Raw genomic sequence first — 141402 nt, 5'->3', positions numbered from 1 at the left:
ACCAGCATTGGCAATGAATGAAAACAGTTCTGTGCTCCAGATTTGAGGAGAACACAAAGTCATTGAGGGTAAGCATGATGGTATCCAGATAGGCCTTTCCACTCTCAGTGTCGGCCAAGCTTTCTCCCATCCCTTTTGTACGTTAAAGTCACTGTAGATGGACAACCTGTCATCAATTTTCTGAAATGCCTGTCTGGAGTTAAAGCATTTGGATTTACATAAAAATATAAGTTGTAGTATACAAGGCTAAATACTATGGGAAACTGATTATTTGGGAGTAGTAGCACAATGCATTTTTTTTTTTAATTTTGGGAAAAGACAATATATTCAATTACACATCTGTAAATGAGTATATAGAAGAAAGTCTCCTTTTCAGCACCCTTCTTTGGAAGCAGCCATTGCTAGTAGTTCCTTCCAGAGATTCCATATGACTTTCAGTAATGCTGGAAGTTTCCTGTACTTGAATCAGTAATCATTCTTAGGGAGACACACATCTATTCCAAAGGATATTTTGTCCACCAACGTAAGTTTGTATATGTGAAAACTCAAACCTGCACACAGGTTACTCAAAAGTCCCTGACACATTGGAAGAAAAGCATTATGGTGGCTTTATCCCTCTCTATAAATAGAAAAAAACTCTCAAAGTTTATGGAATTCAAAATGCTTATGCAAGTTATGCTTGAATATTGATGATTAAAAGGGTTTTCTTTTTTGACTGTTTCATTTTTATAAAGTAGAATTGTCTATGGAGATAAAAGTGTCTCTTTCGTGACTTGGATTGTGTGTGTGTGTGTGTGTGTGTGTGTGTGTGTGTGTGTGTAAGTATCCACACAAACTAGCAATACCTTTTAAACCATTTTTCTCCTGGTCCATTACTCAGCAGAGGTAATTTGAGTAGGCATTGATGATGATAAACACCACCGTTTAGAAGATGTTAAACCAAGCTTATCAGAGCTCACATAGAGAAACAAATTAGGCAAACTGAAGTAATTTGAGCTAATGAAGTTTGATTCCAAACATCCAAATCAATTAAGTTCAAGTACTTGGTTGGGCTCCTGCTCTGTAAGGCGGCAAGGAGCTGATGCTAGAGGATGGGGCCCTGTATGGCTGAGGCCTGGGGGTGCAGGGAAGGAGCATTCCATGCTCCATGGATGTATCTCACCAGACTTACTGTTTGAGGATCACATCATATTGAAATGAAGGGAAGATGAACAATGCACCCATGTGGACCCTGCTTATAAAAGTCCCAGGGGTTTTAATGTTCCAAAGACCACCAATCATAAGAACGTACCCTCCTCTGGATAATGGCTGCCCAGTAAGATAGCAAGCATACCTGAGGAGAGTGGCTTTCCTGCAAGGGTAGGGAGCCCATGACGTTGGGAAATCAGGAGATCCCAGTTCTGGTTCTGCCGTAAACTAGCTGTGTTTCACACCTCTGAGTCTTGTTTCCCAATGTGTGGAATGACAAAACAGGACTGGGTAATTTCCTACATCCCTTTAATCTTTTAGATTTTGTATTTCAAGCCTCGTCTTCCTCTCTGCCAACAGGGAGTTCGTAAGTATGAAGTTTTGTGTGTGTGTACACATTGTGTGTACCCTCTCATTATGTGTACCCTCTCAGTTACGTGCATGAGTAAAAGATTGAGGGTCAGAAGTAAGAACCAGGAAGCACTTCCCAGCTTGGCCTTCTCCTGGAAGGAGAAGCACCTCCTTAAAGGCTTGAGCCCCATTGGTTAAGTAATACTGTTCTGAACTCTGTTACCTGTCAGTGTCTTGAGTTCCAATAATTCATGAGTGACTCTTCCTTTGTTGAAGGGGCAGCTAGCAAGGGTGTGGTCAGAGTTGGCAATGGAACAGCAAGTTCTCATCTGCACTGTTGGATTGTGCTCTACTTGATAGGCCGCTCATTGGCATTTACCTGGGAACCTTAGAAGACAATGCCCTGGTTAAAAGGCATGACTTTCTTGGTGGCAATTCCAGACCTCAAGGACGGGACTGGGGAAAGATGAGATCATGCTCCTCCATCTGCCCTCGTGGTAAAGCTGACTCATGTAAAGGTCAGTCTCCTTCGGGGTCCTGGCACACACATCATGTATAGATTCGTCACTTTGAAACCTCAGGAAAGTTCCTTATGGTAATTGCTCTCTCCGTCCCAGGATGCTCAAATGAACATTTTCTTTCAAACAGCCTGTAATTATCAAATCACTTGATTTTTATTGCAAAGAAAGAACAATTGCACCAGAAACCAGTGACCATGCTTTTTGAGTAACTCGAAGGGGATTTCATAATTCAGAATTAATTAGGCATTCAGAGAGAACAGGAGGCATATTTTAGTGTATTAATTCATGCCAAGTTCAAACTCATTCCATCTCTGTTGCCCAATGTGAATAATTATGCCATTAATCCTAGGCAGGAGGAAAGCTATTGTGACTGCAACACATTTCTAAGCAAATGAAGAAAAATGTCAATTCTCTCTTTCAACATACTCTGAATGGAGCAACATAATAATAATTTATTTATTTATAGGGCATAAATTCCCTAGAGCTCAGTGAACTATAGGATAAGCAAAATGCTAAAAAGAAAAAAGTGAATTTTCCTGTTAATTCTGAAATAAAACATAAGACAAGGGAAATGACTATCAAGAGAGGCTGAAATATTAAGAAGAGCTTAGAAATAGGGACAAAAAAGTAGGAGAGGTGATGTGGATTTATCATTTCCCACTCCCCTTCTATGGTACACTCTCCCCTCTCACTCAGAGGGGTAGCCATTTGGAGAAGAGGTTTATGCACATTGATCAGCCTCTGGCAGATCAATCATCATTTGCTGTCAAGGTCAGCTGGCCTCTGTGGCAGTCTGGATGCCCTTCCAGCCCATGAATGGTTTACTGAGCATAGAAGTATTGAAGGTCCATGTGGTTTCCCATCCAGACCCTCTGAGTATGGATCAGCTGACCTTTCCAGCTTCACACATCGAAAAGGAGACTGGGGTTAGGCAGTGGGCTGCCATGATGGGAGGGTGGTTCCCCATTTCTTGCAGAGTCTGGGTGCCAGGTATTACAGAGGCAGTGGGGAGTCATCCACCTTGGCCCTCCCCTGGCCCTCTGCAGAGCCAGGGTGCTACTGGGGTACACACCTAGCCCTGTCCATTCCTACCAGCCAGAGCAGACAGGAGACCCTACAGCCACAAAGAGAGAAGGATTTGGGAGATAGGGCAAGACCTTCTCTGCAATGACCCCTGAAACCTAGCCCAGTGTCCAGAACATAATAGGAGCTCACTAGTGTTGCATGGAAAGAAATGAAGTGCTCTGAATCAACCTCCCATTCTTTTTTTCATTTAACTGGGTGAAAGGAAACTTTCCCCACCAAACGAGGGAGTTTGCCATACCAAAAACTTTCAGTTCTCACCATCAAGCAGCCACTGTGTGCTTAGAGCTGAGAATTCAGCAAGGAACGAAACAGTCTCTAGCCATGAAGCTTATGTCTTAATCAGGCCTGGGCAGACAATAAGTGCACAGAGATGTAATCTACTATGGGGTGGTATGTGCTAAAAAAGGAAAATAAATCAGAGAAGGGATTACAGAGTATAGAGGAGGCTCTTTTTGACAGGGTGGATGTCACATTGAATAGAGACCTGAAGGAAGAAAGAAGAAACAGAGATCTGGGGGTAAAACTTTCCAAAAAGAAGGAAGAGCAGGGGCAAAGTCCTTGGACCACAGGAGGCCAGTGCAGCTGGAGAGGGGTGAGAGATGAGAATGGAGGAGGGGCGATGAGCGCAGAGCTTAGCATAGGGGAAGGACTTCTGAGGTTAATGCTGAGTGAGATGGGAAATCACTGGAGAGCTTGAACAGAGGCAGGACGTGATCTTGTTATAGAGCAACCCCGATATTAAACGGGTTCCTGGCTGTGGGTCCTCACCCGCGCGCTTTAAAGGGACTTATGAATACTCTACTACAGACACACGCAAAAAGGGTTAATAAAAGGTTTATTTACAAGAGAAAAAGAAATAAGGAAAATGTACAACTCAGGGAGAAAATAGGGAAATAAAGTCTTTAATGCGTCCTACCCGATCCGACGACCTGGAAACCCAAAGTCACTCTCAGAGCTAGACGGACGCCGCGAGCTGGCCGAGGGCCCCAAAATGGAGAAAGCCCCAAAGCCCACATGTCTGCCTTTTGTATCCACCTGGCTGCTTAACCCCACCCTCAGGTCCCAGCCACCTTCCCTTTAGTCGTGATGGGATTTGGAGTTCCCAGTGTCTTTGGCTTTGACCTGGGGTGGGGGTGGAGTCCACAAAGCCTGTATGGAATTTGCTTTGGGGCAGCCTTTTCCCCCTAACACTGGGGTGGGGGTGGAGTCCACAAAGCCTGTATGGAATTAGCTTTGGGACAGCCTTTTTCCCCTAACAATCTGACTTGGATTTTTACAAGCCCCTCTAATTGATGACTTGAAGATGGCGGTGTGGCAGTGGATAGAGGGAAAAGAAGGCAGCAGACCACTTAGGACTACACTGCTGTCATCAGAGGAAGATACTGGCAGAGGAAGATAAGAAACAAGTGAGGTCCAAACTAAAAGTGGTTGTATTTGGAAGAATTATAGCTGAATTGGAAGTCAGAGTGGGGAAGAGAGGGCTCGGGAATGATCCCTAGCCTTCCGGGCTGTGCAGTCAGTAGATGAAGGTGCCGAAGGGGTAAGAGTGGAGGGAGGAGCGGGTTTGGGAGGGAGATGAGCCCAGAGCTCGGGTTCACACACAGTGCATGTGATATGTCCACAAGACAAACACGGAGGTTGAAGCAGGCCCCTTGGAGCACAGAGGAAAGACCAGGGGTAGAAATCGCTCTCTCTCCATTTGGGAACTGAAATAGGATGAAATGCATGCACCACATGGGGATGTCTGAAGGACTATGTGGACATAAAGAATAGATGTTCCCTCTCTACGGTGTCAAAACTTCTTGTTAATATTTTAGTAACTAAAACTCTCCCCATATTCTAATCTTCCGCTCAATATATTAAATAAGCTATATGTTAAGAAGGTACGTACATCTGGAAATCAGGAAGACTATTACTGTTTTAAAGCAAAATGTCTCTTATTAATAGTGTTTTTTTCTGAATTGCTCCCTCATGTGGAAGGAAAAATAATTTACTCAGAACCTTCTGAACAAGAAAGGAAAAAACTCAGTCTTGACACGAGAGGGCGCGATGCAGACAGCCAGTGTGTGCAGAAACTGAAAAGCCGGAGACTGAAAGTCCCCAGATCCCGTGCTCACCCTCTTTCCCTGCCTTCATTGATAAACCAGGGCCCCTGAGGCCAGAAATGAAACCCAAATGAGAGCAATTATACAGAATAACTGGTCTGTATTCTTAAAAATTGTCAAGGTCATGAAATAAAAAAGAAAGACTAAGAAACTGTTCCAGATTAAAGGAAACTAAAGAGAGAGAAGACTAAATGCAATGCATGATCTTGGATTTTCTTTTGCTCTAAAATACATTATGGGAACTGTCAGAGAAACATGAATAAATTCTGTGGACCCTATAGTAGCATTACAGCAATATTAACTTCTGGTTTTAATTGTATTTTTTTTTAAAGAATTCATTCCTTTGGAGTAAACACATTAAAGAATTGAGGTATAAAACAGCAGACTACCTAAAATTTACTCTTAAATGAGAGAAACAAATGGAGTAAAATGTTGACATTTGGAATCTTAGTAAAGGATATCCAGGAATACTTTGTATTATTTTTGCAACTTTTTTGTAATCCTGAAATTATGTCAAAATGAGATATTCTTTTTAAAATTGGCTCCTTCCTTTTCAGCAAGTCCCTATAGTGCTAATTCCTCCATAGCTCAACAATCTTGTCACCTCTCTTCATTCCCCTTGTCACTATCCTAATACCACCCACCCCTAATAAAAAATAGCAAATACCTTACTAGTACAATCCTGCAGACTTGACTTCTCCTGCAGTCCTGTTGTTCAACTTATTCTAGCTCCTAACCTATCAATAAAATATGAAAGGGAATAAATGTTATAAGGACTAGAAAAGAAACTGAAATAGTCACCTTTCTTGATGACAGGATGCCTGCCTCTATCTAGATGACCCAGGAGGCCTATAAACTACTATGTCTAGTTGGACTCAATAAGATCAATATACAAAATCAACTCCTATATAACAACAACCAATTAGAATATATATTTTTATAAGATAACACAGTAGCAATAAAGCTCTGGGGCTCCTAGGAGCCAATCTAATAAAGAAATATGAAACATGAGCAGATCAAAATAATAAAAAGTTTCTGAAGACCACAAAAAAAGACTGAAAGAATTTAAAAGAGATATACACTATTGATAAATGGTGTAGCATAGCCACACGTTACCTATAGGAAATCTATTCACCACTTTCTTTTTTGCTAACAAAACCCAAAATTTGGAGAGAGGTGGAATGCAATGTGTATGCTAAATTTTCTTACAAGTAGACATAATTTTTGATAAAGTTCTGGCCAACAAGAGGAAAACAGATGTCTGGCATAGTTTCTTTTTTGTCATTTTTTTTATTTCCTGGAAGAAACCTTCAGCCTCTCTTTTCTCTTTTTTTCCTAATAAATCAGATATGATGCCTGGGATAGCTTCAGCCACCTTGTGACAAGGAAGCAATACATGCAAGGATGAAAAATCAGTATGTGCAGATAGAGGAGTCAAAAACACTTATGAGAAACATTTGCAGTAACTGCAGCAGCCCTGGATGGCTCATCTCCAGACTTCTTCTTGTATGGGAAACAGACCGTCCACACTATTGTAAATCAGGGCCCTCTTACTTGAATACCAAACACTGCTAAACATCATACGTTGGAACTTTGCACAGATGCTTACTGGACAAGTCCCTTTTAAAGGTGGCCTTCTCAAATGAATTCATAAATTCAAGCAGATCATTATGATGGTCTTGATCTGGCTAATAAATACAACTGCTCTTTGAGAACCATGTCACATCAAACAGGAAGCCATCACATCCGGTTCTGGGCCCTCGGGTTTTTTCTGTGACCGACCTAGACATCCAAAGGCTGTTTGTTTTACTCCTTCCTCTTATCTACCTCCTTACACCCAGACACCTCAGCAGTGGCCTCCTCCCCTTCCCTTTCCTCTTGCCTGGAAAGCATAAACTCTTCCTGTCTGCACTACTATAAATCAGATTTCTCTTTCTTGAACCCCAAATATTGGGATTCAATATTTAATTCATAATTAATTTGGCAAGGAGCAGGTGGCTGAATGGGCTTCATTAGAGCTGATTCAAATTCAGGGGCCAGAATCTAGCCTGGGTTTGCTTAGGGTGGGGCGCATTGGGAATGGGGGTAGGTGTGAAAATTGTCTTCCCTCGCTCACCTCAAAATGAAAAACAAGACTGACTTTTCTTAGAAAAAAATCTGCAGGTTCTGGTCACTCATGGGGGCTTCTGATAAGTGATTCAGCTGGCACTCCCTCTTCCACCCACTCCTGTGATCACACATACCACACCCTGGGGTCTGAGCTTTATCATCATTCCTAACATAGAACTTTCAGGTTCCAGAACGTCACTCACATTCTTGCCCTTCCCCTCCTGCCACATCATCCTCCAGAACAAAGAGTCACAGGTGCTTACTGGACAAGCCCCTTTGCTAGCCCTTCCCTGGCACTGATCTTCCTCCGCCTCTCCCTGACACAGCCTGCAAAGCTGAGAGGAAACTCTTCAGCACACTTTGAGGGGGTGGGGCTGTCACCACTGAGCCATGGCCTCTCCAGTCAGCAAGACCAAACGAATGCTTATTTCTCCGAAGTTCTAAAAGCACCCAAACGTCACTGTGTCACTTGCCTCAGTGGCCAACATCTCTTCCTTCTTTCCTTGTAATTGACTGGCTTACCAGCAGCAAAGCAAATTCTGCCGGTGCCTGCCGATCTCTCAGAAAGTTTCAGGAAATAGAATGCTTTATTTTTTGCTCATGACCTGTCTCTTCCACAGGCCAGCTGGGACAGAGACCCTGTGCTGGCTCCCTGTCCTCTGTCCCCTGCATTGTCCCTCCCCCTTTGACTTAAGGCTGGTGTTTCACTTTGAAATGCTCAGTAAAAGAGGTGGATTGGTCTCTCTAGTTTCCAGAGGAATATGACACATTGCTCGTTGGCCCCAGATGTTTAACATCATTTGACTTCTAGCCTCAGTTGTGTGAAATTTGAGTCTACTATCACACACCTCAGCTGCTTCCACTTTCATTTCTCCTGTCAAACCCTCACTCCTCTCAGTTGTCTCTTTAAGGCCCTGCTACAGCTTCTGAGGAGATTCTCTCTAGCCTCTGCACTTTTAGTCTTCAACAATTAGAGGAGTATTAATCAAGCACCATCTCTCCTCACCCAACCCAGCTCGGTATAATCAAGAAACTCATGGATGAGGGTAAATTGTAGGTATAAAGATGTGGATAGCCCATGTGTTAACAAAATAGTGGAAACATGCAAGTAATCTGACTGTGCCAAAATAAATAATTGCTTAGAAAAGTAATGGTAGATCCAGCAAGGATTACAGTTATTGGTGTGGAAAGGTGATTTTCAAATTGTCAAAGAACAGCCTACATCAGAACCAACCAGGGGCTTATTAAAAATACAGACCTGGGATGCACACCCAGATTAGTATACCACTATCCCCGGGAGTAGGTCTAGGAATCTTTATTTTTTTTATTTTATTTTATATATTTTTACATCATTTTTCATTTTTGCACAATGTATGCATTTTCATCTTGGTTATAGTTCCCATACAATTCCCACCCCCCTTATTTTGACCCTAATCCCTCCTCCCCCCCCCATAGTGTGTCTCTGTTTTATAGTTGCTTGTTGATTTTGATTTTTACTTTATTATAGGAATCTTTATTATAACAGGCTAGTCCAGTGATACTTCACATCCATTGTAGTTTAAAAACTTACTACCATGGAAATCTAGTTTATCAGGAGAGAAAATGGTCATGATACATTGTTAGAATAAAAGTACAGGTTATAGAAAAGAATTTATACTATAAGCCCATTTAGAATAGTGTAACTTGCTAGATGACAGATATAAATAAGACCGAAGGTTATAATGCAATTTTATTAACAGTGGTTAGTGGTAAGTTATAGATTTTTGCTTTACTCTTTTAACTTTTGCATATCATTTGCAATTTCTATATTTCCAGAATAAGTATATATTTCATGAGTACTTAGCAAAACTGTAGAAGGTGTTTTGTTTTTACAGCATTATATAGGAGTTAAGCTATTTAATACTTTTTACTTTTACCTTGCATTTTGAAAAGCAAATTTGAGGAATTTTGCAAAAATTTGTATCACGTAACAAAATTTTCAAAGAAAGAATTAGAAATAAAGGAAAAATACAGGTATTCATGTGAAACAAAACCAGAATTAAGGTTAGTTTCCTAGAACACATTGCCATAAACTTTAGCATTGCTTCCACAATGAGCTGTACATTTGCTCTTCCTAATGTCAGGATAACTGAGTAGCACAGGCAGTTAGGGAAATGGAGGAGACAAAGATTACTGCAAATTTTAACTTGGACAACTCTCTATGGATTATAGCACCCTTACCAAGACAAAAGATTCCATACAGGTTTGATTCTTTTCTTTGTAACTCCCCACCCCAAAAAAGCACAAGAAAGCAAAGAGAGGAGAGAGTTCTCTCTGAAGCAATCACCAGGCACTGAGCTATGTGACTGCCCCCACACAGGCTTGAAGTCTGAGATTCAATCTCAGGTCTCGATAAAAAGTTGGGACTTCATATAAAATTGGAAAAAAAAAGGACTTAAATAAACATTTCTCAAAAAGTATGCAAATGGAGAATAAGCACCTGAAAGTTGTTCAATGTCATTAGTCATTAAGGAAATTCAAAGAAAAACCACAATGAGATAGCACATCACACCCACTGGGATGACTATCAATAGAACCTTTTTTTAAAAGCAAGTGTGAGAAAGAATGTAGAGAAATTAGAACCTTTGTACTTTGTTATGGGAATGTAAAACATATAATGTAAATGTAAAATGGCACAGCCACTACTGAAAATAGTAGTGCTTGGCAGTTGCTTAACAGATTAGACATCAAATTACCTTGTTATCCAGCAATTCTGTGCTTAGAAATGGACCCTTTCCTCCCCCAAAAAAACCCTGAAAATAAGCATACAAGCAAAGACTTGTACTGGAATGTTCATACAGCGTGATACACAATAGCCCAAAAGTGAAAACCATATAAATACTCATCATCTGATGAATGGATAATCAAAATGATATATCCATACAATGGAATATTACTCAGCCATAAAAAGAAATGAAGTACTGATTCTGCAACATGGATGAAACTTGAAAACACTACAGTGAGTCAAAGAAGTCAGACACAAAATGTCACATGCTGCACGATTCCATTTGCATTAAACACCCAGAATACAAAAGTCCATGGAAATAGAAAGTTCACAAGTGTTTGCCAGGGCCTTGGAGGAGGGAGAAATTGGGAGTAACTAACTCTGTATTGAGTATGATATTCCTTCCAAGGTGAGGAAAATGTTGGGAACCAGAGCAGCCTGGTGGTTGCACCACGGAGTGAATGCACTAAATGCCATTGAATCATCCACTTTAAAGTGGATAATGGTTGGGCCTCCCCGGTGGCACAGTGGTTGAGCGCTGGGTTGCGAAGCTGCCCGCAGCCTCTGCAGCGCCTGTGCGATCCCCGGCTGCTCCCCTGCCACCGCAAGAGGGTCCCACATGGCACGCAGACCTCTCCTGCTGCCCGCTGCTCCCCTCAGCAGTGTACTTCAGTCCTTCTGCCTGGTCTGCTCCCTGCTCTGGCTCTGGTGAATTCTCTCACCCCCCGCGCTTCTGACTGTACCCAGTGCTTGTATAAATAAATAAATAAATCTTTTTTTAAAAAAGTGGTTAATGGTTATTATGTGATTTTTGCCTTAATTAAAAATATGTCAAGTACTTTCAGGGTCATTTAGAAAGACTTTGTAGAAGTTAAATCCAAGAATACTGGAGTATTTAAGAAGTGTCTGGAGAGGAAGTAGAAATAATCAGTTCAATTTTGGTTTAAACGTTTTTTTTTTAAGATTTATTTTTATTTATGGGGTCCTCCACTCCCTGGCAAGGGGTTAAATCTCAGCACTATGAAGCTGTCAGCAGCCACTGAAGCATGAGTTTGATCCCCAACCAGGGAGCTGACCCACATGCTCAGCAGACCTCTCCTGTCTCGCCTGCTGCTCCCCTTTAAAAAAAAAATCATTTTATATTAAAAAAAAAACTAGCAACACCAAATGTTGGTGAGGATGTGGAGAAAAAGGAGCTCTCCTGCACTGTTGGTGGGAGTGCAAACTGGTCCAACAACTACGGAAAGCTGTGTGGAGATTCCTCAACCTACTAAAGATAGAGCTTCCATATGATCCAGCAAATCCACTCCTAGGTTTTTACCCAAAGGACACAGAAACATTAATTCAAAAGGGCACCTGCACCCCTATGTTTATGGCAGCACTATTTACAATAGCCAAGCTTTGGAAACAACCCAAATGCCCAAAAATAGATGACTGGATCAAGAAGATGTGGTACATATACACCATGGAATATTATTCAGCCTTCAAAAAAGATAAACACATGTAATTTGCAGGAACATGGATGGAGCTGGAAGGGATCATGCTCAGTGAAATAAGCCAGAAAGAAAAAGAAAAATACTGGATGGTCTCACTCATAACAGGAATCTAGAAAACCTAAATAAGGGACCAGGAAAAAGAATAGCTATAAGAGGGCCTCTCCGGTGGCGCAGTGGTTGAGCGCTGGGTTGCGAAGCTGCCCGCGGCCTCTGCGGCGCCGGTTCGATCCCCGGCTGCTCCCTGGCCACCGGAGGAGGATCCCACATGGTGCGCAGACCTCTCCTGCCACCCACTGCTCCCCTCAGCAGTGTGCTTCGGTCCTTCTGCCTGCTCTGCTACCCGCTCTGGCTCTGGCGAATTCTCTCACCCTCCCGCACTTCTGACTGTACCCAGTGCATGTATAAACAAAACAAACAAACAAAATAAATAAATAAATAAATAAATAAATAAAAACATGCCTCTATAAAAAAAAAAAAAAGAATAGCTATAAGAAAGAAAAAATCAAAACCAACAAAATGAACCAGAGACACACTATGGGGGGGGGGAAGGAAGGTTTGGGGTCAAAATAAGGAGGTTGCAATTGTATGGGGAATATAAAAATAAAATTAAAATAATAATATGCAAAAATTCATTTTTATTTATTTATGCATACAAGAACTTGGGTGTAAGCCAGAGGTGCGGGGAGTGAGAGGATTCACCAGAGACAGAGTGGGGAGCATAACAGGCAGATCTACTGAAATACACTGCTGAGGGGAGCAGCGGGTGAGACAGGAGAGGTCAGCTGCACCATGTGGGTCAGCATCCTGGCCAGGGATGGAACTCATGCTGCAGTGGCGGTGATAGCTTCATAGTGCTGAGACTTTAACCCCTGTACCACCAGGGAGGCCCAGTCAGTTTGATTTTGGAACATCCTTGGGGCCAGACAGGAAGTCAGTTATGATGACAAGGAGAGCTGGGAGTCTTCCAGGCTGGAGGTGGAAGTTAAGTGTGGGTTCTCCTCAGAGCCCATTGCACAAATGAAGTGGAATATAGGTCCCAGTGGCAAAAACATCCCATCTTTCACCCTGGATTGTTCGTCTTGAAAAGTTTCCTCACTGATTTGGACTTTTTATTCATTCATTGTATTAATGAAGGTGGAATGTGGCATATAAATGTTTTACCGTGCATATAAATTATTGCTCTGATATGGCTGGATTTCATTGATGAGCGAGGATAGTGAAATGTGACCTGTTTTGCAACTTACTGAAACAGTGACCACAGCCCCTCCTTTGCACTTTTGTCACTGTGTGCTGATGAAGTGTGAAGGGGATCCTCCTCCCTTTCCTGACATTCAATCCCAGGTGTTTGTGGTGGGCTTGGTGGAGAGCCCACTGATGTGTCATAGAGACCCATGATGCTGTGCAGACAGACTTTCTTCCCAATCCTGGCTGACATTTAAAATGGAACAAATTTCAGGGCACCAATAATACTGAAAATGGCATATTACAAAGCAAATACAGTAAACCTTGGTAACTGTTTCATCTGAATAAAGGGTGTGTAGGTATTGATCATAAGAGATTCTCCATATTTTACCTGTTGAAACATCTATGATAATTTTAACTGAGTCTCTGCATTATAATGATTTGATTTCACACGCGTTTATTAAGCATAGGTCTTTATCCCAGGTATAGGAAGTTTCACATATGATGAGCACATGCATGTTTGGTGACAATTTCTATTCCTAATAAACACCCCAAGACTTAGGTTACAATAAATGATGGTGTGGAGTAGGGGGGTGATTAACAATTATCGCTTGGATCAGTAAGGAGCCGAGATGAAATTTGGCATGGATAAGTTTTGAAATAGAAGGCATTCCCTATCCCTGAAGTGTAATTACTCTTACTTAGTGGCCAGGACATTTTGGAAGGCTCAGTCACATTCCATGTTTTCATAGAGATGAGTGGGTTCCCCCACCTCCTAGTGAAACTTCCAGGACAGGCCACTCTGCTGGGTCCTCTCTGCTGTGTATTCCCAGAGCAATCAGTGTCTGTCGGACACTGACCCCAAGGCAGATCCTGCCCATATCACACTGCACGTGGACTTCTGACACTTTAAAGAGGCAGGAGGAAGTGTCTTAATGTGAACCTGGTAGTCACAGGCCTGGGCTGGCCAGTTCTCTGTCTAGTCTTTAGTGGAAGAACAGCCCTCTTGAATGCAGATGGAAGTCATTGTTCTGAATTTCCAATATAAAACTGAAACTTCATTTCCTCCTCATTGGGGTTATCACTGTCATCCCAAGGGGAATGAGGCCAAAGAAAGCTAAATGTCGACTGAGGTGATGGTACACAGGTGCATTGGTGAAGGAAACTCTATGGGGACTACACCTGAGGGGGGGAGGAGGAGCAAATGTTGTTTAAAAATAAAGTGATGTAAAAAAAAAAAATTAGGGCCTCCCTGGTGGCGCAAGGGGTTGAGCACAACATTATGAAGCATTCTGAAGCCTCTATAGCATGAGTTCGATACCTGACCGGCCAGGGAGCAACACACATGGCGCAGCAGACCTCTCCTGTCTCACCCGCTGCTCCCCTCAGCAGTGTATTTCAGTGGATCTGTCTGTTCTGTTCCCCCTCTCTGTCTCTGGTGAATCCTCTCACCCCTCGCATCTCTGGCCTGTACCCCCAGCTCTTGTATGCATAGATAAACAAACCTTAAAAATAAAAAAAAGAAAAAAATTAATATTAAAAAAAAAGACAAAAAAGACACCCACTCTCATTTCTCCTTAAAGTCAAGTTTAGTGTTATGGAAAGGAAACTGAAGAAAAACTGTTTTCTTAGTGAGCTATAATTGACATATAACACTGTCAGTTACAGGTATACCACATATTGGTTAGATATCTGTATATATTGTAAAATGAGCACCTTAGTAATTCTAGTTAATATCCATCATCAGAGAGTTACAAATTCTTTTTCTTGTGGTGAGAACTTTCAAGATTTCTCTTCGCAACTTTCAAATATACAATGCAGTATTATTAATTGAAGTCACCAGACTGTATATTACATCCCCAGGAATTATTTATTTTGTAACTGGCATTTTGTATCTTTTCACCACTTTCATCCCTCTCCACCCACCTCCCACCACCCCACCCCTCCTCTGGCAACTACCAGTCTATTCTCTGTATCTATGTGTTCAGATTTTCTTTTTATATTTTTAGAATGCACATAAAAGAGAGATCATATAGTATTTGTCTTTCTCAAGGTCCATCCATACTGTCACAAATGACAGGATTTTCTTCTTTTTGATGAAAAGAATTTTTTATGACTGAATAATATTCCATTGTCTGTAATATATCAATTATATCACTGTAAAAAAAAAAAAAAAAAAAAACGACTTCTTTATCCAGTGGGCTCTTAGGTTGTTTCCACATCTTGATTATTGTAAATAGTGCTGCTATCTTTTCAAGTTAGTGTTTTCCTCTCCTTCAAATAAATACCTAGAAGTGGAATTGCTAGAGAATGGTAGCTCTATTTTTAAATTTTTGTGGAATCGCCATACTGTTTTCCATAATGACTACCGCAATTTACATTCCCACCAATAATGCACGAGTGTTCCCTCTTCTCCACATCCTCACCAGCATTGTTATCTCTGTCTTTTGATGTGAAATTTTGTCTCATTATGGTTTTAATTTGCATTTTCCTGCTGAGTAGTGGTGTTAAGCACCTTTTTATTGAATGTAAATTGCATGCTTTCCCCCCTTAAAAATCAAAACGACTAAGAGAGAAATGAGAGTTGCCCGAACATTTCTGAAGGCCTGTCTGGCATATGCAAGCAAAGTTATAGGATTAGCATCTGTAAAATAGGTCAGCACTATTTATTTAGCTCACATTGAAAATATACAGTTCACCAGCATCTGCCGAGACAGGGCTGCATGATTAAATCGGTCCATGCAAAATTGTCTTGGAAAAGCACCTACTCTGGTGTTTTACATAACTTACCTCATTTATCATTGTAATAATGCTGCATGCCGACATGTTTAACATACTCTGCAATCAAAAATATATTCTATATTTTCTTTCAGCATGTAAAAACTTGTTTCTTAAATCTTTAATGTCTATCAATATTTGATGATGGTATGGATTAGGGATATAATTTAATTTTTCCTCACATGAATAATGATTGATCAGAGTCCATCTTTTCTGCACTGCTTTTGCATTCCTCTGTCATCTGTGGAGTCTAAATGTGAGGGGTCTGCTTCTGAACTACTCTCCTCCTCATTTTTTTTTTAAACCCCCGTATGAGCACTGCATCATTTAATAACTTATAGCCTTTGAACAAATGCTGACACTTGGCAAGGTCAGTCCCTATCTCATTCTTCTTCAACTTTTTCTTGACTATTCTAAACCTTTTAATTTTATATTTCAATTTTCAAAACAACTTGTTAAGTTACTTTGAAAACTCAGGCTTTTGATGGAATTGCACCTTTCAGAATATTTAGTCTTCTCATCAAAGACAAAGTATGTTCATCATTTATTTTTCTTTTCTTTCTTAAGATAACTTTCTCCATAAAAACCTCATATCATAGAGACTATATTCCTATTGTAAATAAGATCCTATCTGAAATTTCTCTTTTATGATTATTTATTATTGGTATTGCACATCCCCTTGATTTCTCTATATTCTTGTACCCCAAAACCTTGCTCTCTTGCTACTTTGATGATCCTACTGGATTGTCCAAGATTTTTTTTCACTATGAAGTTTTGCATTGATGTAAAGCATATTTGGTGCCTCAGAATTGCCAGTATGCATGTGTGAAGTTTAAAAACTCCAGAATTTGAACTATCACATCTCTTATTTTCTATGAAGTAATATAATTTTGACTTGAGCCTGCATGCATTCAAGCTGGCAGGGACTTAACCTTAGCCATTCTCGAAACTGACTTCACATGAGGGTTGTGTCTTGGTTTGAGGGTCATAAATATTGCCTGGATCTGAGGTTCTGGGGAGATCTCGGGTCATCAGTATAGTGGTTTACTTGCTGACATACCTGCTGTCCCCATTCTGTCTCCTCCCATCTCTGCAATGTTCACACCCCCCACTGTATGACTTCCTCCAGAAGGTATAATGGAAGGTGAATCCCATAGACTGCTTCCTCGGGCATCACCAGTCATTCCAGTGGCAGAAAATGCAGCTTGGAAACAAGATGTTGTGCTGGAGGGAAGAGGAGAGAGGGGAGGGAGAAGCGCTCAGTCCTGTGCTCTGAGGGCCACACGCCGTGAGCAGTACTCCTCCAGGCATGGTGTTCCTGCGCCAAGAAGCATAGAAAGGAAGGGATAGAAGGCTAAAGAAAAGACACCCTTTTTAAAAAAGATTTATTTATTTATGCATACAAGAACTGGGGTGTAGACCAGAGGTGCAGGGGGTGAGTGGATTCACCAAAGACAGAGTGGGGAGCAGAACAGGCAGATCTACTGAAATACACTGCTGAGGGGAGCAGCGGGTGAGACAGGAGAGGTCTGCACCATGTGGGTCAGCTCTCTGGCTGGCCAGGGAATCTATCTCATGCTGCAGTGACTGGTGATAGATTGATAGTGCTGTATTTAACCCCTATGCCACTAGGGTGGCCCCAAGAAGACACCCTTTTAAAAACCCTTCCTAGAAACCTTGCTCAGTGACTTTTTGGCTAGAATGGTGTCACATGTAAACCCCTACATGCACAGGAGTCTGGGAGAGTGAGTAGATGAATGTTGGGCCAGCAGCTAGCTATGTCAGGTGTAAATAATAATATTTTATCCTCCATTTTAAAATGAGAACCCTGAGGCTTATCCACAGCCATGAGCCAGGAACTATGTGGGGTGGTTTGGATGTAGTCATTACAGAACTCATCTCTTAAGGTGGACAAGCACGGACTCAATGAATCTGGGTACCTCACAATTGTGTCCTGTGTGTTTTGGACCCTACTAGAACTTAGAGGCCTAACAGATATTTTGATGTGGTTGCTCAGTCACCAGGGAGGAAACACATGCAACTAGACCTGAGGTTGTGCACAGGAAGAAATATGCCGATCCCACCCCACCAAGCCCTTGGGTGGTGGCAGCTAAAGAATTGGTGAAAACAGCCACAAACCTCTCATTGTGCTTCTTCACCACAGTCTTAAACATCTGTTGTCTTGTGGTGTCTTCCCAGCAGTGGTAGGGAACCTGCTGTGGGACCTTCGGGGAGTTCTTATTGTGTTGGAAGGTAGGGGAGAGACCTCCTAGGACTGCATGCTGGGGCAGCTGGTGGCCCCATGTGACCACAGCAGCATACTCTTCCTGAGCCTCCAGGGCAGCTGGTCCAAGCAGGACATGTTTCCATGCCCTCAGACTGCACCACCTCAGGGCTTTCTCCTTCATTCCTGGATCTGATACCTTTCCTTTCCGTCCTTGCCTGGCCATCCATGGGAACATGGGTGAGCTATAAAACCTTTCTGAGATTTTTCTCTCCCAATTTGACTCAGAAAGCTGTTCAGGGAGACTCCTGGTAGAGAAGATCATTGAGGACTGTTCCCCTCGCCAACCCCTAGGAGGTATGGGAGATGTGACCTTGTCCTGTACACCAGGGCAGCTCTAAAGGGACAAAGGACAGTCACCAGGATGTGGTGCAGAGAAGGTTCAGTGGGACTTGGAATTCACAAGGATACCAGGAATATATTAGGTTTTCCCAAAAGGAACTTAGACTTGGGTGAAGACTTCTGTGCAGAGGTTAAGCACACTCTGCAGCTGCTGCAGTGTGGATCCCGGTTCCACTACTGCCCTGGGAAAGGTGCTTACACAGGCTGTGCCTCAGTTTCCCCAACTATAAAATGGTGATAATCCTACTCAAACTATTGGGATCACTGTAGGAGTAAGGGAATTTGTTTAAAGCATACCTGATGTAAGATACGTACCTGCCTATCCTGTCTCCTCATCCTGACCTCATTCCTGCTATGGAGAAAGCACAGTGGCTCACAGCTCACCGAACTGGGGTGCTGGTCTCCCCAAGGCTGCTGTGGGAGCAGAAGTCCGGTTGGATCATAAGGCAGGAGGGAGGTCTTGCCCGCTTCAACCTCAATCTATCAACATACATCTCCTCACCTGCACACAATCTCCATTTAGGTGTGAGAGGAGATAGGAGAAAGGATGGAAAGAGAGGAGGTTCATGTGAGGCAGAGAAGTTAACGTAGGAGAAGAACAGAAAGAACAGGACTTCATCTTTAATTTCTTCAGAATCACATTCCAGGTGAGGTGGTGACTGCCTTCTTTTCTGCCCCCCTTTTCCATCTTGCTTTACCCAAAATGTCAAGTTTCTGTGAGGCAAATTATTTTTGATTAATGCTGCATTTCTTTTCTATCACTGGGCAACACATCACCACAAATTTGGCAGTTTAAAATAACACCCATTTATTACCTCGTAATAAATGGTCAGAAGTCTAGACGCTCAACAGCGCTCTCTACTCAGATCTCTGAAGGCACAAATCAAGGTGTCAGCCAGGCTGGGCTCTCATGGTGGGGTGGGGTGGGGAAGGGCCCTGGACAGGAGCCAGCTGCCAAGCTCCCTAGGATACTGGCAGGACTCTGCTCCTGAGAACACAGATACCCCTCTTGTTCTCTGCTCATCATGACCTCATCCCTGCCGCAAGGGACACACGATGAGAATGTGCGTTCCTGCCATCAGTGGGAACTCAGTGATCCCACTTTCCCCTGCTCACGTAGGTAGGTCCTGTGAGCTCACTGGTCCTTGCTAGATTTTTTTTTTCACCTATTGTCTTTACTGTCATAAGCAAGTACTGGAAGATAATTAAGAGCTTTCATTTCCAACCAGCGCAGTAAATCACATTTGAAAACCACTAGGGAAATTCAGTCTGGACTAAAGTAAATAATGAGTATCTGAGTTGGTAGAACAATGGGGGGGATCTACATTCCCATTTTCTTGCAGACTGAGGGGGCAGCTTTCAGCTCTTGAAGCACCCTCATTTCTTGCCATATATCTCCTCCTCACGCCAGCAATGGTGTGTCACACCCTCTTAGGCTGAGGGTGTTTATGACTTCCTCTGCTGCAATCAGCTGAAGAAAACTCTGTTTTGAAAGCACATGTGATGAGGTTAGGCCCACCTGGATCACCCCCCTTCTGTCATACATAGAAAGTCACGCAAACATAGAAGCTAAGTTCATATTCACAGACCCCAGCCACATTCACAGAGGAGGGGATTAAATAAGGGTGAGGCTCACAGGGGATTTTAGGATGTGTCTGCTGCAAAGACCATGAATGCCAGAGAGTGACAATCACAAAACTTTTAAATGGAATGAAGGATAAAAGTGGGGAGAGACAATTCAGGGTCACCTAAAGGGTTAAACGTGGGATGTTAACCTCCTGGGATATTAGACCATCTCTAGTTCAGGTTCAAAATCACCTCAAGGGCTCAGACACCCAGGAAACTTGAACTCCAGCCCATTTAGAAGGTGCACAGCCTTGATAGAGACAGAGCCTGCAGAGATGTGGGCAGCACAGGGTATTTGGTCTGACCTGGGAGGCCATGACACGGTGGCCTAGGCCTTAGGAGCCACCGGGTGTCAGCACAAGTCAGGACACTCAACAGGCATTCAGTGGATTAAGAAAAAGAGTGTTGTCTTCCCCTTGGCCTTCTCTAAGAAATTTGAAGACAGGATCAGCTTCCAATGGGAAGGGAAAGTCCAGGCTAGTTGAAGGCAGGGAAGAGGGCATGAACGAGAGAAGAGGGGGAGTTGGTCATTGGGAGCCCGTCTATCTACTGAGCATTTCTCCTCAGCTGGGGGACTTTGGGAGGGTCAGTTCTCACCACAGATCAGACACCAGAACTCAGAGGTCTCAGGGGTTCCATTGTAGGCAACAGATTATTTGCTTTTTCATTACCACAATGTAGACAACAAATTTCAGCAACGTGCCTTGTTCTAACTCTGTGATTTGAGGAAGGAGGAACATTAAGAATAGCCAGAGGCACTGGCTTGCCCAGAGGCTGCCCAGGTTCGTGGTGAGGGGGAGGGAGAGCGGGTTCTCAGTACCCCAGCCCTTCCCTGCTCACGTAGGTAGGTGCTGTGAGCTCACTGCTCCTTGCTGGAGTTTTTCTTCCCCTATTGTCTCTACTGTCAGAAGCAAATACTGGAAGATAATTAAGTACTCTCATTTCCAGTTATTGTCAGCACAATAACTCAAGTTTGGAAATCCTGGGAAATTCAGCCTGGACTGAAACAAATAATGAGCCATCTGAGTTGGAGAACAAGGAAGGGAGAAGTAAGCTGGTGGGTCTTCATTTTGTCTATTTTAACTTAAAAACTGGTTAGACCTATACCAGTCCTCTGCAACCTACTTATTATTCAACATTTTAAAAGAATAGTTGTATTTTTTTTAAGAAACGTGTTTACTGGGTGTGAAATTTAGGTTCCAAAGCATAAAAAGTAAAAATCCTCCTCTCTCCTCTGGCTCCTACTCAGTCCATCCCTGAAATACACAAGTAAGTGATGATTTTTTCGTATTTATCCACAGTTAAACAAGATTCTGTATGTGCAAATAACACTCTTTTCATAGGAAATTTAGGTTGTTTCCAGTTTTTGCTAGTAAAAAGGACTACCTGCCTCTATGTTTACATGTGCAAGAGTATCTCTAGGGTATGTCCTTAACCTGGAATGGTCATGTATAGAGTGTAGATAAGTCCGCGTTCTTCTGAGAAGGTTCTGGGAAACTATGACTCTACATATAATAAAACCAATTGTTACATATAACAAAACCAATTTGATCACAGAATAATTAATATTAATAAGAGTTAAATTCTTACAGCATACTTCTCCAATTTGATCACAGAATAATTAATATTAATAAGAGTTAAATTCTTACAGCATACTTCTGGTCACAAAAACATCACCGAACTTCTAGATGAAGACTCAAAGCAGTTCTAATTTTTTTTTTTAAGATTTATTTATTTGTACAAGCACTGGGTACAGTCAGAAATGCGGGAGGGTGGGAGAATTCACTAGAGCCGGAGTGGGGAGCAGAACAGGCAGACTGATGAAGTACACTACTGAGGGGAGCAGTGGGCATGGCAGGAGAGATCTGCATGCCATGGGGGACCCTCACCGGTGGCTGGGAATCTAACCGGTGCTGCAGAGGCTGCGGGCAGCTTTGCAGCCCAGCGCTCAACCGCTGCACCACTGGGGCGCCCCAGCACTTCTAATTTTAAATAATGCATGTTATACTCACTCACTCACTCTCTCATTCATTCATCCATTCATTCATTTACCACCCACCCTAGTAGCTCAGTGTCAAAGGTGGCCAGAACCTCTCTGGGCAGCTCAGCACATAAAGCAGGGGCCAGCCCTGGGCAGAATGCCCTCCCATTGCAGGGTGTACTCACACCCCACCGTCCCCCAGACTGGGTTCATTCAGACACCCCAGGAACCTAGGTGCACATTTGGGGGATGTGGGTGGAAGCAGGGTACAGGGAGAGAACCCTCCCTGTGACAGGGAGACGTTGCAAACTGCACACACTCAGGGGCCCTGTCCTGGGAATCAATTTTTTTTTCCTTGTCAACATACTAACAAAAGGCAGTGACGTTGTTTGAGGCCCTTCGGTGCACGTCCCGTACCTTGCCCGTGGGATTGCTCAATCCTTCACAATTCGCTGTTCTAATTAATACCCAAACTCCTTAAGGCTTCATTATTTCTGTTGTCTACTAGGTGTGAAATGGTAAATCATAGTGGTTTCTATGACCACTTCCCTGACGACTGATGAATGTTCATTAACTTTTCAAATATTTACTAGAAGTTTGAATTTGTTCTTCTGTGAATCATCATATCCCGTGCAGTTACATTTGAGTTGTTTTTCTTAATGATTTTAAAGAATTTTGATATAATCTAGATTCCAGTTTTTTCACAGATAATTGTAAATATCGTCTCCCACCCCAAAGTTGTTGTTTTTACTCATATGGTGCCTTTGGTTAGTTAGATGGAAGATTTAAGTTTGCAAAGACTCCACTTTATCCATTTTCCCTATTGTTTCTGAGTTCCACAGATTTTCTGAAAATAAAAAAGAAGGAATTAATTTTTCAGCTGCATTCTTCATTTTTCCTCATAATTCTCAGGCACTTCAAGACCTCAGGCTGTATGACCACCCCACCACCCCCCAGTACAATTCCTAGAATATCAGAGAACACCTTTCCTCTTCATTCAGTTGAACTCGCCACCATTCATAACCATGCAGTGTGTGTTTATGTGGCTGATGAGGGTCTCAGTGCTCAAGAGTAGCTCAGTGCTCAGTGCTCAGTGCTCACCAGCGCATCCCCAGAGCCCGTTGAGAGCCTCTCATGGGGAAAGCACTACATGGCTTGGAAGGAAGAACTGCCCAGACTAGAACTCCATCTCCATCTGGATTGCATGAAACTCCTTCTCCGAGAGACTTTCTCTGGTGTGCTTGTGCCGTGGCTCCCCCATCAGCTCTGAAAGTGCAGGAAATAGCATCTCTGTCTGTGATCTAAGACCCACAGTGGTCTTCTGTTTATAAGGTTCTCGCAATAACTGTAAAGAGTCAACGATTCTTTCAAAACAGTAAACCCTATGGGGGTAACCTGTGGTTATAGCTGCTAATTGTAAGTTTGTGGTTATTGACTAATCCAAATGCATTCCCAACCTTCTCTCATCCCCCAGGCATTTTGCATTTTTTCTATGACATTTTTGCAATTATTTTATTTTTTATTAAATGCAGGGCAATGGGAAGGAGTGTCAAAGTCATATTAGGACCGGTTAGACCATGTTGGATGTCATGACACAAGGTTATCTCTGATTGCGCCCCATAATGTCCTATTGTCTGTCTGCAGATTTCCCTGAGTATATCATGTGTGCCCTCCTTCAGTCTGCCTAGAGTTAGGGTTAGAAGCAAGATACCAGATGATGTGTAGTATAAGTTATGTTTGTGGTATAATTGTGGAAACCATACAGGAAAAACTGGTGGAATTCTAAAGATGAAAATTCATACCTCATATAAAAAGGCAGCACTGACCACACACAGCTGGTGTCCATTTTTAGAATGCCATGTTCCTAGAAAGAAAACTCAATGGTGGGAGGTATAATATGCAGCAAGGGGCTGCACATCACCCCATGTAAAAGTCATCCAAGAAAAGAAAGCAAAAGGGATGAGGTAAAAAGCCAGGAATGAAATAATTTGTAGAGAGACAGGAAAAGTAAAAGATGAAGTTTTTGTTACATGGATTCAAAAAAAAAAAATGCAGGAATGCACTTGGAAACACAAATGAGTTATAAGATTCCTCCAATCCTGATTCCTTAGAGATCCCAAGAAGTTCCTGAAAAGTCATTTATTTTTTTTGACCTCCTCACCCCCCCAAAGTCTCTCCTTTTTTTAATCATTGACTTTGATAGTCTTCTAGTATTTACTAAGTCATTTATGACCCATCAGTTTATTTCTCTTACCAGCAAATAATCTGGTGCCTGCAATGGAACATTACTCCTCTCCTTTTGCTCTAGATTCACCCAAGACTTAAGGTTCACAATATCAGTTCAGAATATGCAGAAAACAGAATCTCTTAGTACCCCCACATCTTATAATCACCATCATTACCTACGGTGTTTATGAAAGCTCTACATACACACTTTCCCCAAGGCTGTCACTGAGCACACCCTCGTGCCTGTTTAATTATTCTGAACTGAACTGAATGGAAGTTATTTGGCTATTTGTGTCATTGTCTGCTTCGATAAGGCAAAACAGGAAGAATCAAGTATGTGGAAGAGTGAAGGGAAATACGACCTCTTTTGAACCAGCAGTTTTTCCTGGTGACTTTGTGGGACTCTTCCTTTGTTACTAAACTATTGCCAATATGGACCTCTCATTTCTCCATGCGGTGCCGTCTCCTCTGCAGGCCTGAGTTTCAGAATGCCCAGGATGAGGCTGTATGCTGCTTGGCTCTACCAATAGTACATATTTCGGTGACATTCCCAGTCAGTCCCCCAGAAACTCATTTTAAAACGGGGTGAGAAAAGGCCTTCCACCATAAACCTTTGGAAATAAAAATCCAAATATTGCCAGCAGGGGACACCATGTGGAGAAAAGATTGTGATGAAAGGACTTCATGGGTTGTCTAGTTTATGATTTGTGAGAAGACTCCATCTGAGCTTTAATTTTTAGCCTGAAATAGGAAGAAATGCCAAAAGTTATCCTTCCCACTTTGTCCTAAGCTGATTCCCTTAGAAAGCAGAGCCTGAAGCAAGGGTTCCAGTGGCAACAATTTATTTGGGAGACGCAAGCCCATGGCAGTGACTATGAGGAAATAGCATTGAGTCAAGGAACGGTGCCCTGCTTTGTGATCTGTTATGTCACCACAGCAGCTTACTGCTTCCAGCAGGTCTCAAGAGACAGACAAGTGGCCAGGTCACTCAGCTCTGGGACATCTCCAGCACGAGGAATGTGACAGAAAGAGAATAGCATTCAGTGTTTGAAGCAAAATTCCAAATTTATTCCTTGCTAAGCAAGGGAGAGATGCTGGAAAGGACATTGTCTCTGACTCAAGCAAGAGTTGACTTTATATAGGGTTTGGGAAATGTGGAATTCAGAAGTTAGTGGCCTTTGAGAAGGGTATATATATGCACAATGGAATACTACTCAGCTGTAAAAAAAAAAAAAAGATGAAATCTTTCCACCTTCAACAACATGGATGGAACCAAAGCAGATAATGCTACATGAAATATGTCAGATGGATGGTAGAATATAAAGAAAACAAAAAACCAGACAAATCTACACCAAAACAAACCCTAGAAATCTAACTATATAATTGGAGCTACTAAAGGGGGAGGGTAGGAGTGAAAAAGGTGGGGAGAAGGCCCCATGGGCTGAGGTAGAGGACTGCGGGTATATTTGTTGTGTACATGGTATGGTAACATACATCTGAAAAGCTGACAATCTGCACCCCTAAATCATATACAGTATTGTGAACCAACATAACCTCAATAAATGCAATTAAAAATTTTAAGTAGGAACCTTCTACAGTTGACTGACTTTTACCTGTGGGAGCACCTCCATGAGGTTGTAGCTGTTGGCTGATGGCATCTGCCCCTCAAGAAGCCTTTTCTGTGCATGACCGTGTGCTGTGTTACCCACATCCAAAAATGAAAGAGCAGCTAGCGTAATGGGCCATCAACTGAGAGAGGGAGAGACAGAGGAAAGAGGAGAGACAGAGAAAGCTTTAGCTGTGAATCAGGGGCTGAGTGAGTAAGCCTGAGCCTGGGGTCAGGAAGAACTAAGACACAAACTTTCCCTGGGGCTGAGAAGGGGTCATCTACAGGCAATGGTATCCCAGAAATCTTTTCCTCCTCAGTTTTTCTTCAGAAATAAAAAGATCCCTTGAGCTATGACCACACTGGCCCCCTCATTTTTTATTCTGATTGACCAGAACATGGAGAAGAAATCAAAGCTGTTTCACTGTCAGCTCAGTGAGGGGCCATCACAGCGCTCTCTCTCCAGGAGCTTAGCCACCTGGACGTGCTAGCTGATGGTGCCTGGCAGGCTTGCCCAAGCAGGGCGGGGGTGGAGTGTGGCCTCTGTGACCCGATGGTGTCCCCTGAACAAGAGGACCCCAGCGCCCCAGACACAGAGCATGCATCACTGTCAGAGCGTCAGGTCCCTGGAACCGGGACTAGAAGTAGGAAGGGCTGCAAACCCCCGGCTCTGCTGTGCCCCTTCTTCCACATTCCCCTCTTTTGGTCTCTATAGGCTTCCCCAAAATGGTCCCACTTAGGGCTATTTCCAGGCTCAGGGCTGCTCAAAGGAAGGGCCGGGAGGAAACGATCAGCACCACGCTCTGCGTGCACAGCAGTCTGCAGAGAAGGGCTTTCCTGCATTCTCGTGGGCAGGACTGAAGCCTCGGTTTTCTCACTAGATGAGGAGCGGACTAAAGGCTTCTGTAGATTTACAGACACTTTATCAGGTTTTACAAAGTTTCTTTCTATTTTGGTCTGCCAAATGGTGTTCTTGATTACCATGAGTGGATGTTTAATGTTATCAAATGCTTTTCTGTTTATTGAGATAATGACCTTTCTCTTAGATCTGTTTCTGTGGCACATTGCATCAGTTGATGGAAGGAGACATGAGATCTGCCTTCTCAGCGCAGATCTGACTTGCCCCCAATGTATTATTGCTTGTCCATGTGGCTGGGCTACCAGTGAGGGTTGGTGCGGTGTCAGGCTGTTGGTGTCTCTGAATCGTGAATGAGATTGCTCCTTAATATTCCTTTTTTGTTTGGCTATTTGGAGGAAGATTATGTCAGCCTTACAAAATTACATGGGTGATGCTCCTCCTTTTTTCTTTTTTTGAAGAGTTTGTAGGTTAAAATTTTTCCTTCCTTATATTTCAGTAGAAATTAATGGTAAAACCATCTAGGTCACTCACTTATGTAAAAGTTTTTGATTGTTTTTCAATTTCTTTTGTAGTTCTAGTATTCCCTAAATTTTTAACTTCTTCTTGAATAATTGTTAGGAAGTAATAGTTCTATTTTATCTAAAATTTCAAATGTATTAGCATAAATTTTTTATAATATTCTTGGCTTAACTTTTAATGGTCTGCAATGTTTGTAAAAATATTAAATATTTGTCTTCTCTCCTCTTTCCTGACCAGTTTCTTCAGAGGTTTGTCATCTTTATTAGTTTTCTCAAATAATCTATCTTTATTTATTTAATCTCTCTACTGTATGTTTGACAGGTACTTCATTTTGTTTCTGTTGCCTCTTATTTCTTCCTCCTATTTCATTGATTTGTTCAGGGTCTTAACTTCTCAAGATACACCATCAGCTCAATAATTTCAATTTTTACATTATGCATTAATACTATAAATTTCCCTCCATGTGCTTTAGCTGCACTGTACAATTTATTATAAGCACTTTTAGTGTTATTATTTCAAGAATCATCCCATTTATAGTTGCATCAAAAAAACTAAGTACCTGGGAATAAGCTTAATGAAAGAGATGAAAGACTTGTACAATAAAAACTTTGACACTTAAAAATAATAAAAGAAGATACAAAGAAATGGAAGTATATCCTTTCTTGATCATGGATTGGATAAAATGGCCATCTTAGCCAAAGAAATGTGCAGACTTGGTAGAATCTGTATCAATAATGCTTGAAGTCTGGAAGTGTATCCCCTCCATTCTTTGTTTTTCTCACAATTTCTTTGGTTATTCAGAGTCTTTGTGGTACCTTACATTTCTTTTTTTTTTTTATAGAAGCTGTATGTGTTTATTTTTTTAATTAATAAATTTATTTTTATATTCCCCATACAATTGCAATCCCCCCATTCTGACCCCAATCCCTCCCCTCCCGCCCCCAAAAAGTATCTCTGGTTCATAGTTTTTTGTTGATTTTGATTTTCACTTTCTTATAGTTATTCATTTTCCTGGCCCCTTATTTAAGTTTTCTAGATTCCTGCTATGAGTGAGACCATCCAGTATTTTTCTTTTTCTTTCTGGCTTATTTCGCTGAGCATGATCCCTTCCAGTGCCATCCATGTTGCTGCAAATTGCATGTGTTTATCTTTTTTGAATGCTGAGTAATATTCCATGGTATATATTGTGGTACCTTACATTTCAATATCTGCTCTATTTCCTTGAAAAAAGCAATTGGGATTTGGGGTGAGCAGGAGAGAGAAAAGAGGATGGAGTGGAACCTGGTGCACAACTGGTGTCCAGAGAAATAGTCAAGGACGAGAGAGACACAGACCATCCCACTGGAAGATGCTCTTTATTGAGAATCAGACAGCTGTTCCCACAAGTAGGGACAGGAGCCCCCAAGCAGGTGGTCCAGGTCTAGCTAAGCCATTGTTCTGCGGATCCAGGGCAGGAAGTGGGAGATCCTGGTGAAGACCCGGGGAAGCACCTCAGGACGCGAGTAAGCATAGCTGACGAGGCCCTGGACCAAACCCTTACACACGAACGGACCCCCGGAGTCCCCCTGTAAACAGAAAAGTGACAAGCCTCAGCCACGCCCCTTGGCTCCCTCCTCTCAGCTTGATTTTCTCCCCAGTGTTCTCCTGCCTCACTCTCAGCACGCAGATTTCCAAGGGGAAGGGACTGAATGGTCATCAGTCACCTTCATTCTAATTGTAGGGGTAGGAAAGGGTCCAGGCCTATGTGAGTCCCCCACCATTGTCCCCCACCCTCTCCAGCTCTACCTAGCCCCAGAGTACCTTCTTGTTTTTCCAGGACAAAGGACACGAGGACGGCTGCTGAGAGACGCCTAGGCCCCCCATTGCAGGCAAGACATGCCTCCACCCACTATGGGACCTGGCCCACTATACTGTGCAATTGGAGGAGCCTGGTCATGCACCCCAATGTCACATGACACAGGAGCAAGACTGGGAAGGGGATTGTCTCCTTACACCTCCAGTGGCCTTCTTGGACTTAGGTTTTCCGACACACAGCTCGATGGAGTTATTGTACATCCTTTTGAAGAGATCCTTGCACTTCTGCTCATCTTGCACTTCCAGATCTACCTCCTGAAGTGTGACTGGCATGATGCCACCATCCATTTTTCCCCAGCCCGCCACGCTGCACACCTGCCCTGGCTTCACCCAGTCCTTATGACGTGGCAGGGCAATGGTCTGCACAGCCTTGGTGAGACGAGCCTTGGATTTCAGCTGGTCAGAAAGGAGAGAAGCCCATTCAGGTCCCTCCCTGCAGCTGGGCTCAGGCCTGTGGGGAGGCTGCCTGTACCCACTTCCCTCCCACAACCCCTGTCAGAATCTTCCTCCCATCCCCTTTCTTGTTCACTGACCCAGGATGAGCATCCAGTTGGAAGGAGGTGAGAACCTGTTGGAATGGTGGGGTGCTCACTCCCATAAGTTGTGCAGTTGCCCCTGAAAGTCAGCAAGACAGTACCTTCAACAGCATGATGTCATTGACAAGTCTCTCAGCATCATAGTCCTGGTGGGGGAAGGGTCTGAGCACAGGGATGACCTGCTGGGTGTTTTCCCTCTCTCTGATGTTGTGAGCTCCCAGCGTGACAGTCATATTTCTGTAAAACAAGGGGGATGTGAAGTCAGGAACTTCAGCACAGTCTCTGGAGGGCAGGTTGAAGCGCAGCCTCTAGACCCCCAGCTGAGTAGATTGGAAGGAGGGGAGGGTGGGTGTCCCCTTCCTTGCTGTGCAAAGGTGACCCAGGCTGTGATGGTGCTTTGGCAGCTTCCCTCTCCCCCCCGATGCTCCAGGAACCCCACACTCGCTCTGCCCCGGTCACACAGGTCACAGGGCTCCTCTGTGCTCAGGAACCTTCCTGAATGGCCTGGGGTGTGTAGGGGGTCCAGGATGCTAAGGCCCCATTTGTTCTCCTTACCTTCCATTGCTCAGTGAGCTGCTGTCAACACGAAGTTGTCTTTTATTAGTTGGAAAGTCAGCAAGACCCCACACTGGAACCAAGCCACCTGATGTTGTTTGGTCATATAAAACAGTCAGGAACTTCAGCGCAGTCTCTACAGCACAGCCTCTAGCCATGTGCAGAGGTGACCCAGGCGCTTTGGCAGATGCTCCAGGGCTCTGCCTTGGCTCCTCTGTGCTGCCCCCTGTGTAGGAGGTCCCAGGATGCTAAGGCCCCATTTGTTCTCACCTTCCTTTGCAGTGAGCTGCTGTCAACACGAAGTTGTCTTTTATTCACACTGGAACCAAATCATCATAGAAACTTACAAATGCCATGTAGGGCCGGTAGTGTGGTTTGGCCTCTTTGCCCCCATATATCTCCCCTGAAAGAAAAAATTCCCTGAATATCTTTTCATATTATAAAGGGAAAAAAAAGGACAGGCAGTATCTGGAGGTCTGAAACATGACTGGGATGGTCCCAGGTGGGGAGGGCTGCTGTGGTCCTCAGGGGTCTTGGGGTTTCCCAGGCAGCATGGGGTGCAGGGGAGTGTGTCCTTGCCTATTTCTCAGTTCCTTCTGTCCAGTGTCGAGCTCAGCACTACCGTGTATCACACACACTCAAATACATGATTGGGGAGAGGATCTGTGTTCGGGGTAGATGATCTAGAACCTGGAGTTACTCTCTATTTCCCCAACTTCTCAGACCCCCAGGGTCATGTCAACTCCAGAACTGGTCTAGTCAAAGACCTGAACCCTGTGCAATGGAAAGCTTGGGTTCCTTCTCCCCATCCTGAGTGAGCCACATAGTAAATACCCCACAAAGTCCTGTTGGGCACACATTGAAGAGTGCCAAAACCTCCTTTTATCAGAAGTAGGCAGTGGTCCTAAAGCAGTTTGAACTCCAGCACAGATTTAACTTTCTAAGGCATTGACAGAAGGAGGCAGAAGGAATATTAGAATGCACTGGAAATCAGAATGAGTGGGGGACTGAGGGGAAGGATCCCCTGGGAGCCCATCTCCATTAGGTATTGGAGCAGTGCTGGGGCCACACTCTGATCCCTCAGAGTCTGTCTTCTGCCTGCGTTGCTGAGAGGCCAGGAGAGTGAGAACAGGGACAGGGTGACATAAAGGACATTTAGTGTGAGATGGCTATTTCATTCTTGATCCAGAGATGGCTCCTGGGGTGAATAACCTGTCTTAGGTGTGCAGAATGGAAATTATAGGCATCAATTCCAGCTTTCCCTTCCCCTGCATCCTGTTCCAACCTAATAATAAGTCCCTGTTCAGGTGACAGGAGTGAGAGCCATGGAAGGGAGGAACCCCAGGTTCCCTGTAATTTCTGTGACGAGTATACTCAGACAAAGATCTGGGATTTAGCAAATTTCTAGGAATAGACTAAAGCAAGGAACATTCATAGTGAGTCTTGCTGGGACACTTAGATTGTTGCAGCCAGAATAAATTAGACATCTAAGAATAGAGATGGTCACTTACCTCTTTCAGCCCCAGAGAGTGGGACACTGGCCAACAAGAATAGGAAAAGCAGCATCTTCTCTGAAAGGCTGATCAGATCTGATATGGGGCCTGATTCTTCTTTATAGCTTTTAAATAGTGGATGTGAAGTCAGGGCAAGGCCCCAAAACCACAAATTTCTTCCTGATTATGTTGATTATCAAGATATGTGCTATCACCTTATACCTCTTTGGTTCACACAGAAAGGTCTGTGTACTGAGGGCCTAGAAGAACCGCAATCCATATGCACTGGTAGGGGGTCACATTCGGGTGGAAAAAATCGTGACTCTTAAGAAAGGAAGGGGCTCTGGGGAACTTGGGAATTACTAGGCTGAATGCTGTCTCCTTACCCTATGGCAGACCCTCCAGAGATTGAATGTGACCCCCCATGCCTGAATCTGTGGTGGGGTGGGTAACCATCTGCTTCTTAACACAGCAAGTATCTGCTCAATCTGACTCTGTGGAGCTTCTCTGGTGATATCCCAAGTGTTTCATTTTTTGTTTTTAACAGTTTATTTTGTTTCTTTTTTTCCTCCTGTACTATATAAAAGTACTGAGCACTTATCACTCCTAAAACACAATCAAGAGTCTAATTATCCATCAAGTTTGTGGCAAGTTCAGCCAAACAAAACTGTTGGGGATGGGGTGATGAGCAGAGATTGTTTGGGGTAGAAGCGGGATGTAGCTGGGAGTACATGAAAGGCAAGGAAAAAACAGAAGAGAAGGGTTTGTGAAGAGGGGCATGGCTGACAGAGGCGCTTGAGTTCATCATGTGTGGTGCAGGCCCAGGAGCTCAGGCCTGAGTTGCCCATCACATGTGTGTCAGCACTGTTGGGATTTACTAAATAACTGTATGTGGACACACTGGGTAAGTATCTAGTAAATAATATTGGGGATGCTTGGGATGCTTCGAAACAAATAGTGATAGAATATAACTTTCAATCAGGATAGTGGTTGATCATCTTTCACATAACCTTGTCACATAAACCATGAGGGTTTTCACAATCTCCACTGCTGATTTCTTACATGTGCATTGCTATCAATTTTCCCAATAGGCAACTTTCCTTGAGCTATTGGGGTGCTACACCCTGAGTCCCCTGTCTCCCTGCCCCCCACCTGCTCACAACTCAACTGCTCTGACCTGGGACAGAGGCCCCTGTCCTGAGCTTAATTCCTGTCCTGGGAGATGTGATTGCTCTGTGAGGTCTTCATGAATGAAATTGTAATTGCTTTGGACTTTGGGAGGAATAAAGAGGACAAAAGGAACCCAAGCAAACCCTCAGCGATGAGACACGAAATGCTTAAGGTGCTCTCCAGGAGAGCAGGAGAGACAACAGGACAGAACATGGCTGCAGATACAATGGCTGAAAATATTTCAACTTAGTTCCTTCTGGGTCACAGAGGAGTCTTGCATTTTTGTGACTACATGTTTTTGTGGTAAAGTACACAATACATCAGCTTTACCCATAACCATGATGTGAACAGTGTGAGAGCACCAAGTCCACACCCCTTGTCCTGTCACCCCCTGCACCTCCAACCTGAACTTCCTCCTCTTCCCAAAGGGAGTCTCTGAGCCCCTTCAGGTGTAATCCCCATTGTCCTCTGCCCCTTCCTGGGGAGACGGCATGCTGCTCCGTGTCTACAGTGTGGAGAGTCCTCCATACATGCAAGCATCGCCCATATGCCTGTCTTAGGCCTTACGCCTGCCTGTCAGTGGGACGTGACTGGGTCTGGGGCGAACGCTGTGGGCACACAGCCTGGAGGGCACGTGCAAGGACAGAGTTAGGGCGGGAGGGCAGGAGGCCACATACCAGCTGCCTGATGCGTCCTTTGCCGCCAGCCTCAGGATGAAGCCAAGGTCCTGAATGTGCTCCGGTGGGATGACAGGCCTGGCTCTCCTGTCTGGGTATTTCACAGCTAATGAAAGAGTTGAGAAGCCAGTGTCTTCATCTAAGGGTAACTGATGTCCTCAGGGACATGGAGAGGCGTGTAAACCCCGCTGATGACCTGGGTTCTTCTGTACAAGGAGTGAGAACCTCTCATTCAGAATAACTGTCCCCACCTGGGCATCACTCCTGTGCCCTCTATACAATGCACTGGCCAGGAGAAGATGGATACAAGGAGAATATCTGAGAGTTGCCTCTCAAGTCCACACCCCTAACCCTGCTCGTCCAGAATGCGGCTCACGCAGGTAGAGTGTGGGGGAGGGTGGACCTGCCCCTCTGCTCTGATCTGTTTCCTACCTGACAGGCAAGCTTGGCAGGAGATATGGAAAAGCTCACTTGAGACCCAGTCTAGGAGGTCCCAGCCTTGAACTCTGAGAATTTCCATCAGAGCGTGTTGGGGAGGTGTGTGGCCTCCCAACCCAGTCAGGAGAGCAGAGGGAACCGGAGGTGTGTCCTGGAGAGGAGGGCTGCACCCACTGCACCCCATCCTCAGCTGTGAGTGCAGATTGTCAGGGGCCTGATGAGGTTCCTCCCGTGCTTCCAGAGCGGGGACAGAAGGGGGCAGAGGAACAGAGAGGGAATTAGTATTTCCTGATGTTTTTTGAACACCAGTTGCTTCCTCAGAAACTTGATGGGCCCTGTATCACCTTATTCTCAGTATCTTGGGGGATTCCCATGGTGGACATGGAAAAGGAACTCTCAAGAGGAATGTCACATTAATGCAGGGATTCCAGAAGAAACTCAGGTTAGTGAAACGTGGTCAGTCTCTGAGCCAGTGTCCTGGTCATCTGTGGAAACCAGGGTCCCGGTCTAACACCCTTGCTAACCATCTGGGCAAGAGCCCCCTGCAGGAAGGGAGGGAGAGTCTGTAGCAGGACTGGACAGACTGCCTTTACATTCAACTAGCAAACACATGGATATCGAGCACCACTAGGTGAGGTACCAGGCCCCAGGCTTCAGAAGTGAATGTGGCAGCACCGTCCAGGCCCTCATGAAACTTACAGCCTTTTGGATTTCCATCAGAATTTTCCTGTGTCTCCCTCCTTGTCTCCAATGGCCAGAGTGGTCTGAATCTTATGGGAAATCGGCACAAGTGAAAATACCTTGTTCTATTCGTCTAACATGTCCAGTTTGCATGTGTGGTCATGTTTGACTCTAGAACAGTACTGGGCAGGGCTGGAAATGAAGTTTCCAGGTGCACTGTAGAAGAGGCCCTTCTCTGGGTAAAAGAGAGATGCGGGGAGCAAAAGCACAACCCAGGCAGACATTCCTTCACCTTCTGCATCTATGGATGTAAAGTCCAGTCTGAACACTGAAATGGAAGACAGAACACAGTTCCTTTTCTTCCTGAAATCACACCAGATCAGGGAGACTCAGGTGGTGCCTCCATCCCAGACATCACGGTCACTGCCACATCCTTGATATCCAGGGTCTCGGTGACCACAGAGACAGTTCCAGGCATGGAGGCTACACTGTGGGGTCAGACTCTGCTGGCTCTGGGTCCCCTGCACCTGGCCTGCCCGGCACCCCCACTTCGAGGTCTGGACGCCTATCTGACCTGCAGCTTTGGAGTCAACTTCAGCCATGGTTGTGGGTGCACACATCCCCGAGCCCAACACACACACACCCCCCAATAGAAATCCATTTTCACATGGGGGTTATATCTCCCCCTGATTCCTGTTAACCTTGAAGATGTGCTGCTCACGTCTTGTTACCCACAAAGGCCTCTGTAACGGAACACCTCAAAGATCTTGACCACTTTCGAAATGAGGTGAGAACAGGTGTCTTCATATACTGTTTGAGTGCTGAGAAGTGTCGTGAGACAAATGCACAAAGATGATGCTCAGGGAGGGACAGTGAAGGGGTCCATGCCCTTTCCTTGTGGAAAAAGACCCCCACACAAGAAGAATGAAACAGAGACACTCTAGATGACGTCTGTCAATTGAAGCAAAAATTTGAATATAGAAAACAGGTGGTGAGATAACACTTGATTTAACAGAATGAAAAACTCCAAGAGCTCGCAGAGAAGGATACTTTGAGAAGCAAGGTTATTTTTTTTTTCTCATAGTCTCCTAGGAAGGCCTAAGATTTAGAAGATCAGTTCCCACCAAAGGCCGGGAGGCTAATGTGGACGGGAAAGGGAAAAGGAGAGCGTGGCTGAGCACGCGTGAGGAGCAGCTGCTACTCCTGGCTGTGACCCACCTCTGGCATCTCAGGTCCCTGAGCCCCTCTGCTCCTTGCTGGGGACAAGAAATACTGGTTCTCCAGACCAGAACTAGGGAGTCCCGGGTCTATAGGGTTATCAGTGGAGGCTGTAGCAGCACAGCCAAGAATTCAAGCCAAGGATGAAGTATCTACTTGCCCTTCTCAGTGCTTGGGAAGCTGGAGCTTGTGGGGACGAAGGCACAATGATCAGCCACCCCCAACTCCTGGCCTGACCCACTCGCTCCCCCACAGTCAATAATGGACTCAGGGTGCCTTTCTGTTTCCCGTCTGTCTCATTTTCAACTATTTGTAGAATTTAAAAAAAATACAACCATCCACATAAGCACACACAAGAATATGTGTACACATATATACGTAGGTGTAATATACACAATTTGCATAGTAAATACATGTCCCATGTCCATGTATGTATATGTAGGTACACACCGAGGAGTAGGTACAGATACATGGTTTCTAAGAACAGCCTTGACACATAGTTTATTTGAGGGAGGCTTCATGGGTAACAAGGACTAAGGAGCATCTGCTGTGGCCCCCTCCTCTTTCATGGGGGGTGGGGAGGCCCAGAAATAACAATGGAGCCACATAACTGAACAGGAGCCTGGACTCCACCCCCAGGTCAGAGCTTTTCCAACTGGGAGAAAGGCTCGCAGCTCTCCTTCTCCCCAACCCACCATCACCGCAGTCCCCAAAGATGTTTTTGGGCCCTTGTGGCAACGAACCCTGAAAGACAGCAGCGGAGCCACATTAATAGCTGTTCTGGGAGAACTTCAACTATGAAAACATTCTGTTCTGCTCGCAAAATCTGCCCACTGTGGCTTCCGCCACTTCTTAGAGTGCATAGAGGAAAGTCTGCAGCTTGGTGGCCTGTGTGTATGTGTGTGTGTAACCGTGTGACCTTGGGCTCATCACTTAATATCTCTGAGTCTGTTTCACTTTTAAATGTGATTAATGGCCCTCCCCTGCAGAAGGTGGGGAATTCAATAAGATTATATATATATAATATGTATATATATATACACACATATACATATCTGTATGTATGTATATATGTTTTTTTATATATACATATATAAATTATACAGGCTTTGCACATGGCAAGGTGTGGGTTAATAGCAATGCCTTGTGTCTCCCTCATTGCTGATTCCCCCTATGCTGCATTTGGGCTAAAAATTGCTACCAAATGACAACCTCAATTATTTGAAGGCCTCTGGGTGCCCCACCCCCACCACAGTGCTCCCTTCTGCACACATCAGGTGGGACTTCACTTACCTGGGAGAGCCCTCTGCTCTGGGACACTGACCGGCATCCAGGGACGTCTTCTTGGGACAAACCTTTCCTTTGGCCTGTTATATCGTCTATAGGCTCAGGAAACAACTGTCTGAGGCTGAGGCAGAGATGAGATTTCTGGGAGAAAAGGACCCAGCTAACCCCACTGATGTGCCTGTGATTTCCTCAGAACTCACTGAGCTCCATTTTCCAGTAGGGATTTCTGTGAAGGCAGCTGAGACACTGGCAGCTGCACAGCCAGCCTTAGTTTGTGGTGCCAGGAGAGGGGAGTAGGGTGAATGTCTGAAAGCTGAGTCCTCAAGTGCAAGGGCAAAGGCAGCATGTTGGTGAGTGACACCTGGTCCAGTCACAGCTGGACCCTCAGTTCCCAGGCGTAGGGACTGGAAACAAGGGGCCATTTGCAGTCTCATGTTGGAGGTTCTGGCCAGTGATTAAGCAAGGAGAGTACGGCTGCCATGAAAGGTTGCGTGTAAAGTGGAAGGTGTAAGTGAAAATGAGAGAATGGATGAAAGTGTACATGAGAGAAGTTCTTGCTCCTGTTGTCAGCCCAGCTCTGGCCTTTCCAGTCCCTGGTGTCTCTTATGTAGTCCTGTCATAGCTCCTTTGGTGGGAGGCTCCCAGAGGCCCAGCAGCTCTCTGCAACACCTGATTTCTCACTTTGAAGGACTGGCTGGAATGGTCCAGATGTGCTGGTCTGTTCACATCAGGTTCAACTGTTGCTTCCAGATACTTAGTCAGAAACAGAGCAACTTAATAGCAGGGGACATCTATAATAAGAGATGTTGCACCAAGACTGGAAGACAAATAGACAATGTGACACAAGAATTCCTAGGTATGCGTTAGATTTTCTACACACAATATTTGTTATATCTCCCTGAACTCTATGATAGAGAAACAGAAAGCCCATGCACTCATATACTAGAGGTTCTGTAAATGATTGTGCAGCATCCCCCAGACTACCCCAAACCAAACCATCTGCCACATCCTGTAAAGACTTGGTAAGATAGTGCACGCCTCTGGCCCTAGGTGTGATGGGAAAGAAAGAACCCCTTTCTGTGAAGGTTAAGATGTGATCTTCTGGGTAAAGAAATGACCTTTGAGGCAAAGTTTCTGGGTAGAGATCCCGAGGTCAGGTACAGTTTAGAAGGTTCTTGAGTGTGGTCCAAGATCACATCAAAGGTGACAGACACCACAACCCAGACCACTCACTTCCGTAGCCCTCACATCACACCAGGCATTTACTCATGCTATGGTTTTGCTGAAACTATTCCCAATCTGACATCCAAGTTTTGCTCCTTGTTGGTGACTGGGACATAATTATTGATAGATTTAGCTACCAGGGGAAGTTATAGGGTGACTAATATATACCAAGCCTCTGAAAATCCCATAGCTGGGTCTCTTTCCTATAGACTTTTTCTCTCCCCTTGTGCCCTCTCTCCCCCATTCTCACCAGAGGCAAATGGAAGTGTGACCTTCCCACTACAGCACACAGCCTCAGTTCTCCTTCCCTGACATAATCTCCCTCACAACTGTTTTTGATATCTTATATGCACCCCAGAATTTCTGGCTCTCATCCCAGCACCCTGATAGGAATGCACAGATAACTCCTAACTGAGGCAAGACTCTCTCAACAACATGGCTGAGTCTTGCGGTTAAAGGAAACTGGTCATGGCCAAGTTCTGGCCCCTTATGTCTATAGATTCTGATTTTGGGCAGAACATAAGACAGTGATACGACTTAGGGAAATCAATTGACAACAGTAGAAGCAAATGCCATGTGTCAGTGTGGGAATGTCCTGATACTGTGCTAGTGTCACTACCTAAAAGGAATGGCCCTGCCCACTCCAATAGGGACTGTCTGTGACATGTGAGAGGTTACGGCTCTGGGGGATGCCCCTTATGTGCCAGGCTCAATATTCTGTGGGAAATTTGGAGAAAGAACATCAGGATAAAAAGAAAAAAATGATTTTTAATATACTATAAAAAAAATTTTTAAAGATTTATTTATTTATGCATACAAGAGCTGGGGCACAGGCCAGAGGTGTGGGAGAGGGGGCGAGAGGATTAACCAGAGACAGTGGAGAGCAGAACAGGCGGATTGACTGAAACACACTGCTGAGGGGAGCAGCAGGCGAGACAAGAGAGGTCTACTTCGCCATGTGGGTTGCTACCTCGCCAGCAGGGGATCGAACTTGTGCTGCAGAGGCTGTGGATTTCTTCATAGTGTGGTGCCCAACCCCTTGCGCCACCAGGGAGGCCCTAAAATATTTTTAAGGAAAGGAACTGTGTGATCCAAATGAGCATTTCCATCATGATAGGGAACCTTTCTCCTCTAAGAGAACAGAATTGCTTACATTAGCAATATAAACAGAAACTATATTCTTCAGCAACACTTTATTTTTCCCCACATTCCTTGGCAATGTAGGAAACAGTGCATTTGCAGAGCTTGGATAAGATCACCCACTCTGGAATCAGACACCTACATTCTAACCCTTGCTCCCTCTCCACGCTCATCACATGAACAAAGAGGAAAAGTACTTTCCCGTGCAACTGTCTCATCTGTGAAATGAAGAAATGTCAGTAGCTCCCTCAGAGGGTAGAGTGGGGATCTATGATCAGGGATCAGTGTTAGGCAGCATTATGATATGGCTTTTATTTCCTCATTTGGTCAACAAACTGATTAATCCTATCAGTGCTCCAAGTATATGAAGCAAACAGAAAATCAGAAGGGGATATAATCAATTCTCTAAAATTAGTTTGAAAGTTGAATAACACACTTTAAATAGTGTGTAGAACCTTTAGGCAGAAAATTAATAAGGAAACCAGGAGTTTGAGCAACACTATACACCAATGAGACCAAACACATATATGGATACTCCAGCCCCAGCAGAATACGTATTCTCTCAAGTGCATGTTCTCTCAGGAAGCATTCTCCAGGATAAGCCATAGGTTAGGTCATAAAACATTTCTCAGTAAGTTTCAAATACTTAGTTAAATTTATAATTACTAAACATGAAATAATACAAATAATTTTCTCCAACCTTTAGAAATGGAAGTCAAAATCTGTAATGGAAGGAAAATTGGAAAACTCACAGACATGGAAATCAAGCAACACACAAATAACCAAGGGATCAAAGAAGAAATGACAGCAAAATTAGAAAACACTGAGACAAATGAAAATAAAAATACAACATACCAAAATTCAATGGATGCAATAAAAGTAGTGCTCATAGTGAAATATATAAGTAAAATGCCTACATTAAAAAAGGAAAAAGATGTCAAATCAATAACCCAACACTACACCTGAAAGAACTAGAAGGAAGAGCCTAAAGGATTTTAGAATTTTCTAAAGGCACAAGAAAAAGATGATCAAATAACCCAAGCCAACAAAAGGAAAAAAAAATAGTAAAGGTTAGAGAAGAAATCAAACAAAATAGAAAGAATCAATTGGATCAAAAATTGTTTCTTTGAAAAGGTCAACAAAAATGGATACTTTTAACTAGATCAAATGATTTTTAAAAAGAAAGAAGATTTACAGTATTAAAACCAGAATACCAAATGAAAGTGTTACTACCAACCTAGAGGAATTAAAAGAATTTGTGGGGAATGATATCTGACATTTGTACACCAACAAATTATATAACCTAGATGAAATGGACAAATACCTAGAAAAACAGAAACTTCCAAAACTTATTGAAGATGAAATAAAAATTTGACCAGAACTATATATAGCAAATAAGGAAATTGAACCAGTCATCAGAACCCTCCCAACAAAGAAAATCCCAGGCCCAGATGGCATCATTGGTAAATCCTACTAAACATTTAAAGAATTGTCACCAATCTCACTCAAACTCATTAAACAAAATGAACCAGGAAAAATACTTCCTCACATAGATACCACCTTACACCAGTGAGAATGGCACATATTAAAAAAACTAGCAACAACAAATGTTGGCAAGGATGTGGTGAAAAAGGAACTCTCCTGCACTGTTGGTGGGAGTGCAAACTGGTCCAACCACTATGGAAAGTTTTCTGAAGGTTCCTCAGTCTACTAAAAATGGAGCTGCCATATGACCCAGCAATTCCACTCCTAGGCATCTACCCAAAGGATACAAGAACATTGATCCAAATGAACACCTGCACCCCTATGTTTATTGCAGCACTATTTATAATAGATAAAACCTGGAAACAACCCAAATGCCCAAAAGTAGATGCCTGGATCAAGAAGATGTGGCATATATACACAATGGAATATTATTCAGCATTCAGCAATCAAAAAGATAAACTCATGTCATTTGCAGCAACATGGATGAAACTAGAAAGAATTATGCTCAGTAAAATAAGCCAGAAGGAAAAAGAAAAATATCAGATGGTTTCACTTGGAGCAGGAATATAGGGGAACCAAATAAGACATTAGTGTAAAAAAATAATAACAGTACAAAACACAACAAAGCAAAAAATGAACAATTATAAATCAGAGTCATCCTGCAGGGGAGGAGGAGGGAGAGGAATCAGAGAGAGGGAGGGAGGTATCAGAGGGAGGGAGTGGACTGAGGTGATGGTGCATGGATAAAAAAAAAAAAAAAAAAAAAGAAAGAAAAATAACCAACAATTCTGTTGAAATAAAAAAAAAAAAAAAAGATGAACAATGATGTAAAAAAAAAAAATTATTAAAAAAAGAATTAAAAACAATCTTCCAAAAAAAAAGAAGAAGAATACTTTCTCACATATTCTAAAGGCCAACATTCCCAGGTAGCAATCAGAAAAAGACCCAAAAGAAAACTTGAAGATCAATATCCTTTATGAAAATAGATGCAAAGTTCCTCAACAAGAAACTATCAAATTGAGCTCAACAACATAATAAAAGGATTATAGCCCATAACCACCCTATAAAGTAAGGGTGATTCAACATTATAAATTAAATCAGTGTACCCACTATAGTAATAGAATGAGGGGGAAAATACATGATCATCTCAATAGATGCAGAAAATTCATTTAACAAAAACCTCTTCATGACTTTAAAGAGGAAAAAAGCTTCAGCAAGCTTCATTTCATTGGTGCAAGGCATTTACCAAAACCTTAAAGCTAAAATCGTATGCAGTAATAAAAGACCGATATTAGGAGCAAGCTAAGTATGACCACTCATCACCACTGTTTTACATCGAATTCAAAGTCCTAGACTGAACAATTATGCAAGACACTGAAATAAAAGACATGCAAATTGGAAAAAAATGAAGTAAAACTACCTGTTTGCAGAGGACATGACTATATATATAGAAAATCACCAAAAAATACAAGAAAAATAATTTTTTAAATGGCAGAATTACAAGCTCAAGTGTATGTCTATATGCCAGCAACGAATAATTCAAAAAGGAACTTAACACAATTTCATTTGCAATAGCATCCCCAAAAATAAAATGCCCAGTACCAAATTTAACCAAGGAGGTCAACAAATTTGAACTTTCTCATAGTAAATCTTATTGAAAAATAAAATTATCTCTAATTACTGTAGTAATTATCTTGAATTAAAGTGGTAATAATTGTGGTAATGTGTAGTTATATATAAATATAAACCAAAATATATTTTATTGTGGTAATATATTTTCCATTTCATGAAGAAACTGAAAGTAGAAGGAAAGTTGTCATTCATTGCAATCTCCCACAGACTGTTATATAAGCATTCAGTTTTAAATCCTGGGCTCATACAAGATCTACAGTGCCATTTTCTTTGATCTCACTAAAGTCTACAACTTAAGCCTTTCCTCCATGTTCTTAAAAATGTATGTAAGGGTACTATAATATCTCTTTGGTTTTTAAAATTTTATTTGCAACCAATTTCTACAGTTGTTTAAAATTTTAAAAACAAAGCAAAATTATTAAGTGCCTTAATTTCTCATTACTTGTTAGTAATCATCTTTAATGTCCTGAGGGATGACCCAACATTTCTCTCATGTGTATCGCCCTGCTTGTCCTATTGTGGGTGGGAGGAGCACAGAGGAACCTTGCATTATGTGGTATGTTGTGTCTGGCTTCTTTCATTAGCTCAATGATTCTGAGATTTGTCCAGAGGTCAGAGATCACCAAAAGGTCAAGTCCTGGTCTCCGATGCCCAGCATGCTGCCCACTTCGCATGGTATTGGCAGCTTAGCAATCTAACTTCCTTGGGAGAAGGCATCCTTTGCAATCTTAGCCCATGTGCTTGAGTGGGACCCACCCCAGTGCCCCCAAAGCAGGGAAGACCAAGGCTTGTCAGCCCATGGACCCAACTTCTAGGGCCATATAGACTTGTTGTTTAGGTCAATCAATATCAAGGGCCAGTTTGGTAAAAACAAAAGTTGAAAGAGATGGCCTCACTCTGAGCATTTGTAATTATAAAGGGATGATAAATAACACTCAGGAAGGAAGCTGGGATGAGGCAGGGCTGCTGTCTGGATGTAGTGGCTGTGGCTGTCACTGACTTGTGCACCCACAGCCTGCACAGCTGCATCTGCATCTGGACGCAGCACAGCAGGGCCTGCACCTCGGCTGAAGAAACTATCCTGAAGGACTTGGCAGGATGGAGATGAAGGGGTGTGGGTCTGTCATTAGGGACTTGATTTCTGGGGCTCTGGCACCTCTACCGGTCGATACCACCTCCTACATCCCCCCCCTTAGCCTCAGGTTCCTGTCTGGGTTGGGACAAGTGGTCTTTTCTGAGTCATCAGCTGTGGGTAGTGATGTGGCCACTGTGGGTCCTCACACTACCCAGGGGGCGTCACCAGGCAGCAGGTGTGGGGGCGGGCAGCCTTCATAAATGAGGCACCACAGACCAGAAACATACCCCAGCTCCCAGGGCCCACCTGCTCTTCCATCCTCTCCGGGGAAAGGACGCCCCAGTGGCTCCACCGAGCAGCCTCCTGGGAAGATGCAGCAACTCTTGCTTCCGCTGCTGCTGGCCTGTTTGCTGCCCCCCAGGGCAGAGGCAGGTGAGTGACCTTCCCCATCTCAGAGGCCACAGGTCCCCTGTCCGTTCTGCCTGGCTTTCACCGGCCAGGATGTACTGATCCCCAGCTCCTGTCCCACATCAGACCCCAAGATAAAGCTGGATAAGCTGCCAGCTGGACCAGCCAGGCCAGGCCTGTTCTTAAGAAGAGCCAGTGGTGCTGTCTCCTCTCCCAGTGCTGCCAGCCCCTGCCATGCAGAGAGTGGAGTCTCCCTGGAAGTGCATGCAGAGGGTGGGAAACTGGCAGAGCCTAACACTAAATCCCCCTGCCAAGGGCAGTGAGGGCCTCACTCCAGGTCTGGGACCAGATGGGGTCCCTCAACATCTGCTTAGGAGAGAAGACACCAGACCTGGTGACACTGTCCCCAGAAGACTGCTTTGCCTTTGCTCAGCCAGGGCCCCTCAGCCCCTTTCTCCAACTCTGCTTTTCTTCCCAGGTCCTTCGCAGCTCCCCTCTTTTCAAGGATGGGCCACTGTTTGACAGACCCAAGCTTCCCTGCTTTCCAGAATCCTCCAAAACTAGCCCCTCCACCCCTTGTTCAGCCTCAGGGGCTTCCTGCAGCCGATGATCATGGGCACCGCTAGGTGTCAGGCCCAGGAATCAGGCTGGACAACATCTAGACTCTGCACGTCAACTTGGGTTCTAGAAAGCAGCACTGTCAGAGATGGCACAGACTCACAGGGGCCTTGAAACTACGTGACATAAATGAAACCCAGGAGAGGAATTTTCCAGAACCTGGAGCAGTTTACTGTCCCCACACAGGCGTGCTCACCTCCAGCTTTGGGTGAAGGCAGAGCACAGGCTGAGCAGAGAGGTTTCCCTCCTCTGGGAGGGGGAAAGTGGTGGAGCCTTGAGCACCCCCACCACCCCAGGCCAAACTGGGCTCCCAAATGTCCTGCAGTGTGAGCATCGGGGCGGGTGCAGTGAGTGGATGCACAAGCAGACCTGACATTTCCTTCAGGAGAGATCATCGGGGGACATGAGGCCAGACCCCACTCCCGACCCTACATGGCATTCCTACGGATATCAGGTCAGAAATCTGAGAGCTGGTTTGATGACAAATTCCTGCCATTTAACACCAAGAAGTGTGGTTGTGGTGGTTTCCTGATTCGAGAGGACTTCGTGCTGACAGCGGCTCACTGTAATGTGAGGTGAGGAGCAGCCACAGTCCACACCCTCCTGAGAGCCCCACTTCTCCCCAGGAGCTCCCCAGCTTCTAGGAGTACATGAGCCAGAAGAGTCCTCAGAGGTGAGAAATGTGCTGGTAGCTGGTAGGGAGGAGCCAGGGCAGTGCCAGCTGGAGACCTGCAGGGAAGAGAGAGTGCTCAGCCCTGCTGGCTTTAATGCTGGACCGCTTGGGCATCAGATGCAGACTAAAGCAATTTCGCATGCCTTCCTGAGGTATCTGACCCCTGGGTCCACAATGCAGTTACCAATAGCTCTAGAATACTCCCTCAGTTACTGAGAAGCAGAGGGCGCAACAGATGAGCCCTGATTCCTCTGTTGCCTCCATTTCCCCTCAGCTGCTGCCTTCCCTGCCCCGCCAGCCCCTCCCTGCGTGGCTCTAGCACTGTGTCTCCTGTGACTTCTCCCTCTTCTCTGTGTGCAGCTCAATGAACGTCACCCTGGGGGCCCATGACATCACCAAGCAGGAGAGGACCCAGCAGGTCATCCCTGTGAAGAGAGCCATCCCCCACCCAAATTATAATAATACGACCCACGTCAACGACATCATGTTGCTGCAGGTGAGGTAATCCCCCTGCTGCTCCTCTCTCCAGGGTGCACATGGCTTCCTGCCTTCCCAACCTTGCTGTCTGGCTAGTCCCTGTGACTCAGGGGAGAGGACACTCTCCCCACGAGGGTGTCCATGCCCAGAGGTCACTGAATGCCCTCTTGTCTCTCCCCCTTTAGCTGGAGAGGAAAGCCAAGAAGAACAAAGCTGTAAATATCCTCAGGCTGCCCAGGGCCAGGGACCGGGTGAGGCCAGGGCAGGTGTGCAGTGTGGCCGGCTGGGGGCGCAACCGGCAGAAAGAATTTTCAGACAAGCTGCAGGAAGTGAAACTAACCATCCAGGAGGATCAGGAGTGCAAACAATGTTATCCAGATCACTATGACAACCGTATTCAGCTGTGTGCAGGGGACCCAAAGAAAGATAAGGCTTCCTTTCAGGTGAGACTGAGCCTAGCTTTTGTGGGGAGAAGGCTGTTTGGGGAAGATCTTGTGCCTGGAGACCCAAGCATTGGGGAGCTTGCTCACCCTATCTAAGCCGTGGTCTTTCTTCCTGGGAAGAGAAGGGGTGCACACCAGGCTGGGGAGTATCTGGGGGCCTCTGGGAGCCTCCAGGGGCCTGAGGTAAATGCATACATGGTGATCCTCCCCAGGGTCCTGGAGGATGGGTTTGCAGCGCTCCACCCTCTCAGGACAGAAGTGAGAAGACAGTGCTCCCTGGTGTCCACGAGCACCTTGCTAGTCATTAAAACCACCTTGCTCCTCAGAGAGAGACCCCTGAGTGAACGGACTTTCCCTCCAGATCAGCCCTCCAGTGTCAGCCCTCGCCTATGTCCTCAGTAGACAGGGCTACGCCCCTCAGCACCTCTGTGGGCTGTGGATCCAGGACCTGCAGAAGACAGGGAGCAGCCACCTGGGTGAAGTGAAGTGGTGACAGTGTTCAGGGTAGGGGCTTGGCAGTGAGGGACCCCCAGGGGTTCTCCCTGCCACCTCCCACATGGAGGCTGCTTCTCTGAGACAGTCTTGGGATGCAGAGAGCAAGACCAGAAAGAGCTGGCTCAGTCTTCCCCTTCTCTGTCCACAGGGGGACTCCGGGGGGCCCCTGGTGTGTAAGAAGATGGCTATGGGCATTGTTGACTATGGATTTAAAAGTGGGAAACCTCCACGTGTCTACACCAAAGTCTCAAGTTTCCTGCCCTGGATAAAGGAAACCATGAGAAGCCTGTGACTGCAGGTACCAGCCTCTGGGAGCTGTTCCAGAATCACCTTCAGCTGAATAAACATCTCTGCACTGAGTGGGCACTGCTGGTTTATTTATTCACCCTCACTCACAGGCGCAACTCTGCTCAGAAGTCAGTGTCACAACTCACCTGTTCTCTGCTCCCTCATCCACCTCCCCGCCTCTGCCAAACCCCATGAAAAACTGCCACCCAGGCCCTTACATCCATCTGTCTCTCCGGCATCTGCCCTTGCCAGGGCTGAGGCTGAGCGCCATCAGGAGAAAATATGAACTTCTCTGTCCGGGGGCTCGAGGGGAACTTCTTCCCTCCCTCCCCTGTTATGTGGCAGGGGAAGGGCTATCACCATGGGTCCTGGACACCAGGCAGCTCAGCGTGGAACTGCAGCCCAGGACATAGGCCTCAGCCCCACTGGGGAGGGGAAGGCAATTCTCTCCCCAGCCAGGGAAGCCGGCTGCCATGGGGCAGGGGTGTTGAGAAGCTCCTCATTCTCAAATAGGTTGGGTTTCCTTCCCCGCCCTTCTCTGCCCCCTCTAAGCAGAGTCTAGCTCGGTCTCATCTCCTAGCCATCCCTTCTTCTCCATCTCAGCTTGCCACTGGCAGATCTCCGGCCACCTTTCCTGGCCCCTCCAGACCACACTGGCCTGAGCTGTCCCTTTCCTCATACCCCCACTCCCCACCAAGGATCCCCAGAGCTCTGTGTGGGCCCAGCAGGGCCAGCCCAACTCCTGCCCAGGCACAGAGGGGCTCTCAGAGGGTCCCCCCTACCAGGGTGTCCGTGGAGGAGGGCTGGCCGTGTGTCTCTCCAGAACCCTCAGCCCATCCCTCACTGGGCAGGGTGGGCTCAGCCCCTCACATGCAGCCCAGGGCCCCCCGTTTATGTACTCAGGATCCACTGGCCTCCTGGCCACTCAGTGGCCTGAGCCCTTTTAGCCTGTCCCTCTAAGTCACTGCTGACCTCTGGACTAAGCCTCCCTGCTGGCCACCTTGGGCTCCTCTCTGCACAATTTTTTTCATCAATCAATGAGCAAATACACATTGAGCACCTACTAAGTTCCAGGCATTGGGGACACGTAGCGCAGGCCCTATAATTTGAAAGTGCTGAGACTTTTATCTGGAAGATCTACCTCTCTTGTTCCTTTGCAGCAGCCTGTTACTTCCAGGTTTTGCCATTCCTCTTAATATGGAAGGGATTGAGACTCTTTTCATTCTTTTTTAAATATATCTTATTGTGCACCGTCAAGTCGTTTGCCTACTTCTCTGTCCGATTTTGAGTCTTGATCATCTACATTTCTAGAATTATATTACAAATAGATTAGCTCTTTAATTGTGCTATATTAGCTCTTTAATTTGTTTTTTTAAGATTTATTTTTATTATGCATACAAGAGCTGGGGTGTAGGCCAGAGGTGATGGGTGGTGAGAGGATTCACCAAACACAGAGTGGGGAGAACACGCAGACTGACTGAAATACACTGCTGAGGGGAGCAGCGGGTGAGACAGAAGAGGTCTTCTGTACCAAGTGGGACAGTTCCCTGGCCAGGGATTGAACTCATGCTGCAGTGGCTAGTGATAGCATCATCGTAATGAGACTTAACCCCTTGCGCCACCAGGAAAGCCCATTAGCTCTTTAATTTGTGCTACATTTTCCCCAAGTCTGCTGTCTGTCTTTTGCATTTTCTTTCAATGGTTTTTGACAAACTTTTAAAAGTTTACGCTTTAGGGCCTCCCTGGTGGCACAGCGGTTGAGCGCGGGGTTGTGAAGCTGCCCACAGCCTCTGCAGCACCGGTCGATTCCCGACTGATCCCCGGCCACCGGAGGAGGGTCCCACATGGCACACAGACCTCTCCTGCTGCCCGCTGCTCCCCTCAGCAGTGTACTTCGTCAATCTGCCTGCTCTGCTCCCTGCTCTGGCTCTGGTGAATTCTCTCACCCTCCCGCGCTTCTGACTGTACCCAGTGCTTGTGTAAATAAATAAAAATAAATCTTTAAAAAAATAAAATAAAAAATAAAATATTCAAAAAAAAAGTTTATGCTTTAATCATCAAAATTCATTGACAATTTTTTTCTTTTAATACTTCTAGATTTAGAGCCTCTCCTAGAAAGGCTCTCCCCACTCTGTCTAGGAAGGCACTTCCCCTTGTGTATTTGTAGTATTTGTAGGGTTTTACTTTGTGTATTGGAGTCTCTTATCTATTTGGAATTTATTCTGGTGGCTTATGTGAGATACAACTCCAATTTAATCTCTTCACAAATGATTATTTCATTGTTCCAATCATTTAATTAAAAGTCCATCTTTTCCCCAATGATCTGAAATGCCATCTTATTCTAAACTGTATTTCATATGTATTTGGGGGGTTTATGGATTTTTCTGTTCTGTTTTGTTAGTCTCTCTGTCTAGTCATGAGTCAGCAACACTGTATTTTCAAAAAGCAGTTTTATCAGATATTTTTAAGAATTGATTAGGCTAATCTTCTCTTAGTACTCATTTATGTGTCATAATTTTCCTAGTTATTTTTTCATGTTTATTTTAATTTGAATTTAAGAAACTGCCTAGAAGAAAAAAAGTGTTTTTCTTATTGGAATCACATTGAATTTATATATTAGCACGGAAAGAGTAGGTGCCATTTTTGTGTGGATCCAGCCTTCCAAAAACTAAGAACATCTATTTCTCAGGTCTATTTTTGCAGTTTTAGGAGATATTTTTAAATTTTTCCTCAAATAAGTTTTTCACAATTCTGGCTATGTTTTTACTAAACACCTTTTCTTTTTTGTCAGTTCTTCTAAGAGAATGGGGACCAAGATGTTTCAAACCAACAATATTTTCAATTCCATGACCCCTCTTTTTCAGCTATGGGGAGATGGATCCTCAGGATAATTTGTTCAGAAAATTGCTACAGTGATCTCAGAAATGTAGTACAGCAGTAGGAGACTACTGCCTTGGACCCTGGCATCCATCTCCATGTCATGTGGTATCAGTAATTCATTCATTGATCTTATTGATGATCATTGTCCTACCTTGGGAAAATAGCCAGTTTCCCCATTGTTTTTTTCTTTTGTGTTATTAACCTGTACTTATGATATATACACAGCTCTATCCATCTCAGTAGAACAAAGACACATGGCATGTCCTCCTGCACATCTGACGTCATTAGTCTTACGCAAGAATGATCACATGGACTGAGCAGGCTATAGAAGACCCTTGTCAAGAGGGGCTGGTGTGGATCCTGCCTCGAACAGAAGTCCTGTCCCCTGGTTCCAGCACTGAGGACCCCTGTACGTAAGTTGACTTCAATGAATGTTAAGTGTGATTAATAGAAGTGCCTGCTTCATTCTTCTGACTCAGATTATCAGTACTAAAAATCGTATTTGTTCCCACAGCCACACAGTTGGCAAGCCAGTCAAGAGTCCAAGGAGAAGCATGCAAAATGCAGGACAAGGAGGGACAGGGAGGTCTTGGTGGCAAAACTGAAGTATGGGTGGCCAGGCCCTACTTTGGGGGAATTCCGGGTAATCTCTCACCTCCACTTGGGGGAAAGGCAGCTCTTTATAGAGCAGTTTGGACCCATGTGTGAGTGTGGGGGAGCTCCAGAAACTCTAGCCAGACTGCTAGAAGTGCTCCAGGGTAATCTGGAGGGAAGGAGAGGGGAAAAGGACTGTGCATTAGCAGCTGCAGCCACAGTGTGCAGGTGCTGTGTGCCTGAGAGAAACCACAGAAGTTGAGCCAGCAGCCAAAGCAGAGCCCTAAAATGCAGGATGACTAGACAAGGAGAATCAACATTAGAACAGTTGTTGCAAGGGAAATTGGAACCCCAAAACTTAACATCTCTGAGAAAGAGTGAGGATGACAAATCCATGGTAGAAGATGATGTATGGGAAGAATCTCTACCTTTCCCTGTGACCTAAGAGCCCAGGAATGAAAGGGCTGTGCCTCACCAGGCCGGACATTTAATCCAATGAAAAGCTATCTATGAGCCTGGGGGGAGGGAGGAAGCGCTAAGTTACTGGCCACAACTAAAATTACCAAGAGCGAGTGTACATCTGCAGAGTTGGTAATTGGCCAGCTGATTCAGACAGAAATACAAAGAAAATGTCACCACATGGCTCAAGCACTTGTGGAACCAGGCTAAGGCCAGTCACGTTAAAAGGAAATGTCTTGAGCCTCCCTGGTGGCGCAGGCAGTTGAGCGCAGCACTGTGAAGCTATCCGCAGCTTCTGCAGTGTGAGTTCGATCCCTGCCAGCTGAGGAGCAGCCCACATGGCATGGCAGGCCTCTCCTGTCTCGCCCACCGCTCCCCTCAGCAATGTATTTCAGTCAGTCTGCCTGTTCTATTCCCCGCTCTGTCTCTGGTGAATCCTCTCACACATCTGGCCTGTACCCCGGTTCTTGTATCAATCAATCAATTTTTTTTAAAAGATTTTATTTATTGGGCCTCCCTGGAGGCACAGCGATTGAGCACTGGGCTGTGAAGTTGCCCGCAGCCTCTGTAGTGCAGGTTCAATCCCTGGCTGCCAGTGAGGGTCCCACATGGCGCGACAGACCACTCCTGTCTCACCCACTGCTCCCCTCAGCAGTGTACTTCATCAGTCTGCCTGTTCTGTTCCCCGCTCTGGCTCTGGTGCGTTTTCTCACCCTCACGCTCTTGCAGTCAGAAGAACGGGAGGGTGAGAGAATGCACCAGAGCCAGAGCGGGGAACAGAACAGGCAGACTGATGAAATACACTGCTGAGGGGAGCAGCGGGCAGCAGAAGAGGTTTGTGCACCATGTGGGACCCTTGCAGGCGGCGGGGAATCGAACCAGCGCTGCAGAGGCTGCGGGCAGCTTCACAACCCAGCACTCAACCGCTGCGCCACCAGGAGGCCCTAAATAAATAAATCTTTAAAAAAAAGAAAAAAAAAAGCTTTAAAAAAAAAAAAAAGGAAATCTCTAAAATATTTGGCAGTGATTATTCACTGCAGGGCAAAAACAAAATCTAGCCCAAATAACTAACTTGGTCAACTGGGTTATGCTGGGGTTTACATTAACCTGGCCTAATTAGGGGACTCTATGGAGGAATTGTAAGACATAATTCGACAACTTGCTATAGAGAGCCCATGATGAATGGTGACTGCTGGGAACAAAGCCCACGTTTTGCCATCTGCTCTGGTCATGACTTATGACGGTGGGGCTTCAGTGTCTAGTAAGTCCTTTAGCGGCAGCCCATACCTACAGTGTAGCATTTATTTCTGAGTGAAACTGGGCTTTGAGAAGATGGTGGGTAGTATAAGTCTCCCTTTAAATGCAAATTGGTCAAGACAAAGGGAACCATCAGACTGAGAGAGAAACAGCTGTGGATCCATCTCCTTGCAGCAGGAACACTGAGAATCATTGATAAACAACCCAGTGACAAAAGCAGAGCCTGAGAAGTGGTCTCCATCTCTTACTCCCAAATCAGAAAGAGGGCCCAGCTCACCCCTCACTTTTCCGGAGAAGCAGGGAAGGATTTCCTCTGCCCTCTAGAACAGGACACAGGCCAAAGTTGCCGCTAGCCGGGCTTCAGGGGGTGACTGGCAGCCACGTGTTGGGCTCACTATTTACGGGTCTAGCTCCACAAGCTGCCAGTATTGGCTGTGGTTGACAGAGGAGCTGAAAGTGCTTTGATTTATGGAAATGCAAGTAAATTTAAAGGACCAATTGTGGCTATTGATGGGGTGGAGAAAAAACAATCAGAATTAAACAAGTATCTTTATATTTACAAATTAATAGATTACCACCAAAATTACACTCAGTCTTTGTCTCACTGATACCTGAATGTATTTTGGGTGGTGTTTTACAAGGATCGGATATTACCACCACTACTGGCAAATTCTGACTTGGCCTGGACAAACTGGCCTTGTAGAGAGGACGCCCCAAACACTGCCTGTTCCTCGCAGGGTGCCACACATTAAACAACACTGCTTGCCCAGAGGGCATGAGGATATTATGGCCACAATTACAGGGTAAGAAAGGCAGGGGAGGTGTGCCCTGCAGACAGCCCATACATAGTAGTCCTGCGTGGCCAGTAAAAAACGTCATTGAAAAAGGAGAATGACTCTGGATTATAGGGAGTTACACAGGTCACTCCACCACCACCTGCTGCTGTTCCTGACATGCCGCTCTCCTGGCTGAGGCTCAGCAGCTCCAGGGTTCTAGCACAGTGTCTTGGATTTGTCTAATGCTTTTTTCAGCATCCCCTTGGATATCCCAGCCCAAGGGTCAATTTGCTTTTTCCTGGAATGGACAACAGTGACTTTCCTTATGTCCCCACAAGGGTATTTACACAGTCCCACTATTTACCACAGTGTAGTGGCTAGAGACCTGGGAAGGTGGGTAGGGCCTCCCTGGGTTGATAATATTTCATTACATAAATGATCCAATGTCAGCCTGTAGCAATCTGGTTTTAATATCTGAAATACTTTTCTACTAATGTGCAAGAGTTAATAGAATGGACAGTGAATCCCAGCAAGACCCAGAGACCAGGACAATCAGTAAATTTCTTCGAAACTCTCTGGTCGAGTATGACTAAGGTCATGCCAGCTGCTATGGTAGATAAAAGTAAGCTTTTCCAGTGCCCAGCAATTACACACTTCCATTGGCTTATTATTCCACTTTTCCTACCTCACCTAACCCGGGTCTTATATTCCTTTAACAACTGGTAAAAGTGGGGGTGGGAGGGGTTGGGACTGGCAGGAGCCTCGAGAAGAAGCCTTCACTCAGGCTAAAATTTTACTACAACAGGTACAAGTCTCAGGCACATTGCAGGCAGAGAAGAAATGTTAATTGGATGCAAGCAGACACCCTGATGGGTTCAGATGGAGCTGTGGCAACAAGGAAGGTGCATTCCTTTAGGCTTTTGTCACATTCTAGAAGGATGCTGAAATTAGATACAGCCCTGTTGAGACACAATTATTAGCACCATATCTTGCCAGTCAACAAATAGAAATTTTGACTGGGGGCCTCCCGCTACTCCCCTCAGCAGTGTATTTCAGTCTGCCTGTTCTGTTCCCCGCTCTGTCTCTGGTGAATCCTCTCACCCCTACACCTCTGGTCTGCACCCCAGTTCTTGTATACATAAATAAATCTTTTTTTAAAAAAAAAATGAGTATAGATTAGAAACATGCTTGTGAAATCCAAGCGTGCCTGTGCCTAGAACAGCCCCCAGCCATTCTGTGTGGCTAATTTGCCACACAGAGGCACTTACAATACCAGCCATCTTTCAAAAGAAATGTACAACTTACGGGGTCCCGACACATAAGTGGACCCTGAGGGCTCACCTTTAATCCCTAAAGTGATGACTAACATTCATCCTCCACCAAGTGAGACCCAGTATCAGGTAGAAGTAGCAGAGGACAACGGTGCGGTGAGCCACTGCATGCGCTTAGATTCAGATATCACCTGAGTAGAGGCAGGACTATGACTTAGGCTTAGACAGATGAGTGATGCCAGCTGCCCTGACCACCTCTGTACGCACCCAGGGCAGCGAGCAGATCAGCTGAGCTCTGCTCCCACTGTGTGTCTCCTGCCCTACAGTCCTCTTACAGGACTGCATCTATGCCCCCTTCCTTTTTATCTGGGCAGGAGCCTTTGGCTGTCCCAAGCCGTAAATATGGTAGACTAGAGGCCATATGACTTCAAAGTCTTGGTGATAAAAGAGCACAGTTTCAGCATCTGCCTGGCTCACTTTTGGGGAATCACATTGCCAGGAAAGCAGAACACCCCCAGGCAGAGAAGACCGGAGAGGCCATCCTGGGGAGAGCCTGACATCCCCACCACTGCTGGGCACGTGTGGGCCAGCCTTCAGGGGCTCCAGCCTCCAGGCTGCAAGCCTCCCCTGCTAACACGAGGAAAGAGGAGGGGGCTGTCCACACTGGCCACTGACCAACCTGCAGATTCGTGGACAATGTAAATGCTGTGTTTCGAACCACTACGTTCTTTAGTAAGTAGGACAAGACCTCTTCAGCTTCCTGCAGGCCATCCTGTCCATCCCTCTACCCACGGCCCCTCCATCCTCTTTGTTCCCTTGTATCTTTGTTTCCTCCACCAGAAGCAAGGGATCTCCTCTCTCATACCGCAGGGCCTCACACAGAAAGAGGCCCCAGCAAGCCAGGCTCCTAACAGCCTAAGGGGACCAAGGAAATAAAGGTGCTCTTGGCTCAGTCACCAGGAGACTCAGGTTTCTGAGACCAGGGACATGCGTACTGACTGAAGCTACATCTCCAACCTCCCCAACTTGAAGCCTGTGGTTACTATGCTTAGGGGTGTGGTCAGCTCTGAGTTATGGGTTACCAGAGCTAATGTGGTAATTGCTAAATTCTTACTGCCCTCAGGTCCTGAGATTTGCTAAGACAGCGGTGTGCGGTGTGTGGTGTGCGGCTTTCAGAGAGAGCCTTACATGGTAAAGAACACAACACCAGAGGAGGACACGGTGCTTAGAAGGCCAGGAGGAAGGTCCAAGAGCAATTTAGCCTGGGCAGCCTTCCTGGGGAGATGCAGCTGCTCCTGCTCCTGGTGGCCTGTCTTCTGTCCCCTGGGCTGGAGGCAGGTGAGTGACATCCCCACCTGCAGAAGCCCCAACCCACTGGCACAGATGCTATATCCAGACACACCGTGGCCCTGGCTCACCCCCAGGAACTTTCTGTACTCCAGGACCTATCTCCCTCGAAGATCAGCAGATCTGACTTAATAAAATCTCAGAAGGAATGGCGGGGCAGAAGGCTGTTCTCCATAGTAGCCATTGGGTATATTTCCTCCCCAGGACCGAACCTTGTTCTCTGGAAAGCCAGGTTTTTTTTACAGGCACATCTGAAAGGTCTGAAGCTGGGAAAGAGAAATGCAATAATTCCCCAATAAAAGGCAGTTTGGGGAAAGGGTTGGTTTCTGTAATTAAAGTAAGGCCCACTCATTTTTTAAATTCAGCATCTTTAATCAACCCTCAGTGTCCACCCCATTCTCCAAGCTTTGTCATTCCCAATGAAGTCAAGGCCCAGGTGATCCCAGAATTGGCAGCGTCCCCTTATACACTCTGTTGACTGATTTAGTCTCAATAGTAGTTTGCAGTCACATGGAGAACAGAGACTTTGGAGTGGGGGGTGGGGGTATCGCCCTGCTGCTCAGAATCCACCAGTACTGCCCCAGCTGGCCCTCATCCCAAGGTTAATTGGGAGTCCTTCCTTCATGCTGCCAAGACCTTCACTGGGCACCAACTGAGGGTCAGGCTTTACCAGATCAAACTCAATTCAACATCTCAACTCCTGTTTTAAATATCACAAACATCATTTGGCTCCATGAGCACAGCTAACATGAGACTTTTTCTTTCAGTGAAAATCGTCGATGGCCATGAGTCCAACCCTCATTCTCGTCCCTACATGGCATTTCTTCAAATGCAATATCCACATAAAAAGTGTGGGGGGTTTCTGATACGTGATGACATTGTGCTGACCGCAGTTCACTGCTGGGAAAAGTAAGGAGCAGCCCCTGGGCCCACCCTCATGTGGACACCCTCCTATAGGGGTTGTGGACCTGGGACACCTAATAAATAGCAGCTTCTTTTGAGGATAGGTATGATTTGAGGAGAGAGAGACAGGTCAATGCAAATGGCCTACGGCAGAGAGAAGGAACTGATCAAGGGTAGCATGGACAGAGACGAAGGTTGTGTCCCAGAGCCCAGAGCTCAAATTTGAGAAATTCACAGTTTTGCTTAGGCAATCAGACTGTGTGGGTAACTGAGCACCATAACTCTGCCCTGAGAGATGAGGCTGCCTGGAAGCAGAGAGCACAGGGTCCATCCCCTATAGCTCCACCCAACCCCAACCTGCTGGCCCCACCTGTCCTCCCCTACCTAGCCTCTGGCCTGTGTCTCCTGTGACTCCTCCCTCTCTGTTCTCTATGCAGCTCTATCACCGTCACCCTGGGGGCCCATGACATCACCAAGGAGGAGCCTACCCAGCAGGTCATCCCTGTGATAAGAGCCATCCCCCACCCAGCCTATAATGATTGGACCTCCGCCAACGACATCATGTTGCTGCAGGTAGCAAATCCTGGGCTGTTTGCATCCCCTGTGAATTCACTCCCATCCCCTTCCCAGTTATGACCCTACCCTGCCCTAGGGCTGTGAAGAAAGCAACCCCATGTCTGTGCCTGCAGTCTTGTGGGCCAGTAGTCGAAAAGAATTCCTTTCTTTCCTTCCTGCAAGCTGAAGTGGAAGGCCGAGCTGAACGCCTACGTGAGAACCATCAGGCTGCCTGGCAAGGATGAATCGGTGAAGCCGGGGATGGTGTGCACCGTGGTGGGATGGGGCGTCCGCAATGTCAATGTCATGAAAATGTCAGATAAACTGCACGAGGCAGACCTTATAGTTCAAAGGAGGAGAATTTGCTGCCAGGAATACAGATACTACTTTTACGACAACAGCATCCAGATATGTGCGGGAGAGCCTGGAACAACGAAGGCTTCATATAAGGTGAGCTCACCAGCACTGACCATGCCCAACCCTGGGTACAGCCAGGCTTTGAGGAGCCCAGGGCAGTGAGAACCAGCCTTATCCTTACTGACTCAGCCTTCCCATCTTCCATCTCTGGTCCGCCTTCCTAGGGGACAGGACACTGCCCCTCAGCTACTCATGGGCAGAAGCTTCCTGACAGAGGAGAGGGAGGGAATTGCCAGGGCAGGCAGGAACCCGGGGATCTGTTCTGCATCTGATCTCACCACAGCCCCTATCAGAGACCCCCAGTCCTGGGGCAGTGGGAAGGTCAGGACCAGGAGAAGGCCCCACTCAGTTCTTCCTCCATCTGCCCACAGGGTGACTCCGGGGGCCCCTTGGTGTGTAACGAGGTGGCTCAGGGCATCATCTCCTTAGGGCACAGGAATGGGACGCCTCCTCGTGTCTTCACCAGGATCTCAAGCTTTGTGCCCTGGGTAGAAGAAACAATGAGACAAGTCACACTGCAGGGACCAGGCTGAGGTGCCAGGGACTGAGCCATCTGTCCTCTCTGGGGCAGAGGCTGGAGCAGCACTGGCCGGTGGGGGTGGGGGGGCTGCCAGGGGCTTCACAAACTTTCATTTCTAGAGGGAAATCGTTGACTCCTCCTGTTTCTCAAATTGCCCTACAGCTTATAGCTTCATGAGTAAATTTTTCCTTCTATTTTTCAAGAACCTCTAAATCCTTTTCCTAAGAACGTAGGTAGAAAGTACCTCATTTGAAAGCCTCCGCCTTAGAGGATTGAAAGTAGAAGAATGCTGAATTGTTTGCACTGACGAGAGTGCTTACACTGCGGGGAAGTAAATTCTGGGCCTGAAAGTAATAGATTCCTCAAAGGCGTGATCGTTCAGCACAGAATGTGTAAATAAAAACATGAGATTTCTGAGACTACCTGGAGATGATCCTCATTCCTGCTCCCCGCGTCTCCTCCCGCTCTTGTCCTGTGTCTTCAAAAGATGCTGCTCCTCTAACAGAAGTGGGCCTGGCTGTCGGGCTCAGCCTGACCTCCATCACCTGCTGTCCTGCTGGGGAGCGTGGGGGCCCCTGTTGCTGACGCTGCTGGTCACAGGTTCAGGAGCCTCACACACACGGTGTTGGGACGGAGGGCCCTAGTTCCCGTGAGGGGAGCATGACGGCGTTCACCCCCCTCACCTGGCAGCACTGGCAGCTTTTCTGCAGGGGAGCCCTTCCCCACTCAAGGCACTGTGACTTGGGGGGACAGACCCACAGCCCAAAGGGTGCTAAGTGACCTAAACACAAACCAACCAGAACACTTCAAGGGACCCAGGGGTGATTGGCTTCTGTCCAGTGACTGTCAAGTCCAGGACTTCTGTTCAAAGCTGAGAGCTTAAAGAAGCTCTTTGTCACAGAACACTTAGATTTGGAAAAGGGAAATGTGAACCTTTAAAGGTATGAGTCTGGAATGGTGGTAAGACAGGAAACAGGGCTACCGTGGGGTATTCGGGTGTGTCCACCTCCACTGCTCATAAGGCAAAACCAGTCTACCTCTCACCCCAGCCAGGACACCCCGCATCCTGACCCCCTGTCCCTCTAAGCACAGGCTCTTAGGCTACTGCAGCGGGGTCAGCTGCTCGGGGGCAGGAGCCGGCTCTCTCAGAGGCCTGGAACTTGCCTGCTGAGCGATCACTCATGGTTTCGTGAGAATGGAAGAGAGCCAGGAGCCGGGGCTGCTGGGGTCCCAGCCTGTGCTGGCTGCCACCCCGGCCTTCACTTTCTTGCCCTTTCCTGAGCTTTCACCTCTGACTCATCGGGCCCTGCACACACTGTGACACATTTAACTCTGTTCACACCTAGCCCAAGTGCCTCGTGTGATGACACCCGGCATTACTGAGCTGTGTGGGTACAGGAGGCTGTGAGGCCTCTGAGCCGCCCCTCCCCACTTCCCTCTGGGTGTTAGTGTCTGCCAGGAAAAAACAGCAGCTCTGACCTGGGCAGGCCCTCAGAGAGATGCAGCCCCTCCTGCTCTTGCTGGCCTTTCTTCTGCCCCCCCCGGGGCTAGCACAGGTGAGTGACCACCCCCACGGCTGAGGCTTTAGCCCCCTCATAGGGCTCCCGGTCCTCCTGACCCTTATGCCCAGCACATTGAGGGACTGTGCTCGATTCAGGCCCACGAACTTTCTGAACTCGCCTCAGACTCAGACTAACAAGTCCCAAGCTGCCTACACCCTCAACGGGCCGGCAGGAAGGAGGGCTGTTCCCTCAAAAACTTAATAGGTGTGAGTCTGAGTCCATCTCCACTGCCTGGGACACGGCTGTCCACAGAGAGGCATTCAGCAAGGGGGGGTGCGGTGCAGCTACAGCGACAAAGCATTAGAGTCCTGAGCATCAGACTGAGGGCAGGGCAGCTCAGAGACTCAGGCTGTGTGTGGGAGGAGTGGTCAGACTCACCTAAGGACCAGTTAAATTTCTCAGGCCCTCCACCCCCTCCCTCCTGCCAGGGAGGGGGCCCAGGCTGGGATGGATCTGAGAAGTGGCTACATGACTGCCTGAAAGCTCCCCTGTGGCCTGGGCTGCCCCGGTCTGTGTGGCCCATGTCCCTCCCACGCCCGCCTGCCTTCCCAGGTCCTCAGTGCTCCAGTGACTCTAGCTGTGTCCTCACCCCTGTGGTCTCAAATCCTACCAGCAGTGTCCACCAAGCGTAAGCCAAGGGCTTATTGGAGGCCTCCATGCAGCCAAAAGATGTTTCCTGTGAAGCTACAATGTGTTAGGTCCTAGTGTGGGGACCGTAACACTGGAGGGTCCTTGGTATCTCTGGAGAAAAGAGTCTCACAAAGCTCCAGAATGAAGGCAGCACCAGGGTTTATTAAGCAGCGACAGGACAGACCCCATGAGAGGCAGCAGGTGGTCTCAGCAGGGGGAGGGCGGGGAGGCACTGGAGGCACGAAGTAGTGGGTTGTGTGAGGCTTTTTCCTTTCTGGATGGAGAAGGGTCTCTTTTTTTTTTTTGAATCTTTTTTTCCCCCATACTTCTTTTTTTTTTTAAATAATAAATTTTATTTTTATATTCCCCATACAATTGCAACACCCCCATTTTGACCCCAATCCCTCCCCTCCCGCCACCCACCCCTCCAAAAGTATCTTTGGTTCATAGTTTTTTGTTGATTTTGATTTTCACTTTCTTATAGTTATTCTTTTTCCTGGTCCCTTATTTAATTTTCTAGATTCCTGCTATGAGTGAGACCATCCGGTATTTTTCTTTTTCTTTCTGGCTTATTTCGCTGAGCATGATCCCTTCCAGCGCCATCCATGTTGCCGCAAATTGCATGTGTTTATCTTTTTTGAATGCTGAGTAATATTCCATGGTGTATATTTACCACATCTTCTTGATCCAGTCATCTATTTTTGGGCATTTGGGTTGTTTCCAAAGCTTATCTATTGTAAACAGTGCTGCTATAAACATAGGGGTGCAGGTGCTCTTTGGAATTGATGTTTCTGTGTCCTTTGGGTAGATACCTAGGAGTGGAATTGCTGGATCCTATGGAAGCTCTATGTTTAGTAGGTCCAGAAATCTCCACACAGCTCTCCATAGTGGTTGGACCAGTTTGCACTCCCACCAACATTGCAGAAGAGTTCCTTTTTCTCCACACCCTCGCCAACATTTGTTGTTGCTAGTTTTTTTAATATGTGCCATTCTCACTGGTGTGAGATGGTATCTCATGGTAGTTTTGATTTGCATTTCCCTGATTACAAGTGATGTTGAACATTTTTTCATATGCCTGGTGGCCATTTGCATTTCCTCTTCAGAGAAGTTTCTTTTTAGCTCTTCTGCCCATTTTTTGACTGGATTATTTTCTTTGTTGTTGTTGAGTCTCATCAACTCTTTGCAGATTTTTGTGATCAGTCCTTTATCATTAGTGTTGTGTGCAAAAATGTTCTCCCAGTTGGTGGGGTTTCTCTTTGTTTTTGTTATTGTCTCTTTTGCTGTGCAGAAGCTCTTTAATTTGATATAGTCCCAGCTGTTTATCTTTGTGAGAAGGGTCTCTCTTAATGATGCATACCTTGCTCCCATCACCAGCCCCCATGCATACATTCTGGGATTAAATGGAACTATCCCTCCCTCCCTCTTTTGGAGTCAGAGAAACTCTAGTTGAAAGACTCTCCCCAGGCCTCCCAGACCTACCAGATCCTACCTGGGCCTTGCTAAGCCCAGCTGCCTTGTGGGATGGTGGACATGTGCTATGACCCCTTGGGTTTGTGTGTGAGAGTTCTTTTCTGTCCCTAACATGAGAATATGAAGATTTTGCAAAATCCAACTACATAAGCCCCTGAGTGGATTATTAGCAAATGGCACTAATTGGGATGTTAGTGGATCAGAGAGTTCAGGGAGACTCACTGACAAAGAAGGCAGCAGGAGAGCCCCAAACCTGAGGCCCTGGGATGCCGCCATCTTGAAGACAGCTCTTTCCTCCACTCGTGTCTCAAGTCACAGCCAGAAATTAAGCCCTGCCCTCCACCCCCAATATTTGCAGAGTGGGATTCTGAGACTCAAAGTTCAGAAAAGGTTATTGTGTACCTGGGACTACTTGGAGGACTCCCCCTCTGTCCACAGACACGGGCAGTCCACCCCCAATCGCCACCATGCCAAGCCTTTCCTCCTGACCACAGCCACTCCCAGTCTCCCATCTTCCAGTCTTTTTTTTTCAGAGGGGATCATCGGGGGCCACGAGGTCAAGACCCACTCCCACCCCCACAAGGCATTGGTTCAGCTTCTGACTAAGAAGGCGAAGATGAGGTGTGGAGGGGTCCTCGTGCAGACGGACTTTGTTCTGACAGCTGCTCACTGCAGGGGGAGGTAAGCGATAGCCACCAGCACAGCTCCCAAGACTCCTACAGGGACCTCTGTCCTCTCCCCGGGGCCTGCAGCCCAGGGGCGCTCCCCGCACCTAGAAGCTTAGCCCACAGAAGCACTTCAGAGGAGGCATCTGAGAGCATGACCAGAGCCACGAAAGTCTGAGAAGTAGAACAGGCAGATTTGGGGTCAGACGGTGAGAGGTGACAAGGGACACAGTGTGAGGAGAGGGGCCATATCAGCCAAATAGCTGTGGTGGAGGGTGAAAGCATGCATTAAGGGTCAAATGCAACTTGGAGTGATTTCAGGCTTGACCCTTGAACAGCACAGAACTGCACAGGGCATCTCCAGGGCAGGTGTTTCCTGTCCACAGTTTCCACATTCAGAGACTCAACCAGCGCTGTTGTCAGTTAGTTGAATCCCCAGATGCAGACCCCGCCTATGTGGAGGGTCCATACAAAATACACATGGCTTTTCGACATGGTGGGTGATCAGTACCCCTAACCCCCATGATGTTCGAGGGTCAACTACATTGCCCGAAAGCAAGAGAAAGCTCCTGGAAGCACCACCTCAGTGTCTCTGAGAAGAGAGAGCACAGAATCACTCAGCTAGCGACCCGCCTATCGCCTCCATTCCCCCTGAGCTGCAGCCCCGCCTGCCCCTGTCCCTGCCTGCCAAGCTCCGGAGCTGTTTCTCCTGTGACTACTCCCTCCGCTCTGTGTGCAGCTCACTGAAAGTGACCCTGGGGGCCCACAACATCACCAAGCAGGAGAGGACCCAGCAGGTCATCTCTGTGAAGAGGGCCATCCCCCACCCAGATTATAATCCTAGCACCAATGCCAACGACATCATGGTGTGCCCATGGCTTTCCTCCTTCCCATCTTGGCTGCCTGACCAGTCCCTGTGACTCAGGGGAGAGGAAGACAGCACCGCCCCATAAGGGTGTCCAGGCCCAGAGGTCACTGGATGGCCTCTTGTCTCTCCCCCTTTAGCTGGAGAAAAAGGCCAAGAAGAACCCAGCTGTGAAGACCCTGAGGCTACCCAGTGGCAGGTATCGGGTGAAGCCAGGGCAGGTGTGCAGTGTGGCCAGCTAGGGGCAAGACCAGTGGAAAGAATTGGCAGACACGCTGCAGGAGGTGGAGCTGACAGTGCAGGAGGACAAGGTGTGCAATTCATTCTTCCCCGGCAGTTACACCGGAGACGCCCAGATCTGTGCAGGGGACACAAAGAAGAGGAAGACCGGCTTCAATTTCAGGTGCCAGCATCTATCTAGATGGGCCCCGGGAGAGAGGGATTTGGGGAGGCCTGGGGTGTTAGAGTGGCCACACCCACATGCCTCAGCCTGAGCACTTCAGCAGCCTGGGTTCACCGGCCCAGTCTCCAGAGCTTTCTCCCATGTGGATCAGGACGGGGGGCAGGGAGGAATCATTCCTCCACAGCATGGTTGCCACTTGCCCTGGTCTGGGTAGAGCTGGAAAGAACAGGCAGAGCCAGGCTAGCTCCCCAAACAGAGGGGGTGGTGAGGGGGTGGTGGGGGGTGGTGAGGCCTTTCCTGGTCCTCACCCACAGCTCTCTAATAGAGACCACCACCAGCAGGGCAGCAGCGAGGCCAACTCAATCCTTCCTCCATCTGCCCACAGGGAGACTCTGGGGCCCCCCTCGTGTGTAACAAAGTGGTCCAGGGATTTTCCCCTCTGGACACATGGACGGGATACCTCCAGGAATCTTCATCAAGGTCTCACCCTTCCTGCCCTGGATAAAGAGGACACTGACGTACCCCCAGCAGCAGGCGGGAGACTGAGCTTCCTCTGTGCCTGACCCTCTTTTCTGGGACAGAGGCAAGAACCCCAGGGGTACAGGGAGTGGGATTTCAGGGCCATAATAAAGGAATCTCTGGAGTGACTCAAAGTGAAGTCTTATTTCTCCACTGAGCCACCTCCAGGGTGCAGCCACACTGCTCCAGGCAGCCCTCTGCTGTCAATTCTGGGCTTTGCGTCCTCGGTTCTCCCCCCGCCCTCCCTCCTGCTTAAAAGCCCACACTGTTTGGTTTTCCTTCAATTTCTCATTCACACGTCTCTGGTGCTTAGCCCTGTGCAAAGGCTGAGTCTAAACTTCATAATGAAAGGACAGTTTTCTTCCCTCAAAGAGATCCTCTCTGGGCCTTGGAAAGTCTTATCTTCTCTGTGACAACCACCATCCCCAACCCCCCAAAACCCCCAACAATTTCACAGGCAGATGAGCAGGTCAGAGGAGGGGGAATAGGAGACCAGGGCCTGTCTCTCTACGGGTGCAAGTTTTTCCTTCTCATCCAGGTCCAATTTCCTGCCCTAGCCTGGGCCCAGCACTGAGCTTGGCAATCTCCTTCCTCCCTGGCTGATTGTCTTGCACCAAGCCCTGTTTTTCACCTAAGTGCCCAGGCCCCCAGTTCCTTTCCCTTCCTGCCCCACTCTATTAGAGGCGGTCTCTCCTCTTCCTAATTCCAATAGCAATAAAGGAATTCTCCCATACTGCTTGTCCTCACTTGAACTGAGCTGACGGCCTACCTGATGCTTAGCAGAAGAGTAAGTACCCGTCTTGCACCTGAGCAGGACCAGGTGCCCCCTGTCCAGCCCAGTGTCTCCCCCCACCCTCCAAGGGTTCAGCCACCACCTCCCGGGTACTTATAGCCTCAGCGCTTTCAGCCAGGCCTGGCCTCCGCCTCTGCCTCCTTCTGCTGGCAGCCTGGGGTATGGCAGGACTGGGAAGTACCACTTGGTCGTCCACCGATGGGTAAAACGTTGATCTCTGTCTTTGTGCCAGGCTCATCACAGGCTCTGCTCCTGCCACTGGGGAACTTACAGTAATGATAAATTTCCTCTAATTCACCTGGTCCCTCTCCTTCCACCAGGCAGATCGGTTTGGCAAATCGTGTTTTGAAAATAATAAAATTCCCTGCATTTTGTATGTATTACAGTTGCAGGTGCATGATCTTGTTTTATTCCAGAAGGGTGGCGTGTGAAATCAAAAAGGACTTGGGGACCCACATTCCAATCTATGCTGGCCAGAGTCCTTGGCTAAGGTGAGAGGGGCGAGGAAGGAGGCACCAGCCTCTGGACAGTATGGGCCTGGGCCACCGACCCGGGAAATGCCAAGTGCTGACCTTCCCCTGTGGCCCACAAGGCCTAATTTTGAGATCCCGCACCCGCCCAACAGCACCAGCCGTGAGCCGGATACGACAGAACACTCCATGAGCGCAAACACTGAATCAAGCGGGACCAACATCAACAAGAGAAGCGACACACTAAAAAGGAAAAAATGAAATAAATTACACGGATATGAAAAGCAAAATCCAGCATGTTGAAAATAAGGGGGAAAGCGTCAAGGCTTGCTTTCTGCGTGAGGCTGTCCCAGGGCAGCGGGGTCCCAGAGCCAGCAGAAGCGCGGGTTTGAGAAGACCCACGTGCTTGCGTGGACACGACAAGGCAACGGTAGAATGTGCCCAGCCAGGGGACAAGTTCCAGGTAAAAAGTGAGGGTCCCAGGAGAACCCATCACAGTGTGGAAGGCGTCCATCTCCCCTCCACTTGCACCCCGCAGCCACCGGTGACCTCAGTGAGGCCGGGCCGTGCAGTCCACCATGGCCCTGGAGGAAAATGACTTTTTTTTTTTTTTTCCTAATCTGCTAGCTCGTCTCCTCAGCCACAATGCTTAATAGTGTTTGCTAGTCATAAAGGCCATGAGTCCTAATGTTTTTCTTGCTTATAATACACTTCTATTTTTTAAAGAGTTGGATAATGAAAAGATGAAAATGAGTCACATAAATTGGTTATTCTGGCAGTTGCCTACTTTTTATAGAAATAGTATCAAACTATAGGTGCATTTTACATTCTACTTTTTCTACTTAATATTGGAAAATACAAATGCTCCATGCCACTAAGCAATCTTGCAAAATATTATGTTTTTTAATAGCATCATAAATGTATCATAATATATATTACCATTCTCCTATTGCTCTCCTATTTGGGTTGTCTGAGAATTTTTTTAAACATATAAGGCCTTTTTTTCCCCAAGGATTTATTTTTATTTATGCATGCAAGAACTGGGGTGTAGGCCAGAGGCGCCGAGGGAGAGAGGATTCACCAGAGACAGAGTGGGGAGCAGAACAGGTGGATCTACTGAAAGACACTCCTGAGGGGAGCAGTGGGAGAGACAGGTGAGATCTGCTGTGCCATGTGGGTTAGTTCCCTGGCTGGGGATCAAACTCAGGCCACAGTGGCTGGGGATAGCTTGATAGCACTGAGACTTTAACCCCTGCACCACCAGGGAGGCCCCTGTCTGAGCATTTTTAGAAGAGAGTCTCAGGAAACAAGTGCACCTCCCCCTTCTTCTCACCTTTACCCACCAAAGTCTAGCACCCAGTCTCAAAAGTTAGCTTTTCTGCCAGGAAACATTGGGGTCCTTGAACTTTTTTCCAAATCTTTCTCTGTCAAATCCTGGGCTCTTTCACCCTGTCTACTCTGATGGGAAGATTTTGTGCAGATCCCATAAAATTTGCTCAGGGAAATCATGTACCTTCCAGAAGTTCAGTCTCTCTTTGCCACCCACTCTTCCCTTCTAGAATGACAGCAAAGGCCAGGCTTACGCAAGAAAATTGCCTTGTTCCCAAAAGACACCTGTGTCAGGAAGACGGTAGCTCTGGCACAGCCGTCTCCCAGGCCTGCTGCTCCATAAAGTGACCATAACATCCCAAAGAGCTTCCAAAGTGTCCTCCTAAGGGGCGGTGAAGGCAACCCTGAGGATGCCCAGCTCAGCTCAGAAGCGCACTGTTCTCCTACAGAGCCAAGAGCAACTATCAGTAGAGTGTCCTCGATGAGAACAGGATCAACAGGAAGGAGAAGGAAGAGCCCAGCCACAGCCGGCAAACCACCTGCCCAGAAGATGGTACGGGGCCCAGGGAGGCTGTGGGAAATATAATCTAATGTCCCAACATCCCAGAGGAGAAAAAAATGGCAACTGCCGGAAATGTAATAAAACAGTCAAAAGTAGATGTAACAAGCTATGAATATTGAGAAACGTATCATGGTTTTATTTATTCAACTATCACAGCTTTTTTAATTACATAGACAATTTGAAGATATAGTCTCCCACCTGTTCTCATGTATCCCTCTCTCCATCCAAATGTGATTTCTAATCCCTACCCGCTGACAAACAGGCTATAAAAAATTACTGCAAAATATATAATAGGAAAAGTGCACGAAACATAAAACAACAGTTGAAGGAACAAAGCAAGCAATTTATGTCAAGAAATAAAGCACAATCAATGTCCCACAATCCCGTATGCCTCCTCCTGGTTTTCATGCCTCTCCACCCCCCAGCCCCAGGCCAAGCACTGTCGTGACTTATGTGATCCCCACCTCTTTGCTTTTCATCATACTTTGACCACCTCTGTGCGCATTTCTATCCAATACAGTTTCACGTTGCCCACTTTTAAACTTTGTATAGGAGAATCCTGCAGAATGCAACCTTCAACATTATGTTGCTAAGATTCATTTGTGTCACTGTATGTGGCACTAATTCACACATTTTTTTTTTTTTTTGGTGCATCATTCTATGGAGTAGATTATCTTTTTCATATTGATTTACAGAAGTTTTTTTATAATTTACCTCTAAGTCCTTTGTTATATGTGTTACAAGCATCTTTGCCCCCTCTACAAATTGTCATTCATTTGGGTTTTTTTAATTAATTTAAAAAAAAAATTTTTTGCATAGAACTGTGGTGTAGGCCAGAGGTACGGGGGGTGAGAAGACTCACCAGAGCCAAAGTTGGGAGCAGAGCAGGTGGATCTACTGAAATACACTGCTGAGGGGAGCAGTGGGTGAGACAGGAGAGGTCTGCTGCACCATGTGGGTCAGCTCCTTGCCCAGGGATTGAACTCAGGCCATAGCGGTGATAGTGCTGAAACTTAACGCCTATACCACCAGGGAGGCCCGCATTTGTTTGATTTTAACTTAACAAATCATCAGTAGTGCTTTATGATTAGTGCTTTTGGTATAGCAATTAAAATTTTCACCATGAAGGTGTTATTGCATCACATGTTCAAAAATATAGGAACTTTCTATTCATGTTCTTCCAATTTCTAGCTTAAATTCACTATAGCCGACCACAAGTGGTATATAATTTTAATCCTTGGAACAGTTTTTGAGATCTAACCTATGGCCTAATCTGTGGTCAATTTTTGATAAATAACCTATATGTGCTTGTAAAGGGTATAACTTGCAAGTTGTTCAATATACATTAGCTTTTTGCATCAGCTATTTAAAACTGCTATATCATTTTATAGGATAACCAATTTATATGAAATGTTTTTAAATCTTCCCAAATGACCATGTGGTTGTTTCTTCCCACATGACTCTCGCTCATCACTACTCTGGAAATTCTGTTTTTCAATCTGCCATTCATTGGAAAGTAATCTGTCTTTCTCCAGTTGCCTTAAGATTTCTCTCATTTCCTTACAGCATTGATTTCTAGTACAGATAGCTTTTTATTATTCTGCTTGAAACTTATTTATTTTCTTTAACTTTTCATGGGGTGTTTTTCATCAGTTTTGAACAAAATCTAAGTTTCTGGCTCATTATCATTTTTTCCTATTTGCTTTCTCTCTTCTAGATCCCTAATTAAATATATGTTCAACCTTCTAAGTCCGCTGTGAATTTAACTTCAGTTATTTCATGTTTTGCTCTCAAAGTTGGATTAAGTCTTTTTCAGATATTACATCACTTTTTTAAGTTTCATGTTCCCTGCAGCTCTTTAAAGCTCTTATGCCAGAGGACTTGGAAATGGAAGAACGAGGCGTTACCAGACCTCATGCATTGTAGGATATTATTGAATATGGTGAGTTTAGGGTCCTGGACACAGTACCCAAAACCCCCTCCTTACTGCCCTGGTTCCCGCATCTGCATCTGCTGCCAGCCCTGACTCAGCAGCTGCACAGGAGAGCAGTGTGGCTGAGCTGAGTCTCACATTCTCTCTTTCCTCTGATCACTGGCAGTTGTTGGGCAAGCCTTCTGGGAAGACTTGGGTAATGCAATCCATCACACCAGCAGGAAAATGGGGCCCTGAATTCTCAGGCTGCCACCCCCCTCCTTCCTTCCTCTCTGTGGGGGTGCTAAAAGTCCCACAGGGGGAAGCATCAGGAACAACTGACTTGGTCGCATTCCTGGGAAGATGCACCTACTCCTGCTCCTGCCGGCCCTTCTCCTACCCCCCAGAACTGAGGCAGGTGAGTAACCATCCCCTCCCTCAGAGGCTGACCCCACCCCATAGACTCTGGAGCCAGATGGCTTAGGCACTTCCTAACTCTATCCCTGGGCAGGTGGTTTGAATCCACAATTCCTCTCTTGCCTTGTGTATAAAATTGGAATAACATTAATGCCCAAGTCACAGAGTTGCTATGAGAGTTAAACTACTAGTGTACATAAAACTCTAGGGATTGCCCCTGGCACGTAGCAGATGCTATACAAATGTGCTCTCTGAACTCAGGGTGCAGCCCATGCCAGAGCCCAGGGGATAAGGCAATAAATGTGCTATCAGCTCCTGTCCAGGTTCCTAAATACCTGGCTCCTGCTAGCCATGAACTGGCCGTGAGCTGACTCGGAGGGATCTGGAAGTCTCCCTGAAGAAGAAAGGAGCAGGAAACTTCAGGGAGAGGGCCCTGCAGAGGGAGCGGATCACCCCCTGGCGGCAGAGCACCTCTCCATGCAGGAGGCTGAGCTGCCCTTGCCCAGGGCAAGACTTGTTTCCTTCTTTGGGGGAGATGGGAGGGGTTGAGGTCGGAGATAGGGAACGGGTCTCCCCTGAAGCTAGCAGTGCTCCCTGTGAAATCCTGGTGCCCTCTTCCAATGTGTGGGTACCATGCACACCCCGGTTCTCCCCATCGACTGCTTACACTGCCTCATCTCTCCTGCCTTCCCATCTTCTCACCTTTCTGGTCACCGTGGTGCCCATACCTCGGTTCAGGGAACACCGAGATAAATGCCAGATGCTTCCTTCCAGGGGAGATCATCGGAGGCAAAGAAGCCAGGCCCCATTCCCGCCCCTACATGGCCTACCTTCAGATCCAGACTCCTGTGGGGCTGAGCTCTTGTGGGGGCTTCCTGGTGCGTGAAGACTTCGTGCTGACAGCGGCTCATTGCCAGGGAAGGTGAGCGCCCAGGGAGCTCCCAGGGGGCCGGGACACGGGCCCGGAAGAGCAATGCCAGGCGTCATCTGAAAGCAGGTGCTAGCAATGACAGGGTGCCAGGAGACCAAGCAGGTCTTGAGGAGGAGTAAATAAAGAGAAAGCAGAACATGACCTAAAAAAGACCAAGCAGAGGAGAGGGAAGGCGAGCATTGGGGCTCCAACCATGAATTCAAGTCGCTCCTCCAGTTATTCTAGAGGAGACAGTGCTTGTGTGTTTTGTACTGTAGTGTGTGGCAGCCCGCAGTAGGTATTTCCCATCTGAACTTTCACTCAGTGTGAATATTTGGAGCGTCATCCATACTGTTGTGCATATCAGCAGCTCCTTTCTTTTTATGGAGGAACGGCATCCCATTGTGCCCCCATGGGAAGAGTGTGAGAGTCTTTTTCTGGTCACCGTGTCCCCTCAAGCCCCAGCTCAAGGCACAGAGAAGCAGAAGGCACAGAGAGCTCAGCCCTGGAGCCCTCCCAGTTCTTCAGTTCTCTCAGCAATTGCGTCACCTGCTGGGGGCCTAGAGCTCCTGCAGCTCCCACCTGCCTCTCAGCGGCTTCCCTTTGCAGGTCTATCACCGTTAAGCTGGGGGCCCACAATGTCAAGAAGCAGGAAAGGACCCAGCAGAACATAAGAGTGCGCAGAGCCATCCGCCACCCTGCCTATAACCCGCAGAACAACCAGAACGACATCATGTTACTGCAGGTACCACCTGCCTGGCCCTCTGGTTCTCCAGCTGAGCTGGCTCCCTCCCTGCGTGGGGTTTCGTGGACAGGAGGAGGGGGGAGGTGTTCCCAAGGGTGAGAGAGGACCATGGTCCCTGAGGGCCCACCCTCTCCCTGCCAGCTGGAGAGGAGAGCCAAGAAGAACCGAGCCGTGCAGACACTGGGCCTGCCTCGGTCCCGGGGCAGGCTGAGTCCAGGGACCCAGTGTATGGTGGCCGGCTGGGGCCGGGTTGGCCTGAACAGGAAAACTGAGAAGCTCCAGGAGGCGCAGCTGAGAGTGCAGAGGGATCAGGAGTGCAGCAGGCGCTTTCGTATCTACAAAAGCCAAACGCAAATTTGTGTGGGGAACTCCCGGGAGAGGAAGTCTGTCTTCAGGGTAAGGCTGTGGGCAACCGCAAACGCTGCCCGAGACAGAGGGGCCTGGGTAGACTGGGCAGTGGGAGCAGACCACAGCCCCATGACCTCCGGCTGGGGCCAGGGAGAGCTGGGGGCTTTTCCCAGCATTCCTGTCTCTGGGAGAACTGGAGAAGCTTTGGGCACACATTGTACCTCTGCAGTGTTTGGCTGGGGAAGATGAGGCACTTTCACTTGGTTTAAACTGGGGAGAGTAACCAGAGCCAGGACTGAATTCCAGCAATGAAAGATTCAGAGGCTTGACTCTATGATCCACCACCCTCCCATTTTGCACACACCCAGCAATTGAAGGAGCCCACCACCACCTCCACCTGTGGGCCAGGCCTTAGGGCAGCAGCAGCAGGGAGGCCTGGCTTAGTGGCCCTTTATCTCTTCACCCACAGGGAGACTCCGGGGGCCCACTGGTGTGCAATGGTGTGGGCCAGGGCATTGTGTCCTATGGAAGTAATGATGGGACTCCTCCAGCTGTCTTCACCAGGGTCTCGAGCTTCATGCCCTGGATAAGGAGAACAATGAGGCGGTTCAAACAGTCAGACTGAGACACGCCCCCCCCATCCTGCCACTCCCATGATAGAGTCTTCTTTTCTGGGGCAGAGGCCAGCTCCAGGGGGGTTGCCAGAACCCTAATAAATGTCCATGTCTAAGTGAAAATAACAAATTTTTCATTTGTTCATTAAACGTCATTCAGTATACAACAGATGTTTGCCAGCACTGAGTCTGAGTGCCTCCAGAAGACTGGGGTCTCTTCCCCAACACAAATGACCCTGCACCCCATGCTCAGGATGAACTTCTTATTCCCTCCTCAAAGACATCCATACCCTGGTCTCCTCCCTCTCCCACCACCTGGTGAACAATGGAAGGACACACATCTCCCCAGGGACACTAGGTAGTAAAGAATATTCTAAAACCCTAGCCACTGTAGCCTCGCAGAGGACAGGCAGATCAGAGGACAGAATAGAAGCATCACACAAGGCCCAGCTTAATACACGATGAACGTGGCATCTCAAATTTCTTTTTTTAAGATTTATTTATTTATGCATACAAGAACTGGGATATAGGCCAAAGGTGCGGGGGTGAGAGTATTCACCAGAGAGAGAGTGGGGAGCAGAACAGGCTGATCAACAGAAATACACTGCTGAGGGGAGCAGTGGGTGAGAGAAGAGAGGTCTGCTGTACCTTGTGGGTCACCGCCCTGGCCAGGGATTGAACTCATGCTGCAGTGGCTACAGACAGCTCCATAGTGCTGTGTCTTAACCCCTTGCACCACCAGGGAGGCCCAGCATCTCAAATTTCAGAAGGGAAATGAACTTTTCATAGATGGTGCTACAACACTACATAGTTATTTGGAGGGGAAAAGTAAAATTGAATCAACTCCTCACAACATAATCCAAAATTGACCTCAAATGGATCAGAGATCAAAATGTAAAAAATTAAACCATAAAAATACTAGAAAAAAGAAAATTTCTTGCTTGAAAATAGCTAATAGACACCCAAGTTCACACCCAGAGCACTAGTCACCACAACAAAAAGGTGGAAGCCACCCAGGTCCATCAACAGCCAGCACCTCGTCCTCGCCCCTCATGCCACCCGCACCCTAGATACTGCAGACCTGTGTTCTCATTTTTGGTGTGATGCTTCTTACTTTGATACTCTGAAGTTATACCAAAATCCACACAAAATACTGACTAAATAAACATGATTTTTTACCCTAAAAATTAGCCCATGACTATCTACATAACTATTATATTGAAATACATTACCAAAGTCGCATAATTTAGAATGCTGCCAACACCTTCTTAGAGCAAATATACAGAATGAGCTGGCAAGTTTTTCTCTATCAAAACGTTAATCATTCCTGGTTTTCTATGTTCTCATGGAGCTGTGGCCACTGGGCTTTGACATTCCAGCTCCTCAAAAGAAGCTTCTAGAGATTCCAGGAAGGGGCGGAGCAACATGGTGGCGAGGAGACGCTGCGAGTAAGATCTCCCATTAAAAAAAGTTAATAGGGAGGAAAAGCGGCAGGTCCCAGTGAGAACTGGGAAAGGGAAGATAAACAGGTGACTCCAGCAAACTACCTGAAGAAGAAAGTTGCCATAAAAGAGGACTAGAAGGGAGGAAAGCGCAGAACCCTGCTCTCCTCCCCCACCCACAGAGTCGGCACTCTCCGACCAGCAGAGAGGAGGGAAAAAACAAACTAAAACAACCAACAAGAACAAACTACGCAGCAAGCGGGACTGGGAGTGGAAAGGAACTATTGCAGCCACCACACCCCATGAACAGGAGCTGCGGAGAACCCTGCAGGATTCGCCACGGCGGTGAGCAAACGGCTCCAGGCGCCATTAGAGAAGAACAAGGAGACTCTGGAGGAGACCTGCACACAGCCCCGGGCCGGCCGGTAAGCTTGCGCGGAAAAGCAGCGCGCTTGGCGCGCTTGAAAAGCAAACGCGGATCGGGATCACGGCAGCCCAGTTCCCCGCGCCTGCGACCTAGGCTTGCGGGGAGACGCGTGGAGGCCCTCACTGGGGTGAAAGTCCCTCACTGAGTAAGCAGGAATCAGGCGCCCAGGCACAGGAGCGGGGTGCAAAAGGCGCCATTCCCGCGCCACTAAACTGGGCTACAGCCCGCGTCCTGGACCTGAGGGCTTTGGAACTGAGACCCGGGGCACGAAATTCGGGGCGTGGGTTCTCCACGACAGTGGGGCACAAGGCAGACACAGCACCCCAAAGCCGTTGAGGTTTACCCTACCATTCCCGCTCTGTTCCCTGTCCCATGGAGTGGGGGGAGGCGAAAAACAGCCCCCACAAGGACAATAGGAGAGATCTCTGGCGCCACCTAGCGACCAGGAAAAAAAAAGTCACTAACACCCCATAGAACAGGGAAATTTCTTAAGAAAAGACTTCTTGAAAAGGGCAGAAGGCTTCTGGAGGAGACAGTGGCCAGCTGGGGAGTTAGCCCACGCCAGGCCCCTTCCGACCAGCAGTCTGAGCCCACAGAGGGAACAGGCACCCACGGCCGGGGCAGACCGGGCGCGCAGAAGAATGTGCCTGAGACCGGAAGCGCAGGGACTGAGTCCCGCATCGCCATTTTAGAACAGGGACATTTCTTCAGTAAAGACTGCCTGAAACCAGCAGAAAGCTCCCTCAGAAGCCAGAGATGGCTCCTGGAGGAGCCAGAGGGGAGCGGAGAAGTCACCCAAGATGCCGGCCAGTCCGAGCAACACAGTGTCCCAATGCATACGACAAATTAGAAAACAGACAGTAGGGAATAGAAGAACCACACACAACCTAACAACTCCTCAGGAAAAAAGCACACCACAAAAAGAAAACCACCCTCCAGATTATAACGAGAGTAACTTGGAAGAACTTCTAGGACTTCCAGAAAGAGAATTTAAAATTGCTGTGATTAAAAAACTGACAGAAGTCATAAAGGAAAACAATGATATGAGAAAAATAATCAACGATCAGAAGAATGAAATTGAGTCCGTAAAGAGGGAAGCAAAAGAAACGCAGGAGATCAAAGAATTAATGGAGGAACTAAAGAACTCTGGGAAAAGCAATGAAAGCAGAATAGATGAAATGGAAGAACGAATAAGTACTCTTGAAGACACAGAAATAAAAAGAACCAAAACAGAAAAGGAAAGAGAAGTACAAAGGAAAAAGAATGAAGAAAGACTTCGGGAACTATCTGACTCCATGAGGAAAGGAAATATAAGAGTTATAGGAATTCCAGAAGGAGAGGAGAGAGATGTAGGAACAGAGAAAATATTCCAGGAGATAATTGAAGAGAACTTCCCAAATGTGAAGAAGGAGCTAAAAATTGATATACAAGAAGCAAGAAGAACACCAAACTTCCACGACGAAAGGAAAAATACAGCAAGACACATAATAGTAAAGCTACCAAGAATCCAGGACAAGGAAAAAATAATGAAGCTGGCAAGAGGGAAGAAACAGATAACATTCAAAGGAAAACCAATCAGGCTGACATCGGACTTTTCTGAAGAAACACTATGGGCAAGGAGAGAGTGGAGGGGCAGAGTCAACAGACTCCAAGAAAACAGATGCCAACCAAGAATACTCTATCCCGCAAAGCTCTCCTTCCTCTATGAAGAAAGAATAAGGACCTTCCCAGACAAACAGAAACTCTGGAATTTCATTACGACTAAACCCCCACTCCAAAAAATACTACAAGGAATCCTAAAGCCAGAACCTCAGAGGGATGAATAACAACAAAAGAAGGCCAAAAAAAAATTATTAAAAGAATAAATAAATAAAATCAAAGGAAAGACAAACACAATGGCAAATACAGATGCTAACATGTCAATATTAACTCTAAATGTAAATGGACTAAACTCTTCAATAAAAAGACACAGAGTTGCAGCCTGGATTAAGAAACAAAACCCAACCTTTTGCTGTCTCCAGGAAACACATTTAGCTACAAAAGATAAAAATAGGCTCAAAGTCAAAGGATGGAAAACAATCCTACAAGCAAATGGACCAAAAAAGAAAGCAGGAACAGCTATACTTATATTAGATAAAACAGACTTCAAACTCAAAAAAATAAAAAGAGACCCCAATGGTCACTACATTGTGATCAAGGGGACAATACTTCAAGAAGAAATAACACTCATTAACATATACTCACCAAATGAAGGAGCACCAAAATATATCAGACAACTGTTGTCCTCTCTGAAAGCAGACATCAGAGAAAACACATACGTAGTGGGAGACTTCAACACACCACTATCAACAATGGATAGATCAACAAGACAAAAAATAAGTAAAGAAACTAAAGCTCTAAATAAGGACCTAGAGCATTTGGGCTTAACAGACATCTATAGAACACTAAACCCCAAAAAAACGGAGTACACATTTTTCTCAAGTGCACAAGGATCATTCTACAGGATCGATCACATACTGGGGCACAAGACAAACATCAACAGATACACAAAGATTGAAATCATACCAACCATCTTTTCTGACCATGAAGGCATCAAACTAGAAATAAACCATAAATGGAAGGCAAGGAACTTTCCTACCTCATGGAGATTAAAAACCACACTACTGGAAGACCACTGGACTAATGAGGAGATCAAAGAAGAAATTAAAAAATTCTTTGAATTGAATGACAAGGAGGACACCAATATCCTAAATGTATGGGATGAAGCAAAAGCAGTAGTAAGAGGAAAATATATAGCAATAGAAGCTCACATCAAGAAACAAGAAAGAACTCAAAGAAACAACCTAATCTCGAAGCTCAAAGATCTAGAAAAAGAACAACAAAAAAACCCCAAAACCAGCCGAAGAAACGAAATAATAAAAACCAAAGCAGAAATAAATGAAATTGAAACTAAAAATACAATCCAAAAGATCAATGAAACCAAGAGCTGGTTCTTTGAAAAAATAAATAAAATAGACAAACCCGTAGCCAGGCTCACAAAGGAAAAAAGGGAGAAAGCACAAATAAACAGGATCACAAATGAAAGAGGAGAAATTACAACGGACATAGCAGAAATCAAAAGAATAATCAGTAACTACTATGAACAGTTATATGGAAACAAGTTCAACAATCTAGAGGAGATGGACAAATTCCTACAACTCTACAATCACCCAAAGCTAAATAAAGAAGAAATAGAACACCTAAACAGACCAATTACAATTAGCAAAATTGAAATGGTAATCAAAAACCTCCCCAAAAACAAAAGCCCAGGACCTGATGGATTTACAAATGAATTCTACCAAACATTCAGAGACGAATTAGTGCCTATCCTTCACAAATTCTTCCAAACAATTGAGAAGGAAGGGACAATACCAAACACATTCTATGAAGCCAACATTACACTAATACCAAAACCGAACAAGGACAACACAAAAAAGGAAAACTACAGGCCAATCTCCCTAATGAACACTGATGCAAAAATCCTCAATAAAATTTTAGCTATCAGAATCCAACAATGTATCCATAAGATAATTCACCACGACCAAGTAGGATTCATTCCAGGGACACAAGGATGATTTAACATCCGAAAATCAATCAACGATATCCAACACATCAACAAAAAGAAATATAAAAACCATATGATAATATCAATAGATGCTGAGAAAGCTTTAGACAAAGTGCAACACCCATTCATGATAAAAGCCCTTGAAATTCTTGGGATACAAGGAACATACCTCAACATCATAAAGGCCATCTATGACAAGCCAACAGCCAGTATCATTTTCAATGGTGAAAAGCTGAAAGCAATTCCATTAAGATCTGGAACAAGACAAGGATGTCCACTCTCACCACTGCTTTTCAATATAATACTGGAAGTCCTAGCCAGAGCAATAAGACAAGAGAAAGACATCCAAGGAATCCAAATAGGAAAAGAAGAAGTCAAACTATCACTATTTCCAGATGATATGATAATATACGTAGAGAACCCCAAAAACTCCACAGAAAAACTAATTCAACTCATCAATCAGTTCAGTAAAGTGGCAGGATACAAAATCAACACGCAAAAGTCAGTAGCCTTCCTATACACAAACAATAAATCTGAAGAAGAAGAAATCAAAAAAACCATCCCTTTTATTATTGAAACAAAAAAAATCAAATATTTGGGAATAAATCTAACAAAAGAGGTAAAGGACCTATACAAAGAAAACTATAAAACACTGTTAAAAGAAATAGAAGAAGACACAAAGAAATGGAAAGACATCCCCTGCTCATGGATTGGAAGAATAAACATTATTAAAATGGCCATCCTACCAAAAGCAATATACAGATTCAGTGCTATTCCAATCAAAATTTCAATGTCATTCTTCAAAGAAATAGACCAATTATTGATGAAATTCATATGGAATCACAAAAAACCCCGAATAGGCAAAGCTCTCCTGAAAAAAAAAAGGGAATGGAGGCATCACACTCCCAGACTTCAAACTATACTACAAAGCCATAATCATCAAAACTGCATGGTATTGGAACAAGAACAGACATACAGACCAATGGAATCAAATAGAAAATCCAGAAATAAACCCACAGATTTATGGTCAACTAATCTTTGACAAAGGAGCAAAGACTATGCATTGGAGCAAAGAAAGTTTGTTCAATAAATGGTGCTGGGAAAACTGGGTCGCTACATGCAAAAGAATGAAGCTTGACCACTACCTCACACCATACACGAAAATCAACTCAAAATGGATTAAAGAACTAGACATAAGACCTGAAACCATAAAATATATAGAAGGAAATATAGGCGAAACACTACGTGATTTGCACATCAAAGACATCTTTACAGACACATCACCCAAAGCAGTGATAGTGAAGGCAAAGATAAACAGCTGGGACTACATCAAATTAAAGAGCTTCTGCACAGCAAAAGAGACAATAACAAAAACAAAGAGAAACCCCACCAACTGGGAGAACATTTTTGCACCCAACACTAATGATAAAGGACTGATCACAAAAATCTGCAAAGAGCTGATGAGACTCAACAACAACAATGAAAATAATCCCGTCAAAAAATGGGCAGAAGAGCTAAAAAGAAACTTCTCTGAAGAGGAAAGGCAAATGGCCAACAGGCATATGAAAAAATGTTCAACATCACTTGTAATCAGGGAAATGCAAATCAAAACTACCATGAGATACCATCTTACACCAGTGAGAATGGCACATATTAAAAAAACTAGCAACAACAAATGTTGGCGAGGGTGTGGAGAAAAAGGAACTCTTCTGCAATGTTGGTGGGAGTGCAAACTGGTCCAACCACTATGGAGAGCTGTGTGGAGATTTCTGGACCTACTACACATAGAGCTTCCATAGGATCCAGCAATTCCACTCCTAGGTATTTACCCAAAGGACACAGAAACATCAATTCCAAAGAACACCTGCACCCCTATGTTTATAGCAGCACTGTTTACAATAGCTAAGCTTTGGAAACAACCAAATGCCCAAAAATAGATGACTGGATCAAGAAGATGTGGTACATATACACCATGGAATATTACTCAGCATTCAAAAAAGAGAAACACATGCAATTTGCAGCAACATGGATGGTGCTGGAAGGGATCATGCTCAGCGAAATAAGCCAAAATGAAAAAGAAAAATACCGGATGGTCTCACTCATAGCAGGAATCTAGAAAACTTAAATAAGGGACCAGGAAAATGAATAACTATAAGAAAGTGAAAATCAGAATCAACAAAAAACTATGAAACAGAGACACTTTTTGGGGGGTGGGGGGCGGGAGGGGAGGGATTGGGATCAGAAAGGGGGGGCTGCAATTGTATGGGGAATATAAAAATAAAATATATTATTTAAAAGAAAAAAGAAGCATCTAGAATTTACCCCCTGAAAGGTCGATGCAGGGGGCAGGAATGAGGAAGCCCACATAGAAAAAGACAAGATGACCCTGACACCAGAACCACTGATACCATCAAGCCTAAACTGAAGCCTTAAACCGGAGAAAAACAACTCAGCTCCATTCTGATATTGTGAGCTCCCAGTGTGACAGTCATTTTGCTGTAAAACAAGGGGGATGTGAAGTCAGGAGCTTCAGCATAGTCTCTGGAGGGCAGGTTGAAGCGCAGCCTCTAGACCCCCAGCTGAGTAGATTGGAAAGAGGGGAGGGTGGGTGTTCCCCTTCCTTGCTGTGCAGAGGTGATCCAGGCTGTGATAGTGCTTCGGTAGCCCCCCTCCCTCTGATTCTCCAGGAACCCCACACTTGTTCTGCCTGGCACACATGACACAGGGCTCCTCTGTGTGCTCCGTGTGCTCAGGAAACTTCCTGAATTGCCGGGGGCCATGTAGGTGGTCCCAGGAAACAAGGCTCCATTTGTTCTCCTCACCTTCCATTGCAATGAGCTGCTGTCAACACGAAGTTGTCTTGTACCAGGAAACCCCCACATTGGTACTGACGACCATTTTTTTTCTCACAGAAACTCACAAATGCCATATAGGGCCGGGAGTGTGGTTTGGCCTCTGTGCCGCAGTAGATCTCCCCTGAAAAAAAATTCCCTGGATCTCCTTGCCCACAGAGGGAAAAAAAAAAAAAGAGAACAGGAACTGCCTGATGGCCTAAAACAACAAATGGGATGGTCCACCATGGAGGTCTTCAGGGACCCATCACCCTGGGATACAATGTATGGCCTCCTGGGCAGCATCGGGAGCAGTGTATTTCCTTGCCTCATTCTCAGTTTCTTGTGTAGAGAGAGGAACTTAACCCTATTGTGAATCAGATACCCTCAAATACATGTTGGGGGAAAGGATCTGTGTTCAAGGCAGAACATTCAAAAGACCTGAAAGTAGTCTCTCTCCCCCAGTGTCTCAGGCCCCTGTGTCCTGCCTACTCCAGGCTTGATCTAGTCAAAGACCTGAGCAACTGAACCCTGTGCCGCAAAATTGCAGATTTTCTTATCCCCATCCTGAGTCAGGCACTTAGAAATATCCCAAAAAGTTTTGCTGGGGACACAGGAACAGTGTCCAAATTTGCTTTTATCAGCAGTAGGTAGGTGTGATCTTAAGGCGATAGAAGCCAGCACCGCTTTATCTGTCTTCCGTACTGACCTCAGGTACTAGAGGGCAATTAGATAGGACTGGAAATAAGAGTGAGATGGGGAAGGGGTGGGTAGGAGACAGTGTCCATTAGTGCCTGAGACACTAGGGCCACACTGTCATGGCTCACTTAGGTTCTGGGTTTGGCCTGGTGGAGCTCAGTGGCCTGCAACACGGGGACAGCAGGAAAGAGCACATGCGGCACTTAGCCCAAGCGAGCTTTCTCATCTTGGTCCAGATGACAGCTCCAGAGATAGATAACTTTGCAGAAAGGAAAATTTTATGAAGTTCAGCCTTCCCCCTCCACAAGCACCTGCACCGTCCTAGTAATCAGTCCCTGTTCAGGTGACAGGAGTGAGAGCCATGGAAGGGAGATGACACCCCAGGTCTCGCAGGAGTAGTTTCCTTTGCTGTGATTTCTGTGCCTGTGTATTCAGATAGAGTTCTGGGTTTCAGCATGTTTCTGGGAGTAGACTGAGCAAGGAAGACTCACACGAGCCTCAGTGGACACTATGAAAGTGTCGCAAGTAGACTAAGCCTATGTGTTGGAGGTGGAGCTGAGAATAGAGAGGGTCACTTACCTCCTTCAACTCCAGAGAGCAGGACACTGGCCAACAAGGACAGGAGGAGCAGCATCTTTCTTAAAAGGGTGATCAAGTCTTCGTGGAACCTGAATTTCCCCTCGGGTTTTAAATAGTAGAGGTGAAGTCAGAGGGGAAGACTCAGAGACCACACACTTCCTGTTTGTGTTGATTCTCAAGGCACGTGCTATGCCCTCATGGCTCTTTGGTTCACACAGAAAGGTCTGTGTATTGAGGGTTTAGAAGAACCACAATCCATATGCATTGGTGGGGGGTCACATTCGGGTGGAAAAAATCGTGACTCTTAAGAGAGGAAGGGGCTCTGGGGAACTTGGGAATTACTAGGCTGAATGCTGTCTCCTTACCCTATGGCAGACCCTCCAGAGATTGAATGTGATCCCCCCCATGCCTGAATCTGTGATGGGGTGGGTAACCGTCTACTTCTTAAGACACCAAGTATCTGCTCAATCTGACTCTGTGGAGCTTCTCTGGTGATAGCCCAAGTGTTTCATTTTTTGGTTTTGGGGGTTTATTTTGTTTCTTTTTTTCTCCTGTACTATACAAAAGTACTGAGCATTTATCTCTCCTAAAACACAATCAAGAGTCTAATTATCCATCAAGTTTGTGGTAAGTTCAGCCAAACAAAACTGTTGGGGATGGGGTGATAAGCAGAGATTGTGGTGAAGTAGAAGCTGGATGTAGCTGAGAGTACATGGAAAGCAAGGAAAAAACAAAAGAGAAGGATTTGTGAAGAGGGGCAGGGCTGACAGAGGCGCTTGAGTTCATTAAATGTGGCGCAGGCCCAGGAACGCAGCTCCGAGTTGCTGACATGTGTGCCAGCACTGTTGGGATTTGTTAAATAACCGTATGTGGACACACTGGGTTGTAAGTATCTAGTAAATAATATTGGGGATGCTTAGAATGCTTAAAAAACAAATAATGAAAGAATATGACTTTCAATCAGGATAGTGGTTTGATCACCTGTCACATAACCTTGTCACATAAACCATGAAGGGTTTTACAATCTCCACTGCTGATTTCTTACATGTGCAGGGCTATCAATTTTTCTGTAGACAATTTTTCTTGAGCAATTGGGGTGCTACCCACTGAGTCCCCTGTCTCCCTGCCCCCCACCTGCTCACAACTCAGCTGCTCTGACCTGGGACAGAGGCCCCTGTCCTGAGCTTAATTCCTGTCCTGGGAGATATAATTGCTCTGTGAGGTCTTCATAATGAAATTGTAATTGCTTTGGACTTTGGGGGGAATAAAGAGGACAAAAGAAACCTGAGAAAACCCTAAGAGATGGGACATGAAATGCATAAAGGTGTAGAGGAATTCCCAGGAGAACAGGAGAGAGACAACAGGGCAGAATGTGGTTGAAGATACAATGGCTGAAAATATCTCAACTTAGTGGGAACAAACAACAGACAAGCAAAGAGACCCAAACCTCAGTGTAGACACCCAGACAGCTCTGAGAACTCAGAGTGGGACAAAGGAGCATGAAATGGGCAGGGTACCCCATCCCTGGCCCTTCCCCTAGAGCTACTCCTCCCAGTCCAACTGCGCCCCTTCAGATGCCCCACTGGGCCCAGCTCACACGTGGGCTTTTGCTTCAGGGTCACGTTCACAGGGGGAGGGTGGGGTGGGGTTGCCAGGGGGTGAACAGAGACAGAAACGGTGACTTTTCTCCTTGCAGACACCCCAGTAGCTGAAGGAGATGTTGCTCCAACCAGGCGTGGGAGTGTGAGGAGGTGGCTGCCCACTTTCTCCAACAACTACTCGACCATGAGCCCTTAGTTCCTTCTGGGCACAGAGGAGTCTTGCATTTTGTGACTACATGTTATTGTGGTAAAGTACACAGGACATCAGCGTTACCATCACCATGATGGGGTGCACAGTGTGGGGGCACCAAGTCCACACCCCTTGTCCTGTCAACACCTGCACCTCCACCCCCAAACTTCCTCCTCTTCCCAAAAGGAGTCTCTGAGCCCCTTCAGGTGTAATCCCCATTGTCCTCTGCCCCTTCCTGGAGAGATGGCCTGCTGCTCGGTGTCTGCAATGTGGAGAGTCCTCCATACATACAAGCATCGCCCGTGTGTCCCCTTCTCAAGAGTTATGCCTGAGAGAGGCGAAAAGAGGCCGGGAGGGCTAATGTGTACGGGGAAGGGAAAATGAGAGCATGGCTGAGCGCGCGTGAGGAGCAGCTAATGCTCCTGGCTGTGACCCCGCTCTGGCATCTCAGGTCTCTGAGCGCCTTTGCTTCATGCCAGGAGCAAGAAATACTAGTTCTCCAGACCAGAACTAGGGAGTCCTGGGTCCTGTAGGGGTGTCAATGGAGGCTGTAGCAGCACAGCTGAGAATTCAAGCCAAGGATGATGTAACTAGCAATAAAATATAATTACTAGCCCTGTGCACAGGTGTTTGAGGGAAGCTCGATTCCGTGGGATTCAATGACCACACCGTATTAAAGAAAAAAGGATTTATTGTGAGCAACAGAGGCGATGTGCGAGCAAAATTATAAACAGTGCCCCAAACCCAACCAAACTGATGAACATGCATACATACTGTACAGTTTCCTCAGAAATTAGCATCACGGAGGCAAAGAGTCAGCACTCCGGAAAACAGCATCATGGAGGCAAAAAGGCAGCACTCCGGAGAACAGCATCACGGAGGCAAAAAAGTCAGCACTCCGGAGAACAGCATGGGAGACATATCCACGTCCAGCAGCTGCGAGCAGCAGCAGCTAGGCGACCACTGTGTTTTTATCTCCCAAGGTCGGATATGGCCAGTATCCAAGCCCAGGGATTCATGTTGGGCTGGTCATCTTTCTGTGCACGATGCCCTGGAGTTACATAACCAACCCATTTCTTGGTGGTCCTGGACATCGCGAACAGTTACATAACCAGCCCTATCTTTTGGCTCCTGGTCTGGGTGCTGGCCAGGCTCCTGGATCAGGGGGCCAAAAGGTGGTCGCACATCTTCCAATGTACCCGGCAAAACGACATTAACACTTTATTTTCCTACATTTCGGCCCTACGGTTTGTCGGGGACATAGGGCCGATTTTGATACCAAAAACTATGGGCAAGTGCCGAAAACCAGCTTTTGGCAAAATGTCGGGTCAGAAGTCGGTGAAAGGAAAAGATGGCCTAGGTGAAGCGAAAGGGGCTGAGGGGAAGGGGATGAGGTAGAATGAGGAGACACTGACACTTGGTGAGGTGCCAGTATCTTCTACTGAGGGGCTCAGCGGGGTCTTTATTTATACTTCTTAGCAAGCCGAGAGATGTCATCATTATAAACATAGAAACAAAGCTGAAACAATTAGTGTATCCCCTTTTTTATAGACTTTTGGCCACTACGTGCTCTTAACAAGAAGGCAACCTTCAAGGTTAATGAAAAAACTAAGCCTTACACTAAAACTCATTGTTTTAGCTAAACAACAACCTAAGACCGTAGATAGCTGCCAGCACATCCCTATCAGCCAAAGCCCAAGCAAGAAAAGACTTTTCTTATTTGCATGACCTTTAGTCGGGGACCAGCTGTTACCCAGCTATTAGAACTTTGTTTTTACCTAGAAACTTTTTAACTTAAATAGCTTTATTTAAAAACTTTTTTAAGAAACTTTAAGAGAAGGCAAAAGAAGGACCTACTAGAATTATTGTGCTGGATTGCTTGTCAGGCATGTACAATAAATTGTCTCCCATTGTCAAGTGGGCCAAATTATTTAATAACTAATTTTTAAACAGATAATTTTTCACGCCATCCACCCACAGTCTGCTGACACGTACTATTCACTGCCCAATATACTTTTTAATAATATTTTTTTTCTCTATGACAAAGAACAAAAAGTAAAGGGATGCCAGATCTTCAGCCCCACGGTGTGAGGCCCTTTACCGGGTTCCAGTGTGAAAGAAAACCAGTCCCTTCAGGTATTGTCCATTGTGGAAAGCAAAAGTCCTCCATTGCTGGAAAAACAGTTCATCAGTCCAAGCCAAAAAAATCTGGAGGCATTAGCCAAAACAAGACAGCAAATATGTCAAAATCTCAAAAAAAATTCTTAAAATGGTTTAATTTATGTAGAACACAAATTCTCCCAACCTTGATCCCAAGCTTTAACAGCATAGCAAAAGTTTGTAAACTAAATCTACTTTTAAACCATATTATCTATTTTTGCATACAATCACAGGACAGAATAACTAAACAGCAATTTCAGCTGGCTTTGTTGGAATACTCCATATACGATCAGAGCAAACCATTGGCATCCGGTCCATGTAGGCTTTAGGAACAGAGTTGGTCTCATCAGACTCCACCTGGGCTTTCCTCTTCTCGAGGATACCAGGGACTTTTCGTTGGCTGGGTTATTCAGTTCTGCCAATGGAGGCAAGCTTCCTCACCTTCTTTGGAGGTTTCTGGAACCCTATGAACAAAGCAAACAGGTTCTCCTCTTCTTAGTTCAGCTCTGTTGTAACTTTGGAAGAACTTCACGCAAAGCCACACAATTAAACTTATGTCCAAATTTTTTTTTGTTTAAGCAGACAAAATCCCCATGGAAGTTATGCAAAAACAGACTCTGAGCTAAGTAGTAAAAGATTACTATCACTATTTTCATGCTGTATTGGTATCAAGGGGAGAGAAAATGCAAACACAGTGCTGGAAAAAAGAATTGCAACCTTGCTGCAGATCATGGTCACCAAAACAAGAAAACTTTGTGGATTCAGAACAAAATCCAAAAAAAAAATTTTACCAGTATTATGTATTATGTCAAAGAAAATTTAGAAAATATCAGGTGTATTTAGTCCTGTGCAGGAAATTTGTACTCTCAACAGTTCCATCAATAGGAATCCGTTGAGGTCTTTTTTTTTTTTTCCCCTATTTTTCCAGAAACAATTTTTGAAATAACAATCAATAAACAATAAACAATCAACAAACAATTGAGGTATACAATATTACAAGGTGACAATCACCACTGACAATTTACATACATATCAGGTACTGAGAGGTTTTATACACATTTTAGAAAACTAGTGTTAACATTTTTGTACATGCCAAAGTTTTACCATTTTCCCAAGTGACAATGCTTCCTTTCCAGTTTTACTTCACTAGGTAAGCCAAATAGAACAAATTCGTCTAACGCCTTTCCCAGGAGGAAAGGGAGAAACCCTGTGGAGTGTCTTAGGAGCTCTACTGAGGTTCCACAAAATTTCCTTGCATCAGCCAAATGACAGGCTACCCAATTTGTACTTGAATTTAGATTTCTGGGAAGCTTTGCCATAAGTATCAGAAAAACAACAGAAACAACAATATCAAATCTCTATGAAGGCATCGGCTTAGTTCGGTATTACAATGTTGACAATTTTACTGAAATGGCCTGTGCGGCCACATGAAAGCAAGCTCTAGTATTAATTTCTTTTTTTTCTTATTATGTGAATAAATTGATTAAATAATGCAATACAGTTAAATTTCCAACACATATTATTGTTTTTCTTTAAACCTATTATTTGCAGTTTTTATAAACCAAGGCAGATAAAGCTTAATTTCCCTCAAACCTTTTACGACTTACTACATACCCTCAATTTTAGCTTTTTTCTATTTTTTTCACACTCTGGCACAACCAGACATTTTAATTTTAAGACAAAACTAACTTCCCTTTCCTTTTTTTTTTATTTACCATCAGTCATTAATTGCTCTTTCTCTGTTCTTCAGACATCACTAAAACTTTTAACAAATCATGATTGTGGTTTTCTTTCAGTAGTCCAGAACACAAGGAGGTGCTTTGTGTGTTCACCACCCCAAAATGTTACTTTAAACATTGCAGATTATTAAAATTGACTTAAAAACAGTATAGCTTAGTTGCACTTGGTAAAGTTAATATGAAAAAAAAATTTACATATGTAAGTATATTTAACACTATAACTTTAAGGCATATATGTTTTGAATTATATCATAAAATTTGAACTAGTTCTTGCATCTTAAAAATTTTGGATTATGAAAATTTGTTTTTATGAGAACTTATATAGGCGCCGTTTATAATTAGTCTTCCGGAGGTAAAACAAAACAAAACAAAACAAAACAAAACACAAAGACAGACACAAACAGACACAGAGATCTCTTGACATACATTTAAAATTTTGGCCATATGCATATATTTTAAAACATAGTTATTTTACCAATATGTATGAAGATACTGAGGTTTTTAATAAGTTAAAAGCTAAAATCTGTGCAGAGAATAAATGTCTAATCTTAATTATTACCAAAGACCTTGGTTTCAAGACCACAGCAGTCACGGCAGTTTTTATTAACTTTTTAGATAAGAAAATATTTTTTTTTGAGTTTATATTTTTAAGAAATGATCCTTTGGCTTTAGGTTGTCAATGCTTTATTTCATTGAGAATGAGCATATTTTAAAACAAAAAGAACACTGTTATCTTAAGAACAGGAGAAGAGGTAAATTTTTACAGTCTGCCTGTTTTTAGGCTTTTATCAAAATCTGAGGCTTAGTATTTAGCTCAAAAATGTCTGTATTACCACTTTATATTTTACCTGGTTAATTAGTTTTAACAAGAAACTTAACCTTTACAGGTCCAATAAGTAAATTTAAAAGCTTTTGTATAGCTTGTTAGCATTTTGTATAGCTTGTTAGCAAGTCCAAAGTAACTCAGCAGTTTTTACCTTAGACAATTTACACTTTAAAATCAGAAAAACACAGGGAAATAGAACTTTTTTCCTAGAATGAAACAAAATAGTTTTTTAAGGTGGACAATTTGAATCCCTGGTGGGGCTTGATATTGATCTAAATGTTTGGCCACTATCCGGTGGCAGATAGTGGGGTTATGTTTATATCCTTGTGGCAACCAGGTGAACATATATTATCGGCCTTTCCATGTAAAAGCAAACTGCTCCCACCTGTCTTGTGAGATTGGGATGGTGAAAAAAGCATTGGCTAAGTGTAGCACTGTGTACCACTGTCCAGGGTGTCCTTGAATATTTTCAATAAGAGTAACAGTATCAGGGACTGCAGCAGTCAATGGTGGAGTTACCTGATTTAATTGTCTATAGTCCACCGCCACGATCCGTCGCTTTTCGGACTGGCCAAATTGGATTATTCCAAGCAGTGGTGGTGGTTATCAGCACTCCAGTATTAACATAATCTTTAATAGTCTGTTCAATTTTGTCCTGCCCACCCGGAATCTGATATTGTTTAGCAGTTATCAACCGGGAGGGGGCTGGAAGATCAACAGGAGGCTGTTTCAACTTTCCCACCGCTACATTATGTATTATTTACATTTTAATTGCAAAATGATAATCCCCATCTTTTTCAAGTGTAATGACATTCCCTTTAGGATGTCAATCCCTATGATATATTCTGGAATTGGAATGATTACTACTGAATAGGATTTTGGGGGTAACCCACTAATATACATACAGTGGTCTGGGTGGCTCAAATCTCTTTTCCTCCCAGACCCTGTATGATGATAGCCATTCCTTTAAATTTTTTAGGGTTTCCATAAATTAGGGTGGCTTCCACTCCCATATCCATTAAGGCCTGTGCTTGAGTCACATTTCTCATCAATCAAATCATCCAATCTATGGCATAAGCGGTCATAAGCAGATAACAACAACCAGCCCTGCCGGGATATTGCTCCTGGTTCTTTCCCCTTCTCAACCGGGACTTTCTGAAGGGCCTGGATTAATTGCGGCAGGGCAGCACATCTTGGAGCAGACCGTCCCAAGACTCACTAAGGCTGTTCCCCACTGCCCATTCCTTAGCCAAAGCAGCAAAGCTTGGATCTTCCCACCCAGGAATATCCTGGGCAGCAACAGTGACCTGAGGTGAACGTTTAGCAAAGAAAGGCATGGTCCTTATCGTCACATGGAATCCTGCCGACTATGCCAATTATGTAACTAGCAATAAAATATAATTGCTAGCCCTGTGCATGGGTGTTTGAGGGAGGCTCGATTCCGTGGGATTCAATGACCACACCGTATTAAAGAAAAAAGGATTTATTGTGAGCAACAGAGGCGATGTGCGAGCAAAATTATAAACAGTGCCCCAAACCCAACCAAACTGATGAACATGCATACATACTGTACAGTTTCCTCAGAAATTAGCATCACGGAGGCAAAGAGTCAGCACTCCGGAAAACAGCATCATGGAGGCAAAAAGGCAGCACTCCGGAGAACAGCATCACGGAGGCAAAAAAGTCAGCACTCCGGAGAACAGCATGGGAGACATATCCACGTCCAGCAGCTGCGAGCAGCAGCAGCTAGGCGACCACTGTGTTTTTATCTCCCAAGGTCGGATATGGCCAGTATCCAAGCCCAGGGATTCATGTTGGGCTGGTCATCTTTCTGTGCACGATGCCCTGGAGTTACATAACCAACCCATTTCTTGGTGGTCCTGGACATCGCGAACAGTTACATAACCAGCCCTATCTTTTGGCTCCTGGTCCGGGTGCTGGCCAGGCTCCCGGATCAGGGGGCCAAAAGGTGGTCGAACATCTTCCAATGTACCTGGCAAAATGACATTAACACTTTATTTTCCTACAGATGAATAAGCCTCTTGCCCTGGTCAATGCTGGAGCTTGTGGGGACAAGGGCACAATGAACAGCCACCTTCCCCCCTCCTCCCGGCCCCGGCCTGACACACCCGCTCCCCCACAGTCAATATTGACTCAGGGTACCTTTCTGTTTCCCATCTGTCTCGTTTTCAACTATTTGTAGAATTAAAAAAAATACAACCATCCACATAAGCGCACACAAGAATATGTGTACACATATATACGTAGGTGTTACATACACAATTTGCATAGTAAATACATATCCCGTGTCCATGTATGTATATGTAGGTACACACCGAGGAGTAGGTACAGATACATGGTTTCCAAGAGCAGCCTTGACACATAGTTCACTTGAGGGAGCCTTCCTGGGTAACAAGGACTAAGGAGCATCTGCTGTAGCCCCTCCTTTTTCATGGGGGGAGGGGGGAGACCCAGAAATGACAATGGAGCCACATAACTGAACAGGAGCCTGAGCTCCACCCCCAGGTCAGGTCTTTTCCAACTGGGAGAGAAAGGCTCGCAGCGCTTCTTCTGCCCAACCCACCATCACCGCAGTCCCCGAAGATGTTTTTGGCCCCTTGTGGCAACGATTCTTTGAGAGACAGCAGCGGAGTCACGTGAACAGCTGTTCTGGAAGAACTGCAACTGTGAAAACATTCTGTTCTGCTCACAAAATCTGCCCAATGTGGCTTCCGCCACTTCTAGAGTGCATAGAGGGAAGTCTGCAGCTTGGCAGCCTGCGTCCTCTGTGTGTGTGTGTGTGTGTGTGTGTGTGTAACCTGTGTGATCTTGGGCTCATCACTTAATATCTCTGAGTCTGTTTCACTTTCAAAGGTGATTATGGTCAACTCCCTGCAGAAGGTAGAGAATTCAGTAAGATAATATAAATACAGATTATGTAGGTTTTGGACTTGGTAAGGTGTGGGTTAATAGCAATGCCCAGTGTCTTCCTCACTGCTGATTACCCTATGCTGCATTTGGGCTCAAGTAGGTACAAAATTATAACCTCAATTATCTGAAGCCCATCTGGGTCTGACCCCCACCCCAGTGCACCCTTCTACTTGCATCAGATGGGACTTCATTTACCTGGGAGAGCCCTTTGCTCTGGGACACTGGCCAGAGTCCAGGGATGCCTTTTAGAGGCAAACCTTTCCTTTGGCCTGTTATATCGTCTACAGGCTCAGGAAACAACAGTCTGACTGCCCTGCTGCTAAGAAGCTGCGGCAGAGATGAGATTTCGGGAGAAAAGGACCCAGCTAACCCACTGATGTGGCCCCACTGATTTCCTCAGGGCTCACTGAGCACCATTTTTGAGTAGGGATTTCTGTGAAGGCAGCTGAGACACTGGCAGCTGCACAGCCAGCCCCAGCTTGTGGTGCCAGGAGAAGGGAGTGGGGTGAATGGCTGGAAGCTGAGTCTTCAAGTCCAAGGGCAAGGCAGCACCTTGGTGAGTGACACCTGGTCCAGTCACAGCTGGACCCTCAGGTTCCCAGGCGTAGGGACCGGAAACAAAGGGCCATTTGCAGTCTCGTGTTGGAGGTTCTGGCCAGTGATTAAGCAAGGAGAGTACAGTTGTGACAAAAGGTTGCTGGGTAAAGTGGATGGTGAACATGAAAATGAGAGAATGGATGAAAGTGTACATGAGAGAATTTCTTGCTTCTGTTGTCAGCCCAGCTCTGGCGTCTCAGGTCCCTTGTATCTCATCTGTCGTCCTGTCATTGTTGCTTTGGTAGGAGACTCCCAGAGGCCCAGCAGCTCTCTGCAGCACCTGACTTCTCGTGGGCAGACCTTGAGGGACTGGCTGCAATGGTCCAGATCTTCTATTTTGTTCACATAGAGTTCTATGGCTGTTTCCTGGCCTTGGTCAGAAAAGAGGAACTTAATAGCAGGGAGCATTTACAAGAGATGTACCAAGACTGGAGGGCTAATAGAATATATAACAAAAGAATTCTGAGGAGAGAATTAGAATTTCTAAACACAATATGTGTTATTATCTCCCTGAATGTTATATAGAGAAACAGAAAGTCTATGCACTCATATACTTTGAGGTTCTGCAAATGATTCAGCAGCATCTCTCTCACGTACCCCAAACCCAACCATCTGCCACATCCCGTAGAGACTTGATAAGATAGTGCACCTAGTCCTAGGTATGATGGGAAAGAAAGAACCCCTTTCAGTGAAGGTTGAGATGTGACCTCCTGGGTAAAGAAATGACCTTAGGAGGCAAAGTTTCTGGGTAAAGATCCTCAGGTAGTGGTTAACAAGTGTCTTGAGTGTGGTCCAAGAGCACATCAAAAGTGACAGAGGGCCTCCCAGGTGGCGCAGCGGTTGAGCGCTGGGTTGCGAAGCTGCCCGCGGCCTCTGCGGTGCCGGTTCGATCCCCGGCTGCTCCCCGGCCACCAGAGGAGGGTCCCACATGGCGCGCAGACCTCTCCTGCTGCCCGCTGCTCCCCTCAGCAGGGTACTTCGGTCCTTCTGCCTGTTCTGCTTCCTGCTCTGGCTCTGGTGAATTCTCTCACCCTCCCGCGCTTCTGACTGTACCCAGTGCATGTATAAACAAAACAAAACAAACAAACAAATAAATAAATAAATAAAACAAAACAAAACAACAAAAAAAAGTAACAGATACCACAACCTAGATGACTCCCTTCCAAGTGACTCCCTTACCCAAGTGCAGAAAAAAAAAAGGAATTTTCTGAGTCTGTAATGATACACTTGCCTCCAGATTGGAGGAAGTGGCCACACGGTTCCCAGCCTCACCTTCTTTCCTGTCTTCCTCTAGCCCTCCCATCACTCCAGTCATTTACTCACGCCATGGTTTTGCTGAACTGTCCCCCACCTGACATCCAAGCTTTGCTCCTTGTTGGTGACTGGGACTTAATTATTGACAGATTTGGCTACAAGTGGAAGTTATAGGGTGACTAGTATATACCAAACCTCTGAAGATGCCACAGCTGGATCTCTTTCCTGTAGACTTTTCTCTCCCCACCTGCCTTCTCGCCCCCATTCTCACCAGAGGCAAATGGAAGTGTGACCTTCCCACTACAGCACACAGCCTCGGTTCTCCTTCCCTGACATAATCTCCCTCAAGACTGTTTTTGATAACTTATAAGCACCCCAAAAAATCTGGCTCTCGTCCCAGCCTCTTATAGGAATGCACAGATAACTCCTAACTGAGGCAATAGTCTCTCAACAACATGGCTGAGTGTTGTGGTTAAATGAAACTGGCCATGGCCAAGTTCTAGACGCTGATGCCTATAGATTCTGATTTCAGGCAGAACATAGAGAGTGACAGGACTTAGGGAAATCAGTTGACAGCAGTAGAAGCAAATGCCATGTGTCAGTGTGGGCATGTCATGTTACTGTGCTATTGTCGCTATCTAAAAGGAATGGTCCTGCCCACTTCCGATAGGGACTGGCTGTGACTTGTGAGAGGTTATGGCGCGAGGGAATGCCCCTCATGGGCCAGGCTCAATATTCTGTGGGGAATGTGGGGTAAGAACATCAGGAAAAAATGAAGAAAATGGTTTTTAATATACTTTAAAATATTTTTTTAAGTAACTGTGATCCAAATGAACAATATAAACAGAAACTTATATTCTTCAGCAACACTTGATCTTTCCCCAGATTCCTTGGCAATGTAGGAAGCAGTTCATTTGCAGAGCTATGGAAAAGATCTCCGACTCTGGAATCAGACTCCTACATGCTAATCCTTGCTCCCTCTCCACTCTTACGACATGAGTGAAGAGGAAATGTACTTTCCCGTGTCAGTATCTCAACTGTCTCATCTGTGACATGAAAAAATGTCAGTAGCTCCCTCAGAGGGTAGAGTGGGAATCTATGGTCAGGGATCAGTGTTAGGCAGCATTACGACATGGCTGATATTTTCTCATTTGCTCAACAAATTGATTAATCCTATCAGCGCTCCAAGTATATGAAGCAAACATTGAGAGGGAGATATAATCAGGAGGGGATATATAATCAGGAGGGGATATAATCAATTCTCCAAAATTAGTTTGAAAGCTGAATAACACATTTTAAATAGTGTGTAGAACCTTTGGGCATAAAATTAATAAGGAAACCAGGAATTTGAACAACACTATAAACCAATTAGACCAAACACATATATGGAATACTCCAGCCCCAGCAGAATACATATTCTCTGAAGTGCATGTTCTCTCAGGAAGCATTCTCCAGGATAAGTCATAGGTTAGGTCATAAAAAATTTCTCAGTAAGTTTTAAATACTTTAAATTAGTTAAATTTATAATAACTAAACATGGAAAAAGTCAAAAAATCTTCTCCAACCATAACAAAATGGAACGAGAGAGGAGTAATTCAAGGAAAACTCACAGACATGGAAATCAAGCAACACACTCTTAAATAACCAAAGGGTCAAAGAGAAATGATAGAAAAATTAGAATATACTGAGACAAATGAAAATAAAAACACAACATACCAAAATTTGATGGATGCAATAGTGCTCATAGTGAACTATAGAAGTATAAACGCCTACATTAAAAAAGGAGAAAGATATCAAATCAATAGCACAACACCACACCTAAAAGAACTCGAAGGAAGAGCCTAAAGGATTTTAGAATTTTCTAAAGGCACAATATAAAAGAAGATCAAATAACTCAAGGCAGCAAAGGTAAAAAATAGTAAAGATTAGAGAGAGATCAACAAAAATGACAGTTTTTAGTAGATCAAATGATAAAAAAAGATTTATAGTATTAAAAACAGAAAATAAAATGAGGACATTACTGCCAACCTAGAGGAATTGAAAGAATTTGTGGGAATGCTATCTACATTTGTACACCAAAGTAGATGATCAGAGTGAAATGGGCAAATTCCTAGAAAAACAGAAAATTCCAAATCTGACTGAAGATGAAATAAAAATATGACTAGAACTACAACAAGGAGATTGAACAAGTAATGAGAAACCTCCCAACACAGAATATCCCAGGCCAAACGGCATCATTGGTAAATCTAACTAAACTTTCCAAGAATTATCACCAGTCTCACCGACACTCTTTAGTACAAATTGAACAGGAAAGAATACTTCCTCACATATTCTAAAAGGCCAGCATTCCCAGGTACCAGCCCGACAAAAATACCAAAAGGAAACTGGAACACCAATGTCCTTTATGAAAATAGATGCAAAGTTCCTCAACATGACATTATCAAATTGAGTCCAACAACACAATAAAAGGATTATAGTGCATGAGCAATTGGGTTTAACCCCTGAAAAGTTAAGGTGGTTCAACATTAGACATTCAATCAGTGTAACCCACCACAGTAATAGAATGAAGGGAAAATATATAATCATCTCATAGATGCAGAAAATTCATTTAACAAAATGAAAATCGTTCATGGTTTTGAGGGGGAAAAAGTTTCAGCAAACTAAGTATAAAAGGGAACTTTATAACATCATAAAATGTGTTTACTTAAACCCAAAAATCTTTCATCCTATGCAGTGGTAAAAGACTGATATTAGGAACAAGATAAGTATGTCCACTTCACCACCACTATTTAACATTGAATTGAAAGTCCTGGACAGAAGAATTTTACAACACAATGAAAAAAAAGGCATAAAAATTGGAGAAAATGAAGTAAAACTACCTATTGGCAGATGACATGACTATAAATAGAAAATCCCACCCCATAGCAAAATAAATAAATTAATTAAATTCATGGCAGGATACAAGTTCAGTTGTCAGTCTACACACCAGAAATAAATAATCCAAAAAAGGAAATTAGTACAATTCCATTTGTAATAGCATTCTCCCAAATAAAATGCCCACTAACAAATATAACCAAGGAGGTGAGCAAATTTGAACTCGCTCTGTAGTGGAACTTATTTAAAAATAAATTACCTTTCTGATTATTGTGTTAATATATGTTCATGAGGAAAATGGAAAGTAGGAAGGAAAATTGTCATTCATTCAATCTCCCACAGACAGAGTGTTACATAAGCACTGAGTTTTAAATCCTGGGATCCTATGAGATCTACAGTGCCATTTTCTTTGATGTCACTAAACTCAACAACTGAAGCCTTTCCTCCATGTTCAAAAATGTATGTCATGGGACTATAACATCTCTTTCCTAGTTTTTAGAATTTTTAGTTGCAATTAATTTCTACAGTTTTTTGAAAATTTTAAAAGAAAACAAAATTATAAAGTGATTTGATGTCTCCTTACTTGTTAATAATCATCTTTAATGTCCTGTGGGATGACCCAACATTTCACTTATGTGTATCTGTAGCCCTGCTTGTCCTATTCTAGTGGGAGGAGCACAGAGGAACCTTCTATGTGGTACGTTGTGTTCAACTTCTTTCATTAGCTCAATGATTCTGAGGTTTATCCAGAGGTCAGAGATCAGCAAAAGGTCAAGTCCTGGTCTCCGGTGCCCAAGCATGCTGCCCACTTCGCATGGTATTGGTAGCTTAGCAATCTAACATCCTTGGGAAAAGACGTCCTCTGCCAGTCTTAGCCCATGTGCTTGAGTGGGACCCACACCAGTGCCCCCAGAGCAGGAAAGACCAGGCTTGTCAGCCCATGGACTCAAGTTCTAGGGCCATAGACACTTGCTATTTAGGTCAATCAATATCAAGGGCCAATTTTGGTAAAAACAAAAGTCTAGAGAGATGGTCTCAATCTGAGCATTTGCAATTTTATTTATTTATTTTTAAAGATTTATTTATTTATGCATACAAGAGCTGGGGTACAGGCCAGAGGTGTGTGTGGTGGTGGGGGGGGGGGGAGAGAATTCACCAGAAACAGAGTGAAGAACAGAACAGACTGTTCTGACTAAACATACACTGCTGAGGGCAGCAGGGGGCGAGATAGGAGAGTTCTGCTGTGCCATGTGGGTTACTCCCTTGCTGGCCTGGGATCGAAATTGTGCTGCAGAGGCTGCAGATTGCTTCATAGGTTGTGCCACCAGGGAGGCCCTGAGCACATTTGCAATTTTAAAGGGGTGTGAAATACCCCAAAGAATGAAGCTTGGATGAGGCAGGGCTGCTGTCTGGATTTAGTGGCTGTGGCTTTCACTAACTTGTGCACCATGGCCTGCACTGCTGTGTCTGCATCTGGTGGCAGCACAGTAGGGCCTGCACCTGGGATGAAGAAACTATCCTGAAGGACTTGGCAGGATGGAGATGAAGGGGTGGTGTTTCTGTCACTGGGGACTAGATTTCTGGTTCTCTGGCACCTCTACCGGTCAACACCACCTCCTAGTCCCCACCTTAGCCTCGGGTTCCTGTCAGGGTTGGAACAAGTGGTCTTTTCTGAGTCATCAGCTGTGGGTACTGATGTGGCCACTGTGGGTCCTTACACCCTCCCACCCCCCAGGGAGCATCACCTGACCCCCACCAGGTGTGGGGGCGGGGCAGCCTTCATAGAAAACCCTGTGGGATGACACATCACAGAACAAGAAAGGAACCCCGGCTCACTGGGCCCACCTGCTCCTCCATCCTCTCCAGGCAAAGGACGCCCCAGCGGCTCCACCAAGCAGCCTTCCTGGGAAGATGCAGTCGCTCCTGCTCCCGCTGCTGCTGGCCTGTTTGCTGCTCCCCAGGGCAGAGGCAGGTGAGTGACCTTCCCCATCTCAGAGGCCACAGGTCCCCTGCCCCTTCTGCATACGTGGGACCCACCTGCCAGGATGTTCTGACCCTGGCTCCTGTCTCACATCAGGCCCCAAGGTGTTGTTGGACAAGCTGCCAGCAGGACCGGCCTGGCCAGGACTGTTCTCAAGAAGAGCCAGTGGTGCTGTCTCCCCTCCCAGCGCCGCCAGCCCCTGCCATCTGGAGAGTGGAGCCTCCCTGGAAGTGCATGCAGAGGGTGGGAAACTGGCAATGACAAACAGTAAATCCCCCTGCCAAGGGCAGCAAGGGCCTGGCTCCGGGTCTGGGACCAGACAGGGGGTCTCTCAACATCTGCTTAGGAGAGAAGACACCAGACCTGGTGACCACACTGTCCCCAGAAGACTGCTTTGCCTTTGCTCAGCCTAGAGCCCCTCAGCCCCTTTCTCCAACTCTGCTTTTCTTCCCAGGTCCTTAGCAGCTCCCCTCTTTTCAAGGATGGGCCACTCTTCAGCAGACTGCGGCTTCTCTGCTTTCGAGAATTCCCCAGCACTAGCCCCTCCAACCCTTCTTCAGCCACAGGGGCTTCCTGCAGCCAATGAGCATGGGCACCTCTAGGAGTCAGGCCCAGGAATCAAGCTGGACAACATCTAGACTCTGCACATCAGCTTGGGTTCTAGAAAGCAGCACTGTTAGAGATGGCACAGACTCACAGGGGCCTTGAAACTACATGACATAAAAGAAAACCAGGAGAGGAGTTTTCCAGAGCCTGGAGCACTTTACTGTCCTGACACAGCCCTGCTCACCTCCAGCTTTGGGTGAAGGCAGAGCACAGGCTAAGCAGAGGGGCTTTCCTCCTCCGGGAAGGGAAAATGGAGGAGCCTTAAGCACCCCCACCAGCCCCATGCCACCCTGGCTCCCAAAAGCCCTGTAGTGTGAGCATCAGGGCAGGTGCAGTAAGTGGGGGCACAAGCAGACCAGACATTTCCTTCAGGAGAGATCATCGGTGGACATGAGGCCAGACCCCACTCCCGACCCTACATGGCATTTCTACAGATATCAGATCAGAAATCTGAGAGCTGGTTTGGTGACAAATTCCTGCCATTTTACAACATGAGGTGTGGCGGTTTCCTGATTCGAGAGGACTTCGTGCTGACAGCCGCTCACTGTAAAGGGAGGTGAGGAGCAGCCACAGCCCACACCCTCCTGAGAGCCCCACTTCTTCCCAGGAGCTCCCCAGCTTCTAGGAGTACATAAGCCAGAAGAGTCCTCAGAAGTGAGAAATGTGCAGGTAGCTGGTAAGGAAGGACCAGGGCAGTGTAAGCTGGAAACCTGCAGGGAAGAGAGTGCTCAGCCCTGCTGGCTTTAATGTGGCCCGCTTGGGCATCAGATGCAGACTAATGCAACTTCGCATGCCTTCCTGAGGTAATTGACTTCTGGGGTCCGTGGCACAGTTACCAATAGCTCTAGAATACTCCTTCTGTTACTGAGAAGCAGAGGGCACAGACAGATTTTCCCTGAGCCCTCTGTTGCCTCCATTTCCCCTCAGCTGCAGTCCCCCCTTGCCCCGCCTGTCCCTGCCCTGCCAGACATCTGGGCTGTATCTCCTGTGACTTCTCCCTCTGGTCTGTTTTCAGATCAATGACTGTCACCCTGGGGGCCCACGACATCACCATGCAGGAGAGGACCCAGCAGGTCATCCCTGTGAAGAGGGCCATCCCCCACCCAGATTATAATGCTAACACCATTGCCAATGACATCATGTTGCTGCAGGTTGCAAATCTCTCCCTTGGTCCTGACATTTAATCCTGGGCTGTTTGTATCCCCTGTGGCCTCATTCCTGTCCTCTTCCCAGTTATGACCCTTCATTGTCCAAGGGATGTGAGAAGGTAACCCCATGACTGTCTTGTGGGTCAGCAGTAGATAAGGTTTCCTTTCCTTTTCTTTCTGTCAGCTTCAACGGAAGGCCACATTGAACACCAATGTGAAAACCATCAGGCTGCCCAGGAAAAACAAATCAGTGAAGCCGGGGAAGGTGTGCACTGTGGCCGGATGGGGGCGCTTAGGCGTCACTGCCCAGCGTGCACATAAACTGCAGGAGGTAGACCTTGCAGTTCAAAAGGACAGTGTTTGCCTCCATGTCTTCAAAGACAATCTTTACGACAGCACCACCCAGATATGTGCGGGAGAGCCTGGAACAACAAAGGCTTCATTTAAGGTGAGCTCACCAGTACTGTCCATGCCCAACCCTGGGTACAGCCAGGCTTTGAGGAGCCCAGGGCAGTGGGAACCAGCCATATCCTTATTGACTCAGCCTTCCCATCTTCCATCTCTGGTCCGCCTTTCTAGGGGACAGGACACAGCCCCTCAGCTATTCATGGGCAGAGGCTTCCTGACAGAGGAGAGGGAGGGAATTGCCAGGGCCAGGCGGGAACCCTAGGACATGTCCCGAGCCTGATCTCATCCACAGCCCCTATCAGAGACCCCCACCCTCAGGGCAAGACCAGGAGAAGGCCCCGCTCAGTTCTTCCTCCATCTGCCACAGGGTGACTCCGGGGGCCCCTTGGTGTGTAACAAGGTGGCTCAGGGAATCGTCTCCTACGGGCCCCAGGATGGGACGCCTCCACGTTTCTTCACCAGGATCTCAAGCTTTGTGCCCTGGGTAGAAGAAACAATGAGACAAGTCACACTGCAGGGACCAGGCTGAGGCGCCAGGGACTGAGTCATCTGTCCTCTCTGGGGCAGAGGCTGGAGCAGCTTTGGCCAGTGGGGGTGGGGGGGCTGCCAGGGGCTTCACAAACTTTCATTTCTAGAGGGAAATCATTGACTCCTCCTGTTTCCCAAATTGCCCTACAGCTTATAGCTTCATGAGTAAATTTTTCCTTCTATTTTTCAACAACCTCTAAATCCTTTCCCTAAGAACGTAGGTAGAAAGTACCTCATTTGAAAGCCTCCGCCTTAGAGAAGACTGAAAGTAGAATGCTGAATTGTTTGCACTGACGAGAGTGCTTACACTGCGGGGAAGTAAATTCTGGGCCTGAAAGTAATAGATTCCTCAAAGGCGTGATCGTTCAGCACAGAATGTGTAAATAAAAACATGAAATTTCTGTGACTACCCAGAGATGATCCTCATTCCTGCTCCCTGCGTCTCCTCCCGCTCTTGTCCTGTGTCTTCAAAAGATGCTGCTCCTCTAAAAGAAGTGGGCCTGGCTGTCGGTCTCAGCCTGGTCTCCATCACCTGCTGTCCTGCTGGGGAGTGTGGGGGCCGCTGTTTGCTGATGCTGCTGGTCACGGGTGCAGGAGCCTCAGATATATGGTGTCGGGACGAGGGGCCTAGTGCCATGATGGGGAGCGTAACGGCGTTCACCCCTCTCATCTGGCAGAACTGGCAGCTTTTCTGCAAGGGAGCCCTTCCTGTGACTTGGGGGGACAGGCCCCATAGCCCGAAGGGTGGTCAGTGACCTAAACACAAACCAACCAGAACACTTCAAGGGACCCAGGGGTGATTGGCTTCTGTCCAGTGACTGTCAAGTCCAGGACTTCTGTTCAAATCTGTGGGTTAAGAGAAGCTGTCACAGAACACTTAGATTTGGAAAAGGGAAATATGAACCTTCTCAAAGTATGAGTCTGGAATGGTGGTAAGACAGGAAACAGGGCTACCATGGGATATTCAGGTGAGTCCACCTCCACTGCTCATAAGGCAAACCCAGTCTATCTCTTACCCCAGCCAGGACACCCCGCTTCCTGACCCCCCTGGCCCTCTAAGCACAGGCTCTTAGGCTACTGCTGTGGGGTCAGCTTCTTGGGGGCAGGAGCCGGCTCTCTCAGAGGCCTGGACCTTGCCTGCTGAGCGATCACTCACGTTTTCGTGAGAATAGAAAGAGAGCCAGGAGCCGGGGCTGGTGGTGTCTCAGCCTGTGCTGGCTGCCACCCCAGCCTTCACTTTCTTGTCCTTTCCTGAGCTTTCACCTCTGACTCATCAGGCCCTGCACACACTGTGACACATTTAACTCTGTTCACACCTAGCCCAAGTGCCTCATGTGATGACACCCGGCATTACTGGGCTGTGTGGGTACAGGAGGCTGTGAGGCCTCTGAGCCACCCCTCCCCACTTCCCTCTGGGTCTTGGTGTCTGCCAGGAAGAAACACTAGCAGCTCTGACCTGGGCAGGCCCTCAGAGAGATGCAGCCCCTCCTGCTCTTGCTGGCCTTTCTTCTGCCCCCCCGGGGCTAGCACAGGTGAGTGACCACCCCCATGGCTGAGGCTTTAGCCCCCTCATAGGGCTCCCGGTCCTCCTGACCCTTGTGCCCAGCACATTCAGGGACTGTGCTCAATTCAGGCCCATGAACTTTCTGAACTCGCCTCAGACTCAGACTAACAAGTCCCAAGCTGCCTACACCCTCATCAGGTTGGCAGGAAGGAGGGCTGTTCCCTCAAAGACTTAGTGGGTGTGAGTGCATTTCCAGTGCCTGGGACACGGGCTGTCCATAGAGAGGCATTCAGCAAAGGGGGGGCAGCTACAGCGACAAAGCTTTGGAGTCCAGAGCATCAGACCGAGGGCAGGGCAGCTCAGAGACTCAGGCTGTGGTGGGAGGAGTGGTCAGACTCGCCTAAGAACCGGTTAAATTTCTCAGGCCCTCCACCCCCTCCCTGCTGCCAGAGACGGGGCCAGGCTCGGATGGATCTGAGAAGTGGCTACATGACTGCCTGAAAGCACCCCTGTGGCCTGGGCTGCCCCGGTCTGTGTGGCCCATGTCCCTCCCACGCCCGCTTGCCTTCCCAAGTCCCCAGTGCTCCAGTGACTCTGGCTGTGTCCTCACCCCCGTGGTCTCAAATCCTACCAGCAGTGTCCACCAAGCGTAAGCCAAGGGCTTATTGGAGGCCTCCATGCAGCCAAAAGATGTTTCCTGAGAAGCTACATTGTGTTAGTGATGCTGTCATTTCTCAGGCCTAGTCTCCCAGCCAGGAAGGAATCCCAGGCAGCACAGAGTCCCAGTCTCTAGACCACCACGGGTTGGTGTCTCATGAAGCCGTAAAAAGGAATTTGCAGGCATTTTAGATAAGTAAGCAGAGAGAGACAAAATTTGTTTAAGAAAGTAAAGACAAATTTATTTAAAGAAAGAAAGTAGGACTCACAAGTATGCTGTGCTTGGGAGGGGCAAGGAAGCCGTTGAGGGCTGGAGTGCATGGGTATTTAAACCTTTTTTTCTCACTATTTTAAAATGTCATCATTTTATTGTGAGGGGCTCTTTTTTCCTAGTGGCCATATTCTTCCGGGCAGCTGTGCCCATTTTCTCAGCTTTTATCTTAGAGTTTACCTCCCCTGTCCAAGGTCTTATTTTCTCAAGTTTTACTGTCTTTGTGTGGTCCTCCTGGATTTTCTGACCTCACCTCTGGAGTATATTCTGGTAAGCACATTTTAGAATTTATTGTTCTTATCTTAGAAGCCTGTTTAACTCTCTCAAGTCCCTGCTTGCACTGCCCCTGGAGCTGCCTGCTTAACCCTAACTTGCCCTGGAACTCAGTACGCCCTAGTGTGGGGACCGCCCACTGGACAGTCCTTGGTGTCTCTGGAGAAAAGAGTCTCACAAAGCTCCAGAATGAAGGCAGCACTGGGGCTTATTAGGCAGCGACAGGACAGACCCCATGAGAGGCAGCGGCAGTCTCAGGAGGGGGAGAGCGCACGGTGGCACGGAGCAGTAGGGTGTTTGAGGGTTTTTCCTTTCTGGGTAGAGATACCAGGGCTGGGGGCGAGTGACCATGGGCACCTTAGCAACCACGCTGCAGGAGGGCATAGGTGTGAGCTGGCGGCATGTGTGGGCAGATGCAGGAGGTGATGGGAGCACAGGAGAAGACAAGGAGTTGGGCCTAGTACATGGTGGTTTCATTTAAGGGACAGAGAGAAACAAATACTCTCACTGGACAATGGTGTTTATTAAGAATCAGACGGCCACGCCCAGATGTTTAGATGGAGACCACGAACAAGTGGCAGTGGTCTAGTTACCCCAGGAGAGACTCATTGTTCTGTGGTCCAGGGCAGGAAGCTGGAGATCCTGGTGAAGACCCACAGAAGGACCTTATGACCCTTGTATGCATAGCTGAAATGCCCTGGGCCACCCTGTTACACATGAACGGGGCCCCAGAGTCCCCCTGTGACAGAAAAGGGACAAGTGTCATCCACTGCCCTCTGATTCCCTCCTCTCAGCTTCATCATCCCCCCAGTCCTTTCTGCCTCCCTCTCAGGGCTCAGGTGTCCCAGGGAAGGGACTGAATGGTCATCAATCACCAGGCCTTCGTTGTAAGGGGACAAGTAGAGTCCAGGCCCCTGTGACTCCCCCCACCATTGCTGATGCTGGCTGTGTACCCCTCAGCTTAGCCCAGGCCCAGGCTCCTTGTTGGCCCAGGACAAAGGCCCAGAGGCTGATGGAGGGAGAACCTGCCCCTGTGCTGGGAAGAACGTGCCTCCAACCATGAGTGGAGCCTGGCCACTATACACTGTGCTATGGGAGAAGCCTGGTCATGCACCCCAATGTCACAGAAACTCTGGGGCAAGACTGGGAAGGAGATTGCCCCCTTAGACCTCCAGTGGCCTTCTTGGTCTTAGGGTTTCCCACACACAGCTCAATGGAGTTGTTGGGTAATTTTGTAAGAGATCCTTGCACTTCTGCTCAGTCTGCACTTGTAGATCCACCTTCTGAAGTGTGTCTGGAGAGTCCCCATCAGTCATTTCTCCCCAGCTTGCCATGCTGCACACCTGTCCCAGCTCTACCACATCCTGATATGTGGCAGGGAAATGGTCTGCACGTTCTGGTTCAGTTGTGCTTTGTTTTCCAGCTGGTCAGAGGGAGAGAGGAAGCAGTTCAGGTTCTGGCCTCCAGCTGGGCTCAGCCTGTGGGGAGGCTTCTGTACCCACCTTCCACCCGCACCTCACAGAGTCTCCAAAGCCCCCTCTAATCCACTGACTAGGGACGAGCATCCAGTTGGAGGGAGGTGGGAACTCATACCCATGGTGGGGAGCTCGCCCCTGTGACTTGTGCAGTTGCCCCTGCAAGTCAGCAAGACGGTACCTTCAACAGCATGATGTCACTGACACGTTTCTTAGCATCATAGTCCTGGTGGAGGAAGGCTCTGAGCACAGGGATGACCTGCGGGTGTTTTCCCTCTTTCTGATGTTGTGAGCTCCCACCGTGACAGTCATATTTCTGTAAAACAAGGGGGATGTGAAGTGGGGGGCTTCAGCGCAGTCTTTACAGGGCAGGTTGAAGCGCAGCATCTAGACCCCCAGCTGAGTATATTGGAAAGAGGGGTGGATGGGTGTCCCCCTTCCGTGCTGTGCAGGGGTGACCCAGACTGTGATGGTGCTTCAGCAGCCCCCCCTCCCTCTGATGCTCGAGGAACCCCACACTTGCTCTGCCTGGCCACGCAGGTCACGGGGCTCCTCTGTGTGCTCTGCGTTTTCACGAACCTGCTTGAAAGTCCTGGGTGTGTAGGAGGTCCCAGGATGCCAAGGCCCCATTTTTTGGGCAGAGCTCACCTTCCATTGCAGTGAGCTGCTGTCAACACGAAGTTGTCTTGTATCAGGGAACACCCACATTTGTACCAATGACCTTTTTGGTCATCATAGAAATGTACAAGCGCCATGTAGGGCCAGGAGTGTGGTTTGGCCTCTGTACCCCAGTGGATCTCTTCTGAAAGAGAAACTTCCCTGAATCTCTTTGTTCATAGAAAAAGATTTGGCCTTTGCCTTGCAGGCTGATACAATGGATGAGATGACCCAGGCTGGGGTGGGCTGTCGTGGTCTTCAAGGACCCAACACCATGGGATATGGACTCGGGCCTCCTGAGCTCATTGGGTGCATGGGAATGTTTCCTTGCCTGGTTCTCAGTTCCTCTGTGGAGAGGGGAGTTCTGCCCTATTGAATATCAAACCCTTAAACACATGTCCCAGAGAAGGATGTCTGCTCAGGATAGAGGTCTACACGACCTGAAATTAGTTGCTTTGACTTAGCTTTGTCACACATTTCTCTCTCTTTTTTTAAAAAGATTTATTTATTTATACCTATAAGATCTGGGGTACAGGCTGGCACTGCAGGGGGTGAGAGGATTCACCAGAGACAGAGTGGGGAACAAAACAGCCTGATGAACTGAAATAAACTGCTGAGGGGAGCAGTGGGTGAGACAGGAGATGTGTACTGCGTCGTGTGCGTACCTCCTGGCCGGGGGTTGAACTTGTGCTGGAGAGGCTGCGGATAGCTTCACAATGCGGTGCTTAACTCCTGGTGCCACCAGGGAGGCCCATTTTGTCACATACTTCTCAGCCAAAGTGTGTTCTGCCTACTCCAGGCTTGACCTAGTCTCAGATCTGAAAAACTGGATCCTGTGCAGTGGAAAACTCAGGGTTCATTTTCCTCATCCTGAGTCAACTGCATGATAAATACCCCAAAAAGCCTTGTTGGGCACACAATGAATACTCCAGTTCTTTTGTCAGCAGCAGAGGAGTGGTGATAATGCAATTTGATTCCCAGCACAAATTTGTCTTTTTAGATATTGACTAGAGGATGGAGGGGGGAGATTAGACAAGTTTGAAAATCAGATTGGGCTGGGGAAATGGGCAGGAGTGAGCCTGGTGGGAGTCAGTGTCCATTAGGCCTTGAGGACATGGTGAGGCCACATGCCGTGGCTCATTTAGTGTCTGAGTTTTCCTCTGGTAGATTGGAGTAGACAGAGAGTGGGGACAGGCACAATTGGTCCCAGAGTGTAAGAAAACTCCTTCATTCTTGGTCCAGAGGACAGCTCCTGCCATAGCAGACACCTAACCTGTCTTAGGTGTGCAGAATGGAAATTATGGACATCAACTCCAGCTCTCCCCTCCCCTGCATCCTGCCCATCCTAAATATAAGTCCCTGTTCAGGTGACAGGAGTGAGAGCCATGGAAGGGAGCTGACACCCCAGCTCCCTTGGGAGTAGATTCCTTTGCTGTGATTTCTGTGCCTGAATATTCAGAGACAGGTCTGGGTTTCAGCAAATCTCTAGGAGTAGACTGAGCAAGGAAGGCTCACAGAGCCTCAGTGGACACTATGGAAGTGTCATGAACGGACTAAGCTGTGTGGTGGAGGTGGAGCTGAGAATAGAGGATGACTTACCTCCTTCAACCCTGGAGAGTAGGACACTGGCCAACAAGGACAGAAGAGGCAGCATCTTCTCTGAGGCTGATCAGGTCTGATGTGGTCCCTGCTTCCTCCTCATTCCAGCAATGGTGCATCACACCCTTCTGAGGCTGAAGGTGTGTATGATTTCCTCTGCTGCAATCAGCTGGAGAAAACTGCTTTGAAAGGCACATGTGATTTTTGTCATAGAAGGTCACGCAAACACAGAAGTAAATTCATATTCACAGACCCCAGCCACATTCACAGAGGAGAGGATTAAATAAGGGTGAGGCTCATGGGGGATTTTAGGATCCGTCTACTGCAGAGAGTGACAATCAGAAAACTTTTAAATGGAATGCAGGAGAAAAGTGGGGAGAGACAATTTAGGGTCACCTGAGGAATGGAGTGTGGGATGTTAACCTCCTGGGAGGTTAGACCTTCTCTATTTCAGGTTCAAAATCACCTCAAGGGCTCAGAAACCCAGGAAACTTGAACCCCAACCGATTTAGAAGGTGCACGACCTTGATAGAGCCAGAGACTGCAGAAGGGTGGGCAGGGCAGGTGACTTGGTCTGACCTGGGAGGCCATGACACGGTGGCCCAGGCCTTAGGAGCCACCGGGTGTCAGCACAAGTCAGGACCCTCAACAGGCATTCAGTGGATTAAGAAATGGAGTTTTGTCTTCCTCTTGGCCTTCTCTAAGAAATTTGAAGACGGGATCAGCTTCCAATGGGAAGGGAAAGTCGAGGCTAGTTGAAGGCAGGGAAGAGGGCATGAGTGAGAGAAGAGGGGCAGCTGGTTGCGTGAGATCCCGTCTGATGCTGAGCATTTCTCCTCAGCTGGGGGACTTTGGGAGGGTCAGTTCTCACCACAGATCAGACACCAGAACTCAGAGGTCTCAGGGGTCCCATTGAGGGCACCAGCTGATTTGCTTTTTCATGACCACAATGCAGACAACAGATTTCAGCAATGCGCCTTGTTCTAACTCCGTGATTTGAGGAAGGAGGAACATTAAGAACAGCCAGAGTAGCCGGATGCCCAGAGGCTGCCCGGGTTCATGGTGAGGGGGAGGGAGAGCGGGGACTCAGTATCCAGCCCCTTCCTGCTCACGTAGGTAGGTGCTGTGAGCTCACTGCCTGCTCCTTGCTGGAGTTTTTCTTCCCCTATTGTCTCTACATCAGAAGCAAACACCAGTCAGCAGGTTTGGAAGCAAACACCAGTCAGCAGTGCTCAGGTTTGGAAATCCTGGGAAATTCAGTCTGGACTGAAACAAATGATGAGCCTTTGGAGTTGGAGAAATAAAGAAGGGAGAAGTAAGCTGGTGGGTCTTTATTTTGTTTATTTGAAACTTTAAAAAACTGGTTAGACCTACACCAGTCCTCTGCAACCTTCTTATGATTCAACATTTTAAAAGAGTAGTTGTATTTTTTTTTAAATAATAAATTTTATTTTTATATTCCCCCATACAACTGCACATGCCCCATTCTGACCCCAATCCCTCCCCTCCCGGCCCCCACCCCCCAAAAAGTGTCTCTGGTTCATAGTTTTTTGTTGATTTTGATTTTCACTATCTTATAGTTATTCATTTTCCTGATCCCTTATTTAAGTTTTCTAGATTCCTGCTATGAGTGAGACCATCCGGTATTTTTCTTTTTCTTTCTGGCTTATTTCGCTGAGCATGATCCCTTCCAGCACCATCCATGTTGCTGCAAATTGCATGTGTTTATCTTTTTTGAATGCTGAGTAATATTCCATGGTGTATATGTACCACATCTTCTCGATCCAGTCATCTATTGGGCATTTGGGCTGTTTCCAAAGCTTAGCTATTGTAAACAGTGCTGCTATAAACATAGGGGTGCAGGTGTTCTTTGGAATTGATGTTTCTGTGTCCTTTGGATAAATACCTAGGAGTGGAATTGCGGGATCATATGGAAGCTCCATCTTTAGCAGATTGAGGAACCTCCACACAGCTCTCCGTAGTGGTTGGACCAGTTTGCACTCCCACCAACAGTGCAGGAGAGTTCCTTTTTCTCCACATCCTCGCCAACATTTGTTGTTGCTAGTTTTTTTAATATGTGCCATTCTCACTGGTGTGAGATGGTATCTCATGGTAGTTTTGATTTGCATTTCCCTGATGACAAGAGATGTTGAACATTTTTTCATATGCCTGTTGGCCATTTGCCTTTCCTCTTCAGAGAAGTTTCTTTTTAGCTCTTCTGCCCATTTTTTGACTGGGTTATTTTCTTTGTTGTTGTTGAGTCTCATCAGCTCTTTGCAGATTTTTGTGATCAGTCCTTTATCATTAGTATTGGGTGCAAAAATGTTCTCCCAGTCGGTGGGGTTTCTCTTTGTTTTAATTACTGTCTCTTTTGCTGTGCAGAATCTCTTTAATTTGATGTAGTCCCAGCTGTTGATCTTTGCCTTCACTATCACTGCTTTGGGTGATATGTCTGTAAAGATGTCTTTGATGTGCAAATCACGTAGTGTTTCGCCTATATTTCCTTCTATGTATTTTATGGTTTCAGGTCTTATGTCTAGTTCTTTAATCCATTTTGAGTTGATTTTTGTGTATGGTGTGAGGTAGTGGTCAAGCTTCATTAGTTGTATTTTTTTTTTTTTTAAGAAACGTGTTTACCGGTGTGAAATTTAAGTTCGAAAGCATGAAAAGGAAAAATCCTCCTCTCTCCTCTGACTCCTGCTCATGTTTGCGCCCTGGGCAGCTCAGGGCATATTCCGCGGGTCAGCCCTGGGCAGAATGCCCTCCCATTGCAGGGTGCACTCACACCCCTGCTGCCCCAGACTGGGTTCGTTTAGACACCCCAGTGAACCTAAGTTTGCACATTTGGGGGATGTGGGCGGAAGCCGGGTGCAGGGAGAGGACCCTCCCTGTGACAGGGAGACGTTGCAAACTGCACACACTCAGGGGCCCTGCCCTGGGAATCAATTTTTTTTCTCGTCAACATTCTAAAAAGGCAGTGATGTCTGAGGCCCTTCGGTGCGTGTCCCGTATCTTGCCCGTGGGATTGCTCCATCCTTCACAATTCACTGTTCCGATTAATGCCCCCAACAGTACCCAGGGTCCTAAGGCTTCATGTTTCTGTTGTCTACTAGGTGTGAAATGGAAAATCATAGTGGTTTTTATGACCACTTCCCTGACACGTAGTGAGATTCATTAACTTTTAAAATATTTACTGGAAGTTTGAGCTCACTCTTCTGTGAATCGTCATACCCCTTGCAGTTACATTTGAGTTGTTTTTGTTATGATTTTCAAGAGTTTTGACATAATCTAGATTCCAGTTTTTCAGCAGGAAATTGTAAATATCATCTCCCACCCCAAAGTTGTTGTTTTCACTCTTACAGAGACTTTGGTTAGATAGACAGAAGATTTAAGTTGGCAAAGACTCCAATTTATTCATTTCTCCCTATTGTTTCTGAGTTCCACAGATTTTCTGGAAAAAAAATTAATTTTCAGCTGCATTCTTGATTATTCCTCATAATCCTATGGTTCTCCCGACCAGAACTAGGGAGGTCTAGGCCTTTTAGGGGTGTCAATGGAGGCTGTAGCAGCACAGCCGAAAATTCAAGCCAAGGATGAACAACCCTCTTGCCCTGCTCGGTGCTTGGGAAGCTGGAGCTTGTGGGGACAAAGGCACAATGATCAGCCATCCCTGCCTCCCCACCCCGCCTGACCCACTCGCTCCCCACAGTCAATAATGGACTCAGGTTGACTTTCTGTTTCCTGTCTGTCTTGTTTTCAACCACTTGTAGAATTAAAAAAAATACAATCATCCATAGAAGCACACACAAAAATATGTGTACACATATATATATGTGTAATATAAAAAATTTGCATAGTAAATACATATCCCGTGTCCATGTATGTATATGTAGGAACACACCGAGGAGTAGGTACAGATACATGGTTTCCAAGAGCAGCCTTGACACACAGGTCACTTGAGGGAGTTCATGGGTAACAAGGACTAAGGAGCGTCTGCTGTGGCCCTGTCCTCTTTCATGGTGGGTGGGGAGGCCCAGAAATGACAATGGAGCCTCATAACTGAACAGGAGCCTGGGCTCCTCCCCCAGGTCAGGTCTTTTCCAAATGGGAGAGAAAGGCTCGCAGCTCTCCTTCAGCCCAACCCACCATCACCGCAGTCCCCGAAGATGTTTTTGGGCCCTTGTTGCAACGATTCCTTGAGAAACAGCAGAGACACATTAACAGCTGTTCTGAGAAATCTTCAACTGTGAAAACTTTCTGTTCTGTTTGCAAAATCTGCCCACTGTGTCTTCCACCACTTCTCAGAGTGCATAGAGGGAAGTCTGCAGCTTGGTGGCCTGCGTCCTCTGTGTGTGTGTGTGTGTGTGTGTGTGTGTAACAGTGTGATCTTGGGTTCATCACTTAATATCTCTGAGTCTGTTTCACTTTTAAATGTGATTAATGGCCCTCGCCTGCAGAAGGTGGGGAATTCAGTAAGATAATTTAAATACAAATTATAAATTATACAGGTTTTAGACATGGCAAGATGTGGGTTAATAGCAAATGCCTTGTGTCCCACACTACTGATTCCCATATGCTGCATTTGGGCTAAAAATGCTACCAAATGACAGCCTCTTTATTTGAAGGCCTTCTGGGTGCCCCACCCCCGCCCCTGTGCTCCCTTCTACATGCATCTGGTGGGACTTCACTTACCTGGGAGAGCGCTCTGCTCTGGGACACTGACCAGAGTCCAGGGACGCCTTCATGGGACAAACCTTTCCTTTGGCCTGTTATATCGTCTACGGGCTCAGGAAACAACCATCTGATGCCCTGTGCTGTGAGGCTGAGGCAGAGATGAGATTTCTGGGAGAAAGGGACCCAGCTAACCCCACTGATGAGGCCCGTGATTTCCTCAGGACTCACTTAGCACCATTTTTGAGTAGGGATTTCTGTGAAGGCAGCTGAGACACTGGTAGCTGCACAGCCAGCCTTAGCTTGTGGTGCCAGGAGAGGGGGGTTGGGGTGAATGGCTGGAAGCTGAGACCTCAAGTCCAAGGTCAAGGGCAGTGCCTTGGTGACTGACACCTCAGTTCCCAGGCATAGGGACTGGAAACAAGGGGCCATTTGCAATCTCGTGTTGGAGGTTCTGGCCAATGATTAAGCAAGGAGAGAACAGCTGCCACGAAAGGTTGCTGGGTAAAGTGGATGGTGTAAGTGAAAATGAGAGAATGGAGGAAAGTGTACATGAGAGAAGTTCTTGCTCCTGTTGTCAGCCCAGCTCTGGCGTCTCCAGTCTCTGGTGTCTCATGTGTCGTCCTGTCATAGCTCCTTTGGTAGGAGGCTCCCAGAGGCCCAGCAGCTCTCTGCAACACCTTTCTCATGGGCAGATTTTGAGGGATGGGCTGGAATGGTCCTGATTTTCTATTCTGTTCACATAGAGTTCCATGAGTGCTTCCTGGCTTTGGTCAGAAACAGAGGAACTTAATAGCAGGGAGCATTTACCATAAGATGTTGCACCAAGAATGGCGGGCCAATAGAATATATGACAAAAGAATTCTGAGGTGAGAAATTCTGAGGTTTAGAATTTCTAAACACATTATTTGTTATATCTCCCTGAATGTTATATAGAGAAACAGAAAGTCTATGCACCCATATACTAGAGGTTCTGCAAATGATTCAGCAGCAGCCCTTTCACCTACCCCAAACCAAACCATCTGCCACATCCCGTAAAGACTTGATAAATAGTGCACCTAGCCCTAGGTGTGATGGGGAAGAAAGAACCCCTTTCTGTGAAGGTTACGATGTGAACTTCTGGGTAAAGGAATGGCCTTAGGAGGCAAAGTTTCTGGGTAAAGATCCCGAGGTCGGGTAGGGTTTAGAAGGATCTTGAGTGTGGTCCAATTATTTCAAAGGTGATGAACACCACAACCCATACGACCACTCACTTCCAAGCGCCTCCTTTGCAGCAGTGCAGAAAAAATGGATTTTTCTGTGTTTGGAATGATACACTTGTCCCCAGTTCAGTGGAAGTGGCCACACAATTGCACCCTCACCCACTTTTGTGTCTTCCTCTGTAGCCCTCTCATCACCCCAGGTTTTTACTCACTCCACGGTTTTCTGAACTTTCCCCAACCTGATTTCCAAGCTTTGCTCCTTGTTGGTAACTGGGACCTAATTATTGATAAATTAGGCAACAAAGCAAAGTTAGAGAGAGCCTAGTATATACCAAACCTCTGAAAATCCCATAGCTGGATCTCTTTCCTATAGACTTTTTGCCTCTCACCAGAGGCAAATGGAAGTGTGATCTTCCCACTACACACACAACCTTGGTTCTCCTTCCCTGACAGGTATCTCCCTCAAGACTCTTTTGATATCTTATACCATCCCAGAACTTCTGGCTCTCATCACAGCATCCTAATAGGAGAGCACAGATGACTCCTAACTGAGGCAAGCATCTTCTCAACAACATGGCTGAGTCCTATGGCGAAATGAAACTGGCCAGGGCCAACTTCTGGCCCCTTATGCCTATAGATTCTGATTTCAGGCAACACATAAGACAGTGATAAGACTTAGGGAAATCAGTTGACAGCAGTAGAAGCAAATGCCATGTGTCACTGTGGGAATGTCCTGTTACTGTGCTAGTGTTACCACCTAAAAGGAATGGCCCTGCCCACTTCGGAGAGGGACTGACTGTGACATGTGAGAGGTTATTATGGCTCTAGGGAATGCCCCTCATGGGCCAGGCTCAATATTCTGTGGGGAATGTGGGGAAAGAATATCAGGACAAGGGCCTCCCTGGTGGCGCAGGGGGTTAAGGGCCGCATTGGGAGGCGATCCGCAGCCTCCGCAGCACAAGTTCGATAACCCCCCACCCCACACCCGCGCCGGCCAGGGAGCAACCCACGGGCGCGGCAGACCTCTCCTGTCTCACCTGCTGCTCCCCTTGGCAGTGTGTCTCGGTCGGCCTGCCTGTTCTGTTCCCCTCTCTGACTCTGATGAATCCTCTGATCTCCCCCATCTCTGGCCTGTACCCCAGCTCTTGTATGCATATAAAAGTAAATCTTTAAAAAAAAAAAAAAGAATATCAGGACAAAAAGAAGAATATATGTTCATGAAGAAAATGGAAAGTAGGAAGGAAAAGTGTCATTCATTTCAATCTCCCACAGACAGAGTGTTACATAAGCCCTGAGTTTTAAATCCTGGGATCATATGAGATCTACAGTGCCATTTTCTTTGAGCTCACTAAACCCATCAACTGAAGCCTTTTCTCTATTCTTAAAAATGTATGTCAATGGCACTATAATCTCTTCCCTATTTTTTAAAATTTTACTTGCAACTGATTTCTACAGTTGTTGGAAAATTTTAAAAACAAAACAAAATTATAAAGTGATTTGATTTCTCCTTACTTGTTAATAATCATCTTTAATGTCCTGAGGGATGATCCAACATTTCTCTCATGTGTTTCTGTAGCTCTGCTTGTCCTATTCTTGTGGGAGGAGCACAGAGGAACCTTGCACTGTGTGGTATGTTGCTCAATGATTCTGAGATTTATCCAGAGGTCAGAGATCACCAAAAGGTCAAGTCCTGGTCTCTGGTGCCCAGCATGCTGCCTACTACGCATGCTAATGGCAGCTTAGCAATCTAATTTCCTTGGGAGAAGGCGTCCTCTGCCAGTCTTAGCCCATGTGCTTGAGTGGGACCCACCCTGTGCCCCCAAAGCAGGGAAGACCAAGGATTGTCAGCCCATGGACCCAACTTCTAGGGCTATAAAGACTTGCTATATAGGTCAATCAATATCAAGGGGCAGTTTTGGTAAAAACAAAGTTGAGAGAGAGAGAGAGAGAGAGAGAGAGAGAGAGAGAGAGAGAATGAGATGGCCTCACTCTGAGCATTAAAGGGATGATAAATAACTCTCAGGAAGGAAGCTTGGAGGAGGCAGGGCTGCTGTCTGGATGTAGTGGCTGTGGGTGTCACTGACTTGTGCACCCACAGCCTGCACAGCTGCGTCTCCATCTGGCCATAGCACAGCAGGGCCTGCGTCTCAGCTGAAGAAACTATCCTGAAGGATTATCAGGATGGAGATGAAGGGGTATGGGTCTGTCATTGGGGACTTGATTTCTGGGGCTCTGGCACCTCTACCAGTCAATACCACCTCCTAGTCCCCACCTTAGCATCAGGTTCCTGTCTGGGTTGGGCCAAACGGTCTTTTCTGAGTCATCAGCCGAGGGTACTGATGTGGCCACTGTGGGTCCTCACACTGCCCAGGGGGTGTCACCAGGCAGGAGGTGTTGGGGTGGGCAGCTTTCATAGAAAACCTTGCAGGATGACACGCCACAGAAGCAGAAAGGAGCCTCACTGGGCCCACATGCTCCTCCATCCTCTCTGGGCGAAGGATGGCCCAGCGGCTCCAAAGAGCAGCCTTCCTGGGAAGATGCAGCCGCTCCTGCTCCCGCTGCTGCTGGCCTGTTTGCTGCCCTCCAGATGGTGTCTTTTGAGGTGGAAATGATTCTCAACTTTGCATGAACTTCGTTGGGCTTCATTTGGAGGCGGGTCCGTCCCCCTTCCCTGTGCCGGGACCCCCTTCCGGCCTCCTTCCCTCCTCCCTGGCAGGGAGCCGAGCTGGGGAAGCAGGGCCTGTGACTGTGGGCGCACTGAGGAGGGCAGCGCCTCGCGTCTGCTCACCCCGTCCTGCTCTTGGGCCGAGGCCCGGGGTTTGTAGACAAGGGGGTAAAAAGGGGGAGATGGCGAGTGTCGGCCAGGGGGTGCTAAGAGGGTTCGGGGAGTCCTGGTGATGCAGCAGCTGGAGCTCGGGGGAGGCCGGGCAGGGTGCGTGCGCCCCAGCTGTGCCTGGAGCTCCCCCTGGCGTCCGCTGGTCGCAGGCCGGGCGGGGACCTAGAGCGGCGGCGCGGCCTCTGCTGGGGGCGGTGGGGGAAAGAAGCCCTGGCCTGGGGCGCCGGGACCGGAGGGCAGCCGCTGCCTGCGCAGGGAGGGAGCTGGTGGTCAGGGGCTGCCCTGAATCGTTCTCTCCCTCGTGATTCCAATGGCGCCCATCTCTCATACAGCTCAGGCTGTGCTCAGCTTCTCAATGAGAACTGGGGGACCATTTCAGGTCATCTTCATGGGCCGGCCTGGGTTGGGGGCGGGGAGGGGGGCAGTGGGTGTTACAGAAGGCGCTCTCCAGCTCTGGCCAGCCCCTGCAGGATGAGTTCCACTCCCCCAACCCCCCCGACCCCCCAGGGAGACCTCCGCGGTCTCCCTGCTGCCCCCCTCAGCTGTGGATTTCAGTCCATCCGCCAGTTCTGCTCCCCACTCTGTCTCTGGTGAATCCTCTCGCACCCCCGCACCTCTGGCCTGTACCCCAGTTCTTGTATGCATAAAGAAAGAAATCTAAAAACATCAAGGAGGAAACGTGTAACTAAAGAAGCGTTTTATGATGAATCTGATGTTTTGGTTTGAGCCGCTGGAGCACAGCTGATGCAGGCATCAGGTACGGATCTCTCAGATAGGAATGAAGGAGTGGGTCTCCCCCCATCTCTTTCAATTCCCCTTTGACAGGTTTGTCTTCTCCCATTCCAAGGAGTTGAGAAAAGCAGCCTAGAGCTCACCCATCTCATGCAGACCCTTTCCCTTCCCTTTGCAGACCCTCCTCTTCCCCTTTTTTCCCCTTTGCACGAAGACCCCTGCCCTCTGCCCAAGACAGAACGGTGGTCTGTCAATCATGAGTCTGCTGCCCTACTCGTTTGTCCACAAATTCAACCACTTGCCTATTCCCCAAACTTGGTTTCCTTTCATTGGCTGAGGGAAACTGAGGCTGGTGTTCAGTACCAATGGGGCAGGCCAGAGCCAGGAGCTGGATGCCACTTGGGCTCTGCCAGCCTCAACTCTGACTTCCCAGGGATGGAGCAGTTGCCCCCGGCTGCCAGGCCACCCTGTCGTCGCCTGGGCATCCAGGGTGGCTTCCTGATCCCCTTGCTCCGAGGGAGTGCCCTCTCTTCAGAGGGAGGGAGAATCCCAGCAGCTGTGGGGTTTCTCCTCAGGGGAACTTTCCAAGTCCCCCTTGCGAGAGGCACAGCTCTTCTCTGCCCCCTTGGAGGAGATGGAACCTGGGTTGAAAACCGCAGTGGGTCCCCTGGCATTTGGTGTCAGTTCCTGGGGTGCATGCCAAGCCCCTGGCCTGCACACATTTGGGAAGAATCAGAGTCCCCCTCAGGGAGGGAGTCCAGTTCCCCTCAGTTTGGGAGGGAGTCTGTGAGTCTTCCTCAATTTGGGGCTCCTTTGGAGTGGAGTGGGAATTGGGAAACATTGGGTATTTTCCTTGGTATTTGGAGTTTCCCGTTCATTTTTGGAAGCCAAGGATTTGGTGAAAATTGTGAGAGCTGCCATATTTGTTTCATCTGAAAGCCCCGTGGGGACAGTATTAACTGAATTGGGGACCTGTAGCTGCCAACCCATGTCTAAGAAGCAGCTCCTGTCACTCTTTCCCTGCAGGAGCCCAGGAGCAGCTGACAGTGGGGAACAGACTGATGCTTTCCTAACACACAAGCCAGGCAGTAAGCGCTCCTTTTCCACACTGGCTGGCTCAGGCCTGACTTCCTTTTGACTCTGCTCTTCTACAGTCTCCCCCTGACATCCAGGGTGTGTTCTGGCGCTTTGGCTCTAGGCAACCTAGAATAACCCTGGCTCTGTGGACACTGGCAGGTGGCTGGAAGGGCTGGGTTGTCCCCATGAGAGCAGTGGGCCTGGACCGGGCCTTCTCCTTACCTTACTTGGCCCTCACTTTGTGCAAATAGCTTTGTGAATATGAATGTTGTGCCCATGTAAGGAATTCAAACAAGTGTCTGCAATCAGGTCTTGGTTATTTAAAAATTTGATATTTTTTCTTATTTTTATGTGTTTAATCAGAAAGCTACTTCAGCATCTACCAGTCACTGTGAAAATGGGATGTAAAGTAAGCTGAAGAGTGTTCTCCGCTGGAAGGAGGCCTTTTCTTCCTCTGAATTCACTGGCCTCTCCGGATCACACTCGGGGACTTCTGGCATCAGGCTCAGTTGGTTTTGTCAAAATTACTTGGACTTTCTAAGTCAGCTATAAAGGAAGCTTGCCAGTTGGTTGGAAAATTTCTAAACTTCTTATTGGCCATTGAAAGTGACAGGTTTCATTAAAAATCTAAGTTTCTTATTTAAAATAATCAATTTAGTCATCTAAAACTACACAGTAGGTTTCTGTAAGCGATATTCCTTGTCAAATTTCTGGTAAGTATCTAAGAACAAACAAAATGCAAAGTAAGATCTTAATCTGTCTCTTCTGTCCTTCTCATGCCCCAGGTAGAAGGTATCTTTTATCTTGCCTAGGACCAGGCCTCCTTTTTGAGGTCAAACAGAAACCAGCACTTTGCAAAGCAATTTGAATTTTCTATGCTTGTCTTTAAAATTCCAATCTTGGGCTCTAGAGGTTTTAAAATGATTGAAATGGGATACTTATTAGAACATGTAAGGACTTTAGTTTCCCTCTCATATTAGAAACCTCCTTGATTACCAAAAACAAACAACTTAAATGGCTATATCGACTGAACTTGAAAAACATAAGTTGTTTTAGGAATTAGTCTGTCTTCGTATTGAAAGGGATGTAGTTTTGGTCAAACTGTCCACCCATCCAAAATCTCTTCTAGGGACTTTGGAAAAAGGTGGCCATAAAAAGTGATAGGCAATCAGGGAAATGCAAATCAAAACTACCATGAGATACCATCTTACACCAGTGAGAATGGCACATATTAAAAAAACTAGCAACAACAAATGTTGGCAAGGGTGTGGAGAAAAAGGAACTCTTCTGCACTGTTGGTGGGAGTGCAAACTGGTCCAACCACTATGGAGAGCTGTGTGGAGATTTCTGGACCTACTAAACATAGAGCTTCCATATGATCCAGCAATTCCACTCCTAGGTATTTACCCAAAGGACACAGAAACATCAATTCCAAAGAACACCTGCACCCCTATGTTTATAGCAGCGCTATTTACAATAGCTAAGCTTTGGAAACAGCCCAAGTGCCCAAAAATAGATGACTGGATCAAGAAGATGTGGTACATATATACCATGGAATATTACTCAGCATTCAAAAAAGATAAACACATGCAATTTGCAGCAACATGGATGGCGCTGGAAGGGATCATGCTCAGCGAAATAAGCCAGAAAGAAAAAGAAAAATACCGGATGGTCTCACTCATAACAGGAATCTAGAAAACTTAAATAAGGGACCAGGAAAATGAATAACTATAAGAAAGTGAAAATCAAAATCAACAAAAAACTGTGAACCAGAGACACTTTTTGGGGGGTGGGGGGCGGGAGGGGAGGGATTGGGGTCAGAATGGGGGGGTTGCAATTGTGTGGGGAATATAAAAATAAAATTTATTATTTAAAAAAAAAAGGAAACATTAATAAATGAAAAAAAAAAGTGATAGGCAATTTTCTGCCCCACTATCTTTAGAACCTAGGGGCATTATTACAAATATAACTTGAAAAATGTTTTCATATCTGAAGGAGTTATTTCAAAATGAATATTTAAAAGTAAATTAATAATTGCTGTTGGTAATATTGGTAAAATGACTATCTCTAAAAATTAGTGCAAGTGGCCCAGATTCTAAATGAAAGAGATCTCTATGTCTGTGTCTTTGCCTTTGTGTCTTTTGTCTCCAGAGGGTTGCTGTGTTAAAATTATTATAAATTGAGCCTAGATAAATTCTAATTAAAAAAGAAACAATTTTTGAGATGGAGATCTAAAATTTTTGAGATGGAGATCTAAAATTTTGATGGAGAACCTAGTTCAAAACGTAATGGTTTAGGGCCTCCCTTGTGGCGCAAGGGGTTACGATGCAACCCATGAAGCAATCCTCAGCCTCTGCAGCAAAGGTTCGATCCCTGGCCGACCAGGGAGCAACCCACATGGCACAGCAGATCTCTCCTGACTCCCCTGCTGCTCCCCTCAGCAGTGTATTTCAGTCAGTCTGCCTGTTCTGTTCCCCACTCTGTCTCTGGTGAATCCTCTCACCCCCCACACCTTTGGCCTTGATGCCGGCGTGTGTAACAACTGCTGCCGCTTTACCACGAGTTCTTGTCTTGCGAAACTGTAGAAAGGAATTCACAGATTTTTTGGAGTAAGTAAGCAGAGAGAGACAAATCTTGTCTTTGAAGGAGAGTTTTATTTAGGAGGAAAAGAGACAAAGAAGAAAGACTCCCAGGTATAAGTTACCTGGGAGGGGCCGAGATGAGCCCATAGGGGATATTACTTTAGGAATATATACTTTCTCTCTCTCATTATGTTAAAATTTCAGTCTCTCTTCCTGATTGGCTAACTCCCAGAGGGTACTAAGTGGGGGAATTTCACATTCCTTATCTAACAGTTTTTTTCTTCCCCATTTGTTATGCTTATCGCTTTACTTTATGGTCTAGTCCTCCAAGTGAGCATCTCTACACTTTATCTTATCATCTGAAGAAAACCAGGGCCATCCTTAACAACATTGTCCGTGATCCTAGGATGTTTGTTTTTCCCTTATTGTTAACAATGGTCCTAGGATGTTTGTTTTTCCCAGTGGAATTGGTTACTTTTCCTTGGTTGTCCTTATCTCTGAAGCCTCCCTAAATTCTTCAGAGGTCCCCTCCTGCACTGTCCCTAAAACTGCCTAATAATCCTAGCTTGCCCTGTGTCTCAGCCTGTACCCCAATTCTTGTATGCATAAATAAATAAATGTTTAAAAAAACGAAGAGCTTGTGTATTTTCTTGATTTCCCGAAAGACTGCATACTGCGCATGCTCCTGCACTTCTTCCCACTTGACAGCATAGGGAACACGGCATGTCTAGAAAAACATACTGTCTACCAAACCTGACTAACCTTCCGGAGCCCACATGGGCAAAGAAAATGTAAACAAATGAGAAACGCACTCAGAGAGATGACTAGCCGGAAAAACTGTGATTTTTCAATGGGGAAAGGTTAGCAATAAACTGCAAGAAAAACAAACTCTACAATCTAATTTTATTTTTTAATTTTAAATATTTATTTATGCATACAAGAACTGGGGTACAGGGCAGAGGTGAGGGGGGAGGTGAGAGGATTCACCAGCGATAGAGCGGGGAGCAGAACAGATGGACTGACTGAAATACACTGCTGAGGGGAGCAGTGGGCGAGACAGGAGAGGTCTGTTGCTCCATGTGGGTAGATGCCTGGCCGGGATTCAACTTGTGCTGCAGAGGGTACCGACTGCTTCATAGTGCCCCGTCTTTACCCCTTGTGCTACCCAGGAGGCCCTTCAATCTAATTTTATTTTTTTTTAAAGATTTATTTATTTATGCATACAAGAACTGGGGTACAGGCCAGAGACAGACTGGGGAAGAGAACTGGCGATTGACGGAGATACATCGCTGAGGGGAGCAGCAGGGGAGAGAGCTGCGCCATGTGGGCTGCTCCCTGGCCCCAGGGATCAGGTGGCTGCAGGTGCCTTCATAGTGCTGCGTCTTAACCCCTTTAGCCACCAGGGAGGCCCCTAACGTTCAATTTTAGTTGGGAGAGTCCAGGACTTCGCCTGGGTACTCTCTACTTATTATTATTATTTTTTAATACACGCACAGGGTACAGTCAGAAGCGCGGGAGGGTGAGAGAATTCACCAGAGCCAGAGCGGGGAGCAGAGCAGGCAGAAGGACCGAAGGACACTGCTGAGGGGAGCAGCGGGCGGCAGGAGAGGTCTGCGCGCCATGTGGGATCGAACCGTCACTAAAGAAGCAGCGGGCAGCTTCGCAGCCCAGCGCTCAACCGCTGCGCCCCGGGTACTCTCCACTTTCCTAGCACCGTTGTGGAAAGCACCCCGACCACGCGCATGTGGGGCGTGGCGTATGTAGATGAGCAGCGCGCGGAGGAGGCTGGGCCTGCTGCGCTGGGCCCTGCGCGAGCTGGTGTGGGGGCGCCCGTGCCCCCCGAGCGCTTTCGGGCCGGGCGCGGTCGGGGCGAGGTCGGGGCGAGGGCCGACGCGGGCGTCGGGGCGAGCGGGCGGCGAGAGGCGAGCGACCGTGTGTGAAGAGCGAGGCGAGGGGCGGGCTGCGGGTGTCGGCGCGGCGAGCAGCTCATACTTACCTGGCAGGGGAGACACCATGATCACGAAGGTGGTTTTCCCAGGGCGAGGCTCATCCATTGCACTCCGGGTGTGCTGACCCCTGCGATTTCCCCAAATGTGGGAAACTCGACTGCATAATTTGTGGTAGTGGGGGACTGCGTTCGCGCTCTCCCCCGGTTATCTGTGACTAAAGTAAGAGTTTCGGTCTGCGGTTTTACTTTTACTGTTTTCAGTTGTGTTGATTATGGCTCTTTCCATCTTAAGGTCCTGGCTGTCTTTTTCAGGGCGGGTGGGATTCTCATGAAACTGTAAAATACTTTCTGCACTTGTGTTTCCTAAATTGCGTCACGTTGTTTTTGTTTAGCGGTGTTTGAAGTGTGGTCGCTGAAAGAAGCAACCTCCGCAAAGTTTTAAGGATACTGTTCTCTAGGTTTCTCATTTTTTGCAGGATTCGTGATTCACAATCAGTGTTTCAACAACATGCCCAGTAAACAATACGCCCATTGAAGACTCTGGAGCTCGGGTTACAGCATACTGTTAAATTTTTTATTTTTAAAGATTGATTTATTGGCCCTCCCTGGTGGCACAAGGGGTTAAGTCGCACACTGTGGAGCTGTCTGCAGCCACAATAGCACAAGTTCGATTCCTGGACGTGTATTTCAGTCAATCTGCCTCTTCTGCTCCCCACTCTGTGGTGAATCCTCTCAGAAACCCCAGACCTCTGGCCTGTACCCCAGTTCTTGTATGCATAAATAAATAAATCTTTGAAAAAAGAAAAGCCACCCCACAGTGCAGGCTGGAGCACACACTAAACCCCTCATGGTTGTGAAAACGAGAAGCAGCGTCAGGAACAGCTGCCAAAGAGAAAAGTCGATCAAATGGAAGAAGATGATCTCACCCAGTTGGAGCAGGCGGTGACACTTGAAATGGATTCTAACATGGGAACCAAGATGATGGGAACCAAGATGATTTATTTTGGGGGGTGATGTGCTAGATCCCTGGAATATTTTGCTTAACTACAAAACGGAATGTTGTGATGAAAACACATGGAATGTTTCATGTGAAGTTAAATATACGGTAAAGCAGGAATCTCAGCATAAGACAGAGAGCACTTGAGCTGCCCTGAAAGTTTCTGTGCATTTCAAGTCACTGTTAAGTCAGTTAATTTCTCAAGGTCTCTCCCGAAAAACACAAGACACTGCGATCCTTTGCGGGGCGGCCCCCAGCAGATCCAGGGCACGCACGGTGGGGGGCTCAGGGCCAGAGCCAGGGTCTGTGGCTTCCAGACAGCCGCTCAGGCTCGGGCGCCGGGGCCTCTGCGGCATCACCTGGGCCTGGAGCGCGGCAGGCGCTGGGGCCTGGAGGGCGCACACCTGGGGCGCAGGGCGGCGCATATAAGGGGGCGACTCCGCGAGCCGGCGGGCTCCTGCCCTGCAGCAGCGAGAGGGAACCCGACTTCGCGGGAACGCCAGCGAGAGCCCAGGAGAGTCCAGATGCCCCGGGGTCTGCCCGCCCTGCGGTCCCCCTCCTCACCCCGGATCCCGGCCCCTCCACCTCCGCCCTCCCGCCCTGCAGCCCCCACCTCACCTCACCCCGGATCCCGGCCCCTCCGCCCCCGGCCCGCCCCGAAAGTCTGGATTCGCAGGGGCCGGGAGCCTCTCCCCGGGCCTCCTGCCCGCCGTGCCCCCGGGCGCCGAGCTGCGCTGTCGGGGAGAACGCGAAAGTCCCAAGCCAGCCCCCGGGAGCCCCAGGACCCTCTGCCCGTGTGCCCGGAGCCCCCGGAGCCGGCCCCGCAGCCGCCCCACGGCCGGCCCGGGCGGCAGGACCCGGCGCAGACGGGCACGCGGCCTCCCAAGGCCTCGGGCAGGAGCGAGGGGCGCGGCTCCTCTCTGCGGCCCCCGGACCCGGCGCCACGTGGGACGGTGCACCCGCCGGGGGCGCCGCGGACGGACTTAGCCCGGCTCAGAGCAGGGCTGGGGTGAGCGTCCCCCAAGCTCTGCCCGTGGGGAGGGGACGACCCTGGAGGCGCCGCGGGCCCCCAGAAGGCGGACGCGGCCCGGGAGCTGCCGGAGGAGGCCTGCGGGGAGGGAGGGAGCTGCCGGCGGGGACCCACCCGCTCCCCGGCGCACCCCACGGAGGGCGGGGGCTCGCGGCCACGCCAGAGGCTCGGGACGGGGCGGGGGGCGCCTTCTCATGGCGCCGGGGACAGGGGGAGCGAGGGGCCCCACTGTGCCCCCGGAGAGGAGAGTCGGGGTGCCTTAAGCGGCGTGGGGCGGGGGGACGGTTTCCGCAGCAGGCGGGAGAGTCTCAAAAAGCCGCCCAGAGCAGCCAAGGCGGGCGCCGAGGCCGGAGCCCTGCCCGTGGGGCGCGAGCCGCGGGGCTCCCGGAGCAGCTGCGCCTCCTCGCGGCACCTGTGGGCGAGGCCCGGGGCTGGAGCCTGAGGGTGAGGGCGGAGGAGCCTCCGGGGCGGCGGGGGACGTGGCCTGTGGGGCGCCCGCGGGGAGCTGGTCTCCAGGGCCTGGCGCGGGGGCCGCCCGCTGCGGGGTGACGAGACCTGGAGCGGCGGGGACGGCAGTGAGCACCCCTGGGGCTGCGCGGTCACCCCAAGAGAGCTGAGTGTCTCAGACCTCAGAGTGCGCGCAGCTGGGGGTGGGGTTTGGGGTGTGGCTGGCGCTGAGCCCGCAGCCCCGAGAGGCTGGAGCCGGGCGCCCCTGCACGGGACCGCCGAGGCGCCCAGACTGAGCGGCGGTTCCCCTGCGGGGAGCGGGGCTGTGGGGGCGGTCGGGAGCGACCATGGGCGGGGCCCGCACCCGGGCGCCTCGTTCCGCCCTCGGGGGCGCCCTGTCTGAAGGACGGTCTCCGCTGCGGCTGCGGTGATGTGGTGCTCGGTTGCGCCGCTCGGCTGTGCGGGCCACGGCCGCAGGGTCCCGTGGCCAAGAGAAGCCAGGTGGGGACCGTCCAGAGACAGCAAATGGCGGGGTGGAAGGAGGGCTACGGGAAGCTGCTTCCTTTTGGGGTTTGCGCCGAACGCCTTTGTGGCAACCTGCAGCTGGGAAAACTGGGGGCCTTGGGAGTGTGGGCTTCGCCTCGGCGGCCTGCGGGTGAGCGCCCGGGGAAGGGGTGGGCGTGCTCGCGCGGGCACCTGAGGCTGGGGGCTGAGATAATAAAGGCTGCAGTAGGGAGCAAGGAGCGAAGGGGAACAACCAGAGCATCGCCGCTGGAGATAAGGTCCCGGGAATGGGGGTGGAGGACCCCGGCCCCCCCCAGGGGGGCGCCCCCTACCGGCGGTTCTGAAGATGTCACTTGCGCCTGCGCAGTCGGGTGGGTGGCTCTGGCTCACCTGGGGCGGAGCCTGGGGCTTCTCAGCGCTTCTGGGCCAGGTGAGGCCTCTTCCCCTTCAGTGATGCGGGTTGCCCAGGGCTTGCGTGCAGGCCTATTTTGAGATTTTGGCAGGGGCGGTCATCGCTTGTCTGTGGCTACAGGGGGTGTCCTCCCTGAGTGACCTCGCCCCTCCGCCCAGGGCGTCTTCGGGGCACAGCCTGACCCTGGGGGTGTGAGTGCGAGCGGAGGGTGCAGGTGTCCCTCTACCCCCCGGCTCGTGTGGCCAGGGCCAGGGGGTGCTAGGAGGTTTGGGGAGTCCTGGAGATGCAGCAGCTGGACATCAGCGGGCGGGCCCCCCCTCTCTGCTTGGAGCCCCCCTTGGAGTCTCAGGGTCGCGGGCAGGGCGGGGCCTTGAGCGGCGCTGCCTCTGCTGAGGGCAGTTGGGCAGAGGCTCTGGCCGGGGCCGGCACCCGCTGCCCGCGCTGGGGGGAGCTGGGAGTCAGCGGCCCCCGCTCCATCCCGGGGGCAGGAGGACGCTGTCCTGAGCTCGGTCTCTCCATCGTGATCCCCATGGCGGCCATGTCTCTCCTGCAGCTCAGGTCGTGCTCAGCTTCCCCGTGAGAACTGGGGACCATTTCAGGTCTTGACATGGGCCTCCGGGGGTGGGGGCAGGGGGATGCAGATGGAGATCCCCAGCTCTGGCCAGCCCATGCAGCACGAGTCGCCCCCCCCCACCCCCCACGGGCCAGGAGCAGCCCACAGGGCACAGCAGACCTCCCCGTCTCCCTGCTGCCCTCCTCAGCCGTGGATTTCAGTCCATCTGCCAGTTCTGCTCCCCACTCTGTCTCTGGTGAATCCTCTCACCTCCTGCACCTCTGCCCTAGACCCCAGTTCTTGTTTGCATAAAAATAAATACATCTTTTAAAAATAGATAATTTTAAGAATTAGCTTACTTACTCATAATTTCCAATATTTTGAACTATGAACTATAATACCCGTGTTTACAGTAAGGGCAGAGACTATACAGGTGAAAATTTAGAATTACAAAATGAACTCCCATTAACTGGGTGAAGAATCCTAAGACCACACTGTACCATAATCTTCCTCCCCAAGTAAGCAGGAATATGTGGCTGTCATAATTATTTCCCTTGCCCTTCATGACAGTTCATCACCTAAGTGTGTATCACTAAATGCATACCGAACACATGATTTTCCATTTTGTCTGGTATTTAAAATTTAAATCAATCCTATTATGTTCATTTTATATCTGGAATAATGCTATGCCTACAATCTATCTTTCCTCCTTCATTTAACATAATACAAGTATTTTCTAACTCATTTAAAACTATTCAGAATGAATTGCTACATTTGTTTCATGTACATAGTGTACTATATTTCGCTGTTTCCTAGAGTTTTTTTTTTAATTGCAAACCAGCAACTTTTTTTTAAAGATTTATTTATTTATTTATACATACAAGCACTGGGTACAGTCAGAAGAGCGGGAGGGTGAGAGAATTCACCAGAGCCAGAGCGGGGAGCAGAGCAGGCAGAAGGACCGAAGTACACTGCTGAGGGGAGCAGCGGGCGGCAGGGGAGGTCTGTGCGCCATACAGGACCCTCCTCTGGTGGCCGGGGAGCAGCCGGGGATCGAACCGGCGCTGCAGAGGGAGTTTCCAAAATTTAAAATGGATTACTCATTGAACACATATTTTATCAAATGCAATTGCCTATACACAGAGATGCTTTGGTGTATTTGACCATTCTTACATGGGTTTTTCTTATTCAATAATTATTTGCCTAACATTCAGTGTAAGCCATTTATCATCAAAATTTTAATCAAGAATACATCTTTGACAATATTGTCATTCTCTCAGTACTTGCTACCAACCACCACAGGATTTACCTACAGACACACACACACACATGCGCTCCCACACTCTTTTTCTAGATGCAGCCTCTGAGGCTCCTGCGCCTGTGACCAGCAGCATCAGCAAACAGCAGCCCCCATGCTCCCCAGCAGGACAGCAGGCGATGGAGACCAAGCTGATCCCGACAGTCAGGTCCACTTCTGTTAGAGGAGCAGCATCTTTTGAAGACACAGGACAAGAGCAGGAGGAGATGCTGGGAGCAGGAATAAGGATCATCTCCGGGTAGTCACAGAAATTTCATGTTTTATTTACTCATTCTGTACTGAACTATCACGCCTTTGAGAAATCTGTATTACTTGCAGGCCCAGAATTTACTTCCCTGCAGTGTAAGCACTCTCGTCAGTGCTACTTCATCATTTAACATTGCAATATAACTCGTTTCCTCATCATTAAAAACTATTCAGTGTTACTGTGTCGATCTAGTTTTTACATTTAATTTTGTATATATTGGGGTTTTTTATTTAGATAGTTTCAAATCATTTTACTGTAAAGTGTTGGTAAACATTTTTACACATAAAGATTTTTATCTGAATTTGAAAACATTTCCTTAGGTCATTTCCAAAAATAAAATTATTATTTCCATTGAAAATGTAAGTATTTTAAATTCAAAGCTCCCTGCAGAGGGGTTGTGAACTTATTTCTCAGGAATAGTTAGGACACATTTCCTAGTCTCACTAACATTTTAGCCTATCCAGTTTTCCTCTTCAAGGCTCTGGACACAAATTCCCACCACACTCTGCTGCTCTTGCCTCTGCACTGGGCCTGCCCCTTCCCCGTGGGCTGTCATGGCTGTTCTCCACACCGTCAATGGACTCTGCCCCACAGGACCCCTCGTGGTACCCAAGCTTGGCCACCTGGGCCTTTTCTCCCCTTTTGGCCATTTGTCAAGGATTTGCTGTCTCACTACTGATGGCCACCAGGCGGCGCCCTCCCCCGTTATTTTCACATGGTCCTCACCGCCCTTTCTATTCCCTGAAACACTTCTCTGCATTTTATTCAGAGTCCAGCCCATACATTATTCCGAGCTTGGCCCTTTTACCTCGTTCCTCCTCCCGTTTCCCGCCTTTCTCTCCACCTTTCTCACCCCTCCTGGCGCTTTACCTTACCCGTCCCACTGCCATCATCATTCTGCGTTTCCCCTACATTATCCCTCCGGGCCACAAGGCGGCGCCACCCGCTCCACCCGCGACTTCATTACGCTGCAGGGAGCCGGTCTGCTCGGCCACTTCCGGTCCAGCTGGCGTTTATGGCCTCGATTTTCCCACGATACCACCCCGGTCCACAAGGCGGCGACACTCTCTTCCCGCCGCATTATTTCGACCCCCAAGGAGCCACTCTTGGCGCAGCCAGCTCCCGGAGGCTGCCGTTTGTGGCCACGATTTTCCCACGATTCCACCCCTGTCCACAAGGCGGCGAAACTCGCTCCTCTCGCCCCTTTAGTTTGCTGCCGGGAGCCGCTCTTGGCGCGGCCACTTCTGGTCCTGCTCGCGTTTCTGGCCTCGATTTTCCCACGATACCACCCCAGTCCACAAGGCGGCGACACTCGCTCCTCTCAGCCCTTTAATTTGCCGCGGGGAGCCGCTCTTGGCGCGGCCACTTCTGGTCTGGCTGCCTTTTGGGCTGTGATTTTCCCACGATACCACCCCGATCCACAAGGCGGAGACACTCGCTCTTGTCGCCACTTTATTTTGCTCCCCAGGAGCCGCTCTTGGCGCAGCCACTTCAGCTCCCGCTTGCGTTTATGGACCCGATTTTCCCACGATACCACCCCGGTCCACAAGGCGGAGACACTCGCTCATCTCGCCGCTTTATTTCGCCCCCAGGAGCCGCTCTTGGCGCGGCCACTTCTGGTCTGGCTGCCTTTTCTGCTGCGATTTTCCCACGATACCACCCCGGCCCACAAGGCGGCGACACTCGCTTGTCTAGCTCCTTTAGTTTGCCCCTGCGAGCCGCTCTTGGCGTGACCGCTCACATTACGCCTGGTGCATCCTGGGAGTCGCAGAGTGATGACGTAACTGCCGAGGGCGCACTTAAAGGGCCAATACCGCGAAGTACTGATGAAGGACCGGCGGGGGCGGTCTGAAAGCGCCGCTGGCTGCGCTGGGAAATGGCGGGAGCTGAGACAAGTGAGGCCCGCGCCGCGACACAGGGGAGGGCGGGAGGCTTCACCAGTAAACGGGACAGAACAAATGATGGCAGGAGAGGAAATCTGTCCTCACTATTCCTGAGAAATAAGTTCACAACACTTCTGCAGGGAACTTTGAATTTAAAATACTTACATTTTCTTTTTTTTTTTTTAAGATTTATTTATTTATATAACAGCCGGGGAACAGGCCCGATGCGCGGGGCGTGAGAGGATTCACCAGAGACAGAACGGGGAACAAAACAGGCAGGCTGATGAAACACACTGCTGAGGGGCGCAGCAGGGAGCCAGGAGAGGTCTGCCGCACCATGTGGGTTGCTCCGAGGCCGGCGGGGATCAACCCGGCGCTGCAGTGGCTACGGACAGCTTCCCGGGGCTGCGCTCCACCCGCTGCGCCCCCGGGGAGGCATTAAAATACTTATATTTTCAATGGCAATAGTAATTTTAATTTTGGAAATGACCTAAGGAAATGTTTTCAAATTCAGATAAATCTTTATGTGTAAAAATGTTCACTAACACTTTATTTACAGTAAAATGATTTGAAACTAAATAAAAACAGCCACTGTATACGTAATTAAATGTAAAAACTAGATACAGTAACACTAAATAGTTTTTAATGATGTAGAAAATCTTTATATTAGTGTTAAATGTTGAAAGTGGAAAATTCTAGCAATGAAGTCATTCCACCACAGAAGGAAAATATTAATGAAACGTCCTCTCCTAACCCCTTACGTGTGAGAACACAATGTAAACAATAGCATTGAGTGGACTGTTACACAGCAGTGAGAATAAACAGTCTAGCTGCATCCAAAATGTGGACTAGTCTTGCCTTCATACTGTTGAGTGACATCCAAGACAGAAACAGAACATGATTAAATATTAAACATCACACAAAATTAAAGTCACATTTTAATGATACATGCAGTGATACATACCTAGAATATGTAGTGACAAGCAAAGAAAAAAATTAGTGACAGCCATATAGGGGCTTCCTTATGGACAAAGATCCTATGTGACTTTTCAGTCCTTGACCTATTTAATGAAAGCTCATTTTATAATTCTCAAGCTACTACCTACCTTCTACACAGGCATTCTATTTCACAATTGCAAATATTGTGGAAAAAACTAGGAAGGAAACATGCTAAGTCATAAGAATACTTGTTGATACTGTTCATCCTATTTTATTCTACTCTTCACATTTTCTATAATATACACAACTCCCTGTCATTATCAGGACCAGTAACAGGAGCTGATGAAAACTCCATTGGTAAAATTACCTCCTTGCTCCTTGGCAGGGGAAAAGTAATTTTTAAAAAGTCTTAAGAATTCCATGTAGTTAAAAAAAACATTTTAGGATGAAATATGGCCTCCTGCTAGTCACACAGCAACGTTGGGAGTTAATGTCAAGATCACCCTATTTTTTTTTAGGGAGGGGGTTTGGGTTTCTAGCCTGAACCTGTATAAAAATCCTTTGCCCTTTTTCTTCATTTTTAAATTTAGAAATGTATTCTGTTTAATCCACAGCTGTATATAGCTTTAAATAAAAATAAAGCAGTGAAAACAAGACACTACTTCAAAATCTGGGCCCTTCCAGCTTCCAAATGCAAGAGTCCTGAAAGTTGTCTACACCTACAGGAGGAGCAGGACAGAATAATGAATGGAGCCAGAATATGTCATAAAACAAAATTTTGTATAATTGAAAGCTCCTTCCTGTGACTAGTTCCTTGCCTTTACAAAAAGAAAAAGGAGAATTGAACAGAATAGAATAGAATGGATTTCCCGTATCCAGCTCAAGCTGTCACAGGTCAGTATAAATCCATTGTCCTGGCAAAGATCATAGTTGATAGTTCAACCGTGGCTTTCACTTTCTATCTCACCTAGAGCTCAAACCCTGGCTCATTCAGTGGAGACCCCACAGGTAGCAGGAAAGACGGCATTAAAACACTCACATAACCTTTTATGGTAGCGCCAAAGTGTCCTTATTATAACAACTGTCCTCTATAACTTGATAAACAGGATTTATCTCTGGAATATTCTTTCTTCATCTTCCCCAAACACATCTAATGTGTCTTTTTAGAAAAAATAACACCAACGTGGGTTTTTTAAATGCTGTTTTATGAATGTTCCATAATAGGAAAAAGTAACATGTCAGGGGGGACTCACTACCTGTATGCAATTTATTTTATTTCATTGTAGTTTTGGGATAAAGTATTTTGTTGCCAGCTCAAAATGAGAAGATACTTGTGTGGTGTGGTGGAGCCACGAATGAGATGATCTTCAGAGGCGATGACAACATCGATCATGGTTTTTATTAACACAGATGCGTCGTAATTAAAGCTCTGGCATCTGAGTGTCACTTACCCGAACTCCTGGTCACCCTGAGCTTCGTCAACATCGGGCGCTGTTCATTAGCCTGAAACAGAAAATAAGTCACGGGATGGATTTATATGAGCGTTTTCAGGCAAAAGAGAAATGGCGCCGGCGGAAGGTACAGGGCATTTCTCTTAGGAAGTGGTTTTTATAAAGACCACAATTGTACGGATCTCCCGCCGTCCTACCTTGGGGGGCACTCCGTGTCCCTTCCCAGTGACCTGACCCTGCACCCCAGGAATCCTTCAGACCTAGTTCTCCTTCCCACCGTTATCCAGCATGACCTGGTCCCGCGGGTTCTCAGACTCGCCGCCCCACGGCTGTGCAGCTTCTGCCAAAGGGAGCCGCTCCCCTGCGAGAGGCTTCTGCCCGGGCGGGATCTGGAATCAGAGATGGGACAGCTCTGGACTCAGGGAGCAAAGCGCTACTGGGACTTCACCAGAAGAAAGGGGGACAGGAAACAGTGGCTGACGCACCTGGGAGGGGGTACAGGGAAGTGTCCCCAGAAAGGAAGGAGACACTGTGCTCAGGTACGCACCATCATTTCCGCCAAAGCCCCGCCCCCCCCCTTGGCCCCGGAAAGCTCGGCTGAGGGCGCGGCTGCTCCTTGGTCCCAGACGCAGCCCCGCCCGGCCCGGGAGCCCGACCCGCCTGCCCTTGGCGCGTCTGGGGCTCGAGCTGCCGCGGTTGATCAGGCCCCTGCGTCCCTCCGCCCCCCAACATGACTTGGTGACTGTGCCGAGCGCCCGCTCGTGCCCGCTGCCCTTCCCTGCCCTCCTCACCCCCCTCCTGCCCGCCCTCCTGAGCCTGGGGGGTCCCGCGTACTTGCTCGGGGCTCCGGCCCCACTAGTGGACTCGGTCTGGGCGGCAGCGGCAGCTGCGCTCGTGTCTCCGTCAGTCCGTCTCCGAGGGCGACCCCGGCCCGCCAGTGGCCTCCTCCCGTCAGTGGAAGGCCCGCGGGCGACCCTGGGGCTCCCGGGGAGACGTTTCTCGGCGCAGACGCCCCGTCCCGGCCTGGCCCGTGCTGTCCTGCGTGCGCCCCCGCTCCACCAGCTCCCCACGAAGCCGCTGCTCCCAGGACAAAGGGCACCGACTCGGGTTTCCCTTTTCTGTCCTGCAGGTCCGGAACTGAGACTGCGGCGGAGCCGCCGGGAGCAGGATGCACGGGCTGCGGCCCCGCCGGACTCTGCAGCGGAGAGACTGGCCGCGCCGGCACCCCCGGGAGCTGGAGGGCGGAGACAGCGCGGCCGCGGGGTCCAGAAGCCCTGGAGGCGCGGTTGGGGGGGTGCAGGGGAGGGGGAGGGGGGCCGGGGGAAGGGCGGGGCCCGTCGCTCCAGGCTTAGCGGCATCGAAGGACTCCCCCAAAAGCCGCCACCTTCGGGGCGCCCAGCTGCCGCAGCACCGCATGGCCCACTAGGCGCAGGTCCGCCGCAGCCTCCCTCCCTCCCTCCCCGGAACCATAATCACAGCAGGACCCCCAACATATCTCACCAGTCATGTCTCCATAGTGGGCAACTTGTGCAATCAAAAAGATAACCAGCCACCCCTCCCCGGGAACTGAGCCCCCACCAGGTACTAAGTCCGCCCCAGAGGAACCGAGTCCCCCCCAGGGGCGCCACGTCCCCCCAGAGTCCTCCCAGGGCCCCCAGGCACCATTGTCTGTGGTCCCCTGGCCACCTCTGTCCTATTTCCCGGTAGACAAGGGTTCGTGTGAATATTCGCTCGTTTGCCTGAATGTGCCCCCACACGGGCGGCCCCTGGGGATTCCGTTCATTCTCTTACACCCTACACACGGCGTTCCCCGAGGTGCCCACAGACTGGGCACAACATCGACTGACTAACTGCCCTGTATCTAGGACAACAAGTCTACACAAAAATCCCACATTTTAAAAAAACCAACGACATTTTCCAATTATACCGAAAAGTATAAAGCGTGGTGTATTGCCTAATCGAATACCTTTTAAGTTTTAAACACCACCAAGAAAAAGAAGAGTTTACTAGGCTTTATAATAGATAACTGCTTTTGCAATAGGTTATGAAAATGCCTGTACATTTCTAAATTTATCTGACCTCGCTTTACTGGTAATACCTTCGCTTTCATGTCTAAGCAAAATCAGCTCCTAAACAGCTGCAGCATCATCCCAACAGTGAATCTCTTCATATCCTTGTCCAGTCCATACTCAGGTTTCTTTGTTCCATCCCCAAAAGTTTGAAAAACATAATTTATTTGAAAATAAATTAAGCTCAAGGGATCTGCGGGTGTATAACTGAAGGAGGAGAGCCCAGACCCGGGAGGCCACTTAGCTCAGCTCAGCTCTGCGAAGGAACCAGGGATTGTTGGACTTTTTGCTTCTGGTCTGGCATCACCCACACTGGCCCTGGCACACAGTAGGTCCTCAGAAAACATCTGGGGAAATGAGTAAGTGGGGAAAGCCCTGGCCTGGCCCTGGTGCCCAGCAGGTCAGGAATTGTGGAGTCTGAATCTCCCCTGTACTCTGGATGTCACCCAGGCTTCAGCACACAGTGGGTCCTTAGGAAGAATGAGTCCTGGGGTGAACGGATGAATCGTGAGCATTCACAGCTCTAGCCATGGGGGCCCTCCAACTCAGAAACCAAGCATCCTGGTTCTTTCCTGCACCCGGCCATTGTCATACTGTAGGTCCGTTCACCCAGCATCCACTCTAGAGTCCTGGAAGGTGAGAGACAACGCACAGTTGTTTCCTCCTAGGGCCGCAGACACCATCTAAGTCTCGGTACACACTAGGTCCTTAACAAATGCTGCACTGGACTATTCAGCTGAACGGGCCCAGACTCGGAGCTCAGGGTTATAACCACGCAGTCCAGCTCCTCCCTCTGGCCCACATTTCCCCGCCCCTGCCTCCGCACACAGTGGGTGCTCAAGAAATGCCGAGGGGCAGATTTCACTCAGGCGAGAGCCTGAGTGAAATGAGTAAGTGGGGAAAGCCCTTACTCCCCCGCAGGAAGTCAGCGCCCTCTCCCGATATGTGAACGAACTTTTCGTCTCTCGGGACGCCCCTCACTTCGGCTTCCACATGAAGCTCCTTACTGGGGTGTTTTTCTCACCTCGGCACCGGCGGGTCTGCGCCGGTCAACCCGACGGACAAATGCAAACACGGACGGGCACGTGGCGGCCCACAGTCGCCCTTTCTCCCCCTTACAGCCTGTCACCGCCCTCGGTGACGCGGAACCCCCGGGCCCTCCCGACGCCGGTGCCGCGCCTCCCCCGCCGCTCCTGAGCCCGCTGGGAGGGCACAGAGGAGCCACCCCGGGACTGTGCGCGCAGCTGCGAGGTTCGGCATCAGAGGGGGGGCCTGGCATCCCCCAGCCGAGCCGAGCCGAGAGGACGCCGGCAGGCGCAGAGGGCGGCCCTGTCCCCAGAGGCTCGCGAAGGGGCCGCGCAGGCCGAGTGACCCCAGTGGAGGGCCCGAAGCCACTGCCGGGGGCCGCTCGGCTGGAGGCCTGACCTCGGGGCAACACCTGCACCCCCAAGCCCCAGGCGGGCGCCGGACACCCGCTCCCCAATTCCGGCCGACGGGGAAGGGACTCCCCGCCGCCTCCGCCCCCGCTTCCCAGGGCCGGGGCCATTGGGTCGTGTCCCGCGTCCTTGCGTGGCTCGTGCTGGTGCGCGCGCGCCGACCCCACCGCCTCGCCTCGGTTGCCGGGTCTAGGTGTCTCCCCAGGAGCGCGGCCGCCCAGACCCGCCAGAACCGCGCGCGAGGCGGAGCCAGGCAGGCGGCGGGGCCCGTGGGCGCCCCCTGGCGGCCGCGTAGACGGCGCCTGCCGCCCGCAAGCCCCCAGTGAAAGGGGCGGATTTGGCTGCGGCGCCCGGAGGACGGTTCCAGGAGGCTGGGGCGCGCGAGCGGGACGAGCCGGTGGGACGGGCTGTGCGCGAGGCGTCCGACGCCGGGAGATTGTGAGCGCAGGTACTTGGGGGAGGCGGTCAGCGTGCTCGCCCGGGGAGGCAGGGGCTGCGCGCTCCACTGGTCGACCAGCTCACCGCGGGGTCTGCGCCTCCTCCCGCGGCCCGCCGGGACCCCCAGCCCGCCCAGGTCCCGCTAGGAGCCCGGAACCCCCCAACCGCCTGGGTCGCCCAGATCGCCCGGAACCCCCAGCCCTCCCGTGGTGCCCAGGCCACCCAGTAAACCCCTCAGCCTACCCGGGGTCTGGGGCGCCCAGCCCGCCGGGACCCCTGCCCGCCCGGAGATCCCCGCAGCCCACCCGGAGCCTGCGGCGCCCAGCCCGCCCGGAGATCCCCGCAGCCCACCCGGAGCCTGGTGCGCCCAGCCCGCCGGGAACCCAGCCCGCCCAGAGATCCCCGCAGTCCACACGGAGCCTGCGGCGCCCAGCCCGACGGGACCCCCGCCGGCCCGGGAACCCAGCCCGCCCGGAGATCCCCGCAGCCCACACAGAGCCTGGGGCGCCCAGTCCGCCGGGAACCCAGCCCGCCCAGAGATCCCCGCAGCCCACACGGAGCCTGCGGCGCCCAGCCCGACGGGACCCCCGCCGGCCCGGGAACCCAGCCCGCCCGGAGATCCCCGCAGCCCACACGGAGCCTGCGGCGCCCAGCCCGACGGGACCCCCGCCCGCCCGGGAACCCAGCCCGCCGGGAGATCCCCGCAGCCCGGGGGACCTACCCAGCGCGGGGCGCACATCTGCCGGGCGGGTCCGAGGGGGGGAGGCAGCGGCTGTCCCACGCCCGGGACTTCATCTTCGTCGGCCCAACTGCCGCGTCCCGCTCCGAGGGAGGGAGCCCCGGTGGTGCTCAGGGGATGAGATGGAACACCATGGTCCAGCCCCGCTCCTGCCGCTGCCGTGCCCAGAGGTCGGAAGGGCCGGGGCCAGGGCAGGGGCCGGGGCCCGCGAGCCTGGGGGACCTGGAGCCGCAGCCGGGCCAGCAGCCGCAGGTGAGGAGGCCGAGAACCTGGTGCGAGGGGCGCTGTCGCGGGGGCCGAACGCCGGAGCTGCGGGCGCGGGGTCTGGGGCAGGACCCGCAAGTTGCGAGCTTCGGGTCCAAGCCCCCAGAAAGACCCAGGCCGGGGGCCGCAAACTGGGGTCGGCGCAGCGCATGAAGCAGGGGGCCTGGGGCGGAGCCGCGAGCCCGGGGCCGGATCCCGGAGCCACAAGACGGGGGTCTCCTGCAGGGCCGGAGCTGTGCTCGGGGAGGGCTGCGGCGGGGAGAAGTCCCCGCCCGAACGGTCGAAACTAGATGGCCCCGCAGCGGGGTCTCGCCCGTCCCCGCACTGCCCCGCGCCCAAGGTCGACCAGAGGCCCTGGGGCGCAGGGAAAGGGGTCGTGCTGTGGGGCGGGGGCCGGGCCGCCTCTCCAGAGGCCCGCGGGGGCCTACGGCTTGGCCACGTCCCAGGGCGCCGAGATTTTTTTTGGCCTGAAATCGGCGGTTTTTGCCTCCAGACTATCGGTGGTTCCTCTTTCTGTGCGGAGCCTCGCGCGTTCCCCCACCCCGCTTGTAAAACCTTCCGTGCGCCGGGCCCCCGGGGCCCCGAGTGCCCCCGCCAGCGCGAGCAAGTTTGTGGTCTTACTGGTTTCACGCGGGCGCTCCTGCCAGTGGTCTGCGGGAACAGACCACGTCCGTCCAAGCGAAATGGCGCCCTTAAAAAAAAGCAATAATCAGTTTTTCTTGAAGAGAGCGGTTCCGAGCAGCTGCAACGACATATTGCTTCGCAGGTCTCGGCTCACTGGGCGCGCTGCCGCACGGGCCGAAAGTTTCTTGAGGCTTTCCAAAACCCAGCTTGTTGGTTCCGGGGTGCACTTGTGTCGTCCACGCTAGTAGTGACTTTTTCCATGGCCTGCCTTCACGCCCGGATGCCCGACGAGTGGGGGACCGTCGTCCCCTAGTGAACGATCCATATTCAGGATCCTACTTATCGGCTGTTTTTCTGATGGCTGCGCAGCCCAATTCCTGCTGATTCTGGAGGGTCATCCCCTCACTGTTTGGGGCGGGGCCCGATGGGGTCTGAGCTCTCGTCTCACGCCAAACCCCACGCTAATGCGCCGCCAGTGTGGGGCCATGTTCCCGCAATAGCGCAGCCAGTGTGGGGCGCTGGCTTCCTGGAGCCGATGGGCGCTGTGCCGCGAAGGTGGGGTAGCGAGAAGACAAGCATCTCCAGAGATCCTGCATCCCGGCCCGCACGTCGCTGTGATGCACGCGGTTTTCCAAGAACAATTTCTGTGTGTTCTGGGGCGCTGTGCCCTTGCTCACAGAAAGCTCCTTGCGGGCAGTGCTCCCGATGCATTCCTTATGCGCATTCCTGCCCCCTGGAGCTGGTGCCCCACAGTAGTGTGTGGACGTAGATAGAAGTGTCTCGTGGGGCGGCTCGCTCCCCGCTCCCCATAGGTGGTGGCCACGAAAACGCCAGGGTTGGGCGTTGTCCGAACCGTGTGCGTGGGGTGGTGCAAGCTTTGTGGGGTCACCTATCCGGGCCCGGCGTTCCCGGCTGCTGTTTGGGTTTTCCGACGATGTGCCTCGCCCTTGGAAGTCTGGTTTATTCCAGTACTACTTTCTCAACTAACGTGCCTGTCCCCTGGTACACAGCCTGTGGGAGTCCTCGGATGCCTTCGAAAATGCTTGTGTATCCGTGGCTGAGACTGGACAGTATGTGATCACTAAACTGTTGCTTGTTGAAGTGATGAGCATGTGTGTTCTCCATGGTCTTACAACTGGTCATGGCCTTGGTGCCCCTTTTGTGTGAGGAGCTCTTAGGTGAGTTGGGCTGGTGCCCAGTACCTGTTACTCCTGGGGCATTGGACACTCCTGACTGTAGTTGGGTGAGCCCCAGGTTTGCTTATGGGGGCATTCCCTCAATGATCTCAGTTTGGATCACCTTGAATTGGAGCTGGTGCCCCCCTAGCACATGGGGCTGCTCTTGAAGTTTTGAAGCTAAAGTGCCAATTTTGGGGAGCTTTAAAGTTGTGGGGGCAGCATTAAAGAGGAGTGCCCTACATTGCTGGGCCCCTGGAAGTCTGTCACTGAGATGTGCCCCATCCACCCTTGCCCTGTTGGGGTACAGCAGGGTGCTTGGCAGAGGGAGTAACTGGTGGCCTAGGGTGGCTTCCTCTGTGTGGCCTCTGGGCATCATACTGTGATGTGTGGCTCTGACTTTAAGTGGTGGCTGGCAGTGTTGTTCCCACAATGGGGCTGCTTACTGGGAGGTGGTGCCTTTGTACCCTGTGGGGCTGGCTCTGGAGGGGAGCCCCTAGGCTAGGCCCTACAGTGTTGGAGCTTGTGGCTGGAGCAGGTCAAGTCCCTCTGACTTGGCTCATGTAGGTGTGCAGTGCAGGGGTAGTGCTTAGAGCTGGCCAAAGAAGGTTGCCTGTGCAGTTGGCTCACCTGGCTGCAGTTGTCACTACTGCCAGAAGTGTGCTGTCCCAAGTGGCTGCTCCCTTCCCCAAGCAGTTGCCCCCTAGGTGGGGTGTTTCTCCCAGCAGCTTTGGCCCAGCTCTGGGTGCTATGGTTTTCTGGCCTGAAATGTGTGCTGTTTTTATTGGCACAGTTGCTGGTTTCTCTCCCTTGGTGGAAGCCTTGTGTGTTTTTTGTCTGCCATTACAGGCTTCTGTGTGGGGACTCTGCTCTGGAGACAGTGATGGCCATGTGGGGTCAATTCCAGGGTCTGGGTGTTTCTGTGCCTGGGGGCCTTCCATGGACTCCAGGAGACTTGGGGGGCAGCCTAGATGTTGGCTTTCAACTGCCCTTGTTTTTGGCTCTCAGTGCTTCTGCCCTATGGTGCTGTGTACCCTGGGGTGTGCCACCCTTAAGGACTTGGGTGGGTTTGGGCTTCAGCCCAGTTATTGTGTTGGGGTGTTCTGCCTGCCAAGAAGGGGGTCTGTTGGTGCTATGCTGTGTAAGGGGGCCTTTGTCAGTGCTCTTGCATCCGTGTCTGGTGCCTGTGGTGAGCTGGTGGAGGGTGTTCTTTCCATCCTCCTGCCTTCGTGCCTCACTCTGAAGAAGTTTGTTCACCCCTGGGTTAAGTCAGGGGTTAATATGCTCAGGGGGAGGAGAATCCCAGGGTGGGCACTGCTGCCAGCCCTGGTGTGCTGCCTGATAGTCCCTATCCCTCTACTGCCAGGCTTTGGTATAGTGGGGTGTCTTTCTTCCTCTTAGGGGGGATGTGCATGGTCTAAGTTGGGGGCACCTGGGTCGTAGGGGTCCCTCCTCCACTGGGTTCCTGTGGGGAGGAGGGGCTGTGCCTGCTGCTGCTGCGCCTTGCTGAGGTCGACCAGTTGGCCGGCCGGCCCCGCATCCGTGTAGCTGGGTCGATCAGATAGTCTGTTCTCGCTCGCCACCAGGCGGCGCTGCGGGGACGGGACGGGACGGGACGGGACGGGACGGGACGGGACGGGACGGGACGGGATGGGACGGGACGGGACGGGACGGGACGGGACGGGATACAGCGCCCCCATTCAGATTTCTGTCCTTTCCCTTTAGATGCCTCTTCTTGTTGGGGTGCACTCCCCAGGAGAGCCAGGGGGAGAAAACCCATTTCAGATTTGCATGTGCTCTTCCGGCAAACCGGGAAAAGGCTTTGGAATCCTGGTCAAGCGGCATGAAGGGACTCTGTTTTACCATTTATCTGGGGTTTTCTGGCATGATTAGAAAAATACTCATTCTCGCAGGTTTTCCCATAACCCTCACGGGGTCCGGATAGGGGCGGGCCAATAAATAGGCACACACACTGTAATAAGCTGAATTTGGAATTGTACAAGTGGAAAATCAGCCTAAACTGTCCACAAGACACGCACACACACTGGTCGTGAAGTAGGCAGGTTGCAGCCAAGGCTTCCAGAAAGCTTGGGAAAGCAGTTTAGAGGCCACAGTCCATTCACAGAGCCGGAAATCAAGAAAATGACTTTTTTTTTTTTTAAGTCCAGTCATTGCAAGTTACAAACAGGACAGTGTGACATAAAAAAGGGTTATCCAACTTTTTTCAAACCCAAGACCTAATGGGAAACACATCACAAAGCTGAAGAGAAATGGATATAAATCCATCCTGATGCTGTTTCTTTGCAAAAAGCAAGAGTAAACATGTCAAACGCTTACAAATGAACCAAAAAGGGAAGGGTAACATGGTAAATTAGGCAAAAATGGGAACAGCTGAGTGGGAGGATTTTCTAGCAACAAAATCCATCATCAGGATGAATAAAAAACTGCAACAGATACATGGGAGCCAACAGTTAGCCCTCCCTGGCTCCAGGATGTGATCCCTCAATGGCGGCCTCTTTCCAAGTGTCAAGTAACCAATTCTTTACAAGCTGATAAAAGGGTGAGTGAGTCCTCAGCCCTGACACCAAACTCAACAAACACCGAGACTCCTCCGGAAACTATCATGATGGGGTTCAGTATCCGGGGACGTATCCTATACCCCAAGGACACAGGTCAGGAAGCTACTAGCACTGTCCACCCCCCAAGCTACCTCCATCCACCTTCTGCGAGGTCAGGTGGCACCTCCAGGAGGGGGCACTGGCGAATCCCTGCCCCCCTCCCCCAATCAAAAACATTTGCATCAGACAAGGGCTTCATTCAGGGACACAGGCACAAAGCCTCACCAAAAGGTTAAATGCAACAAATGTCCCGATGGATATTGGGA

The 141402-nt window shown here is 47.9% G+C and overlaps 6 protein-coding genes, 1 non-coding gene and 2 pseudogenes across 7 annotated transcripts; 6 read left to right on the top strand and 3 right to left on the bottom strand.

Moving 5' to 3' along the window:
* Window positions 1-28447: 28447 nt before the first annotated feature.
* On the bottom strand, window positions 28448-81720 carry LOC119238090 (mast cell protease 8-like). Its single transcript, XM_037501830.1, has 5 exons — window positions 81666-81720; window positions 80379-80532; window positions 29515-29650; window positions 29016-29273; window positions 28448-28588 (listed from the first exon to the last, which is right to left on the bottom strand). The coding sequence occupies exons 1-5, from the start codon at window positions 81718-81720 to the stop codon at window positions 28448-28450; spliced, it is 744 nt and encodes a 247-aa protein (XP_037357727.1).
* Window positions 43860-46894, top strand: LOC119238975 (granzyme B(G,H)-like). Its single transcript, XM_037503163.1, has 5 exons — window positions 43860-43920; window positions 44900-45089; window positions 45548-45683; window positions 45850-46107; window positions 46751-46894. Exons 1-5 carry the CDS (start codon window positions 43860-43862, stop codon window positions 46892-46894), a joined length of 789 nt encoding a protein of 262 aa, XP_037359060.1.
* On the top strand, window positions 55411-57882 carry LOC119239511 (mast cell protease 3-like). Its single transcript, XM_037504123.1, has 5 exons — window positions 55411-55465; window positions 56242-56383; window positions 56815-56950; window positions 57116-57382; window positions 57721-57882. The coding sequence occupies exons 1-5, from the start codon at window positions 55411-55413 to the stop codon at window positions 57880-57882; spliced, it is 762 nt and encodes a 253-aa protein (XP_037360020.1).
* Window positions 61583-64010, top strand: LOC119239509 (granzyme H-like; annotated as a pseudogene).
* On the top strand, window positions 69407-72094 carry LOC119239508 (cathepsin G-like). The gene is made up of 5 exons (XM_037504122.1): window positions 69407-69467; window positions 70241-70388; window positions 70986-71121; window positions 71263-71517; window positions 71939-72094. Exons 1-5 carry the CDS (start codon window positions 69413-69415, stop codon window positions 72092-72094), a joined length of 750 nt encoding a protein of 249 aa, XP_037360019.1. The 5' UTR covers window positions 69407-69412.
* A 16028-nt stretch (window positions 81721-97748) lies between the features above and the next one.
* On the top strand, window positions 97749-100509 carry LOC119238241 (mast cell protease 3-like). Its single transcript, XM_037501946.1, has 6 exons — window positions 97749-97809; window positions 98797-98884; window positions 98921-98980; window positions 99440-99575; window positions 99757-100020; window positions 100348-100509. Exons 1-6 carry the CDS (start codon window positions 97749-97751, stop codon window positions 100507-100509), a joined length of 771 nt encoding a protein of 256 aa, XP_037357843.1.
* Window positions 100510-103387: 2878 nt separating this feature from the next.
* Window positions 103388-106999, bottom strand: LOC119238088 (mast cell protease 8-like; annotated as a pseudogene).
* A 15033-nt stretch (window positions 107000-122032) lies between these two features.
* LOC119239604 (U1 spliceosomal RNA) lies at window positions 122033-122196 on the top strand. The gene has a single exon (XR_005123886.1). It is a non-coding gene; the product is annotated as a U1 spliceosomal RNA (small nuclear RNA).
* A 4726-nt stretch (window positions 122197-126922) lies between these two features.
* LOC119238087 (translation initiation factor IF-2-like) lies at window positions 126923-133131 on the bottom strand. Its single transcript, XM_037501829.2, has 4 exons — window positions 132608-133131; window positions 132051-132162; window positions 131774-131825; window positions 126923-127427 (listed from the first exon to the last, which is right to left on the bottom strand). Exons 1-4 carry the CDS (start codon window positions 133129-133131, stop codon window positions 127222-127224), a joined length of 894 nt encoding a protein of 297 aa, XP_037357726.1. The 3' UTR covers window positions 126923-127221.
* Between the last annotated feature and the right edge of the window lie 8271 nt (window positions 133132-141402).

The sequence above is a fragment of the Talpa occidentalis genome, unplaced genomic scaffold, assembly GCF_014898055.3.
Source record: "Talpa occidentalis isolate TD23 unplaced genomic scaffold, MPIMG_talOcc4v2.1 talOcc4.11, whole genome shotgun sequence".
Taxonomy (NCBI): domain Eukaryota; kingdom Metazoa; phylum Chordata; class Mammalia; order Eulipotyphla; family Talpidae; genus Talpa; species Talpa occidentalis.
Note: the sequence above shows the minus strand (reverse complement) of the source record. Positions and strands in the feature narration are given on the sequence as shown.

Excerpts from the sequence above, each read along its gene's own strand:
- LOC119238975 (XM_037503163.1), top strand. The coding sequence starts at position 43,860 with ATGCAGCAACTCTTGCTTCCGCTGCTGCTGGCCTGTTTGCTGCCCCCC. Across the intron at positions 43,921-44,899 it reads GCCCCCCAGGGCAGAGGCAG|GAGAGATCATCGGGGGACAT; the intron begins GTGAGTGACCTT and ends CATTTCCTTCAG. Across the intron at positions 46,108-46,750 it reads AAGATAAGGCTTCCTTTCAG|GGGGACTCCGGGGGGCCCCT; the intron begins GTGAGACTGAGC and ends CTCTGTCCACAG.
- LOC119239511 (XM_037504123.1), top strand. The coding sequence starts at position 55,411 with ATGCAGCTGCTCCTGCTCCTGGTGGCCTGTCTTCTGTCCCCTGGGCTG. Across the intron at positions 55,466-56,241 it reads GTCCCCTGGGCTGGAGGCAG|TGAAAATCGTCGATGGCCAT; the intron begins GTGAGTGACATC and ends TTTTTCTTTCAG. Across the intron at positions 56,384-56,814 it reads GCAGTTCACTGCTGGGAAAA|CTCTATCACCGTCACCCTGG; the intron begins GTAAGGAGCAGC and ends TTCTCTATGCAG.
- LOC119239508 (XM_037504122.1), top strand. The coding sequence starts at position 69,413 with ATGCACCTACTCCTGCTCCTGCCGGCCCTTCTCCTACCCCCCAGAACT. Across the intron at positions 71,122-71,262 it reads ACGACATCATGTTACTGCAG|CTGGAGAGGAGAGCCAAGAA; the intron begins GTACCACCTGCC and ends TCTCCCTGCCAG. Across the intron at positions 71,518-71,938 it reads AGAGGAAGTCTGTCTTCAGG|GGAGACTCCGGGGGCCCACT; the intron begins GTAAGGCTGTGG and ends CTTCACCCACAG.
- LOC119238090 (XM_037501830.1), bottom strand. The coding sequence starts at position 81,720 with ATGCTGCTCCTCCTGTCCTTGTTGGCCAGTGTCCTGCTCTCTGGAGTT. Across the intron at positions 29,651-80,378 it reads GCAGCTCATTGCAATGGAAG|AAATATGACTGTCACGCTGG; the intron begins GTGAGGAGAACA and ends CTTGTTTTACAG. Across the intron at positions 28,589-29,015 it reads CCAAGAAGGCCACTGGAGGT|GGGGACTCCGGGGGTCCGTT; the intron begins GTAAGGAGACAA and ends TTCTGTTTACAG.
- LOC119238241 (XM_037501946.1), top strand. The coding sequence starts at position 97,749 with ATGCAGTCGCTCCTGCTCCCGCTGCTGCTGGCCTGTTTGCTGCTCCCC. Across the intron at positions 97,810-98,796 it reads GCTCCCCAGGGCAGAGGCAG|GAGAGATCATCGGTGGACAT; the intron begins GTGAGTGACCTT and ends CATTTCCTTCAG. Across the intron at positions 98,885-98,920 it reads GATCAGAAATCTGAGAGCTG|GTGTGGCGGTTTCCTGATTC; the intron begins GTTTGGTGACAA and ends TTACAACATGAG.
- LOC119238087 (XM_037501829.2), bottom strand. The coding sequence starts at position 133,131 with ATGCCGCTAAGCCTGGAGCGACGGGCCCCGCCCTTCCCCCGGCCCCCC. Across the intron at positions 132,163-132,607 it reads GGGGCCGGAGCCCCGAGCAA|ATCCCGCCCGGGCAGAAGCC; the intron begins GTACGCGGGACC and ends CTCTGATTCCAG. Across the intron at positions 127,428-131,773 it reads CAGGGTGACCAGGAGTTCGG|ATGCTGCTCCTCTAACAGAA; the intron begins GTAAGTGACACT and ends TGTCTTCAAAAG.